We start from the raw sequence: 144,179 nt of genomic DNA, 5'->3' as shown, positions 1-144,179 counted from the left end.
GTCCTCGTGGATTCGATTTTTGTTAATTTTTTATATGTTATGCTCAGTTATGCTTATTTGTGTGGTCAACTTCACGATTATTATTAATTTTTGATTCCTATTTTCGTATTTACAAAATACAACGGTGATCCATGGACTTAAAATGTGTGGTAAATTGCCTGATTATAATTAATTCTTGATTCATATTTTCGTATTTATAAAATAATAAAATATATATATGCGGACATTGAAGTGCCCGAATATAATTAATTCTTCATTCGTATTTACGTACTCACGAAAAAATTGTCGCAAGTCAGAAATATAATTTATACTTTATCCCGCTTTTTGGCAAATAATTTGGATAATGGTTGGTATTCAAAAGTAGACTACTACTACTACTAGTCTACTAAGTAGACTTTTACTAGGATGATTTTGTGTTGCGCAAAATGTTCAAATACATGACCGATAGCACTATTTTGAATGCTTGCCGTGTTAATTTAATTCTGATAACGTAACTCATGGTATATATAAAAATATATCGCAGTAATCTGCAAACATGAAATGCATGGTAATATAGTCGTGTTGTAGATACCAGTTATTCCATTATTTATTGTATGCAAATTCCTTCATATACTATAGATAAATCTCAATTACTTTATTTTATTTTCGAATGTATTCGAAATAGTGAACTATTAGGTATTGGCCATCTCCTCAGGACTGAGGCAATTTGATGCAACTCAATTGTGAAAATAAGCGCAGGAAACAATTCTATTGTACCGTCATAAACAGTGCTGCAACAGTAACAGCACTGGTTCCAGCAGTCCCACCCCAGAATATGTGACTGTGGTATTTCACTCATTGTTATATTAAATTAGGGCCCATTACAGATTTTTTATCTCCAAAATATTAGTACAATAATTTGTGACTTTGGATTATACATAAAGGAGAACTTGTACACACAGATCTTTGTCATATCTGTGATATATTGGCTCATTATTGCGATAGAGCTTGCTAAACATAGAGATACTGAGCATATATTTATGCTAGCAGCATAGTGTAATAAGACAAAGACATTTTAATTGCATCTGGATTACAATAAATAAGAAATGCTTTCAGGAATTTGCTTGAACACAAAAAAGTAATGAACCCATTTAAAATAAACCTCCAACCGAAAACGACTGCGAAAAATGAAAATATTCCTATAAATATCAAAGACACTAATAATTTTTAGCTAAAACTGTTATTACTAAACTTGGGCTTTATTATTATCTTCGGAATTCCGAAAGTCCAAATGTACATAATAGACGCGGTGCTGACTAGGGATAATTAATTGGTCGACGCTGTATCTCGATCAATCACGTAAGACGACATTTGCATATTAGGCTCGGCCGGGTATGAAATCTGGCGCGTGTTAATGTAAGACAGTGCACAAGTTGCTATTCCTCAAGTATTATCTACTTCCATATGTGCGTTATGATAATTGCTGGAAATAACCGAAATGTTTAATTCCCCGCTTGTATCGCGCTAATTAGGAGAAAATACTACATTTCTTTTATGATTACGGCTGCAAGAAGTGTTCTACCATGTGTTCCCTCATTCCGTTTACCTCCACTCAAGTGGAGGTACAACAAATGAGAATAAAATAGCATAAATATAAATGTCAGGATAAAAAAAACATGATCGTCAATTAACATGCCCGGCGAATGAACTTGTTCAGTAATAGTTCTCTTCAAATATATACGCGAAATATTTCTCTCCCAACGGAGTTTAAATTAAATTTCAATCAAAATTAAATGTTTTCTAGAAGTCCGGTATCTGATCGTTTATCAATTCATGTCACGGCGTACCATAACTTAGTCGCTGAGAAGGTGTGCTGTTGCAAATTATTAACACAATTGCAACGAACTTTCGGGTATACGATCCATTTAAATTTGCGTGTGATAGAAAATTAGGTCATTCAGTGGAATACTCAACTGACAGATTGAAGGAAATTAATTACCCACACAGCACGTCAGCATCTCGAGTGATGATCAGGGTGAGTTGCGCTGAACTTGAAAATGAACGAAGGCAGATCAATAAAAGTAAATAACGAAAAATGCATTCACATTCCCGTCTGGCAATTGGTGTTTTTTGGAGTGTTTGTTTTTCTTCGCTAAACGGCTCTCTTTCTTTCGAATCGCGTAAATCAGATTCGAAAAAAATTGCGATTTGAATCGATTCAATTCAAAAGTCTAAAAGTGGCATGCCTACTTATCAGTCCGCTTTCAGGGTCTTCATCCAATCTCACTTCCGTCGGGATATGTTTAGGCTATTTATTTCTCCTAATGTTTGGTATTTTAGTGACTTCAACCGCCTCAAGATCGATAGGACAAAATATCATCTACCGTACTTTTTCCTGTTAGTGTTCAGCTTTTCAGTAACCTCCGCCACCTCATTATTCATCGGAAGAAATTTCATCCACTTCTTCCTTATAGCGTTCAGCTTTTTAGTGACTTCAACCACCTCATTATTCGTCGGAGGAAATTTCATCCACTTCTTCCTTTTAGTGTTCATCTTTTTAGTGACTTCAACCGTCTCTTTATTCGTCGAAAGAAATTTCATCCACTTCTTCCTTTTAGTGTTCAGCTTTTTAGTAACTTCAACCACCTCATTATTCGTCGGAAGAAATTTGATCCACTTATTCCTTTTAGTGTTCAGCATTTCAGTGACTTCAACCCCCTCAGTGCTCGTCGGAAGAAATTTCATCCACTTCTTCCTTTTAGTGTTCATCTTTTTAGTGACTTCAACCGCCTCTTTATTTGTCGAAAGAAATTTCATCCACTTCTTCCCTTTAGTGTTCAGATTTTTAGTGACTTCAACCACCTCATTATTTGTCGGAAGAAATTTCATCCATTTCTTCCTTTTAGTGTTCAGCTTTTCAGTGACTTCAGACACCTCACCACCCGTCGGAAGAAATTTCATCCACTTCTTCCTTTTAGTGTTCAGCCTTTTAGTGTTTTTTAAATTTTCACATTTGGGAACACTTCAACTTCCGTTTTTCCTCCACCTCATCCGTTTCTTCCTTCAGCCTTTTAGTGTTGTCCGGTTTGAAGCGCCCAGAGTCGGATCATATCTTTTTAGAGGCCCTAAGCCAGTGGTTCTTAAACTTTTTCGAGCGCGACCCAAATCTGAGTTTTATGAATACTCGCGACCCAATCCTAAATAACGCAAAATGTGTTTTTAATGTTAGTACAGTTTGACTCAAATACAGACAACTATTTATTAGAAACAGTCCATTGACTCAGTGAGATTGATGAAACTGAAATTTCCTTTTCATTATATCTTCAATACACAGCTCTATTTTACTTAACGCAATACGCAAGTTGTCACGGGTATCGAGGCGATTGCGAGCTTAGTTTTGATAACCGTCAGTGCCAAATATCCTCGCTCGCACAAGTGCCTTGTCGCGAATTGTAGCAGAAAAGGCGTCCGCTGTCCGTCGCAAACACGACATCCTAGCTGGCCTTCGGTATCTCTCGCAATATACAACTTTTTACTCATCAAATGTGCACACACTGCTTCGTTCGCGGTAAATGGTGCCTCGAGATGAAGTCACATTTTCTCTAGATATTGAATAATCTAATGTCGAGAAGCGAGCTTCTTCATTGCGTCGTCTATTACAATTTACATTACCAAAAAGACACCCATTTTTGGGTATTTTAATCCACTAAGACGACATTCCACGCGGTCAACACAACGACAAGCGACGTGCATGGTTACCATACCATAAAAATAATACACATGACTGGCATATCAGAATTGTGATGTAACAATGAGCTCAAGACAGTTCTTTCCGTGAATGAAATTTTGTATTCCATTATTTTTAAATACCAGAATTCAGAAGCTAAATTGAAACATTGGGAAAGCTGAAAATTCGTCCATCTCCTCTTAGATTGCCCTTGCATTGACGACCTTGTCGCGACCCATTTTTAAACCTTCCGCGACCCATGTTTGGGTCGCGACCCATACTTTAAGAACCACTGCCCTAAGCGCTTCAGATTTTGATGCCTTATCTATAAAATTCATTAATAATGATACTGGTGTTTTAGATTTAGGGTATCTGAATAATTTTAGTTATTCATTGCTACATCAGGGCCAAATTACGATTATTTTGCAAGATTTTTGGTGGGAAACAGTTTCTTGTTGCTCCAGTCAGCCTCGATTATTTTTCTATTTTCCCCATCCAATTACATTCAATCTTACTTTCTTTCCTTGTGGCCTTGTTGATTTTTATTTCCAGTCCAAGTGTCTTTATTATAGCACTGGCTTTGTTCTTCATTTTATTTACTTTAGTTGCTTGCTGACTGGTCGGTCCTGAAAACTCGTTGGCTTCTGTTTCCACTTTTGTTTTTGTGCTAGACAGTAGGCTGATAATATTGTTTCAGTACAGTGGCATTGCAGTTATTTTAGCGTTGTATTTTTGGTTGTTGCCAGGGAATTAGCTATCATTAGTACTGTTCAAAGTGTTTTTATTGTGTATATTCTGTTTTCTTGCATTGTGCTGCCTGGTACTTGTCGCTTCATTGTATGCTTGTCGTTTTGTTTGGAATGTTTGGTTGTATTAAGATTGATGGATAATAAATAGAATAAAATAGCATAACTTGAAGTGAATATTGAGAAGAAACTTGACGTCAGACCGGATTGAAAGATATTCTGAACTTGGATAGTTATTTCATAGACTGCCGGTACGCTACAACTGAATGGGCATAGCAAATCTTTCCTATTTTCATTCCCATCTTAATGTCATTGTCTCGCTGCTAATTCCACTGCACAACTTGCTTGCTTGAGAATGTCTTTTATTTTTTCCTTTGAATGTTTCGATGATTTCCATTAACACTACCAGCCAGTGTTGCCAACTTGGATTATTTTAATTTAGATTTAGAATATTTTCGTATGATTTAGATGTAAGGAATACCCATTTAGATGTTAGATTATTTTCTAGATTATTTTAGCGTTCATCTAGATATATTTAAATTATTTTGACTTGTTATTTTGCATTGTTCTCTAGTGGCAAAGAGGTGAAGTGTATAAGTATAGTATAAGTTTATTTCGACTCCATAATCAGCAAAACAATAAAATGAATGGTAAAAATAAATAGATAAAAACTGATAATGAAATCAGGAGAGCGAACAAAACCTTAGATAAGGTTTAAAACGTACAGAATGTATATAAGATGGAAGGTTTTGCCAAGAAGATGTGGTACGTGTTCACTCACCTAAAATAATTGAAATATTTCACACACGCTCACACGCACCCACACACACAACCATATACAAGTTATTAAGTAAAGGGAACATGAAAAATTACATACTGGTAGTTAATAAAAAATAAATAAATAAAAGTTACTTGCCACACCATATTAATAAATTTATGATTGCCACTGCCAAATTGATCAATTTTATAAATGGGAGTGAACAGTAAAGATAAACTTTTATAAAAAAATATATTGTCAAGCTGATTATAGATGGAGTCAAATGCCAAAATGCCCAACCAAAGTTGCCAGAATTGGATGCATGAAGAGGTGGGCTAGACCACTTCATTGCCCAAACTAGAGCCTATCATTGCCAAATTATAGTCCAGATTGTAATAAGTATTTAAATCTATCAGTAACTTTATAACTATGAGTAATTATAATTAATTAAGGTAGAAAGACAGGGTATAGGTATATGTTGGTTGCTAAGGTTATAAGGTTTTTTTTTCATTCTTAGATATTGACTTCTGCAAGGATAAAGGAATTAGTATTGTTATTTCACAGGATCATTTCTTCATTTAATTATTGTGGCGTAATAGATGTCAATTCAAGTTTATCGTGGATGAGACATCAGCCTGCGAATTTTGTTGTTGTAGACACCATTTATATTCAATAAACTAGCCATTGTATTGATCATCACGGAACGACCTGAAAAAGAGAAAATAAATCTGCGAGTAGGATATTCAAGGGTTACATATTTGGAAACAGCACTACCCTACACTTTTGTTTAGAATTAATTATTATTTCGAGTAGATAAGTGCCTGTTCACCAGTACAGTACCTAACAGCGGAACAGTCTGACAGTATATTTGAATAGATATGATATGTATTTTATCAAAAAAGTTTTCTAATCGAGGTTAACAGCGTTCAAAACAATGAGGAAGGCTGGCTGAAATATTGGCAAGTATTGCCATACTCTGAAAGTAGCGTGGAGTGAATGCTGTTGTTATGCTAAAAGATGAAATCAGGAAATACCGGTACTGTCTGACTGTTGTTAACTAATTTTACCTAATTTTAAGTAGGGAATGGGCAATATAGGATACTTTGCTATTCTAGAATATTTAAATCGAATCTAGAATACCGAATCCTATTCTATTTATATTGCTATTCAATTTGGGAATTCTCCCACCATATTGATGGATTACAATTTTAAAAAAGGAAAATTGATTGTATTTTATTTGTTACCAGACATGACAATGCAATATTAGAATTTAATTGAATGTCTTTTGCCTTGAATTGTTCAAAATTAATGTGATCCTTAAATACTATGTTGAAACAAAATCGTAGGATACACTTTTTAGTACTAAAATCTAAAAGTTTTCCGTTATTATCGTTATATAATAATGTTGCATCATGTCCTTCAATAGCATATGGCCGGATGGAGAAACTGCCTTCGCCACCTGTGAAAACTTATTTAATTTATCGACTAAATTACCGCACGACACGTGACCAAACGTGTGTGAGGCTTGGACGATAGGAACGGATTCATCGGCGATTTAAATTAAGAAAAATATTTATTTTATTTAACAAAACGCATTGTCTTGCGATATAACTTTGTATTTTCGAAAACGGCGTTTCCTAAAAATAAAATTTATTTTAAATTAATAGCAAATAATATTTTAAAATCTGATGTCTGGTACACATCCTTTTCCGGAAGGACACGAAAAGTCATTTAATTTAAACTAAAGAATGTTTCACGTAGGATATAAATATTGTTTCCTTGCAAAATTCAATGCTGTGTATTTTATATTCGGAGATTGTAGAGAGAGAAAATTACATCCATAATTATTGTTTAATTGTTCACTAACGTTCAAGCCTCCGCTTATGAACAGCAGCTATAAGTTGGCAATAATTGAATTGAGAAATACATACACACAGGCCAGAAAGCACCAAGCTTTCAATTTTTCTCACGATAAATACTTGATTTACCCTACTTATGTTCCAAAAGACGTATTGATATTAGTAATTATTTTCCTCTATATAGCAATTTTCGTTTTTTAATCGAAAATGTAACTTTGGTATATTTGGATTATTATATTTTGAATTTAGATTATTTTAGATATTTTTTGTTAAGATTCTAGATTATTTTATCTCTGAACAGTTGGCAACCCTGCTACCAGCCTGGATTATATTTTGGATTATTATATTTTGAATTTAGATTATTTTAGATATTTTTTGTTAAGATTCTAGATTATTTTTATCTCTGAACAGTTGGCAACCCTGCTACCAGCCTTAACTTATTGTATTATTTATTGTCTTGCTTGCTGTTTGCTGCTTTTTTTATTTATTTTCTTTGGATTGCTTGGTAACGTCCTCGACTGGCCTGCTGGCCTACATTCGCTTGGCGGCTTGCGGCTGGTCTGGCTGCCGACCCCGGGTTCCTATTTCCTTTCCGTCATTGTTCGTTGGCTGCTGTTCTCGCTTTCTCTTCGGCTTCATTTTCTCCCCCGACCGTCTTTCTTGCCTGATGGTGCATCCTTACAACTCAGTCTACCCTACCGGGCTCAAACTCTCAAATGACCCGGAGTTTGATCATACCCATACACCACAAAGATACCCTGGAAAAATTTAGTTGAACACACTGCAGCGGCTATAATTCTAAACAGTTACCGCTCTTATTCTTTTTCTTATGTAAATAAACTGGCAGTTTCACAGGTAGTTTAGTAGTAGCCCTGGTAGTTTCACAGGTTCCCATTCCATGCGGGGATAGTTGTGTGCAAGAGGATTGCAGCTCTACTCCCACTGAGGGTGGTTCACACGACCGCTGATCGGTTACGACCATCCCCCACCATCCAAGTCCATGCTTCTGAAAACAAATAATTGGCTAACTAATCCCAACATAGAATGCATTCTTTGGGATTCTTTTGCAGGTCTAGTACGGAAATTTCGGCGGTGCCCCCTTTTCCTTGGCGTCCCTAGCACGTGCTTGAATTCGTGAAGTTCTATCTGACCAGAGTCGATGAGACTGTTTTCGTTATTATATTTCTATGCCCTAACTCAGGGTGGTCCAAACCCTGGCACGCGGGCCGAATGCGGTAGACGTGCCTCTCAGAATATGGCCAGTAGTGGGCTTACCATACGTCCCGCTTTTTAGCGTCTTGTCCCGCCGTCCCGACAAGTCAGCCAAAAGTCCCGCTTTGGCGTTCAGCCATACATCACAATACACGAACATGTACTTGTTACTGTTGTTTCTGTGTAGCGCAGCCCTAGCCTACTTACTGAAGGTGAATGCGTTTGTTTCGTTGTTTCCCGCTAACATTGTTAGAAAACGTATCGCATGTATAACCAATACTAATTAGTCTAAATCGAATTATTTGTACCGGTATCGTTAACGTCAATTCCTTTCTATTTTTCAAACTGAACCCGATATTTGGACAGAGAATATGCGCATGTATTCTCGATGACAATATGGTCAATGAGGACAGCCGGGATAGCTTTAAATGTAGGCCGATAAGTGAAATCGAAAAATGTAAAGTTACAAAATCACAGCTAAGGGGTCCTTGTCTTTAGACGCGTCCCACTTTGAAGTCACAAAAATATGGAAACCCTAGCCAGTAGCCAAGACGAGCTGTAGAAGTGGACCCAACTTCAAAGGTAGGTAGTAGCCTACATTTCACATGTACCAGCGAGGAAAATTGGCGGTTGATATATATGTATTATAAGTGGTTATAGTTAGCAAATGGTTAAGGCTACTGGTAGTAGTGGCATATCTAGGATACGGCAGCCATGGGCGCCGTTTGAAAGGGGTAAAAAAGTTCAACCCTAAAACGTTTCAACACAGATTAAACTCGTATTTTTCCTTAAATTATAACGTACAAGTGTCTCAGTAAAACAACTGCCGTTCAAAATTTTTAGTCAACGATCACGAGGGTGCATTTTTAAACTTTGCATGGGCGCCATTATACGAAGATGCGTAACGGATTGGTAATTACTAATTCATATATCAGCAAAGAAAAGAGTGAGTCACGCATTCACAAGGTAGTTGTGAAAAAAAGAAAGCACGCAGTGCAATCTCTTTAAATCCTGTCAAACTCAGAGAGTGGCGTGTAACAACTTTTGTAGCCGTGCGGGTCTGTAAATAAAGGCCTACATGCAGGGGCGTGCCAAACTTTTCTGCTGCCCGGGGCGAGTTTTTGATAATGCTGCCCCTTATACCTAACCTCAAAAATAATTCAGGGGATAAACAGATTATAGATGTCATTATCCAGTGGCGGCGCGTCAATAGGGCCAACCGGGGCAATGCCCCGGTTGTTTTTTCGGTATAATAAAAAATATTCGAAAAATACCTCAATATCGGTTGCACAGACTGTCTACACTAGCCATATTCTCCCGACATAGTTCATTTTTCGCTCGCAAAGCCTTCGCCGAACGTCGACGGGGCGACGCCGATTTTGCCCCGGTTGCTCATTATATATCGTATTCTCTCTTTTATCTTCCACTCGCCGCGTTTGTCTCGTTTGTTTTCTGTTTCTTTTACTAAATCATCGGGGCTAGCCCCGAAATTATGACGACACAATGCCGACGTTTCTTACAACAACGTGTTGACATATTCACGCATTCCTTCTCGTTCGTTGGTTGCTTGAAGAGTTGATAGTTTCCTCGCCTTCGTTTTTGTCGCTTGTTTCGCTATTTGAATCAGTTAGAGACCTTTAGTCCATTTGCTTTCGATTTTCCACATTCCTTTCGAGCTCCTCACTTCTTTCCGGCTTCGGATTTCTTAGCCTTAGACCTCATAATGAATAAGGCTGATGCACTACTTCGCACTCCGTTTTCGCAGCTGCCGCTGGAACAAAAATTAGAGGTACAACGTCTTGGGCCTTATCAACCAAAAAATTATTCACTGGAACAATCCCATGACGAAGGAAAGCGTCGGCGTACATTCTGCGCAGAAACTTGGTATAAAAAACACGAATGGTTGTGTTACAGCGAGGACAAAAATGCACTTTTTTGTTTTTATTGCCTACTTTTTGCTACCGCCCGTGACTCACGTTGGTGTAAATTTGGTTTTAGAGATCTTAAACATCTTTCCGAGCGTGCCAGGGATCATCAATCTTCTATGGAGCATCTGGACAATGCAGTAAAATACCGAACATTCGGAAATGTTAATATTGCAGCACAGTTGGATTAAGGACGCGCGGTTTCTATTCGTCGGCACAACCAAAACGTCGAAAAAAACCGCCATGTTCTCGGTCGATTGATAGATGTTTTGAAGTTCATTGGTTGTCACGAGCTGTCCCTCCGTGGGCACGATGAACGGGCTGGCTCTTCTAATAGAGGGGTATTTTTGGATATGGTGGAATACACCGCATCCCTAGATACAGTATTGAGAGATCATCTTGATGCCGCAACTGTTTCGAAAGGGACATCTAAGGATATCCAAAATGATTTGCTCGACTCAATGTATAAAATTTATTTACAACATTTGGCTCTGGAAATTGAAAATTGCCAGTTCCTTCCGATTCAGTCTGACGAGACAACTGACATCACGTGCGTTTCCCAACTGGCTGTGATTTTTACCTCTGTGAAGCTAGCAGCAAAACACGAAATTGTGACTGACAGAATCGCAGAAAATACCCACGCGTAAAATTAAATGTTCCCAATGATTTTTATAAGAAAGTGTATATTTTGATTAGTTTCACAATAGCAATTAAAGCAAAACAATCATTAACTACACTCCTCGTATTGTTAATATATGGTAAACAAGCTGAAGCGACTGTTACAGTGCACAAAATTTTTTTATAATTCTTTGAGAAATGTTTAAAAATGACTGAATTTTCGTCGTGTAACATGGTCGTTTCATGAAAACCTCCAATAAAGGCAGCATTGCAACACCATTGGTGAAAAGTAGAAACCTCAAAGATTCGATTTCAATATGTCAGAACAGTCTCAGCACGTTTTGACTTGACCATATATAATACTAAACATAGCGTATATTCTTCAATTTTTAAAACAATGTATATACAACAAATTTGAAACTGATTTTGTATTTCAATTAAAATTACTGGATAGTTCATCAAAAAAGATATTTTTCTCTTTGTCACACAACAATAATGCACTTCATTAAACTTAGAATAAGTTGAGTAAAGTCTGAAATACTGAAAAAAAATTTACGCCCTCTTGTGGATTCTTTGATAAATTTCACAAAATTATCGTTTTCGAAAGGGCGATTTCTCAACAACCGCCAATAAAGGCAGCACTACGACACATTCGAAGAAAAGCAGATACCCTATAGATTCGATTTTAATATGTCAGAACAGTAGCAGCACGTTTTGGCTTGGCAAAATATAATTCCAAACATAGCGTATATTTTTAATTTCATTAAAAAAATGTAGATGTGACATATTTAAAAACGGTTTGGTATTTCAACTAAATTTACTGGAAAATTCATCAAATACTTTCTTCTCTTGGGTATACAACAAAACTGTACGTTCATTAAACTTGGAATTAGTGTGCAAATGTTAAAATGCCAAAAAATGATTTGACGCCCTCTTGTGGATCCTTTTCGGAATTTCGAAAAATTATCGTTTTTGAAAAGGGCGATTTCTCAGAAATTGCCAATAAAGGCAGCACTACGACACATTCGGAGTAAAGCAGATACCTAATAGATTTGATTTTATTATGTCAGAACAGTAGCAGCACGTTTTGACTTGGCCATATATAATACCAAACATAGCGTGTATTCAAACTTTTATAAACAATGCAGACGTAACATATTTAAAAACGGTTTGGTATTTTAAATAAATTTCCTAGATAATTTATCAAACATCTTTTTCTCTTGGACATACATATATACTATACGTTCATTAAACTTGGAATAAGTTGCGGAAAGTATAAAATACCAAAAAGCATTTTACGTCTTCTTGTGGATTTTTTTCAAAATTTCAAAAAATTATCGTAATTGAAATAGCGATTTCTCGGAAACCGCCAATAAAGGCAGCACTACGACACATTTGGAGAGAACCAGATACCTTATAGATTCGATTTTAATAAGTCAGAACAGTAGCAGCACGTTTTGAGTTGGCCATATATAATACCAAACATAGCGTATAATTTTTAATTTTATCAACCATGTATATGTAACATATTTAAAAACGGTTAGGTATTTCAACTTAATTTACTGGATAATTCATCAAACCCTTTTTTTTCTTGGTCATACATCAAAACTGTATGTTCATTGAACTTGGAATTATTGTGCAAATCCCAAAATGCCAAAAAATGATTTGTCGCCCTCTTGTGGATTATTTTCGGAATTTCGAAAAATTATCGTTTTTGAAAAGGCGATTTCTCAAAAACCGCCAATAAAGGCATCACTACGACACATTCGGAGTAAAGCAGATACCTTATAGATTTGATTTCATTATGTCAGAACAGTAGCAGCACGTTTTGACTTGGTCATATATAATACCAAACATAGCGTGTATTTAAACTGTTATAAACAATGCAGACGTAACATATTTAAAAACGGTTTGATATTTCAACTAAAATTTCTAGATAATTTATCAAACATCTTTTTCTCTTGGACATACATATATACTATTCGTTCAATAAACTTGGAATAAGTTACGGAAAGTATAAAATACCAAAAAGCATTTTACGTCCTCTTGTGGATTATTTTCAAAATTTCAAAAAATTATCGTTTTTGAAAAGGCGATTTCTCAAAAACCGCCAATAAAGGCATCACTACGACACATTCGGAGTAAAGCAGATACCTTATAGATTTGATTTCATTATGTCAGAACAGTAGCAGCACGTTTTGACTTGGCCATATATAATACCAAACATAGTGTGTATTCAAAATGTTATAAACAATGCAGACGTAACATATTTAAAAACGGTTTGATATTTCAACTAAATTTTCTAGATAATTTATCAAACATCTTTTTCTCTTGGACATACATATATACTATTCGTTCATTAAACTTGGAAAAAGGTTGCGGAAAGTATAAAATACCAAAAAGCATTTTACGTCCTCTTGTGGATTACTTTCAAAATTCCAAAAAATTATGGTAATTGAAATAGCGATTTCTCGAAAACCGCCAATAAAGGCAGCACTACGACACATTCGGAGAAAAGAAAATACCATATAGATTCCATTTCATTATGTCAGAACAACAGCAGCACGTTTTTACTTGGCCATATATAATACCAAATATAACGTGTATTTACAATTTTATAAACAATGTACACGTAACATATTGTAAAAAGATTTTGTATTTTAACTAAATTTACTGGATAATTCATCAAACATCTTTTTTTTTGGACGTACACCAATAATGAAAGTTCATTAAACTTGGAATAAGTTGCAAATTGTATAAAACAACAAAAAAATGACTCACGCCCCATAGTAATTTTGTTTAATATCTCGAACATACCGTTTTTGGAGTGGCGATTTCCACAAAACCGCCAATAAAGGCAGCACTACGACACATTCGAAAAATAGCAGATACTCCATAGATTTTGTTGAAATACCTAATCGTTTTTAAATATGTTACGTCTGCATTGTTTATAAAAGTTTGAATACACGCTATGTTTGGTATTATATATGGCCAAGTCAAAACGTGCTGCTACTGTTCTGACATAATGAAATCAAATCTATAAGGTATCTGCTTTACTCCGAATGTGTCGTAGTACTGCCTTTAATGGCGGTTTTTGAGAAATCGCCCTTTCAAAAACGATCATTTTTCGAAATTCTGAAAAGCATCCACAAGAGGGCGTCAAATCATTTTTGGCATTTTAAGATTTGCACACTAATTCCAAGTTTAATGAACGTACAGTTTTGTTGTATACCCAAGTAAAGAAAGTATTTGATGAATTTTCCAGTAAATTTAGTTGAAATACCAAACCGATTTTAAATATGTCACATCTACATTTTTTAATGAAATTGAAAATATACGCTATGTTTGGAATTATATATGGCCAAGTCAAAACGTGCTGCTACTGTTCTGACTTATTAAAATCGAATCTATAAGGTATCTGCTTCTCTCCAAATGTGTCGCAATGCTGCCTTTATTGGCGGTTTTTGAGAAATCGCTATTTCAAAAACGATAATTTTTCGAAAATTTGAAAATAATCAACAAGAAGGCGAAACATGATTTTCCGTTATTTCATACTTTCCGCAACTCATTCCAAGTTCAATGGACGTACAGTATATATGTATGTCCAAAAGAAAAAGATGTTTGATAAATTATCTAGGAAATTTAGTTGAAATACCAAACCGTTTTTAAATATGTTACGTCTGCATTGTTTATAAAAGTTTGAATACACGCTATGTTTGGTATTATATATGGCCAAGTCAAAACGTGCTGCTACTGTTGTGACACAATGAAATCAAATCTATAAGGTATCTGCTTTACTCCGACTGTGTCGTAGTGCTGCCTTTATTGGCGGTTTTTGAGAAATCGCGCTTTCAAAAACGATAATTTTTCGAAATTCCGAAAAGGATCCACAAGAGCGCGTCAAATCATTTTTTGGCATTTTAAGATTTGCACACTAATTCCAAGTTTAATGAACGTACAGTTTTGTTGTATAAGAGAGAGAAGAAAGTATTTGATGAATTTTCCAGTAAATTTAGTTGAAATACCAAACCGATTTTAAATATGTCACATCTACATTTTTTAATGAAATTGAAAATATACGCTATGTTTGGAATTATATATGGCCAAGTCAAAACGTGCTGCTACTGTTCTGACTTATTAAAATCGAATCTATAAGGTATCTGCTTCTCTCCAAATGTGTCGCAATGCTGCCTTTATTGGCGGTTTTCGAGAAATCGCTATTTCAATAACGATAATTTTTTGAAATTTTGAAAATAATTCACAAAAGGACGTAAAATGCTTTTTGGTATTTTATACTTTCCGCAACTTATTCCAAGTTTAATGAACGTATAGTATATATGTATGTCAAAGAGAAAAAGATGTTTGATAAATCATCTAGGAAATTTAGTTGAAATACCAAACGTTTTTTGAATATGTTACGTCTGCATTGTTTATAACTTTTTGAATACACACTATGTTTGGTATTATATATGGCCAAGTCAAAACTTGCTGCTACTGTTCTGACATAATGAAATCAAATATATAAGATATCTGCTTTTCTCCGAATGTGTCGTAGTGCTGCCTTTATTGGCAATTTTTGAGAAATCGCCCTTTCAAAAACGATATTATTTTGAAAGTCCAAAAAAAATCCACAAGAGGGCGTAAAATGATTTTTTCGGTATTTCCTACTTTACGCAACTCCTTCCAAGTTTAATGGACGTACAGTATGTATGTATACCAAAAGAAAATGATGTTTGATAAATTATCTAGTAAATTTAGTTGAAATACCAAACGGTTTTTAAATATGTTACGTCTGCATTGTTTATAACATTTTGAATACACACTATGTTTGGTATCATATATGACCAAGTCAAAACGTGCTGCTACTGTTCTGACATAATGAAATCAAATCTATAAGGTATCTGCTTTACTCCGAATGTGTCGTAGTGCTGCCTTTATAGGCGGTTTTTGAGAAATCGCGCTTTCAAAAACGATAATTTTTCGAAATTCCGAAAAGGATCCACTAGAGGGCAAATCATTTTTTGGCATCTTAAGATTTGCACACTAATTTCAAGTTTAATGAACGTACAGTTTTGATGTATGACCAAGAGAGAAAAGTGTTTGATGAAATTTAGTTGAAATACTTAACCGTTTTTAAATATGTTACATATACATAGTTGATAAAATTGAAAATGATATGCTATGTTTAGTATTAAATATGGCCAGATCAAAACGTGCTGCTACTGTTCTGGTTTGGTGAAATCGAATCTTTAACGTATCTGCTATTCTCCAAAAGTGTCGTATTGCTGCCTTTATTGGCCATTGTCCGAGAAATCGTCACTCCAAAAACGGCATGCTTGGGAAATTGAAAAATTATATATAGGTTGTAAGACATTTTTCACTTTTTTATACAATTTGCATCTTATTCCAAGTTTAATTAACACACAGTATCGGTGTTTGAAAAAGTAAGAAAACGGAATATTACGATATTAGGTGAGTTTATTTGAAATACCAAACCTTTTCAAAATATGTGAACATCTACGCTATTCAAATATTTGAGATATACGCTATGTTTGGTATTATAAATGGCCAAAGTCAAAACGTGCTGCTACTGTTATGGTATAGTGAAGTTGAATCTAAAAGGTATTTGCTTTTTTCCGAATGTGTCGTAGTGCTGCCTTTATTGGCGGTTTTCGAGAAATCGCCCTTTCAAAAACGATTATTTTTCGGAATTCAGAAAAGAACCCATTATAGAGAGCGTAAAATGTTTTTTTTTATATTTTAAACTTTCCCAATTAATTCTTAGTTTAATAAACGTACAGTATTCATTTGTGACAAAGAGAAAAATATATTTGATCAATTTTCCAGCAGCTTCAGTTGAAATACAAATCCCTATTAAATTTGTTACGTCGACAATGTTTATAAAACTGAGAATACACGCTATTTTGGTATTATATGTAGCCGAGTCAAAACATGCTGCCACTGTTTTGTTATAGTGAAATCAAATCTATAGGGTATATACTTTTTTCCGAATGTGTCGTAGTGCTGCCTTTATTGGCGGTTTTCGAGAAATTCCCCTTCCAAAATCGATAATTTTTCGAAATTTTGAAAAGAATCCACGAAGAGGGCGTAAAATATTTTTTTGGTATTTTATACTTTTCTTCTGCAACTCATTCTAAGTTTAATAGACGTACAGTATTAATGTGTGACAAAGAGAAAAATATATATTTTATCAATTGTTCAGCAAATTTAGTTGACATACAATTCCTTTTTAAATTTCGTCCACATTGTTCATAAAATTGAAGAGTATACGCTATGTTTGGTATTATATATGGCAAAGTCAAAACGTTCTGCTACCGTTCTGACATAATAAAATTGAATCTATAAGGTATGTGCTTTTCTCTGAATGTGTCGTGATGCTGCCTTTATTGGCGGTTTTTGAGAAATCACTAATCCAAAAACGATAATTTTCGAAATTCTCAAACTAATTCAAGGGGGTGCGCAAAATTTTTTTTATTATTACTTTATACTTTCTGAAACTTATTCTAACTGTAATAGACGTACAGTATTGATGTGCGACAAAGAGAAAAAGATATTTGATCAATTATCCTGCAACTTTAGTTGAAATACAAACCCTTTTTTAATATGTTACGTACCTTTGTTTTAAAAATCGAGGAATATACGCTATTTTTTGTAATCCAGGACAGAATCCACTAGGAGTCGCAAATGATTTTTTGCTGTTTTATACTTCCCGCAACGTATTCCAAGTTTAAAAGATGTACAGTATTAATGTGTGACAAAAGGAAAATGATATTTTATCCATTATCTAGCAAATTTAGTTGAAATACAAAATCAATTTTAAATTTGTTACGTCCATGCCGTTTTTAAAATTTAGATTACACGATATGTTTGGTAATATATATGGTCAAGCCAAAACGTACTGCTACTGTTCTGTTATAGAAAAATTGAATTTATATGGTATCTGCTTTTCTCCAAATGTGTCGTGGTGCTGCCTTTATTGGCGGTTTTCGAGGAATCGAGGTTCCGAAAAGGATAATTTTCCGAAACTTTGTATTTGCGGAATACCTGAAAATTCATTTTTCGCTTAGTTAGTCTTTTTTTGAACACTATTTTCTTGTTAAATTTAATGTATTCATTCAGTTTAAAGATTTTTCATCTATTTTCGTGACAATATTATATTTTGATCAGCATTTTCAATTTTCATATTTACCTATAAGTGAACACTATATGCGCGTGGAACCTATATTCAATGTGTAAAAATATTCTGGCTGAAAGTGCTGCTAGCTTCACAGTGGTGTGATTTTTCGGTTTGTGAAAGATGGTAAACCTACCGAGAGATTTCACAGCTTTGTACCAATCGTTGATCGCACGGCTTGCGGGATATCGGCTGTACTGAAAGAAGTGTTACAGCCTTACAACGCGAAGTCAAAATTGATAGCTCAAACTTATGACGGCGCGGCAGTCATGAGTGGGTCGAAACATGGTGTTCAAGTTTATATAAAAGAAGATTTTCCTCATGCGCATTTTTTACATTGTTATGCACACCAATTTAACCTCGTTATTAAAAATATGTGTCTTGATACCCCTCTCTTCCGTATATTTTTTGCAAATGTTTCGGGGTTTTCTTCATTTTTTTCCGTTTCGCCGAAGCGCTCTGACCTCCCTCGCCAGATATGTAGCCGCCGTCTCCCAGCTTGTGCACCAACACGTTGGAACTTCCAATCACGCGTGGTGCAGGGCGTGTCCAAAATTAGGTCTGAGCTCATTGAGTGTTTCAATGGCATTCAGAGCTCTCCGGTTCGGGACGAACGCTTTGTGAGGGAGGCGGCAGGTCTAAAGCGTCTGCTAGAACATGGTGAGTTTTCATTTTTTCTCGCTTTTTTCTCCACAATATTCTATCACGTGGATGTATTATACGGCGCATTGCAGTCAAGGCTAATGGATGGAGCGTCTGTGCAGTCGTGTATTTCAGACTTCTGCGATGCTGTATCTCGTATCCGGGAAACAATAAAATACGACGACACATGGAGTGCTTCTTTACGCCGCGGGGCAAACAACGCAGCGTTTGATTTTGTCTGCAAAGCAATTCTGTGACATTCTGGTGAATCAAATAGGCGATCGTCTGCGCACTGAACACCTTGCCGCGTTCTCTTTGATGAACCCCAAAAATTTTTCGAAATTTGCACGTCAATTTCCCATCCATTTGTTGGCTACTGTCTCCAAATTTTACCCCATGATAAACGTGGGTCAATTGGAAAATGAATTGCGATGTATATACACCAATCAAACTTTTTTGAACATCACATCAATTTGCGCGCTCTATGGGTTCCTCATAGATAACACTCTAGTAACTACCTTTGCGGCGTCTGCAAAATTTCTGGACATCATTTTGACGACGCCTATTTCTTCCGCCGACGCAGAGCGAACATTCAGCACGCTGAAGCGTATTAAAACGTATCTCAGAAACACAATGAAGCAAGATAGATTAAATTTCTTGGCTGTTTTATCCATTCACGGAGACGTTATTTCTGGGATGCATGACTTTAATCAGCGCGTTATTGAGCATTTTGCTTCCAAGAAACCGCGGCGTGTTGCATATATGTTCAAGCAGTAGAAGTCTAGCAGCATATATATCTATGAGTGAGCGACGCATGTCCTTATCTTCGCATTACCTTGCCTTTCTTCATAGTAACGTTTCAAACCTTATTTTAGGTTTTGTCTGCTTTCCCGAAGTTTCTGTTAATATGTCATTGTATTTATCTGGGTAAATATTACCTTTCCTTTTGAAAGAGGTTTCAAAATAAACTATGTCTATATTTATTAATCCCTTGACTTGGACCGGTTTTAAAGACACTTTCTTATCGTTAAGAATTGTCGCTTTTGCCGATTGGTTGTTACCGATGGAATGGTTTTTATACTCATAAAATGATGGGAGAACTTACAGCGCTCATCCTGTCCCCGCAGATGGGGGTGACTTGGTCCCGCAGTAGCTTGCCCCGGTTGTCAAAATGACCACGCGCCGCCACTGCATTATACATAAGAATAAATGAATTAAAGGTCAAGTAAGATAGAAACGTTCGTTTTATTAAATAAATATTTACACTAGACAACAAACCCACATGTATAAGATCAAACTCTTAACAAAGAGCAATTCACTTATTTCTATGTCCAATCGCTACTTTTCTGGTAACAAATGTCTGAACGACAGCCTCCTTCACCTCGCTCTTCAGGAATTTATTTTCGATGCTAATCAAAGACAAACTTGATAGGCGCTAATTTGACATCGAAAACCTCGAATATTTGTCATCTGTTTCGCATAAAGACTGGTATCAATGAGTGTAAATGTTTGCGGGTTCAATTGTACGTTGGTGCAAATGTACATAGGTACAAATATTCATGGGTTCAAATGTTCATGGATGCAGACGTGCAGTCTGTATGTGGGTGCTAAAATCTGCGGATGCAAATCTCCGTCGGTACAAAAGTATGCAAATGCAATTGTCCTGGGTGCAAATGTAAATGGTGCAAAGATGATGGAACCCAATGATTATACTGTGTTCTCATATACTTTAATTGCATTAATTATAACTTAGTACAAAAATAGCCGTGATAGACAAGACTAAAATACTTTACCGGTACATGAATTTTTCTAGAGTCAATGGTCGGAAAAACATCCATCGTTGACTCTCCATCACCACAGTCAGTCACACAAAATATCCGCTTTTGATTTAATACACATCGGGGAAAACATGTATAACAATGCCTACTCTACAGCATGGTTTTGCTGCCCGGGGCGGCTTCCCCTTCCGCCCTCCTCTAGGCACGCCACTGTCTACATGTTGGACACTGCTTCCAGGGGCAAAGATTTTTCGGCATGGGATGATAAATTGATATCCAGTCACAAGTCGTTATTTTTGCTTATGGGACACATCTACTACTAATTGTACCCCAGCGATAACGATTTATTCTTCTCGGTAAGTGTAGGGTACTTTGGATGCAGCAGCTTAATTCATAAGTACAGACAAAGATTAAACAAGCCTAGTAAAAATTGAATTTTTTTCCAAGAGATTTGCTCAAGGAAGTCTCTGAAAAGTAAAAGCTTTAATACCTAAGCGAGGGAACGGGCGACCGTTAAAATGACGAGAAACTGAAACTATATAGAACAAGAGAGCAATGCTCCAGAATATGGACACGAAAGCCAAAACAAAATATTTCAGAGCTAAGATATTGAAAAAACGTCTGGCTTCTTCGTCTATTTGAGGTCACAGTAACAGTGGAGGGTCTGTATAATAAACGCAGATAGGCGATTTTTGTCGATGGGAAATAGTTCACAGATTGGACGCCAATTGTGACTGATTCAATAATTTTTGTTTGTTGCAGTCGGTACATGTTCATATTCTTTCAAAACTACTGCAGTGAATGCACCTTCCCACAAGCGGAACACCAGAAGTCGGTAAAGAATTGTTTTATCGATATACCGATGAGTTTATTTACAAAAAATGATTAACCAGCAACATCAGTCATTAACATCAAAAGTTATATATAAGATACTTTTATTCGGCAGATATGAAAAGTGATAATGCTTATTATTTTTCAAGAATTTTTTTTGTTTGTTTCTTTTTGTGTATTAATTTGTTTATATTGTAAATATTTCCTGAACTAGCTTCAAATTCAACAAATACCTGACTAGTTTATTCGGTCACTTTTTTGATTTTTTCAAATCGGAAAATCTTTTTGACATGCAACTATAGCTGCAGCTTAAAAAGTCTTGATTTTGCATCGTTTTGGCAAATGATGGATAAAAAAAGTTGATATATTGGACAATTCACACAAAGTAGAAAATGTTAAAAAAATGCATATACTCATGATTATATATACAAAAATTCAAGGTTTTTCTTATTATCGGCCACTATTCTAAGGGCGTGAGAGCAGGGCAAGCGGATATACAAATTGAAACTTATCTGTTGGATATCTGTAGCCTACAGCAATAGAAGTCTGTCTTCACAAGCAAGACGTCCACAATGCGGATTCCTGAATACTTGTAATCACCAGGAATTAAAATCATTTCTAACAAAAATTGTCAAAAAGGGGGGACAGAAGAATTGTTACTAAAATGACATAGTGCATTTTTGACAAATTACCACCAAAATCTACATCGATTTTTAATACTTGTAGCCTGGAGGTGGCGTAAACATATAAATCATTACACTCACTTTGATATGGCTGACAAAAAGAAACGTATTTGAGTGCCTATTGCTGTAGATTACGTCAGCTTAAAATTCGTTATATTTTTTTATTTGTAAACTAAAATTTAGGAATATAGATAGTATATATAGTCTTTTAACATTGAACAGTCGATTATAAAACAAACTATTTATAATTATAAAGGGAAATTTAGAATCTTTTGCATCTGTGACTTCGGTGAGTCGTTCAACTTGTGATATTGAAACCAATGTATTTTCGTTTCCTTGTTTTTACTGAAAATTCCCATAAAGATCAAATGACTGAAGAAAATCGCTTACAGCCTGATAGCAAAACTCATATTGACCCTAAAAATAAAAATATTATTTTCTGTCACTTTGAATATCATATCGAATATTGAAATCAGATGTGTTTTTTCTTTTGTGTAGTTTGTTAAAATTTCTTACCACAGTTCGGACCATCATCGGCCTTTGATCCCTCAGATCTTTCACTGTTCTGAATACATCAACACGATTTTCATTTTTCAGTCTTTCTATTAGATTTGAAATGGCACAAAAAGTCCCAGTTCTTCCAGATCCATCACTGAAAAAACGCGAAATTGTGATTAAAAACTGACCGATGACGCGTCACCGACAAAACAATATTCAAAAACTAGGTAATTTGTCCAGTCGTATCATAAAAAATTGCCTTACTGAAATAAATTGTAGAGGTACCAGAATTACCTGCAATGTACGAGCGTTGTCTTGTTCTCAGAATTGGACAATGTTTGGTGATGCTTCTCGACGCTCGCAATTATCTCAAGAACGGTGCCAGAATTTGCTGGATTAACTTGTTCGGACCACTGACCATAATGAATTTGTGACACTGTCGTCTAAAGAGAAAAGCTCATTTATTAGTTTACAGTAGTAGCTATATTTAATGATTTTTAGGGGGAAGATATAATGCTTTACCTGCAGGATCAAATACATGTATTCTCAAATGGGTTGAAAAGGAAACTCTTTGTCAAATTTGCAGTGACTTTATGATATGTACAATAATTATGCTTTATGCCAGTTGATCGCAAAGATATTAATCCATCATATACAACCTTCTTTTCTTTCAGTGATACTGAAAATTCTCTTTCTGTGCATCCCATTGAACTGGTCTCTTTTGTTGTTTTTACGGAAACATGCCCATATTTACGCTCTCGTGCTTTGTCGGGCCAAAAGCAGTAGTCTGCCTCTTCATTTTTCTGTAATGTTGCCATAATATTAGTACAAATTCACATAAAAAATTAATTGTTGGACCCGATGTGGACCTATGGATTGTTTTGTTAAATTGTTGTTGTTGGTAATTCCTTCATCTCGTTGTTATTGTTGTTCTCCTCTAATACTGGATCAATTGCTTTGAAACTTTCAGCGTTTGAAGAGTGTTGTTGTTGCTAGACAGCTATTACTTTTATGTAGTTCAAAAATTTATGTTTGCTTTATGGAATTCGTTTTTTCACTGTGAGTTCTGCCTGAGGATGTCATCATAGACTGTGTGTCTATTAGGCGATGGCATCGTTGAGGCTGAAGGTAGACTACCGGTAAGGCCTACTGTAAAAGATTCGGTACTGCTGTGGTGACTCGAATCATTTGGTATTTCGGACAACGGTTAGACTTGGTGCATGAATCATCATTGTCACATAACTTGGGAAAGCCATAGAACAATCCGGTACTAATAAGTTACGATAGCTGTTCAAACTCAACTGTTGTTCTTTTAAATATTGCAAAATATTTTTTACTGGATGAAAAAAATAAACTTGACTATGATCATGTTCCACAGTACCAGCTACGTACATGATATGATTTTGGGGGAAATTTCGGCCTTGTGTTTGAGCAATGCTCTTTTCTTATTTTAATAATAAATAAACTTGCCTCGCACAAGGATACAATCATGCTGACTTTGTTATCTAAGATCATTCGCCAGAATGCCTCAGTACCTTCCGAAGTTGGAGTTTGTGCTGCTATGAATATGTCCGTCGGATAATAGGACTACAAATGAGAGTAATAAATATCAAGGGGGTAAGAGATGTCGTGAATTACATAATTGCTATTAGAAGTCTAATCAGACTAAAGTAACATTTTATGCATATATAAATGGAATACCAGCTGCGCGAAATTAGTTCAAAATCACTACTATGTTGCATAAACAACTTCCCGCACTAATAGGATCCACGAAGCAGAGCGCGGTATGACTCGCAGAGACGTAGAACACTAAACTCAGAGGTGGCCATGTTTATTATATATATATATATATATACAAGATCACAATAGAGTATTTTATAATTTAGAACATATATGAATTAGTTGTGTTCTAATTATTCAAATTTTAAAGACTTGAAGAGACTGCGCTGCTCATGTTTTTTTTTTGAAGTGGATTGCAGCGTCTTCTCACTACCCGTACTACAACCCAGTTCAATAGATAACAAATAAATTCAACATCGTTGAAGGGTCCAATGTTCATTTTATATTATCATATTTGCGAAGTTACCTGATGATAATACCATTATAAATATACTGTAAAATTCGATGTTGTATCCAGGGGTGTGCCACCTTTATTATAGGAGTAACTTAGTGAAGCCGTGGGCCGCACCTTCATTTAAGATAGCCTTTAAGATGGTTGTAAACACAATTCTTTTTTGTTATTGATCTTACGTCATTGTTAGGGGTCCTTGCGGTAATGGTGAGTTAAAACGCATAAATTTCTAATTAAACTAATATTCAAATTTATTGTCACACCGACTGTAAATGAATGCAGTGACAAATGCGTTTTTATAACATTCTGTATTTTGCTAGCTAGTTTTGCGTATATGACAGTGTCACTCAGGCACTGGTATAGGCTTTGCGACGCAAAAGGATTGAAATTGCTCACACGTACCAGGTTAACTAAATTAAAAACCCGTTTCGCTTGCACACCATTCAAAATTGGCACTTCTCCGTGGGCCGCAGTTTGCACACCCCTGTTGCGTACTTACTACAAAAACCAGACAATAGTAATAATGAACTTACTGTGATGTTACTAGCATTGTAATACGGTACACATTTGTCAGTGGGATTCATTTGTATGAACACGCCATTGTGGTCATCTAAAAGTGAAAGAAGAAGGCATTTGTCATTAGATGGTTCCAAAGTATTATTACAGTTGTTTTTAAAATAACTGAATATCCAATACGAAAAAACTGCACTTATATCACGAAGTAGTACACAACGCTAACGGAGAACATGACGAAGATGGGCCCAAACTATATGCCACTGTTGAGTGCAAATACGCTAATGCATATATATGAAAAAACAGACAGACTTACATGGAATGACTGTCTGATCGCGATTGAAATGCTTATTTTCTGTTTTGTATCCAGCATCCTGATCTGTGTCGAGTGGTAGAAAATAATCCAGCATGTCAAATTCATGATCGATTTCACTTGATTGTCCGTTAATTCTAAAAAATATTTTCGATATTGTGTTTGGAATGGACATTGGCATACTTATATTCGCTGACCGATATGCTCACATATAAAAATGATAAATTTAAGCCTGCATCCTGGTGTTATCGTGTCATTTATATATATATATTGTGATTTTCATAATGTATGAGGTGGCTCGTTACACACTGGTGCACTAAATAATTTTAACTGAACGAAAAAAAAAATGAAATTGTTTTCTAATAGATGGTTACATTTATATCACTCTATTATTTGATCGTCATGAACCTCATTGTCTTACCACAATTTCCAACAAAGTGTGTGTCAATTTTTTCTTTTAAATTATAAAAATTGTGCAATTTTGCAGGTTTGTCCGCGTGTGAATCAATGGATGTCATAAGTTGACATTCTCCATTATTCTCTTGTAGCTTGTCAATACAAAACTACCACGAATCGAAAATTCACAACATGACAAATTCTATATAACAGGGGAATGCACATCAGGAAAATATTTAGATATGTGTTAGTGAAAACAAATGAAATCAAACCTCTGCATATTTTTGTACGTTGCATTGAATGCAGACACATCGACGTCCGTTTCACCAAACTGATATAACTCGAGTAATAGTTTGTGGATAAGAATGTATTGATCCTATAAAAATATCACAATGGTATGCGGTAGCAGGAATTGTTAGCGCAATATACGGAGCGTATCACCCACACTATGTGGCTATTTTATTAGAGCATGATTATTTATTGACTATTATTACTAACAATTATTCATTCGACTACTAACGCAACATTTTATCTATAAGAAGTGGAGATTCGCGGTAGCACCTTTATAATAATTTGGTAAATAGGAACCCACAGAAAATGAAAGTACTGCTGCAAACGATCTGTAAATACCGCGGCCATATGTCTCATAATTATCTGCCGAGACAGCGCAATGAAATTCGTTGATAACCAAGGAAATGAGTAAGCGTAATGACACCTACTCTGACTCAGTCGAAATGAATCAGAATAGAAATTTCAGCAAAGTGACAAAAACTTCCAGTTGCATTTCATGGGAAGATTTTATTCTTAGAAATAATGATTTATCCATTGTTACGTTAGGTCATAACTTTCCAGCATGATAAATGCTTAGTAGCCTAATAGAATATATTTCACAGTAAGCATTTTCATCTATCAGTTGCAAAGCAACATTTGAAAAAAGTTATTTTTGACACAGCAGTTTTGAGAAATTTTCCATCGTATTCATTGAGCTGTATTACATTTTGGAGAAAATTTCCTCACCAATGTTTGAACCATTTCCGGCCTTCTTGTGCGCATTCTGCCCACTATTTCACATATGTTGAACTCTTCCGATTCAGCAATCTGTTCTGAGACTATATCCAGAGCTATAAACGTTCCAGTCCTGCCAACTCCGGCACTGTAAAACATAATTTATAGAAATGAAGCTGAAGCATATCATTTCATATGTTGGTAAAGTATGAAGCTTCTACCTGCAATGCACAACAATCGGTCCCGCTGTTTCGGTTTGAGAGTAAACAACAGCTTTGTGGAATCTTAACAAACTTGAAGTTGTAGCAGGAACACCATGATCAGGCCACGCAATGAATTGAAACTGCAGTACTTCCCTTGTCTGATAAATATTTTAAAAACGACATCAAGCACGGAATTACAGCTCAACTTAACGCCCATATTTATTAGAATTTCAAGCTTTTACCTCATTGTCTTTGGATATTTCAAACCGACGACGAACGTAGTCTCCACACTTCGAAGATTCGATTAAATTGACGGCAATATTGCCATACACGATACTCTGATCGTCATCTTCGGACCAATACTCCGCGCATTTTACCTTAAAATGTAGTTATAACATGATAGCTATCTGCATGTAACGTACTAGGATTGTATTGCTATATTTGCTTTACGACATGATTAAAGCGAGGTATATTAAATTCTATATCGTACTGGTCAGGAATTGAGCAGCGCCATTTTTGTGAACATATTCATTTAAATTTGTTACATTGAAAAACAAATTTTTATCAAAATATACAATTATCTGACCAGTGAAGATATCATTATAAACCTATGAAGTATATATATAGCAGTTGTAATTAGTCAATGAAAATGACATTTCTATTCGAACATTGCGTTGCTTCTTAAACAATTCTTTCAATTTATATCACCTTTTTGTTTTCAGTTAATCTAGTCAAAACAGCAATAATATAGCAATCTTTTTCCCATATCATTCTCCAGAAGTCTGCTATGGTATTAGGCTTTGGTCCTTGAGTAGCAATAAATTTGTTTGGAAAGTTGTATCCCTGAAAATATTAAATTAGCATGAACTGATTGTTGTCAATGGGTATGGCCATTACAAAACCGTCGTTTTAAAAAAATATTTGCTTCTTTTGAGATAAATTTTCACTGCAAAATACTAAAAATTTTTTGATAACAATACTCACGTCTATGTAGGCAGCATTAACGTAATCTGAAAACTCATCGCCAGATAGTTTATGTAGTAGAACTCTTGTGTTGTCATCTGTATATAGTGAAAATAAAAATGCTTTGGGATTAAATCTGATGTTATATAAAAACCTATCTTTAATCTATATTTAAGTAATAATAACACAGGCGTTCTACACTACTTATATTCTCCTTCCAGTTTTATTTCGTTTCAAGATACGTTAACCAAACTTGAGTTTGTAAAATACAAAAATTTACACTAGATTAATCGCTATATCTTGAGCATATATCATTGAAGATAATAAAAAAACGAATAATTAGGACTATACGGTAATAGATCATAGCACGATTTGATTGAAACCAAAAAAAGTAAAGAGTATATCGAACGGTTAACACCCAGTTGAAACTATGCTAAGAGATGTGTACTCACATGGAACGATGTTTTTATATCTATTCTTTGGAAGGTTTGCTGGTAACCTGGAAATATCTGCCGTTAGTTTACATGCCTTTACGGCAGCCGGAACGTCTTCCTTAAATGAGATAAAAAAAAGATTTTATGCATTGCGTATTAGATTATTTCATTGCTTGCTTATACCAACTCCTATACAATGGTTAGATATATATATATATACCTTGAATTCCTCTAGAAATAATAGATCTTCATCAGCTCTTTTGTTATTCATTAACTGAAACAGATTTGTCAGCTGAAATAAATGTTTTCGAAGAAGTCGATTTATAATTTCATATGGATTCCTTCGCTCAATATTCGCTTCAACATCGATATGCTCGTCTGCTGTAAGTGAGTAGTCTTCTGTTAAATTTTATATTTCTTAGCACTAGCTGAGTCATACACACATACTGAGGGCATATAGTTTTTAATTAAAAAGGGCGAACTATGTCAAAAGTTTTCGTTCAAATTCATAGATATAACTGAAGTAAAATATTATGCATCTCGAGCAAATAGAACATGATTTACTAGTGAAGTATGTACGTAACATGGGTTTGTATTCAAATTATATCCATATATAAAGGACATATTATGAAACTAGCCTTGTTTAGGTGTTTTGAAAACACAAATACTACCAGATGCGACCTATCCTGAAGATGCACTATGCCATTGGTTTAAGTCGTTTAAAATATTTGAAGTAAAATTAATTAAATATATATACCTCGATTCGCACGAATATTTCTTCTCATTACAATCTCATCATGCGAATCAGTTTTCTTTGACTGTTTTCTATCATAAAAAAGCGCGGTTACTTCATGTTATTTGCATTGTTTTATTATTTTGTATCTAGCACGAAAATCAGTATTCCCGTAGTATGTGTACCAAGATGTGGCACAACCTGAACATAGTATGTGTTAGGGTTATCAGGTTGTGCGCCACCTTGGTACATAATACGGGAGCGCCCAAAAATCAATACATTAGAGGAGTATTTTGAATATTGTTCTTATAATTGTGGGTTCAAACAATACATTACTGAGGAAAATTATCAAACTAAAAGATTGTGAAATGCAATGAAATATGAAGTATCCGATGAAATAGCTCACAATATGCCGCAATACTTTTTAATACCATTCAATACGGTTTTCTGAGCTCACCTTTTATAAAATACAACACCAATCAGGAGTGCCACTATTATTAGCAATATCACCAACGGTAGAATAATTTTCAGCGGCAAATCTGATCCTTGTCCACCAGTTTCTGTGAAATAAAAAAAATATTAGACACGGTTGTCGTGGATCGTGTTTAAACAGCTAAGTAAAATGCAAAATCGCGTATTAACATTTTAACTTTTTTTATTGTCAACAAAGCTTACCCTTTGTTACAGACCACGGCTCGGAAAAACCACTTGACACAATGATAGGATCACCGCCATCTTCATCCGGCACCGAAACTAGAATATAATGTTGGTATTCGCTCGAACTGTCCAACTCTCGATTATTTCCTTCTACAACATTGTTTTTACTAGTTGATCTCTTTTTTCTACTACTGTCGTCTTTACTCCCGCAAGTTTTATTCGATCCACTCATATCACAGCAAGTTGTTCCGCCATTTCCGAGAACAATTCTTTTAGTTTCATCAAACCTGTGAAAATGAATCAGTTTTAATAAAGATAAATTAGTAACAAAGGATGACATGCATAAATTGTTACGTTGCTTGCGTTGTTCTTGCATACCTGTTTAGGGCAAACGCTACAAAACTATCTCCATCTTCCACAGTATCATTGAACTGTTTCATCATGTCAACATCTTTTATAATTTTTGTTTCATTTCCGTCTTTTGTACGTTTGTAAACAACAACAATATAACAACTAAAAATAGTAAGTATTCATGTTCGATCATGCTAAAATAAGGCATCAGAAACAAACAAAAAAATAAAAAAAAATTATGTAGCATCACTGTAATCTATTCGAAGCGCGTCAGTCGGTTTTCAATCTAAGAACTCTTATGTATAAACGTTTGATTGAAGGCTGGACATTGCTATCTATGTTTGAAAACTCTCTTCCAACACAATTATGAAAATTTGGTTAAATTTCGTCGGATAAATAATATGTATCCTTCATAGTAGAAAAATACATTTTAAAAAAATTGGGAAAAGTCATTCTGTGAAAGTTTTTTCATTTGATCAAATTATTCGGCTGCTGCCATTTATGGCAAACAATTTCAACAAATTATCATAGTCATACCCTACCTGACCGATCCATTTCTTTCATCAACTGGACTTAATTTTATTGTCCTTGTATTGTATTCTAGATTCCCACTGTCATCTATCGCAGGTGTGATGACTACAGACGGAGCTGTGGAAAAAACAATTGAGTTATAGTTAGTGTAAATAACACGTTTTTTGCATTGCTTACTTAAATTTATGCCAAACATGTTGAATTTTTACGCAACGCCGAACTGGAATGGGTACGCGTCACATCAAAATTAAATTTCAGTAATGATAGAATGCGAAACAGTACATAATTAACTATTATAAAAGAAAACATTTTTAAATTTTTGTAACCGATGAAATATTGACCAAATATAGAGATAAAATAAATGTAAACATACTGCCGCCACACGCGCTTTGCACATTAACGAGATATTTAAATTTCCTTGCCTGTTCGTTTCGTAGGGCAACCAGTAGCAGCCTCACTCCATGCTATCGGTACTTTTCCATGACAAACAGCTGGAGGAATGGTCCCAACTTGTACTTTATATTGTGAGTTTGGATTTGTTGAAAACTCATATTCAAAAGTCATATTTAAATGCTTTTCCTGAGTAGCGGGAGCATCGTTGGTTCTCGAATATAATGAGTTTTTCGCTCTTTCGTCGATTTTTATCTGAAATAACATGAATATCCATATTCTTATTATCCCGTCAAATTATGACTAATAGAATAAGTATTGATTAGGACACTCACAGCATAACCATAAATATTTCCTCTGTATTGTTGATTCCATTTAATCTTACAACCCTTTTCAGTATTTGAAAGCATGATACTGTTTGGTGGACCAGACGTTCCCTGGCTGGTTGTTTCAACATACTTTCGAAAATATTTTTTTTTATTCAAGCATCCTTCAATCTCTGGTATTACCTAAAATCATTAAGTCATATTTAAATATTTTCATCTTTGCAAAAACATTTAATTTTGGCATACCTTTATCTCGTACACTGTGTTCTTTTGCAGTTTCATTACTTCATAGGGCCCTTGTTCCTCAGAAGATCTATGATTAAAACAGATAGGTTCAAGTTTATAAGAATTAAAATTTATAATGAAAACAACTCAAATAGCATCAATCAAAAGAACTATTTCACCTGTTTTTCCCGTTTACCATTATTGTATATTTTAGTGATTCGGAGTTTTCGAGTTTGTTCCAATCTACTGTCAACTTATTTCCGTCACAGATATCTTTAGAAACGTTCACCGCATTTTGCTTTGTTTTACCTTTGATGAAGAAGTAATTAACACAGATGGCATTTTTGAGTCATAATCAATACAAAAACAATTACCAGTAACGATTATTTTTGTGCAATCCAGAACATTTGTTAATGTAGAACCATTATACAGTATTCCTTTCCCACTAATGTACGTGTCTTGCGTTATATCTTTTAGAGTGTATATATCTCTATGGAAAAACAGATAAACAAATAAGCCGAAGGAATTTTCAGCAAAAAAAAACTGACAATGCACATGGAGTAGTTAAAATACTTTAAAATTGACCCATCTGTAGAATCTTCTCCATTTACGGAAAATGTTTTGTTTAGTTTTCCGTTTATGAATAGTTGAAAGTCAGCTTTTCCCGCAATATTTGTTACCACTTCGAAGTCTATTGTAATTGACCCGTCTTCTGTCGTTTGATATTCGTCTTTAGAAAATTTAACAGTTAACGGACCTGTGAAATATTATTAGTTTGTTGAAATATATAATCTGAGCGACAATAATGAGTAAGACTGATGGTAAATTTGTTGTTTCTCACCATTCTGGCAATGGCGTCCGAAAAACATTGGTGGGCAATTGCATTTGTAGCTACAGCCGTACACTACGCATTCCCCATTCACACAATGATTTGGAGAACAAGGACTCTTATTACTTCCTGCGAATGTAAAAATTTATCAATTTACTACTGGTTAGATACAGATTATCGTTTCGACGTGTTCAACAAATTTCAGAATGGAATGTTATCGAAGAAGAATTGACAAACATTTTGATTTCTTGTATACGCATATATCTTATTTAGACTCAGCTAAACGGAAAAGAAAGAAGATACCGCACTTGATTGTTCTGGCTACATTGAATCACACTGTTCATATCATTGACTTCATATTCAGTGCCCAGACTCAAAAATTAAATAAGAATATATAGCGATATTCAGTTTCTCAAAATTACGCCTTTTTGTGCGCCGAGAGTGGACCGTGCCAAACTAAAAATATATTGCAATCTATAAAAAGCTATAGAATGAATCCGGTCTTCTGACGATTTATTTGCGTTATTTTAAAAATATGAACACATTTTTATATTTATGCAATTATAAATTTGTGAAGATTTACTGAAGATTAATTTCTAAAAAATTACAATATACTATAATTTTTTTTTTCGATGATATACTTCCACATCTTGAACGTATTTCATTTCGTCTAACATACCGTTATCATCCCACATTTCGCATATATATTTGCGATTACAATAGATTGATACCGTTCTTTGATAATAATTTAATACCGCACAGTTCATGGTTGTACTCGTGCTGCCTGAAATTTAAAAATTCTTGGAATTAAACTATTGCAATATTCAAAAATATGCAATATAACTCTAAGACAACGATCTGCTCGGCACTCACTGTATGGATCACCATCGCCCCAAGTCCATTTCCCTTTATTTCTCCATGCGTTAATCAAAAATGTTTCGGTGGATCTCATTTCATTGTAAAGAAATTTGGCTTGTTTCGCTGTCTTAGGCATGGCTAACTCGTATCCCGGGCCAGCCCGATCTTTGCACGCAGCTGCAGCTTTTTGTCTACCATTGACTGAATCATCTGATATCCAGTATTTACAGTTTTCATTCTTCAATATTTTCACTAAAATTTAACAAAATGATTTGGAACATATATTCATTTTAGTGTTACATACTATACTCAATGGAAAAAAAAACTTTGTATAATCAGAGTGCGGGAATATATTATGCCGTTGTGTGAACACTTGCTTGTGAAGACAACCAGAATTATGCTCGCGTATCAGCGTAATACTTCTCAAAACCAGCTAAATTTGGGTAAAACGGGCCTATAGCGAATATCGAGTAAATATGAAAAATGTAAAAAGGAGCTATTTGAAGACACTTCCATTCCTTGCTATAGACAATTTGAAAGCGACCCAGTATAGACGAAAGCGATATTTTGTTACAACGACAGCATTCACAACCTCATCCATGTTGACAACGATTAAAAAAAATAATCACAGATTTATTTTATATATATTTAAACATTTATAAAAATATAAAAAATGACTTGCGTTGACAACTTCCGACCGTTGATATTTTAGGACTCCAGCTTGCACTTTCTCCCTCTTGTCGGCATCTGATAGTTTTGGAAGTTACTCCATTTTGAAATTCATATCTATTACTGCATTCAAGAACGCAAGTCGTTCCAGCATTTCCTCGGCATGTTTTTGTCAGATATGTCGGTTTCTTCGAATATTTATTTCCCGGTTCGGGTATTATGAGCGTCTCACAGGTTATATCTAGAAAAGGGAAATATCTGAATTCAATTATATACGATTTAGACATATACATTATTTATTTTATTAATATTATCGCAGAAAAATTAATTTTATATTCTAATGAATATATATCAAATCAAACAATATTTTAGGATGCCATCATCACTCTGGCAACGTGTTTGCTGTGGAGATGAAATTTTAAAATACCACTAAATATTTTGCGGTAGGTTGTTCAGCTTGTACAAATACAAAATTGTTCGAGCAAATCACTACATAATTAATTAATATACACTTACGGACGCAAATTGCATTGTTTAATTTTTTCCATCGAGCTGTATCACCTGGACTGAGCTTTACACATGTCACCTGGTTTGCATCTCCTTCAAATTTATATCCACTCGCACACTGTAACTCGCATACTGATCCGAGGGCGTTGTTCCTTGTGCATTGGTTCTTCCTTGTTTCACCATTATGAAACAAATAACCCCCACAAGTTATTTCTGCGTGAACAAATATTGCACTTCATTGTAGTACATTTCAATATTGTCAATACGATTTTTATTATTATTAGTGATGCTTTTATCAAAGATTACGTTTGTCTCCTGCTCGAAACGCCAATCTCGATGCGACAAGGAATTTATAATAATTGTATTTATCTTATAAATATTTCGAAAATTCCTGTTTAATTTTAAATTAGGCAGCCTATTCAGTTGAAAAAACGTAGTAAGTGAATTAGGCAGCGATCCCATACTATAGGTCGCGACCCACTGGTGGGTCGCAAAAGGAATCTTAGTGGGTCGTGAAAAGATGTAGGAAGCTTTGGTTAATTATACTGGTTATTAGGATCGGTGGCAACTCGAATACGTAAATCTTCAAAAAAATCAAAGAAATTAAATTGAATTTAAATTCTAATCTGGGAAAGTTTCCTTTTTACGATCTTCTCAAAGGAACAAAAATTTACTACTCAAAGAATGACCATGTGTTTTTTTTAGGCCCAGCTGTTTTGTACACTGTACAGCACTTCTTACCGTGTGTTCCCGAAATTTAGACAGAATTTAGATCCATTTTCTTTTGAAGAATAACACTATGGTTTTTTTGAAAGAGGTCTTTTGCTTTCATTTATCAAAAATAAAATTACATTGTAGAAAATTCCAAGATTTTTTACTAAACATTATATAAAAATCGACATCCATTGTTTTAATTTGTATTTCCTATACAAAAATCAAGTGACAAATATCATAATTGTGATATCACACAATCTTGAATTGTGGTGTGATCTTCTCCTTACCTCAGGCCAATAAACCTTTCTTCTCCCACACATTTTAAAATTTATTTTAAGGGTAGGGTTTAATAAAAATCATTTTGAAAATTCAAATTATTATCTTATTTTCAGACCAGGTCTTATTTTCGAGGAAACACGGTAGTTTTGCGATGATTAGCCATTGCTGTGTTCTGTGTTATGTCATAAATTTTTTTTTTAATTTAAGTGGTTTGCCATAAGCTGTGGTAATAAATAGTGGGTCCCGACTCTCAAAAGTTTGGGAACCACTGAATTAGAGTGTTATTATATTCAAATATATTCAAAATTAGAATATTAATATACAAATATTTGACGATGTGGCATAGTTAGTGCTCAAACGCAACCTAATAAAATCATACGTCTTTGACCTTACTCTAGAAATACATATGGAAATATTACAAGCTAATGTTGTCTAGATTTTTGAATTCGTTTATGTCTAAAACAACTAGGGATAAAACGTCGCTAAGATTATGTAGTTTTGATTAAAAGTTTGGACATTTCCATGTTACGAGATGTTTTAAAACAAATAGCTATTATTCACGTTAGTTCTTGGAAAATGCAAGTTGATTTTAATGTTTATATGTACAGTATATAGATACTTCAAATATGAATATTTTGATTCGAGCTTCGTTGGCGAATTATATCTATCACTTCTTTGGAAGACTTACGAGCGCATTTTGTATTCCCGATTGATGACCATTTAGCAGGATTCGTGGTTATTTTTCGGCATGTTGCGGTTTTAGTTGTTCCTTTAAGTTCATATCCTTCTGCGCAACTCAGTGTACATTTTGAATTCACTGGTTCATTGGCACAAAGTTCAACAGAGCGGGTTCCGTCGTCAAATGATAAACCAGGACATGTAATTTCTGTAAGTAATGATTAAACACTTTTAACAATATAGCAACTTGTATAATATTTTTAAGAAAAGTAATGGTATATTTTAAAAACAATTTCATATGAAACAAAGCATGACAAAATAGAAAAAAGACTTGCGTTGACAACTTCCAACTGTTGATATATATGGACTCCAACTTGCACTTTCCCCGTATTGTAGGCATGTGATAGTTTTGTAAGTTTTTCCATTTTGAAATTCATATCCATCGCTGCATTTAATACGGCACGTCCTTCCAGCATTTCTTGAGCATGTACTTGTCGAATAGGTCGGCTTCTTCAAATTTTGTGAGTTTGGTATTATGAGCGGCTCACAAGTAATAGCTAGAAAAGAGAAATAGGCCTTCTTGTATTCAGTTTTATACTGTTCTGACAAACATTATTAGGTTCAGTTATGATATCATAAGGAAATTAATTTTTATATTTTAATAAATGTGAATCAATACAAATCAAACAAAATTTCGCTGTGTTATTATCACTTTTGCAACGTGTTTACTATGCACATTAAATTTAAAAATATCACTAAATAATTTGTGGGAGGTTGCTTAGTGTCTACAAATTTAAAATTGGTCATTTAGATATATATATATATATATGCTAAATACTTACGGACACAACTTGCATTGCTTAGTTAGCAAATTATTCAATTAGAAAATGATTATTTTAACGTGATAAGTGAATTAGAGTAGCATTATATTCAGATATATTCAAAATTAGAGTATTAATATATAAATATTTGGTAATAGGCATAATTAGTACTCAAATGCAACCTAATAAAGTGACCGCTACTTCTTTGACCTTGGAAATACATATAAAAATATTACAAGCTACTGTTGACTGAAATTCCGGATTCGTTTATGTCTAAGACAACAATGGATAAAACGTCGCCAAGATTATGTAGTGTTGATTACATGTTTGGTCATTTCCATGATATGAGCTGTTTCAAAACAAATAGCTATTATTTACGTTAGTTCTTGAAAAATGTAATTTATTTATATTATTCATATGTACAGTATATATATACTTCAAATATGAATATTTTGATTCAAGCGTTGCCGGCAAAGTGTATTCATAACTTCTTTTTAGAAGACTTACGGACGCATTTTGTATTCCCGATTGACCACGTAGCGGCTAAATTCGTTTTTTCCACGCATGTTTTCGTTGTTCCTCCAACTTCATGTTTAAATCCTGCTGCGCAACTCAATGTACATTCTGAACCCAATGGTTTGTTGGCACAAAGTCCAACGATGCGGAGTCCGTTGTTAAATGATAAACTAGGACACGTAATTTCTGTAAGTAAAGTAAAATAAATAATATAAAATTGGTTGAGGCCGAGATTCTCAAACTTTTGGTGTTAGGGAGCCGGTGAAGAGGTTGACTATTATTCACGGAGCCCCACAAGAAATTTTAGAATATTTACTTACCGATTAATATTCCATAGTAAATTAAAATTACTTTACTTAATTTAAAGGCTAAACCTTTTTCAATAGGGCCAATGCAAGCCATGAATAAATCTGAATTTCACAGATAAATTATGTATAGTAAGGCTATAAATTTGACACTTGACAAACATATTAATAAACTCGGGGTCGGAACCACCTTCTAATATATTTTTTTTAAAAAGTTGCTATAAGTGCGCGGTTTACATTTTGTCGAAATCGCCAATTGTTTTTGTCAGCGTGACGTGTTTTTAGATCGTAAACATCTTTACGTCGGTGTTTATTCTCTTTTATTCTTCGGCATTTCTTGATTGAAAAGCGGCATTATTAAATTTTAAACTTAAAATTTAGGACAGAAGATAACGCCATAAGTTTTGTTTTAACAGATCTTAAAGACGCATTTTTAGACATTGTACATCCCAAAATTTGGCGTTATGTTAGGTTTTTTGGGGGGAAATTATACCGTAGTGACTGAAATTTAAACAAAGTCAATTGTGCGCGCGATGTACTCCATTCACTGACGGAGCCACATGCGACTTTTCTCGGTATGTCACGATATATAAGATAATTGTAAATTATATCAATCAATTTATTATTGCTATAAAATAAATTTCATTTATTCATATTTTGTCCAAGTCTAGGGATTTTTCAAACAGTGTAAAAGGAGTCAGAGTGACACACCTACGATAGGGCGGAGTCAGTGTTGCAAGAGCGGCTCAAATTTGTCGAATTCGCTAAATCGCTGTAATCTGCCACACAATCAGTCAAGATTACGATTATCATTGGATCGGGACGGGCATAAATATCTTAATCAAACTACCGGTAGTAAGTACCGTCTTCTGTGCACAGTACGAAATTGCTTCCAATATCTTCTGATAACAGCGTTGTTCAGGATATAACGCAGTTCACGGTAGACTTTTTTCATTATTTCTCATTTCAAGTCTGTTGATTGCGTGGTAACTTCGAGCAGTGATGATTTTATAAATACAATTAGGCCAATAAACAAGGCATTTTGAATATGCCCGCATCGGTCATGGATTGCGCATTTGTAAATTATACTCATGGGTAGGGATTTGTTCAAAAAGAATTGTTTTAAAACAATTGCAACAATTTTAAATCGAGTTTTTTTTTTTTGACGAGTAGCCTACCTTCCATCATCTTATTCGGTTTATTTTTGATAATCAAATTTTCTAGTTTATTTGAAATCTGAAAATACGAAACCCTTCCTAGTATATTATTACCTCCGTAATGAAATCCTGCCTTTGCCATCGACTCTATACCTTCATTACTTATACTAAACTATGATATGTGAAGGATATTCCGTATTGAACATAAAAAATTTCTGTACTCGATGCTCTACATTTGGTTCTAATACTTTCTTTTCATTTGTAGGGCATGGATAAGCTATAGCTTTACCTGGTTTTATCGCAGATGTTGAAAATACACCACATTTCAATTATGTGAACGATTAATTTGACTTTTAACTTGATAATGCAATTTGCGCATATAAGTAAGAATGAATTTTTACTTTTGCACATTTTGCATTCTACTACTATTCTACTTGGCAGGAGGAACCTTGTCTCGTATTCCGACATTCTTTATCTGGTGACAAGTTGTAACTACTCAAATACGACGATGATAGAGAATCGCAAAGGACTTCTGCAAAACAAGTTTTATCATTGCGAGTAATATGACGCATGTATCAAGTTTCAGTGAGATGGTCAATCAATAGGCGCACAGTTTACAATTCATATTGATCAACTTCTATTAGTTTTGCACTTCCCACTCTCTTGATAACATACTTGCATCGTCATGATGCCTTAGTCCTACTTAGCGTATTATCGATTGAAATAATATTGTCTGTACCTTCGCAGTCCTTAATTGGATCTAAATCCCATTCTCCTTCAGAATTGCATTGCAGATTTTGAGCTTTTTCACCTCCAATGATAGATCCATATTTACATTTTAAGGTGCAGCTTCCCCCCGGAGCAGTTACATCGCAATCAGGTGTCTTGATATTTGAAAACTCAGAAAGATTTGGATTCCGTGGACAGTTTCGCGGTTTCGCTGTTGTGGTAGTGGTCGGCAGTTGTTTTGCTGTCGTGGTCTCTAAATGTTTGATAACATGAGTTACATGCGGTTTCACCGCACATTATAATTTCTCATTTCAATTTCATATTTTTAACCCAAACAAAACTGTATATAGGTAGTAACTAGCAATTACATCTTATGAACGCGCCTTTAAGCTGTCTAACTTTCCAAACGTTTTGAATTAACTGGTTTCGACAACGATTTGATTGATTTTATATCGGTTAAGATGTTATATATAAACAGACAAGGGGAATTTATGCGATAGTACAACCTTGCAGGTAATTTTTTTCGAAATTACCAAACAAATAAATTAAATTTATTGGATGTATGGTGAAATGAAAACAAAATGATACCTAATAAAAAAGAAAAAAGAGACTTACTTTTTTTGCAGCGTATCAGTTTTCCAAATGGCCATATCCACTTTTTTTCGTTTATATAAGTACAAGTTAAATTTTGAATCAGTTCGACGTAACCAGGTTTACAACTTAAAGTGCATACGGAATTTTTTGTTCCATTTGGACAAGTCGTTTCTTGAATATATTCTCTCCGTGGCTCTGGCACGTTGGCTTCTTTACATCTTAGGTTTGAACCTTCAAAATTCACATAATGATAGAATGTATTGATTGCTTATTTCATTCAATGTGTACTGACGACAATATACTAAAAGCATTTCTACTACGAGTTAGTTGTTGATTTTTTCTATGCTTCGTACTATTAGCGGAAAGCATTTCCAGAGAATCATTACATGGTCCAAACTGCTTGATTGATTTGAACAATTTAAAAAATGACGTAATGGATACATGAGTTTTGTACCGACTGTTAGACGTTCCGTGCTTATTCTGTACTTAATTATTCTGCACACATCCAAGTACATAAGATGGTATAATGACAAATATTCCGTATTGCAAATCATTCATATTTCAGTTCCGCAGCTGGGTAATTATTAAGCTACTGATTTGATGTCTCCTGTATTCATTGACCTGACATATATCTGCCGAATACACGTGCTACCTAGTACTTTATGTCTGAACATAATGAAAACTATGCGATTACAGTACTACAATCGGCAGAGTTGCTTTAGTCGAGGTAAAATATTTACTTGGGGCGATTGAATGTTGGTCAACTAACGACGAAATAATATGTGGGAAGCTATTGATAACGCAGTTGTATAAACTACTAGTCGAACGCTTGCAATCCACTACATTGGTAGCAATTTTAAAAATACCTAATAAAATGTGTTAAGCATTTGTTTTACTTGATAAAAACACAATTTTTTATGAACAAAGCCCCCGCCATTGATGCAAAAATATGAGATTTCAGAATACACTCCCCCACCGCGTTCCATTAGTATTTATCCAGTTCGGGTTCGGAAGGATTTTTTTTTATAAATTTGAATTTCCGCGCGATCTGCATTCCTAGCGCTCAACCTGACTAATCAATAGTCAATACTAATTTTTATTGTCATTTCATTTTGATTGAATTCTTCTAGAATGGCCATTCTATATTGATATTGCCAAATAATGCAGATAGTTGATATACTCGACGGCGCATCTATTATGGATCGTGTACATAACATAATATTTGGTCAATCTGTACATCGAATTCATTAAATAATTTACAAACCTGCTGTAACACCTTGCGCCGTGACACGCGTTTGTGCAGAAACTTCAGAGAAAAATTGAAAAACAAGAATCGCGACAAGTCCACTTCCAATTTGGTTCTTCATCTGGAAGGTGACGAAATCAGTATCGGTGGTTTTGATACCTAATAGATGTATTTATATTATCTGAACAATGTTTTCTTATTAAAACTGATAAACAAACGACAAAATATGATTAATCATTTTGTAATATATATCTCAGTTAATTCAACAATTACGTAATGACAAATTCTCTTTTTTTTATTCTCCTAAATTTAGAAGATATTTTAAAAACAAATCTATTTGAAAACTGTTGCTGTATTGTTTTCCCCCTAGATCATTTTCATTATTTCGATTTTTTAAACTTCTAGCAGAAAGATATTCTACAAAGTAGTGTTTCAAATAATCAAGAAAAAAGTCGGTCTCTTAAACTTAAAGGAATTGGAATATTTCATTTCCAAATATTCAACTTGCGCATGTACTCCGCTTCCTAGTTGCGGTCTGTTTATAGAACTTAAAGTCGTATGGAGAGTTCCAACTCCTTGTATTCTCCGTTCAATTCTAACATCTGCTATGTTGCATTTACCACAGGAATATTAGGATATTATATCTTAAATATCAATCACAACTTGTCTATTGGATCAAAGCATGATGCTAATCGAATGCAACAAATAACTCATCTCTTCACTTAACTGAGCAGCGTCTATTTCAATGAGTAATTTCTCAGTTTCACAAAATCAGCAACACCAGTCATCCTTTGCTGCGAGTCAATATGTTTCGTTACATGTAGGCCGTACCCAACCCTTAACAATAGCTTCGAAATGATGGCTGTTCAATATTAAATGGAGTATTTGAATCAACCGAGAACACGTCATGCATTGAAGAAAAATTTCTTCTTTCCAGCATCACTCATGATATGACGAATTCCCGAGCATATGGTCGCATCGAACTTCCGTTGTTCTACGTCATGCATTCGCAACGCTGCTGTCTCCTTCATACTTGCAATAGCAACTAAAGATTGGATTTATGTTTCATTTTACCCGAAAAACGTGACATGCATTAATCTCGACAGTGACTGAGTCAGTTTTCAGTTAAAAATATTGACTTGTGCATAAGTTTCGATTTGTAAATCGGCGGATATTAATCAGAACGGGCAGAAGTTATGCGTTTCATGGAACTTTACTTCACCCACACGCCACACGTATTTGTGAGTTCTGTACTTCACTTTGATGTATTGTAGAAGGTTAATTTTGTAATCGAATTGATACCAACTTGTGGAAAAAACTTGAATTCTAAATTTATGCATATCGTCCTGTGCCAAAGTAGGCTATCCAAGTCACCTTACGGAACTTCAACATGAAGTTCAGTCACCCCAGCAGAGTAATTAACAACGCAATTAAAAATAAAAGTTTGTCCAACTCATTTTATCGGTAAACAGTTACAGGAACACAATATAAACTCTTTTCGGGGCTCCCGAAGTATGCGAACCAAGATGGCGGACATCGGAATGTAATATGTGTACTAGGTTAGGGTTAGGCCATAATTTTAGGTATAAATACTACGGGAGGCTCTTGGCTAGTCTTCGAACTGATAATAGGACTAAAATTAGGAAAATTGGAAAAAAATTATCGCCTAACCCTAACCTGTTACCCATGTTACGTTCCGATGTCCGCCATCTTGATTCGCATACTTCGGGAGCACCCTCTTTTCTTTGATAGATGCGTGCCTTAACATTCCACTGCCCATGTTATTTGTCCTCGGTTTTAATGGATTGTTGATGATTCTTTTTCTGTGAGATTGAAAAGTTAAAATTAAATACAGAATTCAAAAGATATGTATTCCTGCATGCGAGAAAAAATGATATAAATATTCCCAAAAGTATTCCGGACAGCGCATATCATAGCAGGACTTAACAAGAGAGGCAATGTAGAATTTCTCTGAAACGTTCAACATTATCAGCTATCCGGTTAAGAAAACATCTTCCAATTCTCAATCTATTTAAAAAACAAAACATACATAATAATTTGCCATACAAGTGTCGTCATTCATTTGTCGTATGCGGTATATGTATATTAAAAATTAGTTTTAGGTAAACAAAAATCAAACTTGTAATTCATGATCGCTTTCTGAAACTAATACATTGTGACCCCAAAATATGGATATAGAGAATGACTTATTTAATTTATCTCCTAGTGGAATTGAAATTGCGTCAACTTCGTATTTTTCAAAATTTTTATAAAACACAACATTATTGGACACGTAAGTGGACCTATGGAACGTTTTAATATTATGTTGTTGTTCTTTGTCACAGAAAAAACCGCTTTTCTCTTTGATTACTGGACCAATTGCTTTGAAATTTTCAGTGCTTGAAGAATAAATTTTTCGCTAGAAAGCTATTGCTTTTATTTATTTCAAATATTCCGGTGAGCTGCATGGGATACGTTTTTGTGTGTGCTATGACGTCATTAGCACTAGGTGGCTACGTGTCCATATTTTTGAGCATACCTCACTTGTTGAAATAGATGATACTTACACGTAGTGGTCAATTTCAAATAAACACATCCCTGGCTGTGCGTCATGTATCGTCGTATGTGAGACGCAATTTGTTCCAATATCACAACTGTGTTGTTAGTGTGTATCTGTATGTTCTTGTTTATAGTGAATCTTCCAATGCGGTTATTGGACACGAAATGTGCATATGCATCATTTTGTTTAATTGGTGTTGTTCTTAGTATCGTTGTTGTGAAAAAGATGCTTTTCTTTTTAACTACTGGACCATTTGCTTTGAAATTATCAATGGTTTAGGATTGTTTTTGTCGCTAGAAGGCTATTAGTTTTATTAATCTCAAACATTTTGTTTTTCACTTTGTAGTCATCAAAATTTAAAATTAGGAACCGTGCGGCGGTTGCGTGATCGCATTTCAGCAAATTGGTGGTCATCGAAGTCGGAGTTTTTTGATAAGGAAGGCCACCGATACTGTAAAAGATTTGATACTACTACTTTTTTGACTTTCGTATATATGTTTGAGCATTCTTCTCTTGTTTTTTATTCTAATAAGAGAAGCGACTTATAACAAGTGTGCCGAATGCCATGAACACAAACCAAGTCAACAAATAATCTTGAACAACCGAACGTAGCGGTACACATTCTTAGCTTGAGCAATTTTAATGGCGCAATAAAACAACTGTATACGCGGAAACCTATGTGATGTGTAATTATTGAGTAGTACCTGGCTTTAATCCTCCATCTTTTTTGAATTTCCAATTCTTCTAAACTGCTGTAGACACTTTGATTCACGGGAGCCAACGCTCCGAGAACCAAGAGCCACATGAGGCTCCGGGGTCGCAGGTTGTCGACCGATGTTATAAATGATCTTGCCAGTAGCTCTATAGCAACTAACCCCCAAATGTACCCCATTTCATGTTGAAATCATCAAAACAAAGTTAATTTTTCCCAAAATTCGAACAAAGACTTTCGTAGGAATCAAATTACACCAGCTTTAAGAACATAACATGTTCCAACCAGTCGTTATCAAATTAAAATTTATATTCTCAAGACCTTTGGCACTGATTGAAATAATTATATCTAAGTTCCCATCCGTACGATGTACATAATTACCCTTATTGAGATAATAGTTTCTGTTTACAACGTGAAGCACGAGCTCACGTTTACAGTATTTAATTAGATGTATGATCGACGTATAAATACGACTCCGATATCTTCCGATATGGACGATGTAAACCATTCTAAGCTAGTCTGGATAAATGTTTTGAGATTTGTATTCTGTGTGTTGTGGAAACTACGAATTAAAACATATAGAAATTTTTAACGCAAATTCATTCACGTGGGCGTTGAAGCTGAAGGGTGAACGGGTGACTTGCAAGTCAGAGACAATCTTCAAATTAGCAATATACGGTGACATCACATTCATTTACCAATCATATATGCTATAGCTCCACAATATTTTCACAATAGTTCACTTGTGATACAATCTTTCTTGATAGTAATAAGTCTCCTGGTATGATTCAGTGTGGAATGAACATTGGAATATAAAGTAGCAAATAATATAAAACTCAACTAACTAACAATGAATGTTGACAAATCAAAAACTACACTCGTATCGAACAAAAAAGAGTATGGGGGAAAATTGGAACAAAAAAGTTAACCTTGCGGCTGCAATACATATCTTTAGTTTCTAGAACACTACGGGATTTATCATGTTTTTTTTTATGCATGCAGTGGAAATGAGTATGCATCTTGATATTCTGCAAAATGACTCTTGATATACTGCAAAATGAGCCTACCGAAAGCATGCATCGTATGCTGAGAAACTCAAGCAGAGGTTACAAGAGGAGTATAAAGAAGTGCGATTTCAATAAATACTGGAGAGAAGTATGCTCATATAAAGCATAATCTTCATACTTTCAAAATAACTACTTTTTGTTGCCGAGGATCAGGTCATCTACGTACGGTACACGTATCCCTAATTCCATTATTGCGGTGACTGCAGTTCTCCTTCACTTGTAGTGACATGTCAGACAGCCATTTTATTAAACCGACATATTTGAACTTTATTTCAAGGCTTGTAAGAAATTTCACTCATTTGTTCATGGACAGTAGATTGTTTTCCAACAAAATGTTTTGCAATATCTGTTCTGCCCCTTCGTACCAGTCTTGCGATATCCACACGGTTATATAGGCTTACGTGGATTCATTAGGTTAACTGATATTTTATTCAAATTTAATATTAAGTATGATTTGCTTGGATTGTTTTCATCCTCCATAATACAGATTATCCAAAAATAGTTTAGTGGACAACTTTGGTGTCTTGCCGTAAATTTTTCTGCATGCGCTATCTTTATCCTTCGGTTTTAGGGACTGCTCGTCTGCCATTGAGCTCTGTAGTTTTGTGTTTTATGTGTGCTTAATTTTTACTTTATGTTTTAAAAGTGATGGTCGTATAAATGGATTAAATTTTGAGTAACTGCTGGAATAAACTGAGCAACTGATGTCCATTACTGGAATAAAAAGTCTCGGCAACGAAATTGGATGGTCTATCATGTGATGGTCAGTGGTGGAAAGTCACAGGCAAGGGAACAATATGCACACATTTGAATATATTGTAATCTGTTAGTCACGTAAATATTGAGATGTTGATGTGGTGCTGACTTAACACAATAAGGCCACAGCTTATTGTCAACCCGTGATTTATAACGATCAAAAACAGTGTTGGTCGCGCCCGAACAGGAGCTCTAAAGAACCCAGTTGGTCACAGGTTAGGCAAGAGAACGATATGTAACCATTTGAAAATTTTATGATCTGTTAGTCATGTGAATCTGGAGATGTTGATGTGGTGCTCCGTTAACACAGAAATGCCACAGCTTACGATTATGGGATTGTCGGTATCAAAAGCAAATAGAACTAGGTCTATAATATGATACCTGTTTTGTGTTGACAGCTTGAAAGATTAAAACTTGTCTGACGATTTTCAGTTGAGTTAGAAACATTCCTAATCGTAGTGAACGATTTCAAAATTCATGCTAATTTTTTAAAGTTTATATATTATATGCTCGTCAAAAATGCCCCCGAAAACAAAACGAGGATGTGTGTATAAAACTTACTGTCAAGAAAGACCAAATTTCGCGTATTATTCGCGTATAATTTCCAAGCATTGTTAGAAAAAATAACAAAAATTATTAGAACTGCTATTCACGAGTCACGATATTACGAGTTTTTTTTAATTTGGGTCGTAGTCGTGTGGTTTATTAACCATTGTACAACTCACCCACTGAAACCACGAAACTGTCCAGCCAACACAATGGGCAATTTACCTCAAAATTATGCTCAAATGGCAGAAGAAAATTCAATAAAATCAGAAGAATCTCAGTGAAGTGTAAACTACAATGTAAAATTATGGCAAGTCTTACTAGAGCATAGGCGTACATCAAATGCTAAGGAGATTCATATGCATCAGAGTTAATACCACAGCCAAAACACAGTAATAATGACTATGAAATATTCTAGAAGTGTGATAATACAACATATACAATAACGAGTACATCCCTAAATTGCAATTGAATTGCAATTGCTTTGAATAAAAGAAGAAAGAATTAAAATAATTTGCTCTAGAGTCTAGACAGTGTTCACTTATTAAGCTACAATATTAACATACACTTGCAGTGAAAAAAACAAAATTTGCAGCATGAAATTTAAAATACCACTACAAAAAAATCGACTCAACTTACCGATTTATCCGGTCAATAATACTACAAACAAGTTAACAGATACTTGAATACATAAAATTTATAATACAGTATTAAATGCATGAGAAAAGATCTAAAAACAGGAGAACCCAAAATCACAACAGCACAAAACGCTGTCACCCTCTTTAAACCTAAATTGGCAAAATCACGAGATAAACTAGCGAAATAACACAAACCAGTACACTCATATGACAAAAAGTAATAAATGAAAAGAAAGCTTAGCCATTTAAGTTAGTTAGTTATTTGCTTAGTTATTTGTTTCATGCTTTCAGCCTGAATGTTCATGAGCATATAAATCACTACACTCATGGCTGCAATCCAAAATCTTGCATATTAAATTTGCTCGGATATTCAGTTTGTAATGTTCATTGAAATTTGTCGTTTCGTCCATCATTCCGATTGTCTATTACTACGGATTCAACCTGCGTTGAAATTTCTCAAATCTTTTATCTACGACCAAACACCCCACGAATGTCGGATATTTATTGTAAATGTTTGATCATATAATTTAGTATTCATGATCGGAATAAAAAGTTGTAAATCTTTTTTCAACTATGTGATTTATCAACTGGACACATTGTATTTGCTAGCAGACATAAGTCTTGATACTTGTATGAGTTGATATAAAACAATGAATTGTTTGTTATTGGTCCATATTGTCGCTTCCTTCTTTCTCTTGAAAGTTTTCATAAAGATGAAATGATTGAAGGAAGTCGCTGACAGCCTGATAGCAAAATTCATATTGACCCTAAAAATAGAGATAATATATTCTGTAACCTCGTTTATAATTTGCGTATCTTTAAGTAGTGAATTTTGTTTTAAAATAGAATTTTGTTTTCCCAAAAGAAACAACTATTCTATAACACACAAATCGCATTTCATTTCTTAGACTGTCTACAACTCTGCATACCTTATTTCGGACCATCATCGGTCTTTGATCCCTCAGATCTTTCACTGTTCTTAAGATATCAACACGATTTTCATTTTTCAGTCTCTCGATAAGATTTGAAATGGCACAAAAAGTCCCAGTTCGTCCAGATCCATCACTAAACAAACGCAAAATTGTTAAATAACTGAAAAATTACAAAATAATCCCTCGAAGCGGTTTATCTGCGTAGAATTGTTATTTCATTTTTCTGGTTGATTATTCACTATGTATAAGGCCAAAGCAAGGTCTGGGATATATTTACCTGCAATGTACAAGCATTGTCTTGTTCTCAGAACTTGCCAATGTTCGATTGTGTCTTTCAATGCTTGCAATTATCTCAAGAATATTGCTAGAATTTGCTGGATTTACTTGTTCAGGCCATTGGTCGTAGTAAATTTGTGAAACTGCCAACTGAATAATAAAACGTATTTTTATCAGTTCAAATTCTGTCCTAGTCAATGCTTTTGTACAAAAGTAATGCATTGCATACATGATCGATAGAAAATTATGGTATTCATGAGATGATTCATTGTGAAAACGCTTTTCGGGCCGGCCATCAGTTTTAATATGGGTGCTCACGAAGTATTCGTACCAAGATGGCGCACAACCTGAACATAGTATGTGATCCAGGTTAGGGTTGTACAGGTTGTTCATCATATTGGTACGAATACTTCCGGAGCGCCTTAATATGTATATAATATTTTAGCCCATAATACGTCACCAAATCCTATATCAAGTACGGACATCAAGTCAGTTGGACGCTCAAAACTATTTCCACATACACAACCTTTTTATCTTTGAGTGATATTACAAATTCTCTTTTCGTGTAACCCGCTGAACAGGTTTCTAAAGTTGTTTTTACATGCACAGGTCCGTAATTCCACTCCTCTGCTTTGCTGGGCCAAAAACAGTAGTTTGCCTTCTCGTTTTTCTGCAATGTTGGCATAAAATTAGTACGAATTCAAATAAAATTTAAACTAGATAGCGATCGCAGACCGCCGTTACGCACGCAATCGTTTGCACTTTGCAGCAACGAAAGTTAGGGTTCCCCCGAAACAGAAACTGCGGTTTCGATTCCTACGCTCTGACTCAATAGCGACACCGCGTGTCTCATCACTAATTAATTAATAATAATATTAATAATCGCTAATTATACGACATAATTCATCCAAAATCAATAGGCTGTGGGTCCACCGAGATATGATGAATGCACATGCAAAATTTGGAGCAGATTCGCTTTCGTGAGATATCGCGTAACATACGAAAGTGTTTAACAGACAAACAAACAGACAAATACCTATCAACATATTTACCGATCGAGATCGATAAGTAATAAAACTATTCATTAATTTAATATCTACATAGTAAAAAACTTGCCTCACACAAGGATACAATCATGCTGACTTTGTTATCTAATATCATTCGCCAGAATACTTGGGTACTTTCCGAAGTTGGAGTTTGTGCTGCTATAAATATGTCTGTCGGATAGTAGGACTAAAAAGAAGTTTAAAAGTAGAAACAGATTTCAAAGTAATTATGGATATTCAGAATTTTCAACTTATAGATGCAATATTTAGTTAAGATAACAACTTTTCTAAAATATTCGATCTGATTTTTGTGTTTAGTTCTAGGTCAAAACTATGGCTTTTACTTTTAAACTCATAAATACCACAAATGAAGATTGGAACTTCATTTCAGACTACGACACATATCGAATTAATTTATACATTGTTTTTATTTCTGTTATTTTGTTGGCGAAGCCATAATTGTATTCACAATTTCTTTGTGCTTCAAACTATTCAATTGATTGTGAAAGTTACATTAGATGAACGACTTATTACTGAATATATACCCAATGTCATATGCATATACAGCCAAATTTATATAATACGGATTCACTCAAATAATGTACATACATCGATACCGATCCGATACCAACAAAAAACTAGAGATATACCGATATATCGGTATCGGCAACATCGGATATTTTTAAATCGGAATTTGTCTCGGTACCGGCTAAAAAGAGACCGATATATTCGGCTTTTTGATCTTATCCGGAATGGTTTGAAGGATAAATTATTACATGAATTGGGATAACTGAAATAATTTTGCTGTGGAGTGAGCATATGTGCGGCCCACTCTCACGACTAGAAACTGGTATATATCATGAGTTCGCGGTATCTGGAACCATGGGGTTTTATTACAATTCAAGACTTCTCCATATTTTAAATTCCAGTGAGCATTAAATATAATTACTTATAACTAAAGTTAATGGTTTACGCAGATAAATGGAATATATGCGTCAATGATTATGGTATTATAATGCATTTAAAAACGTACATGCCGCTACATTGGATTCCCCGCTTTGTAAAAAATACAAAATATGACGTAGCACTGAAGTTTTAACCTTGTATACTGCAGTTCTCAAAAACGAATGCCCCTGATTCTCACTTGTCTTAAGCTATTTATCATCCAAATTATCTCAATTAATTTGACTATTTTTCCTACCAAAAAATATTGTTATCTACATTTTGAATAATATGTGATAATTAGGAAGAAAAATATTAGTCAAATACCACAGCAGATATTTTGAACATTGTTATTGCTAGCGTGTGTGCACAACAAAATGTTTGCAATTATTGCAGACATCTTAGCACGCAAACAGATTTAGTTAGGAGGCAATTAATTCAAGTATTTCAATAAACCATCAGAGTATTGAGTTCATAGTCACGACATTTTTTTGAGATATCTGTTCTCCAAATTGATACACAAGAACATTGTATATGTGTTGAATATTATCACAAATTGTCGGAATTTCTATAATATAGACAGTTAGGAGTATCGGTATTGTTGTTCTCCTTGGTATCGGATCGATATCGTTATCAATGAATGTACATTTTATGAATGAAACATATTATATAGATTTGACTGTATATGCACATGACATCGCTGTATATGCATATGGCATTGGCGCCATAGGTATATGAGTTGCCTTTATGAATATTTTTGACTGTAGTTACTGTGACCGTTACCAACCCTATCGAACAACTTTGCGACAACTAAAATTCATCAACAACAATGAGAAATCAAAAATTGATTATAATCTAGTCAACGAATATTGCAGCTACTTTGGAAAAAGCAAAAAAAAATTCTACAATCTCATCCGGAAGTTATTTGATGGGCAGTCGCATTTCTCCCCCAAAACAAGGTATCTGGACTGGTTCTTCAAGCCAGACAGGACCATAACCCAACTTCCATATTTCAACGTTCGAGTTTAACATCGCGTATTTTTAATCACGGAAGCTTCGATTGCTCCGTCAACTATTTGATAATGATAGCAATCTCACTGACTGGATCACTGACATTCAAAGTATTCCAAACAGTGCAGAAGGAAAAAAACACGCAGAAGCCATTGGCAGTTACCGTATGTGTTATTAATCTTACGATAACAATTTTGTGATTTATAGGGGATATACAATAACAAACTTACTGTGATGTTGCTGGCATTGTAATACGGGACACATTTGTCAGCGGGATTCATCTTAATTGACACCGCATTGTGGTCATCTGAAAACAAAATGAGATCTCATGTATAAAAGAAGTTCAAATGTTTCATAGGAAGAACGAGTAGCACGCAGAAAATGAAAGTAAGCATTAATTATAGGCTAATTGTGACTAAAATATTCAATGAGATGTGAATTATCATTAACAGCGAGTTTATAGCATTACTATGATATAATAATATCGATAAAAATGACTTACATGGAATGACTGTCCGATCGCAATTCAAATGTTTATTTTCCGTCTTCCATCCAGCAGCTTGAACTGTGTCGAGCGGTGGAAAATAGTTCAGCATCTCAAATTCATGATCGATTTCATTTGACTGACCATTTTTTCTAAAATATTCCCAGAATTTTATTTGAAATTGTCCACTGGTGTTACATGCTTATAGCCAGCTTTCATATATAATTAAATACTATAAGCAAACATGATAAATTCATTCGTAATATATAATTTAATTTTAATGTCCAAATCTTTGCCTCTATGCACTTTTATTGCCAAAATATTGATATTACTCTGGACCTCATGTCATGTTAATCTCATATACATATATTGCGCCCTGAGATCATTTTCAAATCCACGATATATATGAAGTGAAAATAAAAGTTATTCTGGCAAATTGCTGTTGATGTTGTTTTGACAATACAACAACATATTTTTCTACGGACTACTAAACTGATTGGTTTTAAATTCTCAATAGTTTAAGATGGAAGTGTTCCCTATATGGTTATAGCACTTGCTTTCATAGCTCATCTCAGCTTTTTCTAAAATTAGGCTGAATGTTGCTCCTTCACATGAATTTACATATGTGAATATTTAGGAAAAAAAATGAATTCAAATCTTATGATGTTTTTGTACTTTGACTCGAATCCAGAAACATCATCATCTGATTCACCAAACTGATACAACTCGAATAATAGTTTGTGGATAAGTATATATTGATCCTATAAAAATACCACAATGGTTAGAGATACGTCCGTCCATTAGTTGTATCACATATACTGTGTAGCTTGTTTGTTATAGAAATATAATTTATATTTTATTTATTACTACCTTTATCATTAAACCCCCATCGTAATGGTTTATTGATTAAATATTAACAAGTATTCAATATGGATAATTTAGTATCACGTTACATCTATGCGTCACAGTTCTGATATTAGAATATTCCAAACACGCGGTCAGTAAATATGCAAGGCATATGTGATATGAGTCAGAATTATTTGCTGAAACAGTGCATTGAAAGATTTTTAACAGACAATGAAGTGACTAACATCTTTGACTCTGACGAAACGAATAAAAATAGAAACGACTGAATTTGGGGAGTGCAACAAATTTCAGTTTGATTTCTTCGGAAAACTATTTTGTTGAAATAGTGAGTTGATCATTGTTTTATATCTTAAAACTTCCCAACTTGACAAATACTGAATAAATACATTGCTAAGCAATTCTAAATGCAAATTTTTCCCTGTATGCACTTTTGCATCCTTCAGTCACAAGACAGTATTGAAAAGTGAATATGTTTACACAGCAACTTGCAGAAGGAAATATAACCGCTTAGGTTATATTCCGAAGAATATATAGCCTACAAAGGTTGAAGTACTAATTGAAACTCACCAATGTTTCGACCATCTCCGGCCTACGTTTGCGCATCTTACCGACCATTTCACATATGTTAAAAATCTCTGATTTGGCGATCTGTTCTGAAAGTATGTCTAAAGCTATAAAAGTTCCCGTTCTACCCACGCCCGCGCTGTAAAAAAAATCATAAAAATGAAAATGGGTTTTACACATATTGCGAATATCAGCAAAATGAATAGAATGAAAGCTCATACCTGCAATGCACAACAATCGGTCCTACGGATTCGCTTTGAGGATGGGCCACTGCTTTGTGGAATCGAAACAAACTCGATGTTGCAACAGGAATTCCACGATAAGGCCATGCTATGAACTGGAACTGCAGGACTTCTCTTGTCTGAATAATATTTTGCAATTAGGATTAACCATGGAATCACAGTCAACTTGACCCACATTTCAATTAAATTATGATGCTTACCACATTGTTCTTGGATATTTCAAACCGACGACGAACGAAGTCTCCACATTTCGAAATTTTGATTAAATTGACGGTGATGTCTCCATACGTGATGCTCTGATCACCATCCTCGGACCAATACTGTGCACATTTAACCTTCATATAGAAGTATAACGTGGTAGATCTTGGTATATTTTGTTTGGTGTTAGCACTGTGTTACTAAATTTGCTTTACGTCGTTTTAAAGCGAGTTAATGTTTATTTAATTATATATGTATATAATGTGTGTGTGGAATTGGGCATGACCATCTTCGGAAACTAAACTTCTTTGTTTGCTTTTTAAAGGATGTGCCGTATCAAATCAGGGAATGTTTCTCAGTAGTTAAGAACTCACTATAAACTCACGAGAAAGTATTTAGCGGTATTAAATATGTTTAGTAAATGACTATATGCACTACATGCATAGATGTCGTTCATGATCTAAAAATACTTATTAGATTCATAAAAAGTTATGCACCTGTGAAACTTGATTATCTTTATATTACCTTTTTGTCTTCTATTAATCTAGTCAACGCAGCAATTATGTAGCAATCTTTCTCCCATATCATTCTCCAAAATTCTGTTATGGTATTTTGCCTGGGTCCTTGCGTAGCAATAAATTTGTTTGGAAAGTTGTATCCCTGAAAATGTAATAATATCATGAACTGACTCTACTCGACAAGTAGGCCTATGGGTATTGAAACCCGCCGTTCCATGAAATCCTTTGCTGTTCTCATATACAGTCCATATATTTGCATTGCACTTACATTGGCACTCGTGCACTTATACCGGTAAACTAGAATCGAACATAGACAAATTTATACGTTTGCACCCATGGACATTCGTATTCGCGAACATTTGCACCGATAGATATTTACTCTTATGAACATTTCCACTCGTCGATTATTGCACCACTATACATTAACACGAATGGACATTATCGTATAATTGCACCCACTGGAATTTATATCAATGGATATTTTTAATCATGGATATTTGCACCCGCGTATATTTGTACCCACTTTCATTTTCCGGCTGTTTATTTGTGTTCGATGGAAAATTATGCCTTTGTTCCAATCATGCCTGACCCGGGGCTAGATCTTCTCACCAGACTGTGGGGTAACGAGGCTGAAATGTTTATTGCCTCTGAGTCATGGATATTCTAATGTATACATAATGATGAGTAATAACGCATTACAAATCTACATTTATAGATATTGAATAAAGTAATGTAATTTTATCTTAAAAATTTGGGTGTGAAAATCTCCATGAAAACAAATTTCTGTGGGTGTAATTATCAATGTGCTCAAATGTCCGTGAGTGCAAATATCTAGTTGCACAAATTTTTATATAAGCAAATGTCTATGGGTGCAATAGTTATGACTGCAGTCTGTACGCGGGTGTATAATACGTTGGTGCAATGGTCGTGGGTGTGGAAATATACAGGCGTAAATGTAATCTGTGTAGTTGCGAGGGTACGTGGATGCGAATATGTTGCCACCTCGATAAATTCGTGGCGTCAGCGGAAATACAGAAGGCTGGTATCCTTGTACTCACGTCAATGTAAGATGCGTTTATGTAATCGGAGAACTCATCGCCAGATAGTTTTTGCAGTAAAACTCTTGTGTTATCATCTAGTATAAAAATAAAGATGCAGGTCAAGTTAATTTTTTTCAACCAGTAGAATCAACAGTATACAAACTAAAGGCGAAAAATAAAGCATACAGTTTTACCAGTGAAGGAAAGTCGCGAGGAACCAAAGCTGGATATCTAGTAGAATAATAAATTTGAACACTATCGATCAAGAGCGCTGCCAGGATTTTCGAAGGGAGAATGGTTTCAAAATCCGAAATTCCTACGCAACGGCTCCTGAAACAGACGCCGCGATTACGCACTTGTTAATGTGTGTCTCACACTTGTACTGCTTATCCCACATTTTGGGCGTTTTTTCTTTTTCTTCGAGCAATAAAAGATTCGACTTTTCCAGCGTATACTGATTCTTCTGCCTAGTAAAATACTCAATCGATGATGTTTACGAAAATTTAAAATATCTTTCTATATTAATTCAATTCTGTTTAACGTAACTCGCGGCGATGTTGCAAATTCTTCAACGCCGTTAGAAAAATCCCATAAGGTAAGAATTCATTTAGTACAATATAAAAACATATAAAGTATATTAGAATATGAAAATGCATATTCATCGTCTCGAAATCCCCGCGAAACTGCTCCTGAAACAATCACCACAATTACGCTTCATGTTTAAAGAGCTGACTTTTTCAACCGATAATGACCAATCTTTGACCGATACGCAGGCTTATCCATGGGAATGAGATGGGATGGGACAGCACACATTTGTATTTCCCATGGGAAAAATATGTCCCATGGACAAGCCTGCCGATGCGTGAATATTTAAAACGTCTTTATTAAATTACTTTTATTCAACATAACATATAAACAATACTCCTCTGATATACTATGGTAATCCACGGACATAAAAATATGTGGTAAAGTACCTGGGCTGAATATATCTTGTTTTCATTCGTATTTTGCGATTTCCCATATTAGACAAATCTGTGCTGTTCTTGCAACACTGACTTCGCTCTATTTCAGAGATATCGTTAGAAAAATCCCTACGTCTGTGATTAAATCCATGAGTTCAAAAAAATTGATTGAATCTTTTTTACTTTAATTCTCTTATATATGTATCAAGCCGCGTCAGGGCCCGTCGGTAGTTTTAGAATTGATCAAATTGTACATCGTTTGCACAATTCATTGTTTTCGATTTCAATGACTGTATGGTTTTCAAAACCAAACAATTATTAAAAGGTGTGCTATAGGCACGAAGAAATTTTTCAATTACCAATGTCTAAAAGAGCGTTTTAAATCTGTCGCTAGCCTCCTGAATCAAGACTTATGGTGTTTCCGTTTTATTTTAGGTATTTTATAAGAAAAGTTCGGTTTACGGACTTACTCATTCAATTCTCTTAAGCATCTCGTCGTCGATGATTATAACAACTCACACTGGCGTGATTTTATTTACTTTTCTTTTGCGAGTACGGAAACATGCTTTAAGCGATATTGGTAACCTCATTGCCATTTCAGCTGCGATATACATAAATAACCTATAAACAGTTTTCGCATTACACAGTACTATTTTTTGCACAATTTAATTGAAAAAATTCGAATAAAAAAATGTATATGCGACAGAAACTTAGTTTGATTAGCAATAAATTGTCCTACTTACACGGAACTATGTTTTTTATATCTATTCTTCGGTTGATTTGCTAGTAATTTAGAAATTTCTGCTGTTAGCTTGCATGACTTCATTGCTGCTGGAACGTCATTCTAAAAATGGGATTAAGCTTGATTTTATGCATTTACCATAAATGATACATTTCATTTTTTGTGGTTAGATATATACCTTGAATTCCCGTACGAATAATAGATTCTCATCAACTCTTTTGTCATTCATCAACTGAAACAAATTTGCCAGCTGGAAAGAATGTTTTCCAAGTAGTTGATTGCTAATTTTAACTGGATTCCGTTGCTCAATATTTGCTTCAACATCCATATGCTCGACTACTTTAAGTGCGTGGTGGTCTGTAAAATTGAATATTGCTTAGCACTGGCCGAGTTGTACAAACATAATAGGGCGATACAGTTTTGTGGAAACGAAAAAATCAAACTCTTAGAAACAATTTGCGATGGGAATCATACATATAACTGAGGTAAAATGAATCAGGATGGGGCAACACCTGATTCACAATTGAATTCAAGTATTATGTAAATTGTAAACTTTTAATCATTGCATAAAGAAGTCATAGAGCATATATATAATGGTAAACGTAGCTGTCTTTGTGTCGTTTTGTTTAGGTCGGTGGTTCTCAACCTTTTTTCTTTCGTGGCCCATTTTCGTTGGACAAAAATATGTCTGTGGCCCACCTGAAAATGTTTCTGTGGGCCATGGGTCACTGGTTGAGAACCAGTGTTTGAAACATTAATATTACGCGATATGATCAATATTTACTAAAGATGAATTACTCCATATCCATTCGTTGTTTATCAAGCTGAAAAAGAATTTCCTAAAATATCTGTACCTCGATTTGGTGGAATACTTCTCATTGCAATCTCATCATACACATGATTTTCCTTCGCTTGTTTCCTACCATGAAAAACGCCGTTATTTTTTAGTGTTATTTGTTCTATTTTAGAATTTTCTATTTAAATAAAATCGAAAATATAAAACAACGATTAGATGATTATAGTGCATGGACTGTGAAATGAATATAGGTTTACGCATACAAGCGATTGTTTCAATATTTTTAATTAGAACTATCGTTTGATGTACTTAGAAGAATTAGAAAAGTTTTGCCCTCATTTTTGAACACTGTGGTTAATCATTTTAATCCCAAACTATTCAATGGATCAAATACATTAATAAATGATAGTGATTTGTGATGTGTCACAATGCTTTTTTGATCTTTTCAACAAAATATTTGACAATCACAATCGCGGTTTACCTTCTATAAATTTTATAAAATACAACACCAATCACGGTTAGAACTATTATCAGCACTATCACCAATGGTAGAATGATTTTGAGCGGTAAATCTGATCCTTGTCCAACCGTTTCTGTGAAAAATAATTTCCACAGTTGTTATGGGTTCTCTTGTAACAGCTATAATAGCACAAACTTTACTTCTTAGTGTTGAGTAAATTCGAACGCCTATATTAACATTTTGTTCTTATTATCATCAAAGCTTACCCTTTGTTACAGACCACGGCTCGGAAAAACCACTTGACACAATGATAGGATCACCGCCATCTTCATCCGGCACCGAAACCAGAATATAATGTTGGTATTCGCTGGCACTGTCCAGCTTTCGATTATTTCCTTCCACAACATTGTTTTTGATAGTTGATCTCTTTTTTCTACTATTGTCGTCTTTACTCCCGCAGGTTTCATTCGACCCACTCATATCACAGCAAGTTGTTCCGCCATTTCCAAGAACAATTCTTTGAGTTTCATCAAACCTGTGAAAATGAATCAGCTTCAATAAGGATTAATTAAAAACAACCTTTAGCATGTATAAATGGTTACGCTGCTTGCGTTGTTCTGACATACCGATTCAAGGCAAACGCAACAAAACTATCTCCATCTTCCACACTATCATTGAACTGTTTCATCATGTCAACATCTTTTATATTTTTTGTTTCATTTCCGTCTTTTGTACGTTTTTGAACAACAACAATATAACAACTGAAAATAGCAGGTATGCACGTTTACAAAAGTCATCGGAAAAAAGTGAAAAATTATGGAGCATCATAGTGTACTCATATGTTTAAACGGTTGATTGAAGGCTGCTTATCGTTATATATATATATTAAAAACTCCGTTCTAACTAAAATTTGGTTTTATCTCGTTGGATAAAAAATATGTGTTCTTCGTAGTAAAAAAAGACAATTTTGAAAAATTCGAGAAAATAGCAATTTATGTTGGATAATGTTTACACAAGGTATAAATACCAAAAATACCCGGCGTCAACTAGTAATCTATCCGAAGTGCATCCATCGAGTTTCAAATTTTTTAACCAGATTATATAACAGATATATGGGTGATGAATAATGTGTTTTTTTCGTAGTGAAAAACATTTTTATAAAAAGTTCTGTAAAAAAATCTGTGAAACTTGTGGTGAATTGACTAATTATCAGATTGATGCCATTCATGGCAAATAGTGTCAACAAACTAAAGGGGTCATACTATACCTGACCGATCCATTTCTTTCATCAACTGGACTTAATTGTATTGTAATTGTATTATGTTTTGGATTGCCGCTGTCGTATATCGCTGGAGTGGTAACTACGGACGGAGCTGTAGATAGGACAAATATGATATTGCTTTATTAAGTTGAAAATGTCGAACTTCAACGCAACGCCGGACCGGATCCAAATGGATATGTATTGCGTCGAAGTTAAATTTTAGGGAAGTTAGGATTCCAGACAGGTAGAACAAATTTGGAATTGGAAGGGAACATTTTCAAAATTGTTTTATCATAATATTATTGACCAGATTTAATTAAAGAACAAAACGTAAATAAATTGCCAATGTACTGCGCTTTGCACAGTACTTGTAAACGATCAAGATATTTTCATTGCACTTACCTGCTCGTTTCGTAAAGCAACCAGTAGCAACATTACTCCATGCTATCGGCGCTTTTCCGAGACACACAGCTGGGGGAATGGTGCCAACCTGTACTTTATATTGTGAGTTTGGATTTGTTGAAAACGCATATTCAAAAGTTATATTTAACTGTCCTTCCAGAAAATTGGAAGCATCGTTTGTGTTGGAAGATAATGAGTTTTTCGCTCTTTCGTCAATTTTTATCTGAAATATTGAACATATTCACATCATTCCGTTAAATTATGATCAATAGAATAAGTATCGATCAAGACACTCACAGCATAACCACCAATATTTTTCTTGTATTGTTGATTCCAGTTAATCTTGCAATCCTTTCCAGTATTTGAAAGTGTGATACCGTTTGGTGGACCAGAGGGTCCCTGGCTGGTTCTTTCAACATACGTTCGAAAATATTTTTCATTATTTGAGCATCCTTCAATCTCTGGTATTACCTAAAATCAGTAAGTTGTTTTCAGATTTTTTTTCATCTTTGCAAAAGCTTCTGGTTTCGACCTACCTGTATCTCATACTGTGTGTTCTTTTGCAGTTTCAATAAATCGTGAGATGCGTGTTCCTCAGATGTTCTATTATCAGAAAACTTAGGTTTAATTTCACGTCAATTGAAAACAATCATAGAGAAAGACAAATAGCAACTCTGTGAATAACCATCTCACCTGATTTCTCCGTTTAGCTTTATTGTATAATTTAGTGATTCGAAATCTTTCAGTTCGTTCCAATCTACTGTCAACTTATTTCCATCGCAGATATCATTAGAAACGTTCACTGCATTTTGCTTTGTTTTACCTTTGATAAAGAATTAGTTAACACAGATGGCATTTTCTAGTCATAATCAATACAAAAACAATTACCAGTAACGGTTATTTTTGTGCAATCCAGAACATTTGTAAATGCAGAACCATTATACAGTATTCCTTTCCCACTTATGTACGTGTCGTGCGTTATATCTTTTAGAGTGTGTTGATCTCTATGGAAAAACAGATAAACAAATAAGCCGAAAGAATTTTCAGCAAAAAAAAAAAAACTGACAATGTACATGGAGTAGTTAAAATACTTTAAAATTGACCCATCTGTAGAATCTTCTCCATTTACGGAAAATGTTTTGTTCAGTTTTCCGTTTATGAATAGTTGAAAGTCAGCTTTTCCCGCAATATTTGTTACCACTTCGAAGTCTATTGTAATTGACCCGCCTTCTGTCGTTTGATATTCGTCTTTAGAAAATTTAACAGTTAACGGACCTGTGAAATATTATGAGTTTGTTGAAATATATAATTTGAGCGGCAATAATGAGTAAGACTGATGGTAAATTTGTTGTTTCTCACCATTCTGGCAATGGCGTCCGAAAAACATTGGTGGGCAATTGCATTTGTAGCTACAGCCGTACACTACGCATTCCCCATTCACACAATGATTTGGAGAACAAGGACTCTTATTACTTCCTGCGAATGTAAAAATTTATCAATTTACTACTGGTTAGATACAGATTATCGTTTCGACGTGTTCAACAAATTTCAGAATGGAATGTTATCGAAGAAGAATTGACAAACATTTTGATTTCTTGTATACGCATATATCTTATTTAGACTCAGCTAAACGGAAAAGAAAGAAGATACCGCACTTGATTGTTCTGGCTACATTGAATCACACTGTTCATATCATTGACTTCATATTCAGTGCCCAGACTCAAAAATTAAATAAGAATATATAGCGATATTCAGTTTCTTAAAATTACGCCTTTTTGTGCGCCGAGAGTGGACCGTGCCAAACTAAAAATATATTGCAATCTATAAAAAGCTATAGAATGATTCCGGTCTTCTGACGATTTATTTGCGTTATTTTAAAAATATGAACACATTTTTATATTATTCAATTATGAATTCGTGAAGATTTACAGAAGATTAATTTCTAAAAAATTACAATAAACTATAATTTTTTTTTTCGATGATATACTTTCACATCTTGATTTCATTTCATCTGACATACCGGTATTATTCCACATTTCGCAAATATATTCCTGATTACAATTGTGATATTCCGTTCTTTGATAATACTTCAATACCGCACACTTCTTGGAGGTTGTACTCGTGCTGTCTGAAATTTAAAATCATTGAAATTAAATTATTGCAATATTCGAAAATATGCAATAGAACTCTAAGACAACGATATGCACTGGACTCACGGTATGGATCACCATCGCCCCAAGTCCATTTCCCTTTATTTCTCCATGCGTTAATCAAAAATGTTTCGGTTGATCTCATTTCATTGTAAAGAAATTTGGCTTGTTTCGCTGTCTTAGGCATGGCTAACTCGTATCCCGGGCCAGCCCGATCTTTGCACGCAGCTGCAGCTTTTTGTCTACCATTGACTGAATCATCCGATATCCAGTATTTACAGTTTTCATTCTTCAATATTTTCACTAAAATTTAACAAAATGATTTGGAACATATATTCATTTAGAGGCATTTTAGTGTTACATACTCTACTCAATGGAAAAAAAAAACTTTGTATAATCAGAGTGCGGGAATATATTATGCCGTTGTGTGAACACTTGCTTGTGAAGACAAACAGAATTATGCTCGCGTATCAGCGTAATACTTCTCAAAACCAGCTAAATTTGGGTAAAACGGGCCTATAGCGAATATCGAGTAAATATGAAAAATGTAAAAAGGAGCTATTTGAAGACACTTCCATTCCTTGCTATAGACAATTTGAAAGCGACCCAGTATAGACGAAAGCGATATTTTGTTACAACGACAGCATTCACAACCTCATCCATGTTGACAACGATTAAAAAAAATAATCACAGATTTATTTTATATATATTTAAACATTTATAAAAATATAAAAAATGACTTGCGTTGACAACTTCCGACCGTTGATATTTTAGGACTCCAGCTTGCACTTTCTCCCTCTTGTCGGCATCTGATAGTTTTGGAAGTTACTCCATTTTGAAATTCATATCTATTACTGCATTCAAGAACGCAAGTCGTTCCAGCATTTCCTCGGCATGTTTTTGTCAGATATGTCGGTTTCTTCGAATATTTATTTCCCGGTTCGGGTATTATGAGCGTCTCACAGGTTATACCTAGAAAAGGGAAATATATGAATTCAATTATATACGACTTAGACATATACATTATTTATTTTATTAATATTATCGCAGAAAAATTAATTTTATATTCTTATGAATATATATCAAATCAAACAATATTTTAGGAGGCCATCATCACTCTGGCAACGTGTTTGCTGTGGAGATGAAATTTTAAAATACCACTAAATATTTTGCGGTAGGTTGTTCAGCTTGTACAAATACAAAATTGTTCGAGCAAATCACTATATAATTAATTAATATACACTTACGGACGCATCTTGCATTGTTTAAATTTTTCCATCGAGCTGTATCACCTGGACTGGGCTTTACACATGTCACCTGGTTTGAATCTCCTTCAAATTTATATCCACTCGCACACTGTAAATAGCATACTGATCCGAGGGCGTTGTTCCTTGTGCATTGGTTCTTCCTTGTTTCACCATTATGAAACAAATAACCCCCACAAGTTATTTCTGCGTGAACAAATATTGCACTTCATTGTAGTACATTTTAATATTATCAATACGATTTTTATTATTATTAGTGATGCTTTTATCAAAGATTACATTTGTCTCATACTCGAAACGCCAATCTCGATGCGACAAGGAATTTATAATAATTGTATTTATCTTATAAATATTTCGAAAATTCCTGTTTAATTTTAAATTAGGCAGCCTATTCAATTGAAAAGACGTAATAAGTGAATTAGGCAGCGATCCCATACTATCCCACTGGTGGGTCGCAAAAGGAATCTTAGTGGGTCGTGAAAAGATGTAGAAAGCTTTGGTTAATTATATTGGTTATTAGGATCGGTGCTACTCAAAGAATGACCATGTGTTTTTTTAGGCATAGCTGTTTTGTACACTGTACAGCACTTCTTACCGTGTTTTCCCGAAATTTAGACAGAATTTAGATCCATTTTCTTTTGAAGAATAACACTATGGTTTTTTTGGAAGAGGTCTTTTGCTTTCATTTATCAAAAATAAAATTACATTGTAGAAAATTCAAAGATTTTTTACTAAACATTATATAAAAATCGACATCCATTGTTTTAATTTGTATTTCCTATACAAAAATCAAGTGACAAATATCACAATTGTGATATCACACAATCTTGAATAGTGTGTGATCTTCACCTTACCTCAGGCCAATAAACCTTTCTTCTCCCACACATTTTAAAATTTATTTTAAGGGTAGGGTTTAATAAAAATCATTTTGAAAATTCAAATTATTATCTTATTTTCAGACCAGGTCTTATTTTCGAGGAAACGCGGTAGTTTTGCGATGATTAGCCATTGCTGTGTTCTGTGTTATGTCAGAAAAAAAAATTTAAATTTAAGTGGTTCGCCATAAGCTGTGGTAATAAATAGTGGGTCCCGACTCTCAAAAGTTTGGGAACCACTGAATTAGAGTGTTATTATATTCAAATATATTCAAAATTAGAATATTAATATACAAATATTTGACGATGTGGCATTGTTAGTGCTCAAACGCAACCTAATAAAATCATACGTCTTTGACCTTACTCTAGAAATACATATGGAAATATTACAAGCTAATGTTGTCTAGATTTTTGAATTCGTTTATGTCTAAAACAACTATGGATAAAACGTCGCTAAGATCATGTAGCATTGATTACAAGTTTGGACATTTCCATGTTACGAGATGTTTCAACACTAATAGCTATTATTTACGTTGGTTCTTGGAAAATGTAAGTTGCTTTTAATGTTTATATGTATATATATACTTCAAATATGAATATTTTGATTCGAGCTTCGTTGGCGAATTGTATCTATCACTTCTTTTTGGAAGACTTACGAGCGCATTTTGTATTCCCGATTGATGACCATTTAGCGGGATTCGTGGTTATTTTTCGGCATGTTGCGGTTTTAGTTGTTCCTTTAAGTTCATATCCTTCTGCGCAACTCAATGTACATTCTGAATCCAATGGTTTGTTGGCACAAAGTCCAACGATGCGGAGTCCGTTGTTAAATGGTAAACTAGGACATGTAATCTCTGTAAGTAAAGTAAAAAAAAATAATATAAAATTGGTTGAGGCCGAGATTCTCAAACTTTTGGTGTTAGGGAGCCGGTGAAGAGGTTGACTATTATTCACGGAGCCCCACAAGAAATTTTAGAATATTTACTTACCGATTAAAATTCCATAGTAAATTACTTTACTTAATTTAAATGCTAAACCTTTTTTAATAGGGCCAATGCAAGTCATGAATAAATCTGAATTTCACACATAAATCATGTATAGTAAGGCTATAAATTTGACACTTGACAAACATATTAATTAACTCGGGGTCGGAACCACCTTCTAATATTTTTTTTTTAAAAGTTGCTATAAATGCGCGGTTTACATTTTGTCGAAATCGCCGATTGTTTTTGTCAGCGTGACATGTTTTTTAGATCGTAAACATCTTTACGTCGGTGATTATTCTCTTTAATTCTTCGGCATATGCATTTATCGTTCCACGAGGACGACGATAATTACTTTTTTGTTCTCGGGCCGGATTATGAGTTCAGTGTGAAAAACAAGATAGTATAATATAATCATCGGCGACGAGATGCTAAAAGTAATTAATAAAGGGTCCGCAACCCAAATTTCTTGATTGAAAAGCGGCATTATAAAATGTTTAAAATAAAACCTAAAACGGAAGATAACGACACAAGTTTTGTTTCAGCAGATTCGCGACAGATTAAGAACGCATTTTTAGACATTGTATATCCCAAAATTTTGTTACGATTATGAATCGGGACGAACATAAATATCTTAATCAAACTATCGGCAGTGCGCAGTACGAAATCGCTTTCAATATCTTCTGATAACAGCGTTGTTCAGGATATACGGTAGTTCACAAGAGCTTCGTTTCCCTTTCTTTTTTCATTGTTTCTCATTTTAACGCCAACTTGGAAATTTGTAATGGCGATATCTTGCTTAAAAAGCGCGTATTTTCTGTTATTTTAGAAAAGTAATCTTACATTTTAGTAATCGTAATAATAATTTTCCACCTAAGTGCGAGTAACGATGAACACAATTAAATTATTATAAACAAGACACAAGGGATTTCTGTGATAGTAAAACTGTGCAGGTAATTTTTTCGAAATCACCAGGCAAATAAAGTTTATTGGTTGTATAGTAATATTAACAAAAAACGAGATTCAGATAATTTGTACAAAAGATCAAAAATTACTTATTAAGTGAAGTTTTTTATTATTTTTTCGTTGAATTCTTCAAGACTGGCCATTCTATATTGATATTGCCGAATAGCCGATGCATGTAATTGATGTAATCGACGGCACATCTTTTATGGATCGTGTACATAACATAATATTTGGTCAATCTGTACATTGAATTCATTAGTTAATTTACAAACCTGCTGTAACACCAGATTGTGGGGAAACTTCAAAGAAAAATTGATAAAGGAGAAAAGCGACAAGTCCTCTTGCAATTTGGTTCTTCATCTGGAAAGTGGCAATTCAGTATCGTTGATTTTGATTCCTAATTGATGTATCTATGTTTATCTATATTTGAAGTATGTTCTCAAATATAAACTGATAAATAAAGAGAAAATTTACTTATAATTCTGTAACTTTATCAACAATTTACAATAACAATAAAACTCAATTGAGGTTTTCCTTTTTTGCAGGGGTAAGTTTAATTAAACTAAATGATTTTTTTTATTTTAAAAAGTTAGTTTGCCTTTTCTCTATATATTTTTGGTTGCTGGGATTTGAGGTTGCGCGAGACTAACACCTCCTTCCTCTATGCCTTTGTGCTAGTAGTAGATACGTGTATATACATAAATAGCTGTAGTAGGAATAAACATGATTATACTACAATACTTCACAAAATCTTGTTCTAAACTACTTGTCCGAGGAAATCTGAATTTGGTCAAACGAAACGTTTCAGAAATACATTTGTGTTAGTGTGCATCAGGAATCTTGAAATACGTAGTATATTTGGTGGATAATTTCCGAATATTTTGTTTCAAATCATTTAACTTTAATATGAACTGCGCTGATAACATTTTTGGCATTGGTTTAAAAAGTCGTCTATAAAATTTAAATTCATCCGCCCAATCATAATATCTATTAAGCTACTGTATGTTAGGCGTAAAACGTAATTAGAACATTAGGCTATATCAAACAAATGCATAATATTAAACGCAAAAATTAACATTTTGATCCTATAATACTCTAAAGTTAAACACAACTTACAAAATGATAATATTTTTATGCAAAAGAATATTTAGATCTTATCTAAGCAGTTTCCCGCCTATACCAACATTAGCATAGGCCTAATGGAGTGTTACTGTTTTTGTAACACGGATACGTTATCAGGGTAATGCTGACCTTTCGTTACGCGGGCGCAACCTAGATCCAGATCCTCTGAATCGTTTCGAAATGATAGAGGTGAATGGGAAATTTCAGCCGTGAACACGTCATGCATTGAAAATATATGTCTCCAGCCTCACTCATGATTGACAAATTTCCGAGCAAATGCTCGCATCGAACAGCGATTGTTCTACGTATTGCATTCATAACCCGTTGTCTCATTCATGCTTGTGATAGCAACTAGGTAATAAATTTTTCTATTCAATTTGAAAAATATTGACTTACATTCCTTACGAAGCTTACTGAGTCAGTTTCCAGTTGAAATTTTCAATTTGTTGGTAAGTTTCGATTTGTAAATTGGCGGATATTTATCATAACGGGCAAAAGTTTTATAAAAATTTACGTCTTCAAAATTTTATTTTACCTTCTCTATTTTACCTATTCAACTGCTGTGCGCATAAGTTCAGTTGTGAAACTTCAACATTACTGAAGTCCCGTACCACAGAAGAACAAGCACAATAAGAAGCACAAGCACAATATAAACTCTCCCCCTTGTTAAAGGGAAGGAATTGATTAACTCCTTCCTTCTCATTCATTCATGATATACCGGTATTCATTTTTTTTTTCATAGTCGACCCGACAGAAATATTGGCATCTTGCTAATAAACCATTTAGCCAAAAGCAGATATTATTTAATTGGCTAATTTTTACCCAGAAAATAAATACAAGAATTTTATTATATTTTGACACATACTTTATCACAGGATTATTATAGTCTTCACTAGAACGGAGGATGTAACTTGCGCCCAAGTGCCTACTTATAAATCAGTATGTTCAAGTTTGCGCCGTGTGGAAACGGTTCCGTTACGTGGCTTGAGTAAAATCAAGTATAATTTTTCATTTCTATAATAGAGCATTTCTATAACAGAGTGGACAGAGCCTAATCAGAATGCAGACTATGGACCTAAGTATCTTATATATACAAGTATAATATATCCTATTCGAGTTCTACTTTTTCATATTTTTTACTTGCTCAAGTGTGTCCACCACTTCAAATCCGAGAAGAGGGTCATTCCCCTTGCCTGAAAAAAGGTCATTCCAGTAAAATTGAATGATAATTTTATTCATCAGCATTGTTTTTATCAGAAATTGAAACATGTTGATATTTTAAATTAAAATCAATATCCAATCTACTTGGTTTATTCAAGAGTACTTGTTTTGTCAGTAAATAATATTTTAATATTCGATATTTTATGACGTCATACGGTATTTTATAATTTTTTAATGTATTTTTATATTTGTTGAAGGGGATTTCGCAAATTTTATAGCCTAGGACAGGGATCACCAAACTACGGCCCGCGGGCCAGATCCGCCCTGCGTCGTCCCTTCATCTGGCCCGCACACGAAAAAATGGCAAATTTTTCCCAATGGATGTTTCCCCGAGCATCATTTTCTTGTTCATTTTGTAACATTGACCAATCAGCAATATGCAAAAAGTGACTTAACAATAGACCATTACTCATCCGCTCAGACACTTTTGTCACTCGGACAGATTTTCAGCCGTGGTTTCAAATAATAGCCTACCTCGTTTTTGTGATTTTGAATGCTATTTGGTAGTTTTTGGTCGTGATTCCGAAGTTTAAGTATCAATCAAATAAGTCAATCATCATTTTGCCTTCTTAGGAGTTTAATTGCAGTAATCAAAAATTGTCTAGAAATAGCTGTGATAAAATAGGCTAAAATCTCCTACGGGAACGCAACGTTCTGCGAAGGATGCATTCGTACACTCGTGGCGCGTGCTTTCGGCGAAACTTTTGCTGTAAATATTGTATCATATGTTAGTATAGTATTTTTAAATTTGAATTGATCAATGGCGCAAAAGACCACTGAAGTTATAAGCGCCATAAAACATATAACAACAACAACAATAAACTTTTGCTGTGTACGTTTCTCGTTCTAAAATGAACGTTCAACGTACATTTTGCGCTCAAGAGTTCAAGTTACGTTAACTTTTGTACTGCTTAGGATATTTGTCTAGAATTCTTGTATATTTGATTTGCTATGATGTTCTTGATATATATTCTGCGATATAGAATTCAATATTCAAGACTTCAGAAATGTAGAATTTATATTGTTGAATAAATTGAATGGATTTCCCAACCTTTGGTAATTTATTGTATTGACAAAAAGGTTCGAGTCATACCTTGCCGGCGTTCAAAAAAGTTTGGTGACCCCTGGCCTAGGGCATGATTTGGGGGCAGGTTGTATGCACTTGTATATACCATAATATTACTTTTGTAGCGTTTGCGGGCAACATTAGTGCTAAGAACAGGTAAATAGCACAGTATGAAACAAAAACTTACACTGACATAACCTGCATACAAATCAAGCATTGTGTCTCACTCTTGTTTTCCAAAAACAAATTTTCCCCTCATATCGAGTGCAAAATTTGAATTCGTCAGCTTTCTTTTCAAACTCACGGTTACAAGACGACAAACAAATCACTGCAAAAGGATTGATTACTAAATTTAACCCTGTTTGAGGTGCATGGGGTTAATATTCACGCAACATTAATTGATGTTTATTAAATTTTCTGAATAAATTTGTGGAAGTTGAAAGTCATTTAAGGCTGTTGAAAGCGAATAAATAACTTAAGCTAGTCAACAATCTATGCCAGCCAAGCACACTAATTAACTACCCGATCAACATCACTTCTGTCTACTGACTGCCTCAGCAAACTAGTGTTGTAACAAATGTTACTGGTTATTTTGATTTTTTTAAAGATGATTCAGCACCAAAATGCGATTTACCAGTGATTTCCAACATTTTTTCAGAGAAACCCACATTTAAAAAAAAATAAATTTAGTAAAATCTCGCGACCAAGGACATGCTCAAATACTAAAAAGAGCATGTAGCACGTTTATGGCCGCACACTTGATGACCAATACAAAACAGAACTCCGGAAGAAATTACCAAGTAAGAAGGTAGCGCTTGTTTGCTATTAGAGAATTTTTGAAATGTTGATGTGGCTTCATAAGTTTTTACGAATTGACACTTCCGAGATATCGAAACATCAATAACGAGTAAATTTACTGGAAAATAAGCCATGCTCGAACGTTAGCAACCCCTAGTGTTATTTAGTTTGCTAGATTCTATGATATTTGATTCAGGACTCCTCGATATTGTTTTGTTACAGATTGATTCACTCCTGCAAGAAGTGCCTTGTGCGGTTGGTTCCATTAGTATTCTGGTTGCCTTCTATCCGTTTTCATCTTTCTTACTGATTTGCTTGCTTCCCAAACCCCAAAGCTACTGGTGAATTTTGGCCGACTTTCTTTTGACATATACTTGCACAAAAATCGGTGCTCCTGAAGTATGCGCACCATGATGGCGCACAACCTGAACTCAGGTTGTGTACCAGGTTAGGGTTCAGGTTATGCGACATCTTGGTGCGCATACTTCAGGAGCACCGAATTTTGTGCAAGTATATGTCAAAAGAAACTCGACTTGGTAAAGGCAACCAACAGGTCCGCAACATCACAGAGCTGGTCGCTGGCAATGAATCCCACAAAGAAAAGAAACTTCTTTATGAACACTGAATCTTTCCAGTAGCAAATTCAACAAAATAAATAATATTATATTGATTTATTAAGCAGAGTAGTACACTTGGTACACAGCAGGTATGGGATAAAAGATCGACTCACGACCAATCTGATCATGACTGATGCGATACACAATAACATCAAAATCAATGGTTGAAATATAATAATAAATGAATGACTCGTCAGCTAACGACTTATGAGCGCCAATCAAAAATATGTTATCGAAAGAGTTATTAGCAAATTGGTGTGCACAAATCTTCTATATTAGATTATGGGATGGGATTGAACAGCTAGGAAATTTCAAAAAAGTTGATGAAAAGGAACACAGTATTTTTCTAACACCACATTCTGACATTGTGGAATGGGAGGGGAATAGAAACATTTCAATTTCCTGAAAACCACGTTACTATAGGTAACCACGAGCCATGCGATAAATGCAAAGTTTTGAATAATGATGATTTTGCTACTTCAAAAAATGCATCATAAAATTTTAGGAAAAATCAAAAGTGATATCAGGTTATACATTTGAACTAAGGAGAAGCCTATTACACAATCCTATTCCATCGCTTGAAAACAAACAGCAGTTTCAAAGGTAGAAACCTATCGTTTTTTACTTAATTTTTAATTTGCTATAAGTGGGATGAGAAAAGGGAAAGACAACACCATTTGCTGTTTGTTATTGGCTACAACTAGCAACAAAAATAAAAGTGTGCACGTTGGGAAGAAAATTAACAATGTTTAATAAATTATAACTCGATGAGAACAAAAATAATATCAAGTATAAAAGAAGGACTGGCTGACGACAGAATTCCACTCAACAGATAAATAAAAGAAAATACATGCTCTAGATATCTGCTGTGTTCGATATTTCAATGAACACCATTGAACACATGACTTACTCATTATTTCCCAAAGTGTTGCAATAATTCCTTGGAAGAAAAACTACCCCAAATCCAACACTGAAACCATGATGTGTCAAACTTTACTAAAACATTCACAATTTATCATTATTTTGACACTATATTGCCAAATTGGCCAATGTTATGATATCAATGCACCAAATTTCGAGGAAGTTTATCAAGAACAAATGCATTAACACTATGTAAATAAACAAATAAAATCTAATCAAACCATAATTTAATGTAAAGAAAATGTGAATTGACTTCAAAATTTGAGTCAGATATAGAATGAACTGCATATTGGTCTCCACTCATAAATATTCCTCTGATTGAATTAGTCACGAGTTTTTAACTATTTTAATTTGAAGTGGTCACATGGTGAGAAATAAATGGACAATCAAACACTACACCAAGCAAATTCGCTCTTCAATAATAAAAGATTCTACTAATGAGGAAAGAAAATCTCGCAAAAAATTGTCATAACAGACAGGTGGATTGAGGCAGACAATTTGTGAAAACAACTAATAAATTAACATTCGTCGCCAATAGCAACAGTCACTGTTGCCACTGAGAAGGTTGACAGCAACTATACATTACCAAATTACTTAACATGGCACATACTAGATTGAACATGGTCTGATAAAAGGCTTCAAAATTACACAACAAGACGATCGAACAACCCATACATACATTTCTATCTTAAATCAATATCTGCATTGTTCCAAAAATATTGTAAATACGGATTTGAAACAGAAAAATAGAACTTATTTATATGTCACAATAAATGTAAGTGTTTTAACATGTATTCAAAACTTTGATTGAACAGCACTCCGTATTGTTTCGGTTCCAATATCTTGGACCAACGAGAGACTGAACTCGCGCAGTTTGTCCTCCACGTTTGATGGAAGACTGAGTAGGAACCATATCTTTGGATTGAGCCCGACAATCATGCAGGACCATTCATTTTGATTTCGGATGGTGGATTCACTGCTGATGATTCTCTGGTATCCTCAGAGGAGACAGCGTTGCTAAGTTTTGCATCCACGACAGATGAGGAAGAAACCTCATTGTGCTGCACGTAGTCGGACAACCCTTGTTTCAGGGGACTTCCTGTAGATTCAGAGCTGTCAGACTGCGATACGACACCAAAATGTGTAGCAGAAGCATTTGGATCAGTGGACGTGTCTGGGACAGGATTTGTTTCTGTAATTAACCTATCATCGTCACCGGAACTTGCAGCGTCAGCCGCATCACTAGTGTCACTTACAGCACTCTGTTGCACCAGACTTTCGGTCGCTGGAGTGGGATCAGTCGATTCCGTAGTATTGTTATCGCTGGAAGATATTTCAGTGTCAGCAGCACTTACTGAGCCTTGCTCTCTGTCAGCAACATCAGATACATTTTCACCTCCATCACTTGAAGTCACAGTAATTGTACTTTCCTCCGTCGTTTGGTCATCAACACCAGAACTGTAGAAAATGGAAGACCGGTAAAAACTTAGTAAAATATTCTTTAAAATTCTGTAGATGCTTTCAACAATGACGCTACTTTTACAATCCAAGCGATATGTTTCTCAGTGCATTGGTTACTTCCTAAACATTGGCTAATCAGCAATAAGCCATCAAAAGGTCTGAGCAAACTTAGACAAATTCTAAAGCATTTTTGTAAATGTTGCCTCGTTTTCATAGTTTGACAGTTATTTTCCAGTTATTTGACATATTTCCAAAAGAAAAGTAGACGAATGAGCTGGGAGACATGTTCATTTTTAAGATGTGAGCCACGTGATAAGTTTTTTTACAATACATTGTTTAAAGGTAGATGAATTGCAAGGTAGAATTCTAAAATATCCAATATTTAGAAGAGAATAATACATAATACATCCATAATCCAGCACAACTACCAGTTCTCCTGTCTACATGCCAATACAACATCGCTTGATGGTAGAGATATTTCGAACATTCTGCTAAGTTATCATACCACAGAAAAGTGACATCAAATTTTTGTGACTTTATCTATGCATTATATTACAACATCATATAATTTATAGCAATTCACACACAAATGCTAAAAATTCAATGATATAGTTTAGCCTATGTTTCGAATGTCTAAAAAGACAAACGTCATGTGGGAATAAAAGCCACCTTGTGTATACAACTTTACAGAACCTATTTTTATCAATGGTTTCCACCTAAAACCAGACCAAAGCATTAGAGATGATAATCATCACAGAAGATAAAGATATATATTGAAGATAAAAAAAAAATTGAAAGCCAGTCCGAACTGCTTGCTATGATAACTTTATATCTTTAAACTATATATCTATTAAATCGTATGTCGAATCAACTGATAAGTAATAAACAAGACATCATACCTAGAAGTATCAGCTTCCTGTGTCCTTTGATTTTCTTGCATTTCGATTCTCTGTCTTTTAACTTCGCTTTCATCTGTTGACGATGGTTCTGTATCCATAGCAACCTCACTTGTCCTTTGGTCTTCTGACTGTGCCGGTGCATCAGAGTGTGAAGAGGAAGGGACATTGTCGTCACCTCCAGAACTTTCTTCTGATTTTGGTAAAGTTGAAGACTGAGCGATGGTTTGCGTTGTTTGATAATCGGGTGTGGATGAAACATCATCCATGACGATGTCTTGGTCCGATTGTCTTTGGTAAGTTTGTTGTTGTTGTTCATTGGAAGATGAAACTGCTTCAGTCTCAGCTGAAGTCTGAACACTATCTGCATCGGCAACTGATGCACTCTCAGTCGCTTCCCTAAATATATATTGTTTACAATAGTGAAATTACACTACAAAATTTAAAAAACCTATGAGAGGTTAGTTTTAGATATGCAGACAGACTACTCAGACACTACTTTATTCAATTACAGTAAACATGCTGCAATTCAGTTATGCACCACTTTTATATAAGTCAAAACTCTGGCTTTAATGGTATATCAATCTATCGATAACATATAGTCTATTGATTTTCAATATATCAACACTGCTGATCAGGACTTCATTATTATCACAAATGATCAAAAACACGGACCATGAAGATAAATATCATCATATCAAGCAGTATTTCTTCAAAATCAAACAATCAATTTATATAGTAAGTATAACCAAACTTTAAGTAAAAAGCAAAAATTTATGCCAAAGTACATCATTTAAATGTAATTTGTGGGTGCAATGTGTGGTAAAGCTCACCTCACCCAGGGAGTTCCGGTAATAAATCGGGTAGACAATGTGAAACAAGAAAGATTATGAACACTCTTGAATACTCGTCTCTAACAAAAATAAACTACATACCCTGGTGAATGTTGATATGTGACAGCCATTGGAGATCCAGCATCCAAATCTTCTAAATTAGTATCTTTACTGGTTGAATCTGCTGCAGCTAAATAACAAAACCCATAATTAAATAGTGTTGCATTTCATTATTGTATAGAATGATGGGTTAAGATCCATAAAATCATCCATATGAACAAAGTTATACAATGGAACTTGGTGGTTTTATGTGATATGTGATGAACAGGTAATATTGAATCTTCAATGCCATGTTCGGAGAGAAGACGTGGAACACTTATAAAAATTAATAGTTAAGTGAAATTGTGATAAGAACTTTGACATTACATTCTACATCTCTGGTTCCAATCCTGCTTTACCAAGGTCAGGGTGTAATAAATTGGGGAGGCAATACCAAAGAAAAATTCCAGTCCTTCCAAATAAAAGTAGCTCATCATATATTGCTAGATAGCAGTAGCTGCTTGTATAGGGCCTCGTACAGAGTGAAAAGGGTGGGGTGAGTGTTGTAAAAAGATACTTACAATATGATGAGGCAGAAGTTTGTTCTTGCGAAGATACCGGTTGTTCAGAAGATGCACTGCTGGACACTACATCTACAGTGTTGCTGAAAAACATATCGTCGTATGAGAAATGATTACAAAATTGAATAAACTTTTTAGAAAGTTGTAATGAATGGTAAAAATATACTAGCAATATCAGAATGTTCAGATGAATCTGCAAGTGACGATAAATAAGGGTATTAGCAAGGAAACATTCAAATTGAAGCCGAATATTGTTACATTGAAAGTATTTGAGATCATGCTAATACTCGTCAGATCTTCAATGTTATCACTACTTGATCAAAAACACGGACCAATGAAGATGAAAATCATCACACTGAGTTAGCTTCCCTTCTTAATCGGACGACAACATTCTGAAAGTTGAGACTGCGAAAGGACGGCGGTGCCCTTAACTCAATATACCCCAAGGTGATCGGCAAATCATGGCTCACAGGTCAAAAGCGGCTCACAAACAAATTTTTGTGGTCCCCGAACAACTTTCCCTCAATGCATAAAACAAAAGTTGTTGTACCCATTGCCATTGTATGGCGTTTGTTTTGTAGTAATCAGCCGAACGTGCCTAACTTCAGCTGTAATTATTTTACCACAGAAATAGAGATCGCGGGTGTGTCATAATTTGAAGTTTACTTAGCGATTGTTTATACTTTATAAGCGACATTTGATGTAGCCCGCACGCTATTATATTGGCCCAGTAGTACATAAAGTTTGCCGACCAGTACACAAGTTTCTGAAGGGAAGTGCCTCAAAACTGCAATCGGAATTCTTAGTTATATTCCTTTGGACACATTGAAAGAATCAGATTCATATAGGAGTTATGATTCAAATACAGCTCTATAGGTCTCACATGTAATAGCATTATATAAAATTATACTAATATTATACGAATATAAAATACGCACCTATTGAATTTTTCAAAATCGGCCCAGTTTTCATTTGCTGTATTGGCACTCGACGATATAACAATTTCATCCTAAATGTAACAAAAGGTGTTAATAACACAAAGGGAGATAAATTTTACCGTATATTTATTTGATTGATTTCATACAGAAAAAGAGACGGCACGGCAGATCAGGACTTCATTATTATCACAAATGTTTAAAAACACGGACCATGAAGATGAATATCATCATATCGAGCAGATTCAAATTGGCAAAATCAAAGTCTCTTACCACTTTGGAATCCTGTCCAACGTCCATCATATGATCACCATCAGAAACTTTTTTATCAGGAACAGAAGATTCAACGCGGGGACTACTTTCCAAATTTTTTTCGTTGCTACTACCACTCCCAAAATCAAAATCAGCCTTCCATCCAGGAGCTAAAATAAGTTAAAATTTATTATTCAAGAATAAATGTGGAAGAAGAAGCTACAAATATTACACCAGTCAGATCATTAATTAAGTATTCCAATGTAAAACAATATGGCAACCAACTCACATTGTGAGGTGTCCATACGCTCTTCTGCATCCGGAATCTTAATTGCGTTAGGTAACGGACTACCAACCGGACTTTCATTACTACTGTCACTACTTCCAGTACTACTGCCAGAATCTGACCGGTGCCTGGAAAATAAAATGAATTATAATCGATAAGACAAATTTGTATTCTTTTGAAAGCAGAATACACAACTCAACATATTTTTGATTCTGCGCCCATGAGAAGGGAAATTCCCAAAGAGCAAAAACAAGAAAAAGAAACATGCTAATACTCGTCAGATCTTCAATGTTATCACTTTTTGATCAAAAACACGGACCAATGAAGAGAAAAATCATCACACTGAGTATACAACTAAAAAAAGTGAAAAAATAAAAAGCTCTTCAGATCAGAATAACAGATCAACAAAGTTCACAGTTTTAGACCAGTTTGATATAATCAATGAGATAAATACTGGCTGTTTTCATACTTCAAAGTGTTCAAACAACTTATTTCATATAGAACTAATATAGTAGCAACATATCATTTATTAAATAATATTGTACACAAACAGCAGATGACACACACTAGAATCCCAGAAAATCAGAGTAGGAATATCTCCTTAAACAAATGGGGTTGGCTAATTACAAATAACATAGAGTATTATATTAACATTTCATAAATTGTAAACTACATCAGCACTGCTTGAGATATTACAACAATTGTGACATTTATCAGGAGAAATAAATTCTGAAATATTTGTAGCTACTTCATTTGGAATACCTCAAGTGTAATTTTGATATTCTGTTTAACAGGAGAAAAACAGGAAAAAAATGAAGTTCTTCAAATTCTGGTACTGTACTCCCAAATTTCGGCCATTAGATTAATATTACTATGCACATTCTTAGATGAAAATATCACAACTTGAGAAAATACTAAAAAAACTTTGGGTGACCTAAACAAATACCCAGCAAATCAAGTGTACCTACCTTACAGTCACAGTGGGTGTAGTTGATATCGTTTTCGACGTTGGACTTCCTCGAACATCGTCTGCAAATGAAATTGGTCTTTCATCCCAAATATCATCATCACCTAAACAAATTGCGAGTGTAATGTGTTTAAAAGAGCAAATCATACATCGTTAATTGAAGAAAAAAATTGTAATCGCAAAGTTTTAATATTTAAATTACTACAATATGTAGGTGAATGAGTGAAATTAGTGAAGTTCCAAGTTTAAAATCAAACTATTCTATACAGCTAAATGAACCAGGGATCAGAATGTGAAAATGAATTTTAAGTAACAAAAAAAACCAAACATCAGGATGTTAACTAGGCTATATCAAAATTTATAAACACTTTCAAAAAATATAGATCACGTTAATACTCGTCAGATCTTCAATGTTATCACAATTTGATCAAAAACACGGACCAATGAAGAGGAAAATCATCATACTGAGTATACATTTTTCGATTAGGAGAGCAAAGTAGAAATTACCTTGTCCACAATATAAATAGTTATGAGACACCAGATCAGTGGAGTTCTCGATTTTGGACTAGTTTGATATAATTTACGAGATTTATTTAACCTGATATCAAACAACTCGTGCTAAGCTATGTGTCCATTAAAGTAATATTGAAGAAGTTAGAATTTCTTAATCAGTCAAATCACAACGAAAAACTACCTCTACATTGAAGTGTAATTTACAGTATAAAATGATAATATAAAGAGTTATCGTACTTTTATTAGAATGTTCTTCATCTTCATCATCAAAATTATCGTCAAGATGAGCAACTCTGGCTTTACAAACAGCTTCAAACAATTGTGCTGATGGCTACATGGAAAAAAAAGTGAAAAAAAATTAAAATAAAGCAAACGTGATGGCATAACTGGTTATGCATTGCACTTGACTTTGATCACATTGTGGGTTGAAATCTCCGGTTCGAATCCCATGCTCACCACATCACCTAAGATGTTATAAATTGGGTAGGCGATAATGAAACAAAAAATTCCGATCCTCCAAATTATAGTACGTTCTTACCTAGCAATGGGTGTACAAAGCCTTATTTAGAGCAGAGCGAAAAACGGGTATAAATACATCGTATAATAAAAACGAGTAATCAATAATACCCATTTGAGTTTTAACTTGATTATGCATTTAAAATTGCGCAGTCAGATATAACCAAAAAAACATCTTACCATGTTTGTATCTCCTTTTATATCGAAATCAATGCTTTCGATTTTATCAAACCTGAAAAAAGAAAGTATATCATAAAACAAGAATTAAAGTCAGCTAAATAGCATTACAGAGTGAAATATTTATATACAACTGGATTTTACAATGAGATTAATATTGAACACCAGCACTTTGATGAAACTAAATTAACATGATATTTGAACCATCTCAGTTTTAATGATAAAAAATATATTGATTTAGAATATTTTTTTTATATTTGAACAATTTTGTTTAAATACGTCACATCACAGGAAATTATATTTCCAAGAATTTTTGATTTAAGTTAACGTTTTCCATCAAAACATTTTAGTATAAAAACAATCCCTAAATATACGAGGAAAAATGGACATTCAATCAATTCTGAAGCACGGTAACAAGTTATGCACATATTATCCAATTATAAATAGCATTCAATGCCAAGCTTTGAAATAAATATATTTAATTGAGTTATTATTATTCTCTTATATTCATAAAAATAAATATAGTTCTATATGGTATTGTAATTATTATTCAACTTGAATGGTGTTAACCGTATAAAAAAATTTAGAGATAATTTTACTAACTTGATGTTGTCATCAGGTTCTGCGAAGTCCTCGTCAGTGAATCCAAACTGGTCAATAAAATTGGAAGTCATTTGTTGAAGTTGGTAATCAGTGTAGGCCTGACACGGAACACAATGCAAAGTTTCCCTGAGTTTCTTATGAACTTTTTAGGGGGTTTTATTCAGAAATAGAGCGAATAGGAGAAAAATATTCGTGGGGCGAGACATGCTTTCGGTGTTTCCCCCCACAAAATGATCTCCTCCTGCATAAGCCCACAAAACGGGCTTTGCAAAATGTTTTTTATTTTTCATTTGAATTATTTGAAGGACAGATTTTTGTGGAAGGAAACTTTGCATGCTGCCCCGTGCACAATATTCTACAGTTACAAGGAATTAATAACAAACATAAAAAGTTGTTTGTGATTCTTCGAAGAGAATATATATTATTTGAATTGGCCCAAAAAGAGAAAATGGAACTGAAATAAGTTTTTTTGAAGGGCTTGCTTATGAAATAACTAGTAATCCCCTAATTTCTTAGTCTTTGTTTTCACTAATTATTCATACATAAGTAATGAAAAATAAAGGTCATAATTCATAACGGGTCTTCAAGGCTCAAGAATAATCAATATTTGGAATAGCCTCAAAGCTGTAGTTCCCAGAGATATATAGAACATAAATTTTGAATTGAATTCATAATAAATGTGATCATCAGGTTGTCAACTTGAAGAATCAGACAGATAATTTTGAAAAATAGGGATCGAGTGTAATGTCATGCAATTATCGTGCTGTTTTCAGTATTGTAAGAATTATCAAGTCAAAAAGTTCCATGACTTGATGAATTTTCATATTTCCAATAATTTACCTGTTGCAAAGAACTATCTGTATTGAAAGGAACATCCCTAAATTCATCGTTATCTTCATCAGAAGAGAAATGCATCGGGTTATGTCCTCCTAATTCCCTTGAATTCTTTTCATTCATTTCTGATAAAGCTTCGGCAACAAATTTTTGCCACCTGCCTTGGTCCTCTTCTGGCATTTCTAAACATTGAAAAAATCATTGTAAAAACAAATCCTACAAGCATCCCACCCAATTTTTATATCTCACAAAATAAAAAATTTGGAATATTCAGCATTGCTTCTTAGCTATCCATAACACTCTTAGGTCATTAAGCATATACTCTGTATGTTACAATCAGGTCATTTCGAATTAAACAGTGAATTAATCGAATCGGTTCAGACGAAAATTGGAATCACCGCCGCCATCTTGTTTTTTATTCTATCCGCCATAGGCAGAGGTGAAAATTCCCCAATTTCTTCATTGAAGCCCTATTTTTAATATGCATTTATTGTAATTTATTGATGAAACATGTTTTTATTGTGTGTGAACACTAAGCAAGATGCATGAGTGGTGGATTCTATGTTTTCTGTAATTCATGTTATGAGAAACCCATTACAATAAAAAGGGCGCTCCAGAAGTATGTGCACGAAGATGGTGCACAACCTGAACCCTAGCCTGGTACACATACTATGTTCAGGATGTGGGCCATCTTGGTGCACATACTTCTGGAGCTCCATAAAAAGTTGCTTACAATTACATATCCTTTTAAGTATTTAAGATTCGATTAGATTCAGAAATCATCAGGTATTCAAAAATGCCCAGCCCTAGTCACAAATTCTTCATTATAAAGAATCTTAAAAGCTGCTATATGATTAGGTTTAATTGGACATTATTCCCCTCTTCTGGGTCTAGTTGTCTGATTTAATTCATTTCATGTATTATATTTTCGTATTTCAAGTATTAGATTTTTCGTAACAAGTGCCTGCGTACTAAATTTACAAGACAAAGCGAAAAAATTGACTATTCATTTAAGTACTCTCCTGTAATGATTGCTGTTAGAATCAAACCTGAAATGCTTATCAACAGACACCATTCATTGCTCACTGGAATAGAAAGTTTATATTACTCAAACTCTTACTCACCGCCTAAAAATCTTTTCAATCTTTCGCAATTTACTCCTTTTTCTAATCCTTCAACAATACAATTAGTTATATTTGTAAGATGACCCATATTTCCTTTCCTATGTCCACCGTCATCGTTTTCATGTCTATGATTGTCTTCCCATGCATCCATGATTCGTTGAATGATTCGACATTCTTCGAAAATCTGTAGCAGAATATAGATATGATAAATAACAGGGCAATGATTGATTCCAACATAATACAGATCAAATTAAATTCAGTACATTCTTCTTTGATGATAGTGAATAGATGTGGCCATAGGAAATGTTAATTAAGATAAGGGAGCAACCCAAAAGTATATGTACACTCAGGTCACTGTGAATAATAGACTTTTAAAAAATAAAAAACCAATACAAGAACCAGAAACTCTAATCTCCAACTAGGTACTTTTAGGCTTTTGGTAAAATAGAAAACTAATTTCTTGTTCAAATGATAATGATCGTGTTTCAAAATGTTCCATACTCCAAAACAAACACAATCATATATTATACAGTAGTAACCATAGATGACACCTGAATATGCACACTAGAATCGTTACATGTTTTAAACTCAAAACCTTGATTTGAATAGATAAATCGTGTTTGAATTTTGTAGTGATGCCATTAAAAAAATCTTCTTATAAATATTGCAGACTATATGTAAAGTTCATTACGTGAGCAAGAAGAGGAGCGACAACTCGAGGATTTTCTGTTTCTGATTCTTCCTCTTCTTCGTTTTTTTGAGAATCCAAATCATCTTGATCTAGAAGAAATAAAAATATTTTTAAAAAACGAGAACAACTTAACATATGATACAGAAATTTGAAACTCATTTACAATTAACTTGAAATAATCAAAAAATTGCTTCGAAAATGGAATTATTTGACAAATATAAAAGAATATATCTCGAACATTTGTTATCGTTTTCAATTAATTTAAAATTTGAGATTTCTTACAAATATTCACCGAGCTATCAACTATCATTTCATACCACAACTGAATGATAAAAGCGGGCATGGATGAAAAACCGAAATTGTACTATTTTTTCAAACTTCACTAACACTCCATTGAGCTAAAATAGGGTAACAAACTATGAAAAAATCTAAGAATTGTATAAAAAAAAATCTTACTGGAATTTGTCTCTGTTTTGACTGGTGATGAATGTGTTGGAACGTTAGCTGCATTACTTAGCACAGTCTGTATGCAACCGGAAACTTGAGTGTGAAGAAAATTGTTGTATTCATATTTAAAAAAGAGGTCCTAAACAAAATAAAAATACCGTCAATAATTTTCCCCCGAATTACCTAGTCAAGAAGAACATCTTTCTATATATAACTGAACTTACCAGTAGAGAATCAAAAATTCGAAGATCGGCAAGTTGACTATTGATGTTATGAGTATTCGTCATTAATATTGCTGATAAAAGTTTTCCGACATGAAGACGAGTGTTTCCAAGAGGTGGATCGAGATCGCCGAACGTACATTTCATAATTTCTTTCTAAAATCGAAAAAAAGAAACATTGACAGAAGATCTCAAAAAGATAGTTTAGGTGTTGAAGAACATCAAACGCATTGACGTACCCTGATTTACTTAAAAATATATAAAAGGATACTTTTAAGAAGGTTCAAACTTTCAGAACACAGATAATATAGTTTTACTGCTCTGTAGATCCATTAATAATATTCAGAATCAAAAAATAATAACAAAATTCTACAATCACTAATTATTCAGACAAAAGTGTGTGATGACCTGAACCTGAATAGTAGTTCAAAGTTAAAAAAAAGAGAGCTTCAAAATCTATCGAAAAAATCATAGCCTATATCTACACCTATCCTAAGCAAAACAGGCACTGCTATTAAGCCTATTAATCTACAATTCAATTTTATATTTTATGAATCTGAATCAACTGCAACCGCCTATTAACATCAATTAACCTTATTGTTTATGTTAAATCGTTTCCAAGTAAAGAAGGAATAGAATCTGTACCAATTTAAAAACTTGGCAAAAAGCCACCGAGATAATAGAGCAATGAAAGGGTTTCCCAAGGGAGACAAGAAATCAAAATAAACCCGCTAAAGAGCATTATCGACAAGACATATTGATGGTAAATTGGAGGGAAATATTTATAATAAAGATCAGCAAAATGAAAATTCCAAGTAATTTTTAGGAACTTGTAACACTGATACTATAACAGCACCAAATACCTAAAAACTGAATACCCCATTCAATTATAATCCTAGTCTAGATTTTTCATAATTTTTTATTACAAATCCTGATTTAGGATGCTAATTGAAAATTTTACTTGGTTGTATTGTGGTGTCATCTGGAAAAATTGACTTCTAACAGATTGCCATGTGAAAACAAAAACCGGTAAGCAAAAACCTCTTCAAAGTCCGATTGAATAACAATGAATCACTAAGAGCGAGACGCAAGCTGGGATATGCCGAAGTTCTGATTGCAAATACAGATGACTAGGAAATTTGATAGAATGGAGCAAGAAAGTTGAGGAATAAAGAATTGAACATTTAGTTAGGTTTTAAAATATGGATTATAAAGGATTACTTGAATACGACTGTAATATCCCACATAAAATACACACAATCATGTATTAAAAGATTAAGAAATGGAGTTTTACAATTGAGGAGAAAAAATTCAATTTATTTCATAGAAAATGACACAAATGGGAGTTTATTTACAAAGAAGTCAATCAAAACAGTAAAAAAAAATTATGGTCGCTTTTGTGAAAAAATTTCCGTCAGCTGAGAATCTATGAAACATAGTCGCTCTAGAGGTTGATGTCCAGCAATGAGAGAACAATAACATTTTGAAGCTTATCACGAAGACATTTTAAATTTCTGTATTTCACCGGACTGTGGTTGTAAAAATTCAAGTCTCAATGTTAATGAGCAAGGAAATACATATGTTAAAAAAATTTAATCATGCCTGCTGTATGGAGCATATTGCTTTTTCAACCTTTTAAATATGTTTTAATATTATTGACAGTTAAGTATTTCGGAGCAACTGAATGCAACATTATTATAAATCAATCACTAAGCTAATTCATTCAATATCAAATTTGAACCAAGAGTTGTATTTAGAACGTACCAAACATCTCTGAAGAAGTTTTTTTATTTTTAAAATGATCACAAATATGTGACATTGTAGCGCAACAAGTTTTATCGAGTGGTGTTTATTATCAAATATTCCATGCTTTTAATTTAGGCTATGATCTGTTGACTCGTGTATGTATGATTTTTTAAACTATTTTCATGCAAATATAGAATGCTTGGTATTTGTTGATAAATAATTGCTTCATGTGAACTATATAATTTACATAAATTATTGTACACAACAGCAAAATATGAAACCATATCAGAAGGATTATACTTCCTGTAGGAGATACAATTCAGCCGCTGGAAAAAACAGCGAATCAAACAATATGTTTCGCTTCCTTGTTGCCAGAAGAGCTGGTAAATCAGTCCTTATATTGCCTACACTTCTACACAGACTCGAATACCGAATGTACAAGAAAGTATAACATTGTTTGGAATGAAGGAAAAATAATTTCTCCAAGTTGGAAATTTGGGACAATTTGAAATATAAATTTTTCCATTTTTATGTTCATGTATTACGGCTTGGCTGCAATATATATTGACTGAATAATTGAAACCAAATTCAGTTGCAAATAAAGATTTCAAATATTTGGTCATACACAACTTTGCATATCTTTGGTACAACGATTAGTTACTTTTAACTACCATATACTATCAAAGAGACTTGGTGTAGTACATTTCAAGCCAATATATTTTTTGTTTCGTTAGTCACACTACAAACAGCATATGGGCCATTCCAAGCAAAAGTTGAATTCCATCAATTTTTTAAAAAGTGTAGTGAAAGTAATTTTTTTTAATTTTTGATATCAAAAGACATTGGAAATTTATTGGACTGCATTCATTTCATCGAACAATTTAAAATGGTTTATAAAAAATGGCCTGAAATGTAGAAATTTTGGTATATTTGACATATTTTATGATGATTCCTGACACAAAGTGTTTGATTGTGTGGTACAGTTATTTCATTTGGAATTGACGCACTGGATTTAAGTTAATAAAGTTGAAATGTTTGCAGTGCTGTAGGACATTTCTTTACCCATTTAACGATTTATTACCAGAATTTTAAGATATGATAGAGGCCGCTATTCCGAAGTGGAAAAATGTCCTGTAGTGTCACATACAATATGCACATTATTGGCATGGATTTACAGTGTTACATTAAGTAACTTGAGCAACACATAGAGGGGTAGTTCAGCTACTGCACCAGAAAATATTATGGGCTCCTACTGTACCATCGCATAAATTTACAGCACAACACAACGTACTGTTAGTGCATGGTGGATTTGCCGCCCTGTAGTGTCACGCTATATTTTACTATATTTTTTTTATCTACTAAGTAAGTCTTGGGTGTAACTTTTGTGCAATTTTTTACACATACAATAAGGCAACTGATTGGACAATGAAACAAAACATGTAGCTGAAAATGTAAATATATATTGCATCCAACAACATGCAAAATTTCTGGAATTGTCCTGTAGTGTCACTTGGAATAGCCCATATATGTTTTTTTGATAATAACGTTGCTGAAGTTATTAAATAATTATGCACTATTCATGGATAATTTTTTTTTTTTTATTCTAACTGATACAGATGCAACTAAAATAATAATTCAATTTAAATATTATGAAGTAGTGAATACCAAAATTATAAAAGATTTCCTGATCAGTGTTCACTATTAGCGCACTTTTTTGCGAAAATTGCGAAGCACTTTCGCAACTTTTTTTAGGGACTGCGAAATAGCACTTTTTTCCGATTTTGAAGAGAAATAACACTTTTTTCCGATTTTGAATGGAATAAAAATTCAAAGTTAACAAATATTTTCGAGTATTAAGTTGACAAATAAGTAACATACTAGTACTTTTGTAACTCAATTCTGCATATCATAACGATATTTAATGGAATTCTAACCTATGAGATGCAGACATAGGAGATAAAGCTTTTGCATTAACAGCAAAATTCTTGTTTATAATATGATTATTATACAAGCACACCATTCCGCTTCTCCCGCAAAAAACGCTTCCGCGTCTTTGAAACCAGCAGTGCGTTTCTTTGAACGAGAGTGGTCATGTGACTATCAATGATATCGATGAATTCAAAATGACTATAAAAGTGTTAGTAACGTGTTATAGTCACATTGGATGAATTGTGACCAAACTGCACGATTTTCAAATCAGACCAAACTTTTAGCAGCATGTCACAGATTTGCAAAATCACCAAATTCACAAAATACCATTAAGTGCCGTTTTATTGTAATCACAATGTTGAAAGCACGTGGCATTTTCCGGAATTTTGCGATATTTACACAACTATTTCTCATTGATATGCGAGGACGGGTGGGCAAAATTCAATATTTTTTTGAATCCAATATTTTTAACGAGTACCGAATAAACGTGGTGGAAACATTAAAAAATCGGCAACAAAGCCTTTTTACTGGTTAATTCCGTTGTAATCGCTAATTGTTCTTGTCACCGATCGTTTTGGCGGCGATATACAGGTTTTGGTAATCTATATTCCCGCCCTCTCTTTATTACAAATATGAATTCTTGCGGGTCGGCGGACATCGAAGTTTTATATTTCGGGTTTACTCGTTCGTTCACATCGGCAACAGCTGTTGAAGACATTGAGGACCCAAATTGCGTTGGCTTTAATATTACCTATCAAATTTGTAAATTTACGGTCCCAATTTTAATATTATTGTCGATACCGTGATGCAGATATTTATTAAGACGATAATTAACTTTCTCATGTATTTCTATGGTGATAAACTTCGCAAATCTGAAATTGCGCCAATCCTGAATGTTGATTTAAAATAGTGATTGAATAATTCGGCAATAAAGGCATTTCTGCGTTGTCATAAGACGAGATGACGTTAATGAACAGCACTTCTTTTACAGGATATTTTACGTATGCGACTAAATGCTAAAAAGATTGGGCTCGAGTGCTTTTTTTTTCGAGTGCTGAGTGCCTAATAGAGGTCAGGCGCTAATCGTAACTAATTCTGTCAAGTTTCAACGTGTTTTCAACAAAACAATACCCCGGCGATAATTATAGCTAAAATGTTACCGAGCAATTCACAATTTTATTTATGGAATTTGCAAATTCACCAGTTTCTTGACGATTTTGATAATGTCAGGCCCTAATTATTAGTGCAAAAAATACTCCCCTTCTTCCGCGGCGGTTTGACAGGTTCTTTGTTCCATTCTTCAGAAAGTTCTGACACGGGGGGATATAGAATACTGAATCCGGAGGGTTGAATCCCTGTCCACTTACTGGTGATTTTCCGTTTTGGAATGCGTGAAACATTCTCTATTTTAAATTAAATGACGTTTCGCGGGCTAGAGTTCTCCCCAAAAATGATGTGTTCCAGACGTTAGTTAGACAATAGATAACACATTTTCATTACGCCCCGTTATCGAAAATACAAAGTTATATCGCAAAATATGCGTTTTGTTACATTTGGAATGTAACATTATTTACGGTTAATTCAGATCATATTTTACTCTTCATGACACCCGGTATCCGAAAATACAGTTGTATCTCGAAAAATGTGTTTTGTTACATTTGAAATCAAACATTTTTGCGATTAATTTAGATCATATTTTACCCTTCAGGACACCCGTTTTCGAAAATACAAGGTTATATCGCAAAATGTGTTTTGTTACATTTAAAATAAAACATTTTTGCGATTAATTAGATCAAATTTTACCTTTCACGGCAACCCCTTTCCGAAAATACAAAGTTATATCACAATTATTTTGCATTCCCAATAAAATACATATTTTCCCTAATTAAAGTCGTCGATGAATCTGTTCCTGTCGTTCAAGCTCGACACACGTTTGGACGAGTGTGGGGCGGTTTTTTGATCGACGATAAATTAAAAAGTTGCCACACGTTATTTGTATAACGATAATAACTGAAAATTAAGATTTTATAATAGAGGTGAATTTGTCTCAAGATGGTATTTTACGATTCCTGCCCACAGAAAATAAACACGCTGACAGGCTTGGTTATAATTGATATTCGTTTAATATATTTTACACTATTAATAAACTCGCCACACCAATTGCGGCCGCATCGGCATGGACTGTATGTTTTTGGCGCTCTCACATTAATAATAATTTTCAACAAAACATTACCCCGACGGTCATTAAAGCTGAATTCGTTACCGAGTAATTCACAATTTTATTTACGGAATTTGCAATTTCAAGATCTCACTTGACAATTTTGATGATGTCATGCCCTAATTATTACTGCTTAAATGCCTCAAAATACAACAAATGTAATCATTTTCGACGATAACAGGCGCAACAATTCGTAAACGAGCCGTTATAACGAAATTCGCGATTGATTTTACCTCTCTCTTGTTTACAATTTTAACATCCCGCCGGCCATGTATTGTCGAATAAAATGTTCACATATTCGAAACATGACTTGGCCAAGGATGGAAGGGATCACTAAAGAGCTAATAGAAAGTACATACGCGAGGGTATGATATTAATATCGAGAATATTTGTGAGCATATCACAGGACGGAAATACTCTGCACCCGGCTCGGCTGTTTGTTGGCAGAACAACGATACGCTAAAGTTAATTGATCGAATACAGGGAAGTATTTGTTTATCATCTCACTTGCGAACATCGAGGTTTTGGCGGAATTGTACGATCATGTTGTCTTTCTTAAATAATAACGTTTTCAATAAATGTTCATTTTACTTTTGCGTCTTTATTATAAGTCGGGTTTTCATTTATTTTAAATTCGAAATTGTCCAAATACTTCAACAGGTTTAATACACACAATGTGTATTAAAGGGCGTCGTAACTCCCGTTTATTAATTATAAATTTTTTTACATTCTGCTCAAAAAACAACGTCGTTTTGCAGTCAGCTAACGTAACTCTCGCGACCAAATCTTTTTTATTTTGTATGGCATCGTCTTGGCGACGAATTTATTGCCGACTGAATTTTAATTGTGTTTTAGGATAAGTTATTTTCTGTTTGTTGATTCCTAAACTTTACAAACTTAGGTAGCAATTACTATTAATGTGAGATTGGTGCATATGAACGATTGAATATCGCGACTGGATGTCCGATATCTGAGAATGCGTACTTCTCTTTCAACATTAATTTTCAGGATATCAGCGTTCATGTGGTCGAATAAAAATTATTTATCAAATGGATTGGTATTTCAAGACACTCTCAAGATTATTTGGGATCCACTATCATATCATTCTTATTTTTTATATTCATGTTTTTTTCAAGAATCACCCTCGTTATATTTAGTGTACCTTCGCAAAAGAAAACTCTTTGGTGTCATCGTTCCTATTAGTGTAATTACTAATTGAAATATATGGAAACCTCGCAAGTGGCGTTGTGATGCGAATATTTGATACTAGGTCAGCAGCATTACAAAGAGTGCTATTTATGAATGCTGAAAGTACATGGCATTACTAAACATTTTGCCAATATATGATGTTTTCTGCCCGATTTAAACTAACTCGCACCCAAACCAAGGCATGTCGACATTTAAAAATTACTTGTCTTTGGGTAAGCTCTGAAATAGTATAATATAAATGTAAATGAGAAATTAGGTCACGCTAGCTCACGAAACGGGAGGATTTTCAAAGTGATCTTGTGTAATATTTCGGAGAAAAAAGTTTGAAAGGAAAGTAGGTCAACCTATCTCCTAAAACAGGGAAGTGGCCTGCGTAAGTAATATTTCGGAGGGAACATAGGTTAACCTATCTTTTAAAACAGCCGGTGGCGACTTACAAGAAGGAAAGTAGGTCAACCTATCTCCTAAAACAGGGAAGTGGCCTGCGTAAGTAATATTTCGGAGGGAACATAGGTTAACCTATCTTTTAAAACAGCCGGTGGCGACTTACAAAGTGGTTCAAAATCACAAATTAATAATTATCAGATTGGGTTTAGGGATAAATCGAAAAGTTGAATTTCCAGCGCACCTAACCCTAATTAGTTGATTGATATTTATATTTGGGGGGGGGGGGAGGATTATTGTGCACGGGATTTGTACAAAGGATCCACCCTGTAACTAATATGGTTTCCAGCCTGCCTCGTGTCTGTTAGATGGAAGGAGTAACAAATGTGAAAGCCTTTGCTGTTCACGAGAGTAAGCAACTGACACCGTGATACATTGCATGAAAGTTTTGTCCGCGGCAGGTGTTAGCAGATGTCCTTTCGTTGCCGATGAATTTGCTTGTTTTGATTAAACATGAATTCGCTTAAAGGGAACTCAGTTAACGGAAAGGGTTCTCTTTAATTCATAATATTAACCGGAGGAGCGCTTTTTCGAGTATCTATGCCGTTTTAAATGGGTTATATGAAAGGCTAGGGGCACCTAACTTGTTAAAATCGGCAAAAGCACTTTCGCACTTTTTTTTCCGACTGCGAAGCACTTTCGCACTCATAATTTGCTTAGAGTTAACACTGTTCCTGATTAATAAATTTTGTTAAGTTGAGCAACAAGATTGCAAATAAAATCATACAAACCTTTGGTGGATTGATAAGTAAATTGCGAAAATCTGTTAGTCGTCCACTGACACCATGAAGAGTTCTTGATACCCCTCTTGCTAGTCTTTCAACATCTAGTTGCGTCAATTCAGGAGCTGCCTCTGGAAATCTAGTGAAAAATAACAAAGTTATAAAATCTGATCGCACGTAGCTACAAATTTCGAGTATTGACATCTTTAATCACAAAATATGTCTATTCTCAAGATAATGATACACCAGAGCAAAGACAAAATAACTTACCCGAATGGAGCAGGCCTCCTGATTTCGAGCAATGCAAGTAGAATGCTGATACCATTGACAATAACTGATTCAACTAATTCTCCATCAAACATATGATGCAAAAGTAATGATACAGTTTCCTCTCTAAAAAGATATTATAAAATTTTTTGAATGGCTTGTACTTGTAGCCTTATTGTATAAGAAATTACTTTTGGTTATTCGACCTCAAATCGAGGCGATAGAGTGATCAAACACTTCCAGGTTTTCATAATTACATGGATATATACGAAACAGATAAATTGTCACAAAAGGGGTGATATAACATATGACAAGTTGAAACAAAAATTTTGAAACAAAGTCATTGTATTTATCTCAAGGCCCCATAAACATCTAACATGAATCATAAATTTGCTGTCAAGGGGATACATTTGACTGATTAATAAATATAGCAATTTTGATTCTCTGAATTAATAAAAACTTTAGGCCTATCTCTTATTTTATAAGGTTATCTCTTTCAAAAAGTACAAATAATAATTTAACATGAACAACTCTCTGGAATCTATAATGTCAAAAATATATTTTCATTTCACTGGTCAGTGGTCATATCGAAGACAAATTAATTTGACCATACATATGACAATAATGGCAATTACACATGACATATATTATCAATTTGCAGGACCATTAGTTATCAATAATTAAAACTAAAAAACGCTCTTTTACTCATTGGCAATTGATGGGCTGTACCTTGGCAACAACTGTATCAATATTGCACATAAACAGGTCAATAGTTTGTTATGAGAGCATATGCAAACTAAAAGACATACAAGATCAAAGAATCAATATTGTTGTAAAGTATAACACATCTAATATATCATAACATGATACAATGTTATAGCAGGCAGTGACAAGCGGCAAATAATTCTCATATATGTTGCAATCTAGAGAAAAAATTCTCTATGAAAGGTGTTTCCAAAAATATGCTTTTGTCAAGCTTCCAAAAGATTCCATTATCTAGTGTTTGTTTTATATTATTCTCTTTGGAAAATGTTTGGGAAGCAAAGAAATTTGGACTTATCCTGTTGTATTTGTCCGCAATAAATCTTAATAATACATTCAAAAGAAATCATAAAATGATATTTCAATATTTTGATAATGATTAACCGAAATGTAGCAATGGAATATCTAATATGACATAATTGCAAAGTCTATTTTGACAATAACAGGCTTTGTCTAAATAAATTATACAACATGAGGAACTGAATTGGTGACCTGAAGGCTAGTTTCAAAGTATATTTACATAGTGACGAGTGACACACCCACAACTTCACTATTCTATTTCATTATTTGTGACTCGTAAGGTTAACCACCCAAAAATCTCAAAAATTTAGAATGGTATTGCAACATTGGAAGTCATTCGAAACAAAGGCAGCCGTTTCAGGAAGTATAAAGATCTTTTATGTGATATTGATTTGGTACGGTGAGAAAATTTGATTGAAGATAACCACACAGACAAAACTTCAAAGAAAAATGTTTAATAGCAAGTTTAACCATATTAAATGAAGTCATTTTCTCTGTTCTTTCACCTATTCCAACCATTTACTCGCAATTAAATAAAATAGGGAATTCATATACCCAGAAACAATAGTTTTTTGTAAAAATCACCAGCATTTAATTAAAGTCATGATTTGTGTTAACATTACAAAGGCATGCAGTTATTCTAGAATTTAAATAGATTTGGGTATATTTGTGCTCAAACTCATTATCAATTTTTTACTGTAAGTACATCCTAGTGCAGGGTTTCCCAAACTTTTTTGGCCACGGATCGCTTTTTGTGAATCTTATGTTTGATGGCCCCCCATCCTATGTCATATCAACTTCTGTACCTTACGAACGAGGAAGGATAATGTTTCATTTGACAAAAAAAAACTCATGAAAGTCTGATTCGATACATACTAATGTTAAATAGTGATAGGCTGATGGCAATTCGATGAGATTATAATCTATTTGTGTATGTTTCAGACTTATTTCATATTGTTGCGGACCCCCGGTGCAGTCCGCGGACACCAGTTTGGGAAATCCTGTCCTAGTGAACTTGAACCAACCTTTCTAATGTATTGAGCAATGGATCATCCTGTGCTGATTCCTGCATTGTATACATGTGCTCTCGACTTAACCTTATTATGTCACATAGTGACTGTGCACTGTTGCAGTGGAGTTCCTCATCATACTCTGGATCAATGAGTCCGATCAGTCGTTGAACGAGTTGATTCTCATTTAACCACTGAAAAAGAAGAATATCATTAATACAGTTAACCTTAAGCAGATAGGGGGTTCTTATTTTCATAAGGATTCTACTTACTGATAAAACTTGTGCTCTTAAATCTGCAGCCTCAACACAGGTCACCATGCGTAGTAAAAGATCCATAATTGCAGATGTTCCCAGATGTTTCAAAACCGAGGCAAGGAAATCATCCTGTGATTTGATGTATTCTAACGTCTAGAGACAAATTTGGATTAACAAAAAGCCATTGACAATACTTTTTCATATGAAATTGTTGAATACTTACCGGTTCAGGTTTCCTTGACAAAAGTATTCCAACAACTTTAGAAAAAAAACTTGCAAGTAAAGAATTAACTGGAGGTTCTCTGTCTAAAAAACTAAAGAGTTTTTTCCGAACAACCTGTTGAAAAATTAGATAGTATTGAGCTTATGATTCACTTTTTAACAATTCACACTTTGACGGCTTTTGGGTCAGTTATTACATCAATTTGACATAGAATTGCCCATACCGATTTTATCAGAAGGACAAATCTTTTGCTATAACTAGGTAAACTTGAAGACATCTAAGCTTGTTTCAGCTAAAGGAGAAAAATTATATAATACAATGCCAATGGGAATATAATGGCATGCAAGTAAACCATTTTTAAATCAAGCAAAGCAATATTTGCATCCATATTAATTAATTTTGATGACAAACAACCACTATATCATATAAACCAGTAAGATACTGTAAATGATAATGCAATGATAATTATTCACAAAAAAAAGTAGCTCAAAAAGAAAAATGTCACGAATACGTACTTCAGATTCTCCCAATGCATCATTTATTTGAGTAACGTCTGAAATTAGAAGTTCACAAGCAAGACTTGGGAATTTATACCGAACTGCTTCATTCTCATCTTCAGGCGGTTCTAATGTGACCATATCAACAAGGTCTTCGATATTCTCTTTTTTGCATAGACTAAAATAGGATTAGTAAACGTGAGTGAGTTTTAAGCGAGTCACAAAAAAACGTAAATATAATAAAGCAGAATGGCACACAATATAACCAAAAAAAAAATGTTCCAACTTCCAACAAGTCATATGTAAAACATAAGAAAATCTTATTTAGCTTTATGAACTTGTGATTAGTCCAATCATCTTCGAAAATGTTTCTTTTAGTGATGACTAAAAAATATGCTAAGTTAATAATAACATTCACGGGTCAAAAACAATTGTTTGGTTGAAACACGCAACTTAATAATACAATATTGAATAACTCACAAATCTATAAGTTTTGTGTTTTGTCCTTTGCATTCTTGCAAAACTTCCTCTTCATTTAGAACTTCTCTCAAGGTAATATCCTCCTTATCAAGAAGACTATCTATATTGGATGAAGGAGCAAATTTCCAAAACATTTTTAGCTCTTTATATTGTTTAGACAGATAAATTCATTTCAATATGGAATAAATATTTAACTGAATCAATATAAAAAAAAAATTCAAACTGTCTGGTAACATAACTATTATTTGGCCTTAGGGTCTTGAAATCCATTTAAAATAATCGACATACAGTAGGGCACAAGTTTTCAACTCCAAGACGTTCCGACATTTGGTTCAATAAAACAAACACTTTATTTGTCTCTGAAACAAGGGCATCTGACATGACGGTAGATTGCGCCATGCCTGTCTTAGGTAATAATCTGAATGAAGACCAAAACTGAGGTTTTTTGCTGAAAACTCTTGAATGTTATGGTAAATTTTTTTTTCCTTCGGTAAATTAGATTTTTTTCCCGAGGAATCCAAAGGTGACGTTTTTAGATTGCGCTCCATTTTAGTTTACTGCACAGTGCTTGTATGGAGGCCCAGACTGTCTCAAATTGCACTTACTATTAAAATTGATGTCTTTCGATATGGGAGCTATTCTCGGAATCAGTGAACTGTGCCATACTGATATGTAATTTGAGGACTTTAATTATAGTAACAAATGAAAAATGAAGTAGCCAACTTCAATTTAAGCATAGAAAACCATAGAATTTAAAGCATAGAAAACCGATGGCTTGCTCACTGAAATGACTGAACAAGCCTGAATTCTAGTTCTGTAGCTACAAAAAGATTTTGTGAGAATCAGGAAAGCACTAACTGTTTTCGGCAACACTGGATGTTATTATTCCAGTAATCTTTATCTGAAATTGACTGTTTTACAACTAAGTTAAACCATGAGTTACAAATAGATCTGTAGTCTTTTGTTCAGTTTTGAATGTGGGCTACTAACCGTTTAATATTGTACAATAGCCTACCTTAAGTAACATGGATTTTCACAAGCACGACATTACTGCATTATTATTAACGTTACATACAGAAAACTGTAAAACCAGAAAAGAGAGAGAGTTTTATTTTGTCAACCAAAAACATACAGTCATCAATACGAAAAAAATAACAAAAATAAAATTGCTTTGGTATTGACAGGAGGGAGCAATACGATCATGAGGTCATCGAGGTCAACTCCCACCCCATTTCTGTATTTGCTGAAGTGATGGTTCACATTGAAGATGACTATTAGAAAAGTTGGTCTGTCAAATAATACTTTAAAAAATTCGATGTAATCTTAGAAAATTATTGGGGGAGGGCATGTTTTATTGAGAACCCATTTACACCAGAAATAAAAGTTCTATGTGCTTTAGATGATGGAAAATAATAATATAATACAAACATTTGATATAAGAAAAGAGGGAGAAAAAAATATATATATATAGACTACGTATATAAACTCTATATCAGTGGATGATGGGCTGTAGTAAAAAGATCATATGTATCTTAGGACAGTAGGATAGGATTTACATATTTATCCCGGAGGAGAGGAAAGCCGATAAGACGGCTTAACCATATGGCGAAACACGACCTCTCGTCCGGTTACCAGTCCATGTCGGGTATGGGATTTGCTAGTTATTTGTTTTTTGGAAGCATGGGCTTGATGGTGGAAGAAGCCGTAACCGACCAGCGGTTACGTGAACCACCCTACGACGGCGAGGAGTCCAGCAATCCTTTCGCATACAACTACCCCACATGGGATTCGAACCTGCGAACCCACGCAGGGTAATCAGATGTGCAGTGGCGAGCGTATTCCTAACGCAGTAACGCTTAGCTCGATGAGCCACACCGCCACGGTAGGATTACTAACATATTTCTGTATTTAGGCCTACAGATTTAAGGCAATTATAAAAAAATATTTCATGGAAACAGAACACAAGCAGACAAGGGGAAATTCTAGTTGATTACTATGGCTACAACAAAATACAGGAATAGCAAAATGATCCAATAACCCAACTCAATCCAAAAAACAGTAGAAGGGAAAGCTCTCTGGCAGTCTGACCTCAGTAATCATGAAATATACCAACACACTAAAGCACAACAATTTACGTCAGTCAACACCGATCCCTGGATACGCTGAACCAAAAACGCAACACAAACCTTAAATTCTGAAATTATAGCGTGCACCTTTGTTCTGTTGTTCAGTCGTTGTACAGTTGTAGGTAGGCAGTGGCTAACTGGCGTCAGCTGTGAAGAGTGAAGGACGATAAAGAGAGAAAAATCATTGAAGGACATGATATAATCCAATGATATGCGTACTAAGGGTCTTTTGGGGAGATCGTGCTTATTCGCGGAAATCTTTTTTTTTTTAATATTGCCCGAATCCCCTAAAGTCATCCAGATTAGGACTTGCAAAATGTAAAGTAATATGCCGGATATGACGTAATTTCCCACAATTCCATTTTTCAAAACGCAGCGCTGTTTTGAGTCTACTACTTGGTATTCACACAAAAAACGCGGACAGGTTATGCAAAATATGCACGTGCTTCATAAACTATCTAGCCAGTTAAAAACGTTTTGTGGAAGCTTCTTGCTCAATACTATAGTACTGAGAGAGAAAGTGAGAAAGACAGTTTTATTATCACAAAAATAAAGTCAACACTATTATAAACATAATCTAATAAAAAAAAAATAGTGAAGGCAAATGAAAGTTGATACCGGTATATAAAATATAAATAAGTTATAGAAATGAACAAATAAGTATTGGTACAATTAGCGGCATGGAATTAAATTATTCGGTAAGAAATCATTACGCGCATTTTTCCATACATTAATTTTCAACCTGTTCCTGCCTGTTCTATGAAACACGCAATTTGAAATATTTCAATTATGAAATTTACTACTCCGGTTGCCATTCCAGCATTCCGGCGCACCTAAAAGGACGAATCAGGTTTAGCTTCAAAAAGAGAATCAATGTTTGTCGTAAGTCAGCTACATTTGTTTCCTGTCATTTAGCTTTGTTTATAGTCAGGTATTGTCATCACTTTTTTGTAATACCCTGATTTGGAAGAGCTAATCTATGAGAATATATATTATCATTGAGCAGATGAAGCTCAATAATTTATTTATTCAGCTATATTTTCGAATCGCTTCTTGCAATCTTCCATTAGCTTGGTTTACAAATGAATTATCTATAACTTTGATCATCTGGCAGTCTGTGCTGACAAGCCATCTGCTTGTAATTCAGCAAGTATTCATCAACTACTTTGTACTACTTGTCAAGGTAATCTTCATGTACCAATCGGTTTGCGACAAATCTTTGTACAGATGTAGCAAAATGAGCCGAGAAATCCACTCGCATGTTATCAACCTGACTCAATCCGAACTTGTGTTTCTGGTTTAGAGTACGTTAACCATTAGTGCGGTGGCGAGCGTGTTTTGATTTCAACACTTGACGCAATTTAGTCAACTACATAAGAATCATTCGTGTGTAATCAAAACGAACAGCGGTCCTGTTAGAATATCAGTGTTAATTTTTGGACACGAGATGGACCTATATAAGTCGTTTTTCATTAACGCGCTTTTCTCAGTACCTTCTTGATCAATTGCTTTAAAATTTGTAGTGATTAAATATTGTATTTTTCGCTGGGGCTATTACTTCTATTCAGTTCAAAGATTCCCGTGGGCGCTATGGCAAAAGTTCTCAAATTGTTGGTATTATGGAGCTCGTGAGAAGGTTGACTATTATTTACAATAGCCGCACAATAAATCCATGAAGTTAACGAATAGCTCACTGAGCACCTAGGTTTCTACCACGGAATCCTAAAGCTCCGTTTAGAACGCTTGAGAACTGGTGGAGGTTTCGTCCATCATCGTTGCATTATGAGGCGGTCACTCGAAGTCGAGGAGACTACGGCAGCCTACCGCACCGGTAACGCGAAAGTTTGGATATCCGTACGATTTCTCTTACACTACTGGAGCACTTGCTTTGAAATTTTCCGTGGTTGAGGATTGTTGTGTCGCTAGAAGGCTATTACTTTTTTTTTTCAAAATTTCTGTGGGCTCTATGGTATTTGTTTTTGCACTTGTAAGGTTTACACTTTATTGTCGGTTATCATTTGAGGTTCCATTACATTTGCACCCGTAATTTGAACTCATGATAATTCACTTATGGAAATTTTTTTTTACTGATATTTGAACCCATACTAACCCCTAGCCCATAGGTTTTAGCACCCGCATATAAATTGAACCCGCGGATATACGGATGCAAATGCACGGTCACCTCATTTGAACCTAATGGGGATATACGCTTGATGAATCTGGCAATATTATATCCACTTCCTCTTATATTAAGAATATGTCAGAGTTTTTCAGTATCACAAAGCAAAAATGTTTTAAATAACATAGCCATGCCTTAGCTTAGAACGTTTCTTTATTACCAACTGATACAAAACAACAACTAGCATATTTAACAAAATTATAAAAATAAATAATATAAGAACAAAACTAACAAAAATAAAAGACTTTTAAGTTGTAAATTTCGATGATATCATTGCTCCTCTACATCTGCTTTAGTAAGATCAGACTCCGCCTTATGTTTCTTTTCCCACTTTTGGCGCAGCCGTTTTGCTTGTCGTTGTTGCCTTTTGGCACTAGAAAGATACTCTCTGCTCTTTTTGCCTCTGGCCTGAACTACCTTGCTGTCAGAACTGTCATTCTTTGAATCAGTCTCAGCGGAATTTTCTGATTGCTCTATGACAGCAGCCTCGGTATCGTTGCTTGAGCTAGGGTCATTTTCAGGTTTTGTTTGTGCCGATTCTGATTTACTCTGAACTACTTTTGATTCTTCATCAGGAGCCTCATTCGGTTCTTTGATAATCTTTCTACTCACGTTGTGGCCAATACAGTCAGCTATCATCACAGTGTCGTTATCTAAAAATAAACCGAACAATAGCATGTACAAAAACAAATGTATGTGTTTAGGCAGTGGTTCCCAACCTTTCTACTCTGGCGGACCGGTAAAATTAAATAAAATGTACTCGCTCACAGTCAATTTATTTGCTTCGTTTTAATTAAAGCTAGAAGTAACTGGTTGAAAATTCAGAGAACAGTTTGATTGCTCGATTACTTAGTGATGGGTATTCGTTATCAAAAGAGCTCAAGAATGAATTGTGACAATGATTCTTTTATAAACCTGGACTGTAAAGTAGAGGTTTTATCGGGTTCATCATATCAATTCATCTGCAGCTGATCGACGGCTCAAACAAAATGAATTTATATTACAATGATGAAGTCGATGCTAACTTGGCACCAGGCTCAAAATCCTGCTGTGCATCCCCCGGAAAATATCTCAGCGGCTCCCGCTTTTGTTGCGCGTCTTGTGACCACCTGCAGGGCCGCAGTTTATATCTTGCTGGATGCCGAGGCAAAGCTCTGGAATATTATACTGTTCTTGACAGTTTTCTGGTTTGAACAAAGAAATATTCATAACCTTTTATCTGTATGGTAATATTAATCAAGAAAGCATGCAGAACGGAAAAAGCACGCATACCGATTTGCAAGTTTCTGAGTCTTGCGAGATTTGACGAAGCGCTTTCGCGATGAATCGGAAGCGAAAAGTGTGATTACTCGGCGCCAAGATGTCGCCGGGCCATACCGCTCGTATCAAACAGCAAATAACAGCGGGAGAGAAATTGCGTAATAAACCAACGTAATTTCCACTTATTAATCAAGAAAAGCTTGCAGAACGGGAATAGCACGCATGCCGATTTGCAGGTTTCTGAATCTTGCGAGATTTGACGGAGCGCTTTCGCGATGAATCGGAACCGAAAAAGCGAAAAGTGTGATTACCTGGCGCCAAGGCGTCGCCGGGCCATACCGCTCTTATCAAACAGCAGTATGACGGCGGTAGAGAAATTGCGTAATAAACAAACGTAACTTCGTCTTTTCGGCTTCGGTAAAGCGATTGAGACGGTAGAAAAACAACAAAATGATATTTCCCGCGGACCGGCGGTTGGGAACCACTGGTTTAGCGGACCGGGCTGGGCCCTTAGACTGAATCCAAGTTCACTCACTCAGGTCTCTAAATTCCCTTTCGGCTCTCTGGTAACCAATCCAGAAACCGGACTGATAGTAACAGTTAAACGCGTCCCTATACATAGAATTCAATTAAATCATATCTTAGCTGGGCAATAAAATGATATATTGCAATATTTGTTTAGTTGAGAATACCATTATTTGGGCGTCAAAGTCAAGCTAGTGTAACGAAATACCGATATAGTTTTTATGACAATTTTTTTCATGATAATTTAAGTCTGTTTTGAATATTGAATTCCTTTTATTAGATTGACGATCTCAAGCTATATTTGGACACGGTATGATGTAATTATTTCACTATAGCCGAGCCGATTTTGCCTGCCTAATCGGATTCAAAATAATGCGAACATTCTTCCCTAACCAGTTTACGAATAATGAGCATCCTTAACCAAAAATGTAAATAAATATACATATATAATCTAAATCCAAACCTTTTGGTAAATCCTTACAATCGTTTTGAGATTTATTGGATTTTTGCAGACTTTCAAATATATCTTGCATAACATCAAACGCTGTTTTCTCGTAGTTATGATTGTCCTGTTCTGCGTTTAGCTTTCCATCTTCGGTATCATTCGATTCCTGTTTCAGAGACTGTTCAAAAGCATCAGCAATATCTTTATAAATTTCGGCCATTTTTTCTTCGCTATCTGATGGAAGCATCGAATTCAGGCCTTTGTTAGTATACCTTACATCGTTAACGCCCAATAGTCGTAATCTTGCCTCGACTGTGTGCTTGGGATCGTACACCGGCGAAAGTAATGCTAAGCCTTGTAATTTACGACGTCCTTCAGCCTGATTTGTTATCAATTTATACGTCAAATCGTCATCTACTCCGGAGAAAAATCCTTTACCCAGTGCCGATTCTAAAAGTCCCACGCACATGGGCTCGATTCCAAATTCCTTCGCCGAATCCCCTCCGGCCAGATCGTTATTAGAATCGTTAGGAGTCGTCAAATGCACTCGGTGATCTAAAAAGCTCAAGGCAACCGAGTACATCGAAGAGTTTTGAACGAATTGCAAACTGCATGGAAGTTTGAATACATCGTTGGACATAAATCTGAAAATAAGCAAACAATTTGTTGTTCTGGAACTGGTATCAATCTGTGCAGAAATGAAGGTACTCCCGTAGTATGTGTACTGATAAAGGGTTAAGCCGTAATTTTATTCCGATTTCCCCCATTTTAGTTCTATTACGAGTTCGAAGAATGTCTGTGTTAGCCAAGTGAATATACCCTCCGCCCATAGGCTTCCGTCCCTATACAAAACTTGATGTAAAGTAGGCGAACAAAATCAGTTACCTTCATATTGGTACACATAATTCTGGAGCGCCGAAATAAACATGCCCCTATTAGAGGTTATAAAAATGTTGACATCGAAATTTGCGACAAAACTAGTTATCAGTTGTAATAATAAAGTTTTTGATATCATCAAATAAGATTTGTAAATTTATACGAAGCCATGAAATAACAACGAGTCAATTTCATTAGGCTGACCAACGGACCTCACTCTCATATATATTTAAATACACTTTCGATGATAGATAAAAAGGTGGCAGCAACTGTTTTCATTTAGTCAACAAATAAAAACTTACTCAGAAAAAACTGGATAAACACCGGCATCTATAGCCGAATCTCGAGATGCCTGATAATGCTTATATGCCGTTGTGAGATAATATGATCCACGCATATGTTCCTCAGCTGGGCCCCATATTTCCGAAAATAATAGAAAGGAGAATACATTTTCACACAGTGAAATCACATCCTTGACATGTTTTTCAACGTTTTTAATGGTGTTCCTAAAATTATAAACCGTTTAAGTATATATTATATATATATTCATTTTTTTTCATTTTGTGTAATGTCAGATGAAAGGATTTGAGCGTGTTCAAGTAAAGTACCCAAATGGGTTATGGAACTTATCGTTCTCTCTCCCGTTTTAACGCCTCGGCATGTGTATAAGCAATAACAAAATCTGAAGCACTTCTAAAAGATGCATAAAGTAAATGTTGACGTAGTCTCGTTTTCGTAATATGGACATGTAATTGTAGAATATAGAATAGGTGTAGGTAACATACCCGAAATCTACATTTACAAAACATTGCTTGTGAACATCGGCAATATAATGAGCAAGCAGGCGTAATACAAGCATCAAGTCACCAATAATAAAATTAGTGACGTCATCCATATACATTGGCAATAAAATATCAACAACAAGATCATCGTGATGGTGTTTTTCTCCAGAAGAAAATGTCTTTGATGACATCCTGGTACAATCTAAAATAGCAAGAATATTTACGCTTCCTAGAACAAATCTTATCAAAGTTATTATCCCTGTTCCGAATATTAATACAATATACATATTGCAGTTCGGAATAGCGATGGATTTGGACATATGGTTCCAATCGCCATTTTTTCCATCGGTTTAATCATATCGGCAGCTATACATAAGATACTGCCAATCGAGAGGAACTCAATTTCAAGGGATTGTCATTTTTCAAGCGCTATCACTAAATGGAGGTTCGCTTCTGAGTATCTGTCGATTCTACTGTTACTTTGGCAGCGCGTGCGACTTTCCCAATTCCAAGTCTCTATTGCTCGTGCCATCCAGTGTTTAAAACATTAACAAACATAACGTTGATTTTCGATTTTCAAGAAAGTTTTGCGTTGATAAGAGTGGTGAGAATCTGCATACACTATGTTATAACAGAAATCCAAAATTAAATGCATATTAATAACATAATTCAAACCAGCAAGTCGGTCCTGAAAGTTCAAGGGACAATTACATCGCAACAAGTTTGGTAAAATATCATGAATTTTGAGTGACGTCGTGTTCGGTTCCTTTCCTTCAAAACATAAGGTATTTAATGAGACGACATAAAGTTAAACTTGCACTCTGTTGTCTCTAGGGCTGTGGTGTCGGAGGAAATTTACAATCAACTCCGAATACGGGTTAAAAAAAAAAATTGACTCCTACTTTAGTTCCGAACTCTAAGAAAATCAAATTCCGAAAACAAAAAATTGATTGACTGTTAGGTGTACTTAGTAAATTCAATGCTATTTGAGTCTGCAAAAAAATTTAATATCAGTGTAAAAATCTGATTCCGGCTCCGGACTGTTGAAAAATAGGACTTCCGCTTTGACAACAGCAAAAACATGTCAAACTCGATTCCACACCCATGTTTGTCTCGTATGCTGCCTTCAAGAAAATGTTACTAATGAATACATACTGCGAAAGAAGCAATAAGAACCATTTCAATTTGATTAAAGGCAATGAGGCGCTCTCTGGAATACAGAGACCATGTCAGTGTATGGTCATTTTATACACCAAAGGTGTAATTTAGGCTGGCAATATATATCGACCATATGTATTCTTATTATTTCATAATATCAAAATGAAAATACCGTTTCCTCCGTGTGATTTACCAGAGAGAAATACCATCATTCCGTTGCAAGTAAGATATATAGGATACACCACTACGCTTTTGCTAACGACCGAGATGTTGTCGTCAATAAAATCATCGTGAAATATTTGGCAAGCTTGATATGTGCACGAATCACTGGGATTCTGAGAGGTATCTTGGTGTGTTTGATCATTTCTGTTTTCGGGAGGTCTCCACTTCGCCCTTTTTCCTCGCTTCCCTAATATAATATGTATATCGTATATAAAACAACGAAAAAAGCCAGAACAGAACAAATGGGATAGCATAAACATAAGTGTCCAGTCGTCTCAAGCCAAGACATATATGCTTTCTTAGAACGCAACATTAAGTACACATAAAGATTTATTTCGCAATAAAGCGCTAGCCAGTGGTTCCCAAACTAGTGTCCGCGGACCTTTTGGGGTCTGCATATGGCTAATATCTTGATAATACAAAAGTTAAGTGCTCAAATTTGCAAATACAAATTTGTCGTCTTTTGCTGCTTCACAATCACCACTTGAGACCTTAATTTTTCACTTTCTGTTTCGATCGCGCTGCCACATTGTGATGTCACAAAGCTGTGGGCTTGTGCTATCACAGAGGGAGTTCAATTCATGCCACCACAAGTTTACTAACTGCAGAGCTGTAGCTGAGGCTGCCCTTTTGCACGTTTACCAAATATCGGAACAGACTCGATGTCAAACATATAATTGGAGTTGCGTTTTATATTCTTTTGTTCGTTTTGTTATAGTGCACAAGGCCGGGCAAATCATTTAAAAATTTGCTAGGGATCCGTCATTCAAAAAGTTTGGGAACCACTGCGCCAGACGAACCTGTACTGATAGTGATAACCAGCGAACCCAATCTTGTTTTTAGAGCTATAAATTTGGCATGCTCCTCTGAAATGATGAATCTTGTTGTTGGTGAGTTCAATGCAAAGTAGAACCTGGTGTTCAAATTTTGAAAGACACCACTAGATAGGAACCAATACTTTCATGTATGTAATCATGCATACATGAAGTATAATAATTTCTGCGAACAACTAGAAATATTACTGTTTTAACTTTATTTTTTTGTACAAACCCTTCATCTTTCGAGCCAATTCGTGCGGACAATTTGTCGCGGATTGAGAACTCAATCTCTTGACTGTTGTATTTATTCGCATCAAACAGCGAACTTTTCTTGTCCGACGATCACAATCTGCATTCCACGGCCAAGAAATCAGTTCTTCAGTTGGGCAACCAACAGGCTATAAAATAAAAATAAAAAAAGAACGCTTTTAGCGGTGAAAAGTGGGGTATCATTAATACCCCCAAATATTATTAAAATATGGTAAATTAGATAGGCATACCAACACAAAAATCGTTACCCAACTTCGCAGCGGCAGTATCTAAACATATGAAACAACTATTATATTTCAAGTAGAATTATTCAGACTCATTTCGCGTTGGCTAAAATTTATGAAAAATATTATCATGTAACTGAGTTATGTGTGTTGGGACGGGTCTGCGAGAAATTTGACTTTCTGAAAATAGTAGACCAATCCTGCACTTCGGTGGTAGCACGCTACCTCCCTTTTACTTCTGAGTCGGCGCATGTGACCTAACTTTGGTGTTAATGTCTTTGAAAATGTTAACGTGAAGGCATGGAATAAATAAACTTGGATTACCGTATATTTCTCCGCGTATACTACGCATTTCCAAGTTTAAATTTCGCCTTTAGAATAAGGGGGGATATAGTAAATAAAGTTATGGAGATATAGTTAATAAAAGTTATGGAGACATAGTTAATAAAAATCAGACAGAATGTCTAATACGCTCCGCTGAGAAAAAACACCCGCAACGAAAGAGAGAAACGGAAACCAGCTATGCGTATTATTTATGGAGATTGAATATTTCTGGCGATCCAAGTGGTAGAATACACCCGCGTATCAAGGAGAAATACGATACTCATAAAATTGCACACTACTTTCGTCATCGGTTTCTTCGGCAAACATCTGATTTAGATGTAAATAGATCAAAACACGCTCACCTTATCACGCAACACTTCATCCAGCATTGTAGCATAATTTTGTGTCCTGTATTTAGGATGCCACCCAAACAATGCTAAACTTTTGAAACGTGCAAACCGATCTTCTTCTTCAGATTCTACAGGCTCCCAAATCATAGAAAATACTTTCATAATATTTTCAGATCCAGAAGCCATTTTCTTTCGAAGTCCATCTTCAAACATCTTAACCACATCTAAATCGTCAGAAATGTTCTCGGCACGAAATGTCAGAGCTGGAATGATTCAAAAACTACATCGGAATAACTGCATGTGAAAGTCATATGTGTGATTAAAATAATCCGAAAAGTGTTCTCTTTTCATTTTGACATCTAACGTAACGACTCAAGGAAGCCACATACTAATATATGTTCCAGTATCATTCCAACATCTACCGATTCAAGTAAGCTATACTAAAGCTTCACTACAATTTTTTGCGTTCCTCTTATGTTTTATGCGAGGCTGATCAACTTTCGAAGCTAACCAACACTTTTCATGCAGGGTGATCAGAAAAAAATATCAGAAACCATAAATTTTCTAATTACTTTTGTGCAAATGAAGAAAATTATTTATTTAACGCTTCTTTGTGTATAATTGTAGACAAAAGTTTAAGTAATCTAGGACGCTTTGCACAAAATTTGTTTTCTCTATAGGTTCCAAATGACCTGTTTTTTTTGTTTGTTCTTTGGTTCACCCGTATATAAGCAGTAAGCACCAATGATATGGAGACAAGCAAGATTTTTGGACAACCATTCAACCATTATGTCATAAATATGAACTAACGAACGGATTTTTTTGTCATCACGATAACTTCTTAATATGGATTTTTGCCCCTGATTGATTAGTGTACGATGATATTCATCTTTGCAGATGTTTCTGAGCACCGGGGTGGAAGTTTTTTTTATTTTTTTCATTGGTTTGACAATTTTCAGACATTCAGAAGAACATAATATAATTCTCTACTGAAAGATTCATCGACATTACTATGGAGCCATTTTCAGTTGAGCATGAAAAACGAAACATTATTCTCACCGTTGTCTTCGGGAAGTTTATGTGTGAAGCTCCCACATAAAATGAAGGATTTCTTTATCGTTTTGGGTTTTTCGCCTTCCGAATTCGTATCGACGATCCTCGAATCAAATACAAATTGGTCCTCAAGCTGAAGTATAAAGAGTTGTGACACAAAACAGGGAATAATGTGCGTTGTAACGTAATGTATATTCGTAATAACAGTATCAGTTGCTGTGTCAGTTTTTGCTTGACTGATTCATATCATCGGTTCTATAATCTAAAAACTAAGCTATAATGGTTTTCACATTACCTATAATTGGTGTTTTCGATGAATAAAAATCTACCACCCAATATATTGAGAAAGTCACCGCATCAAATTGCTTTTCTTTTACTACTTCACATATGGTGTTAAATTTGTTTATCCAGATTGTACGATGTAACCTTAGTATGAATTTATAGATAATATCGAAAATCAAGATGTGTCTTTTATCCAAAAACGACTTACTAACGCGAGATTTCAAACTTCTCATAATGTTGTATTAGGCCGATATACAATGGCATCAGCGAGTAATCTTTTTTTCTGAATTTATTTCGATTGAAATGATATGTAAGATTATAAGTTTAAGAATTGTGTGTATGTAGATAATACAAACCTGGCAATCACGCTTGACTCTTGTAAAATTCACTTTGGGAGAATCATTTTTCTCAGTTTTTTCATCTTTTACTGGTTCAAAATTGGTCTGTGATCGACGCTTGAGTATTTTAGCTAAATGAATGTTAAAGAATCAAATATATCAATCATAAAGTAGTGACTAGGGGTATCGAACAATTCGACAGTTTGAATCGTTTATCGTTTGTTGTACAACAGTCTGATCAGCGTATGGGTGTTTTCATAAAGTGGCCATGCGCACCTCCGTCACGGCATCAGAGTAAGCACGCAGTCGAAAAATTAAAATACTTCATTGGATTCTGAAATACTATTCAATTCTAGGAACAAAATGTATTTGATTTTGACCAGACCTACTGACGGGTATTAAACTCAAATTAGTCCTTTGGATTTTGCGAGTGCCGCACCCGTCTTCAAGTTTAAGACACTCATAATTCAAAGATTCGCCGCGACCAGCGATAAGAACATTTTATGCAAATTTTTGCATAAAAATGAAACGAGATTGAGATGCCATGAAGTGTATTTACTTATTTACCAAAACTGGACCGCACGGATATAGCAAGCTAAGGTTGTAGCTTAGACATATATATTTGATTAAAAAAAAAACGATCCATTCCAAATATTTAAGTCAAACTAACCCTTTGCTGTTTCAAACACTTGAACAATTTCAAAATATGTTTTATGTTTCTTGATATATTCTTGTAACGATTTGGACTTCTTCACTTCATTGGGAATTTGCAATCCCTTGTAAAGACGGTGTTTTTCCGATAATAAGAAAGCAACCTCTGAAGGCAGCATATTGTCAAATGAACGCGTCAAAAAGTACGATATAAGTTTTTGTGGATGATCAAAATTCATTTCATCGCATTCACCACTCTGTAGAAAAATATGATATCTACTCACCCAAAGCGAATATATATAGCCTACTAAATATCTAAAAAAAATTGTATGGTATAAAGTAAACTCTACATATTCCAATATTATAAATGCGTTTATAAGCTTGCAAAGCAATATGCGAATTTTTTTCTGAGGACGGTAGTAATGTCGACGTTTTCATAATACTGTATATATAGTGTATATCGCAGCTGATGATTAGGGGGGGGGGGGAGCATTTTTTGGATACCGAATGATTTCAGAATCGAATTTTTTTGAACTATCGATTGGGTTTCTACGAGAGTAACTACTTCTCCGACATGAGATCCATTACTCAGACATTTCGCTGAGCGTTCTTACACGTCATGTCATCTCTATTCCATCTACGTGGACCTGACGACAAACGTATCTCGTAGACTCAGGCTCCTCTACACTATCTAACAATTGATCCATGCATTGGTATTATTTAACAAAAATAGAAATAATGATACTTACTGTGCAATAGTATAAACGGTATTTATCAATGATTCTGGAAGCAATTTCCTCATTCGACAAGTATCTTCCCAAGATCCAATACACCGACTTTTCATTTGACTTTGATAAAAACTTGTCATCAAGGTTGTGCAAACGTCTGATATGGTGAGAATTGGCGTTGTTCGTCTCAAGATCATCTTTTCGAGGTTTGCGTTTTTGGGCATTATCTATTTTTACACCGCCCATACAACATGGTTTCTTTTTCAAAAGAAAGCTGTGTAATTCTTTTTGTACAGGCTTTTTCGGTAATGGAGGTGGTGGAGGTATTTTGGTGTCGAACATTTCATTATGAACAGGACTGGTGAGTGGATTCGTGGTAGGACAAGTGTTATTCATACTGGGAACATGGTAAAGCGGCGGGGCGTTTGGAATCTTCGTTGAAGACAATTCGCCAGCTTTTTTATTCTCATCTTTAGCACTAGTAGCCAATAATGCAGGGCCGTCATCGCAAACAGATTTACTAGAAACTGAAGGATTTAGAGAGTCATATTTCTTATCTGAAGTTTTCGAATGTGAAACATCTGCAGCTGATGGAATTTTCTCAGGTTGTAGATTTGTAGTGTTCCCTATACCTATGTTGACCGTGGCAGAATGATCTACTGAACTCTTGTCACCTGATCCCACTTTTAAATATTGTGTGTTGTCACAAGGTGACGCCGTGACTTTTTTCTCGTTTACTATACCAATAGGAGAGAAATTACTGCCTGAAATAGTCTTACAAATCTGTGAAAAGTCGCTTTTGATTGTGTTATTACTTGTTAAGTATTTCGCGTAACGAGACGATGCCGTTCCTGGTTTGTCAGCAGTTTTATTTTGGTGGCACGGAGAAGCTGAGCCGTTATCAGCCTAGAAATGAAAGTTACGCTCAGTTGTCTGACTCCGTGTTTCTTGGAATGTTATGAGATATATTAACAAATAATTAGGTAAAAATGTGTCTTATTGCATGTAAAGATTCATCAAAAGTTTCTACAGAATATATATATATCTGTTATAATAATTTTTTATCTAAAGGAATTCTTATTTCTCACCCTGGCAGGCCCGATCTTAGAGGAGCTGTTTCCACATGTTGTGTTTCGCAAGCTTACGGATGTATTCACCAATTCCACAGGTTTGGAAACGTGCTGTTCTTTTTTAATGTCATCGGGATTCAGCAATTGGACGGAAGAATCAGTCGACTTTGATGTGTTTTCTTTTTTTTTTGGTAAATCGGAATCTATCGGGCAGTCAATTTCAGTTTCCTTATGTTGTACATGCAACAAGAAATATGCAAAAAAATTTACTAAAATAGTAAGGATGATAATATCAAAGTTGACAATATTTAAAAAAAAATGCATTTCGGGTTTTCAAAGAGCAGATACTGCGTAGTTCGAGAACTTAGTACACTCGTGTTTACGAACAAACATCAACGAACGAGTTACAATACTTTCAGCAAAACTTCCTTTTTTGAATGTGTTTATAATCGGGTCATCAATTTCGGAGCACCATTCAGTATCTTGGTAAAAACGAATTGAACACCAAAATTACTTGAAATACCAGTTAAAATGTGCATGTTTTGCTTTCTCGTAAACAAATATGACTTTAATATTTTGTTATGCATCTTACCGATTCATTCATAAAAAAAAACTGAATCGTGGTATGGAGCAAATGTACTTACTGATGGATCATCAACGTTCTTCCGTGGACTGGTTTCATTGGGTAGTTGTAGGTTAGTCGATGAGGTAGTGGATAAAGATGAAGTTGTGCTTTCTACTTCAGTGGAACTGGAACTTTCGTCGTCAACACGCGAGGCTAAACCATTAACCGCCCTAAAATAACAGCAGGTTTGGATAGCCCACAAAAGTTATACTCGGGCCGTGCTTGTGCTTAAATTAACATGCCTGATGAGTCGTGACACAAAAAGTCACAGATAGTACCGGTTGAAATTAAATATATTTTATTTGCCATTGTTATAGGCCTATTGAGGGAATATCCTCACAAATGACTATAAGCAGTAAACGTTTATACCTATCCTGAATACTGTATCAATATTGGGTTATCAGACTTTTTTTCCATTCTTTGGAGACGATAGGCCTACTACGAATACAGTAGTTCCAGTGAGGAAAAAAATATGACTCATGTAATGTTAGCCACCTGCATTGTCAATTAAACAAACCCCTTGGTATAAAACTTATGTGTTCAGATCAAATCGTAGCATTTAATGTACCAACCCCTGGTCCTGGTGTTCACAATCAGTTCCGGACGGTTGCTTTGAATTTTTTTTTCGTTCACTTGAAGATGTGCTCGATTGCTGTCCACCCATTACAAGTTTTTCTTCAGCTTTTACTTTCGATAAGAAAAGCTTTTAATATCTGGGCTATTAATCGGAGCAATAAAATAGTCCTCCAAATCTACATCTGTTCCATTTCAGGTTGCTTATTGAGGAAATTGAACAATGATTCAAGCCAGAATCTTACATACCAGACTTCTGGTTCTTGCAATGGCGGACTGGCCAACGTTGAGAGAGTTTTTGTGACGTCACAATTTTCTAGTCATCTTGAATTTGAAAACAAATGACATTGCATTGCGGATTCGTGAACATATTCAATATTGGCCCAGCCCCAGTTATCCGAACTCTGTCATTTGGTTTCGAAGTAGCAGAGTCCTGATGTGCGCCTTGGATACAATTTAGACACGAGCAACTTGATGAAAAAGCACGTTCAGCCTCAACTGGTGTATTTTTGTTAGTTTTGAGTGCTCCATAGTTTAAACATTTTTAGCTATCGTAGGTAGAGCAGTATTTCTTAATTCTTTCTAGGCCACTGGAAGTCGAACTGTCGGATAACCTACCAACGCGGAAAGCCGACTCGCGAAGACGAAATATATTTTGGGCTATCGTGATTTAATTTGACCCAGCCTTGTCAAAATTTATTCAATATTACATATCTATTTCAACTCATAGTCATATTTTTCTATTTCCAAATTATTTGTGAAGGGTTGCAATGCCAATCAATCTGATTGTTTCCCATCTTAATACTTGTTCTGCGTAGTAATGTGTAGTAAGTCTCGCAGAAGTTCTATATGCATTCTGCTTTTTTTCTTCACCCTAATGCAGCGTTTCCCAAACTTTTTCGGCCACGGAACACTTCCACTTTTTATCTCGACTCGCGGAACACCAAAAAATAAAAGGGTAAAATTGATAAAGAAAATGTTGTCAAATGCGCGGCGAAAACTAACAGAATTGTGTTAAAATACTTTAATATGATTGAATATTTTACATGTTGCATTTATTATTAATGTTTTATTGTTTCCTAATTTAAATGGTGTGTATATGGATCAATAAATTCATTTTACCATTCTATGTCGTTTACTCTCTATTACGTAGTTTTTGCCTCTAATGTTACGTCTAATGGAGATAGAAGTTCTTGCTGCAATTTCGCTTGCTGCAATTTTGATGCATTTATCTACTTAATAGAGTTTAGCGAAAATGAGTAATTTTTTCAGCATTTCAAAGTAAAACCAGGCAAAGATGGAGGAAGAAGAGTTGACCTTTTGCCTTTATTCTTTAGGTCTACTCGTTTGCCCATAGCAAAACCAAAATGATTGCTGTAAACTTGATAATGAACTTAACAGTCAAAAAGCTAGGCCGACAGTTATCGAAAATGCCACTATCCCTCTCCAGTACGATTTAAGCCGATGGTGACGCGATATTGAACGGTCAGCTGGGCGACAACTTCACGTTCCATGGATCAGGGCTTCCCAAACTTTTGAGCTCGCGTCGCGGCCCTTGTCCTCGTTAATAATGGTAAACAGTTCGAAATATGCGTTTTTGGCCCTAGTTTGGGAAGCCCTGCCATAGACCTCATGGCGACTATTTAAGACGTTTTTTGATTCCTTTTCCACGAAACACTTCGAAGATGCTCGCGGAACACAGTTTGGGAAACGCTGCCCTAATGAATTGAAAATATAAAGCTGTATTACTGTTATGCCTATAATTCATATCTCAATCTATGGTTTTCTTCAAACAACACATTGTTACCTATAGAACTTTCAATTTTCCTGTGATCTTATCCCCTATATTTTATCATGTGTAAGCATAAAAGAAGATTCAGAACAGATTGAAAGTGTGAATTAATATACTAAATAATAATATATTCGGTATGAAATTATTATTTTTTGCTCTTCTCTATTTAAAATTTATTTAAATACCTCACTGATCCCGATTAGAAATTTATTTCATCTCTAATCAGATATCATTTTTTTTACATAGTGTATATAGTTTTTTTTTTTATATGTATATCCAGAGAGTGTAATATTACAGAACCTGTGTTATTAATTTATTTATTATATATTCATGTGCTTGCTTTGGGTGGTAACCGACTCAGATGACTGTTAATGGTCGTATCGTTACCACCCTGTCATCTACCGAAACCTAATTTTTCTCATTTTGCTATTATATATATATTGTTTTCTGGTTTGACGAAACAATAAAATTCTCTTTCTCTAGGTATGGCTGAAAAAATTAGGTAAGATTGTTGAAAGCATCCGGGCCGTGTACCGTGGCGTACCGTACTGATTCAGCAGTGACATCTAGCGAATAGAACATTATCGCACTTTCTCTATTTGTAATTTTGCCGTTGTCGAGGACACATGGATGCACAACATTATCCATGATTCACTGCGCCGTGTCTGTCAGTCTGTATAATAAACGCGCAAATTTGTTCGTTTTGAACGTCATATGTGTCTTCGCTTGCTTTGAAAAGTTTATATTAGTTGTTGTATGTCTGATTTATTTTAAGAGAAAACCCAGTTAAATGTATCTGGCCCGCCTGTATTAAAGGTTGCACACCCCTGCCCTGCCTGCCTCCCCCTCCAACAGTTAGAATAAACTATTTCAGTATTTCTATGTAAAAGTTTCAGATGAACTTTTTGTGCCATTACAGCATTACCGTTACCGATATGCTGTTATGGTAGCGTTATTTCAACTTGCAGACAGGGGGGGGGGCTAGTTCACTAAACGCCGTCAAGTAGGGTACTACAGTACTAGTACAGTAGTAGTTAAGTCTGTCAGTAGACTAGTTGGCAGTACCATTTTCTAACCACCACCTGTATACGGCATCCAAAAATTACATCATTACAGCGTCACAGTGGCGAAATAAGGCCCGTTAAAGTGTACGGATTTGCGTCCAAAATGCGCAGACGATCACCTGAAATCAAGCAAGCTATTCCTCGGCTTAACGATCCCGATATTATGGATACTGGGATACGAGAGAGATCGCGAGTTCGTTATCGTTGGCAAAGATGACATTTCGGGTGATTGTAGCGTTTCCTTGGCAAGCTCGAACTTACTGATTAGCCACATTCAACATCCATCCCCAAAAAAATTAAACTGCTCATAATCTGTATTCTGGTATTGCAGCATATATATGGTATATGGCAACTTTAACTGTTCAAGATAATCTTCAACAATTTTCAACTCCTGGAAACTTGGAAGATGTTGTTTTTAAAAGCATTGAATTTGTTCAAAAAACTTTGTCTGAAAACCGAAACTTAGTTTTGATTACTGCTGGAGGCACATCGGTTCCATTGGAGCAAAATACAGTGCGGTGTATAGAGAATTTTAGTACTGGACGCAGAGGAGCAATTTCAGCGGAAAATTTTTTGCTTGCAGATTACAATGTTATATATCTTCACAGAAATGGATCTTCCTTTCCTTTCGAAAGAAAATTTGTCGATTATTTAGATGAAAAAAGTAAAAGATTGATGGATATATTCACAATTGCTAATGATTGTGTCAATATAGCAGAAAATTTCCCTAAAGATTTGAAAGACTCCCTGAAACATTATGAATTGCTGAAAAATAATATACTTACAATTAAATATACAAGCCTTTCAGAATATATGCATTATACACATGCAATTTGTAATGCATTAAAGCCCATCGAAAAAAGAGCAATGATTTATCTTGCTGCTGCTGTGTCAGATTTTTTCGTTTCTAATAGTGATACTCAAGTTCACAAAATACAATCTTCAGATAAGTTGATTAATCTGAAATTGAGCCCCGTCCCGAAGATGCTTGGAAAATTGGTTGAATCCTGGGCTCCAGATGCTTATGTTGTTACTTTTAAACTGGAGACTGATCCAGAAATACTGGATCATAAAGCGAAATCGGCTCTCATAAAATATCGCCATGAAGCTGTTGTAGCAAATACATTGCATGATCGTTATAACACTGTCAAAATACTAACAGAATTAGAAAATATTGTCATTCGGTTATCAGAAGAGGAAACTCATGCAAAAGTTAATATTGAACAGAAAATTGTGGAAAAGCTTATAAAATTTCATGTGAATCATATGACCTCAATTTGATATGTACATATAATATTATTCCATCTTTGTGACCAGTGGAGATATCATAATAAGTATATATTTATTCCATACCGAGGGCCTTGAGCCAAAAGGATGATTATTGAACATTGTATCAAATTAAGATTGAATTCTGGCTTAAATTGCACCCATTGTTTTGAAATAGTTTCGAATGAAAATTTTGACATTTGACCATTTTTGACTTGAAACTCTCGGAACATAACTAGCCTCAATACCTGAATTTATATTTCCACTGTTAAAAAATTTTAAAATGTAGATTATTTATCATCTATGTAATTTTTTTTCATTCTTGACTATTGAACTAAATGGAATTGTTAACACAATTATCTGAATCGAATATATTTTGCAGATTTCTTATACTAATTGATATTCGGATCTTTGACTTGTAATACTGTGATTTATATTGCTGATTATTAGAGAGTGATTTGGATACAATAAAATTGCACTTTTGTCCTGAGAATAAGAAAAGCTATAAAAAACCTATTGTGGTGCTCTGACTCTCAAATTGGTTGTCAGCACTTTTCAATAATTTCTATAATGGTTTGCCATAATCTATGGCATATTAACCTAAGATAATTTTGCATAATAAGTGAAAGACTGCTACTAGTATCACCTATATCTTGTTTAATTGGCTTAGCAAATATTATCAATAAAACATAGAACTCGTGAGATGACAAAAATATTTATTGATCTTAAAAAGATTCAAAAGGTTTTTATGTTTTTTTTTGCATATTTTTTTGTTTTTTCGTTATTGGTGGTTTACATTATTTTGTAAAAATTGCTTTTCGAACAAATCAGTTTTGGCTGTATTCACATGTTTATAAAAATAGTACTTCTGTTCCAACTACGGGAGCTGAATAAATCAAAGTAATAAATGTTGATATGATCTTTTACAGTTAGCCTATAATCGTTGATTGTCTGTAAGTTTTGAACAAATCATATAAATATTTTGTAATTATTTATTGTTGTTAATAATTTTCAGGTTGCAGATAAAAGGTTATTCTAAAAACTGAAATTATGATTGAAATAACATGTAATGATCGACTGGGGAAAAAGGTTCGAGTAAAATGCAATTCTGATGATACAGTTGGTGATCTAAAGAAATTAATCGCAGCTCAAACTGGTACAAGATCGGATAAAATTGTCTTGAAGAAGTGGTATACTATTTTCAAAGATCACATTACATTAGGTGATTATGAGATACATGATGGAATGAACTTGGAACTATATTATCAATGAATTAAAGGACATAAACTCCTGCAATGTGAGATATTCTTGATCTAAAGAATGGATAGCAACAGCTCATCGGTGCATCTTGACAGTAAAACAATCTGAAACAATAAACAAATATTGATTTAAAAATAATTAGCTTTAAAAAATTTTGGTTTTACGAAAATGTTTTGGGATAGACAATTTTTTTATGATCACAAATACTGTGATTTATGTTTTAGCAATTTTCTCTCGCAAATATGATTCTGGATTAATCAGTAAATTATATTCAAATTCAGTAGACAATTCAGTCAGAATATACAGCGAAGATATCTATTGCTATAGTATAAAGTTGATTTATGCCAGATTTGTTAATCTGCAACAGAACTTCACTGTTATATGGCTCTGGTAGATTGTTCTTAGGGATTTTCATTTTCTGCTTGTTATGCTCTCTTTATTGTACAACTTTTAAATTTTGTGCTCTCAGTAAAATTGGTTTAGTGATGCATGTAAATAAACATATTTGTCACTTATTTTGATAATTATAACTGATATCTTTCGTGGTTTTATTCTTGAAATGGTGCGAATCATGTTGTTAAACTTTATTTCATGTTCATCACTCATAGGTGTTTAAAATGTTAAGTTAGTTATGGCGGCATACAGATCTCATGATAGACCTGAAAGGTACGTTATTGTACATGATTTTTTGTTCATGTTATTGTTGTTGAACGAAAAACTTTTTTCGAACTTTGACTTCTGCATTACAATAGATAGTGTTGCACAGAGAGCTATCGCTAAAATTATTTTTTTTATATTAATTGTCGTTTCGGTACAAATTTTATTGTATGAAAAATTGTTATTAATATTTCAGATATATTTTTTGCATAAGAGCTCATAATATAACTCTGTAGTAGTAGTATAATTCCTATTAATGAATATTAGGGATATAAGTAGTGGAGTGTGCTTCTGAAAAAATTATTTTTATTTCAGTGTTCCTGCTTTAAACCTTGGTCATCTTGGAACAGATATACCAGAATCAAATAACCAAGTGAAGAATCCAGTCAAAACAAATCAACGACTGCATACACCTGATTCTAGATCTACCGTAAGCTGGGGGACAGGACTATCAACTCCTTACCATGTTTCAAAACAAGACTTACAATTTGGTGGGACTGTCCATCGGCCTTGTACACATATGAGGCACAAGGGACAGGAAATGAAACAGCCTCAAAAGGTGGGTGACAATTTCCTGACTTATATAAATTAGGTTTTCTTTATCATAACATTGATTCACTGTCTCAAGAAAGTCTCAGCAAAGTCATCTATCGTAGTCGGCGTTTCCAAGCCAGGGAGAAATTCCTTTCCAGAGAGAAATTTTTTAATGATTTGGGGGAGAAAGTGCAGAAATATCAAGCATATTCGGCATAGTTTCGGTAATATTTATTAGTTTTTTAGTATTAAGTTTTAAGACATATTTATTGGCACATTTTTTTTTCAAACTATGTAAAGCCCAGAATGCAAGCCGCGTGTAACACTAGCAATGGATCTATCAAAGATAGTCTTGATATTGACTACCTCTTGATTTACAAATGTCCTGGGTTCATGTTGTTTATTACAAGATGAAACAATGCCTATTACCGTAAATATTTCTCGATTTATTTTGTTTGAAACTTATTTTGTTTTTTATAGAATATAAATATAAATGAAGAGAGAATGAATTTGAAGAATCAGCAACCAGCAGTAGAAGAATTCAGAGCTAAAAGCAAAGACCATAATGCCGACAGCAAACAGAAATATGACAAGTATGATAAAAATGCTGAAAGACAAAAGGTATATTATTGAAATTGGGTCTAACAGATTTGAGTTGGTAAGAAGTTAAATTTTTGTGTCGGTTTGCTGTCTTCTCGTACATGAAATCTGCTTATTGCTTAACAATCAAGAGTAAATTTGACCACAGGTCGATCGTTTCATTTAGTAATCTTGTGAGATCTCTCAAGTGTGCTGGAATATTTTAACATTTCTGACATTTGTAATCCTTTTTGCACTGACCTGATGTTATTTTATTTTTTCATATTGAACATTGGCACAGTACCATGACCAGCCTATGTCGTTGTTCTATTTTTGCTAAATACTCATTGGTTTCTAGTATATTTTTTAATAGAAGTAAAATATTGTGTCTATCAGTTTATTTTCAATCAAATGTTTTTTAATGGTAGGAACAGTCTAGATTTGAACAGATCAAGCATGTGGAAAAAAGAAATGATCATATCAAACCCAAAGGTTAGTATTGGTTTTTTGTTTACCGTTACACTCACATAGGCCTATGTGTTTTTGAACCTGTGAGTCACCATTACACCTGTTTTTGCTGAAATCAATAAACCTCAGTGGGGTCGTAGGTTTGAATCCCACGGAGGCTGATTATGTGTGGGAGGATCGCTGGACTCCCTGCCATTCTAGGGTGGTTCACATAACCACTGGTTGGATACTGCTTCCTTCACCATCTGAAACAACTCGTTAATTAACTATTCCCATATTCATCATGAACTGGTAACCGGCCACAGTCCGTCATATGAATAAGCTGCTTTATACTTCTCAAGATAATTATGAAACTCCTATCCAGTTTCAAGTAGGACGGTAGGATTTTCTCATGACTGATACCCATGGTTTTGTGACCAAATAATGTGCAAAAATCCCATGATTATATAGACCAGTGTTTTTCAAACTTTTTTCATCACTACCCCATTGACACGGCCGTCAGAAACTAAAATAAATATAAAGTAACTTTTAATAATACAGAAAAAATTTAAAAAATAATAATATTGTTGACAATACCTTTATTAATGTGACCGATGTGCTTGCATATTCTCGCACAAAAGATCGAATCTTGGCTCTCATTTCGGTGATGGTGGTTCTTTCAAATTTGATCAAAAATAAATAAGTGTCGTAAGTTGTTACCCTGAGTCCCTGACCCCCATTGACCCACCGGGAATCACATTTTGTGGAAATGGAATGTTAAATGCTCAGTAGTTAATGATCCTTTTATTTTTAATTTCTAGGTATTGCTAATTGACATGCATGCACAGATTGCACGCATTCAATCAATGACTTAAATTTGTAATATAATTAATAAACAAATTGTTATTTTTGACACCTATCAATACATGTATTGATTGATTGCCTCTTACTTTGAACTAGTAATGTGAAACATCTCACGAATAGTTCTAAATGATGGTCAATTGATGGATGTACCGCTTATTTTTATCTGCTCCTTTAGACAGAACTTCATTCATTATTTTATTCACCACGTTTCATATCAAAATTAAAAGTACAAAACTTAAATTTGAATTTGTCATGAATATGATGATTGATTACCGAGCGTGATAGCAGGTTGACACTGATTGAGAAACATTTCAATTCCCTGGCTAAAATATTGCTGTCAACAATTACAATGATTGTTCTCACAATCTGTACGAAATTTTTGTTTTGTTATATGAAATTTTCAGTTTATTTGTTAGATGACCGCCTTTGAATTTACGCAATTCCACATAACAAGTGAAGTAGTTCTACAACATTTCTTGATTTTTTTGGCTTTTACTTCATAAATTACACCATCAAATACTAAATTTAATCCAAGAGACTTGCTGCACGGTAACACAAATGTATTTCTTTACTTGTAATGTATAAAGATTCATGTGCATGTAGTATATTTCTACTTATTTTCAGGAAAAGGTCAATCAGCATATTGGTATCTGGACAAAGAGCTTCAAGATCATCCTCCAACTCCCAAGGTAAGCTTTATATGACATATTCAATACCTATTTAGCTTTTATTATACTCACGTTGACTTCATAAACCTCAAAATGGAATGGAATAATATATGAATTGATTGCTGGTCATCTTGTAAAAGCTGTTGTATTTCTTCATTTCAATATTGTTTGCAGGTTGACGATACGCCTACAATAGATGACTTAGCACATATGCAAGCTGATTATACTGGACAATCTTATACTGATATACACAGTGCAAGAAAATATGCTGCGGTAAGACGATATGGATTAAAGTTTATTGCGCTTTTTGCATGCAAAATGTTTTCTTACATATTACAATACAATGCATGATATATTTCAGGAAGATGATCTTACAAACAAACAAAAACAACGAGTCATGGAACAAGTCCTAGTTGATTTATTATCAAGACATGTTATAAGTGATCCTGACCAGGATAAAGATCCTGCAAGATCTAATCCTGCTGATCCACTTCGACAACAACCAGGAATGCCAATGCAACCTGTTAGAAATCGATCAAGAAGGCTTCACGATACTAAGTATGTGATTTAATGTGGTCTATTGCACCAGCCTCTGTTTGATTTCGTAACATTTCAACAGATTTACTCTCTCTCTGCGCTCAGGCGTTTCAAACATTTGATTGGCAGTACACTTCCTAAACATTTTCCTTTTTGATAGTACAATAGAATTCAAATGGCCCCACTAATTTGTTCCTTTTTCAAAATATGCTGTGTGACGAGATTGTGTTAGATTTATGGTAACAGACCATTTTTTCTCCTGTCCTGTATAACTATCATTAGTTTTGTTCTACATTATGTTTCAAATTGTAAATACTTCTATCTTTTGAATATTATATTAAAAATTTGAATGTGAATTCAAATTGAAATATTGGGAATATTACGATTCTTCAGTTCCAATAATACTAATACCTCTTACATATCAATTACTGCTTGTGAAGATCCTAGTTGGGAGTGTAAATATGAAATTGCCTCGTAAAATTCAATGGTTACATCATGTTAAAAAAATAATTGCAGTAATATTGTGAATAGCCTGGTATTACGATATTGCTATTTGTTGGAATTATCGTCTCTTTATCAGAACTGTTTTTTTGTCTTAGGATAAGTACAGTAGGAGCTGTAACGGAAACAAGTTTGAAATCCAGAGTTACGTTTTCAGCAAGAATTCTCACCCAGAATGGAAGAGATGCCTTGAGAGAATTGTTTGGATTTTTCTTTCATCACGATAATACAGTCACTGTTTATGAATACAGAAATTTTGGAAAAAAGTATGTTATAGGTTATATAAATACTGTTTTGTAAAACTAGTTAAGTAGCGATTTAGTTGTGAGCCTTACTGGCATATTCAACCAATCCTATCGGGCTATCGCGTTTTATTAATCCAAATTTTTTTACCGTGAGTAGCAGTATGAAATATGAGGTCGACAATCAAACCAATTTTTACCAACGCAGAGTCTTGGTTTTTTGTATGAATCGAAGGATGTGAACCATTTTGCATGCGTATCCTTACTTCAATTGTACAACCCCAATTAACACTTTCCTAATTAGCAAGGCCATGGTTTGCAATTGTATCTTTAGTCAATTTCATGAATCACTTTCTGAATGCTTTGACTGACCTCATAGAACTTTTCTGAGTAATTTTTAACAATATAAAATTTAAGTGAAATTTTTTGTTGAATTACAGCAATTTCAAAGCACTTCCTTTTATATCCCGAGGAAAATATAAACATCAGAATGGTAGAAGGAAAGGAAAAGATGTGAGTTCCCATGATATTGAGTTGGGAAAGAATCTTGCCTTTACAACAAGCAGTCTATCGCACCTTCCAGAAACATTAATGAAAAGGTAAGCTGACTGTCTATTATAAATTCTGATGAAATAAAACTTTGGTTTTCTGGCGTATTGCATTGAAGTAGTATTTGGTTTGCATTTTCTAATTTTAATTAAAGCAGGATAGACTTTGTATATAAGTCCTTAAACAACCCTTTTGTGTTGCTTTTGGTATTGAACTTGTTGCTGACTTATATTCATACATGGCCAACAAAAAGTTGGCAGCTCAGATGTGTGAACAAAATACCCACCAGTAATGAGGAAAATTCAAAACTTATGCCCAACTACAGCTCGTCTCAAAATAAAGTATACACTTTTAATTTTGAATTTGCTTTTCAGGTACTCATCATAGATAGTTCATTTCTTCGAAAAACATAGTATGGATAAGTAGTAAAATTTACGTAGGTATTGTTTGCATTTTTCATCAACCAATCAATGACATGAAGATTAAACCAAGAAGAGGTGCAAAATTGCTGTTTAACAAAGAGCATATAAATCAGTGAGGCAAACTCAGCGCCTTTTTGACAAAGGATTTGGAATTAATTCGGCTCTGCATGTTTTCTTCAGAGCGTCCGCTTCTTGGTCTTCCTGATCTTTGTGCATTAACTACAGATCCAGTTTCCTTAAATTTACGAAGAATTTCATAAGTTGTTAGTCGTGTAGTAGTCGAATTAATTCCAAATTCTCTGTTAAAGTGGCACTCAGTTTTTTCACTGATTTATATGTTTTTTGTCAAACAGCATTTTTGCACCTCATTTCTTGGTTTAATCTCCTTGTTATTGATTGGTTGATGAATAATGCAAACAAAACCTAAATTTAACTACTTATCCATACTATGTTTTCTGGAGATGAGTACCTGAAAAGCAAATCAAAATTTAAAGTGTATACTTTTTTTTGAGACACCCTGTATAGAGTGAAAATTTAGTGATAGATTGAACTGAGTTAAGGTGTGTGATGATTTTTTTTGGTAAACAGTTCAAAAAGTTGTCTAAATTATGAATGATGGTGTATTGATAAATAACTCTTCTATCTGCTTCTTTGGGCAAACTTAACTTAGGAGACTTATCATTAAACTTATTCTATATTGAAATTACAAAACTTTGGTAACTTGTTCTGAAATAATTCCAATTTCAAAAATTAAGTTTTCATCTTTCACCTTCATTTTTTGAGTTCTTAAATCTCTAAATTACAATTGCTAAATACTTGCTTTCAGTAAATTTGTAACAATAAGAATATCAGGAATTGATGATTCAAATTCTGGGGGTGATTGTGGTTGGAATATGTCAACTGATGATAGAGATCTTGATACTGACGCTCGTCGGGAAAGACAGGATCGTGAAGTTATGAGAAAAATTCAAAGTATAATGAACACTTTTCTAAATGTTTCTACTTTCATTATATGTAATCTTAATTTATCAAGTGTATTCAAAATATTACCGACAACTAGTAAGAACCATATGATATGAACTTATTTCTATGTCCTGATGGCTTATATGGGTCATACACACAACTATAATAGGCCATCGATGGCAATCGTATTCACTTCTTAACCCTTTTTCTTTCTCGTCATCTACTCCAGGGGTTCTCAAACTTTTGGTGTTATGAAGCTCGCTAAGAGGTTGACTATTATTTACGGAGCCCCACTATTCATTTATAAAAATAAAAACGCATTGCTACGATTAATGTTTCTGTGTGAAAAAAAAAATTACTTTATTTAATGACTTGGATGTAGTGTCGAAATGTGGCAAATTGAAATATGGCATTTTCCATTTGAACTTGCCTTGTAGCCACATTTCTACTTTGTTACATAATTAGCCGAGTCAGTATTTTATAAGTAATGGAGCCCTTTGGTTTTTCTCATGAAGCCCTGGGTCTTTGTATGGAGCACATTGAGCACCTATGATCTACAATACATTATTTTAAAGGCTTCGTTCGAGAAAAGCTACGTTCTAGAAGTGTCAGTGTGCTGATGGGACTTGGTCAGTTATTCCGTACAATGGATAAATCAGGAGATGGTTTGCTTAGTAAATCAGAACTCGCAGATGCTCTCGAGCAGTTTGGTATTGCAATACCTCAAGAGGTATAAATATTAATGGATTTATCAATTTCATCAATAACGAGAATGTAACAAATTACAATAATTTTTTTTTAGAATTTTGATTCTGTATGGAGAGTTGTGGATGAGAATAATGATGGTGCAATCGATTACGGTGAATTCATGAGAGCTTTCATAGGTATAATTATTGTTTTAATATAACATACTGCTTCAAGATTCCATTTTTAATCATAATTTTCTATTGAACAGAATAATTTAGATTTCTTTGATGACCTATCAAAAAATTTATCAAACATATGCTTAAAATCAAACAATCCGTGGAAAATTACCGCCCATTTTTATCAAAATCAGCAAACATTGAAGTAAAAAAGATTCACACTTTTTAGAAAAGATGTTTTTTTGTTTTCATTTTTTGACAGACAAAACGTACTGTTATCAAATCATATCTTAGTTTTTCCTTTAGATGGCCTGACTTCTGGTATTTGATTAATATCTGTATCTATATTACAAAACGATAATCTATTCTTGTAGTAGTTCTTGGCGAAGTTTTTGCAGATAAACCGTGTAGTGATTTTATTTATACTTAGGTGAAATGGGAGAATTTCGAAAACAAATTGTTAGAAAAGTATTTAAGAAACTCGATCCACATAAGACTGGAAGTGCAAGTCTACTTGATATGAAAAAAATGTACAGTGCTAGGAAACATCCTCTCGTAGCATCAGGTGAACTTTTAATGTGTAATTGCACAAAATCAAGATTTGAATTTTATATTGGATAACAGTTACAAGTGATAAATCCACCTGCTTTATCAGTTTTAATAAACAAAATTTGTGTATCTGAATGGAAAATTACCAATTTAGTTGTAAGCTAACCAAGTATAAAAACCAAATTGTTGCAATGTTATTTAAAAGTAGTATTGGTAGATATCTGGTTGTTAAATTAGACTTATGGCGATTTCATAAGTAGAAAATAATTTTGTGTATCATATATTTTACGATTTACGAACATCATTATTTATAAGAAAAGTTGGCAATAATGACTGATAATAATTTTTAATTATTGTTTTATTCCAATGAGTGTTTTAGTGATTGAAATATTAAGTTCATCCAGATTAACAAATAGAATAATGTTCAGGGCAACTGACACAGGAAGAAATGGAAATTCGTTTCATCGATTCGTTCAATCAAGGATATTCAGTAGATCCTGGCAGGGTGTCATATGTTGAATTTGAAGAATATTACGAAGGGCTGAGCATTGTTATAACGAGTGATAACGATTTTTCAAACATGATGAGAAATTGTTGGGGAGTATAAATTAAGTTTTTGTCTCAAATTTTAAGCGCCCGGAATCAGAATAGATGGTTTTGTCAAAATCCTCTTGCATAATTGAACATTTCCGAAAGTATTTTCGATAATATTTTGTAAATTATTTCATTTAGTTATTGTATTCTTTCTCTTCGCCGAATTCCATTATTGTCTCAAATTTTAGGCGTCCGGAAAGACAGTGTTGTCAAAATCCAGTTTCATAATCGAATGTTTCAAAAAATATTTCCAGAAATATTATATGAATCTTTGCAATTAGGTTTTGTATTCTTTCTCTTCGCCGAATTCCATTATATGATATATATCATTTGCAGCAGTGGTATTAGTTGTAGATATTTAAGAATGCCCGCGTATTATTTTATTTAGTTTTAGCATTTGTAATGAACAGTTTCAATGAATTTTCGATAAAGTTTAATATAAGTGATTTTGCTAATGAAATATGTATTTGTGTAAATGTATATTGCATTTGATAGTAAAGCATAAAAAGTTGTAGTTCAAGAATTATTATAGTTAAAAATTGAGTAGTCAAGTTATTTATAATGATACATTTATTATTACTCACCACCATCAGTTTACTTGCGAAAATCACAATGGCAATATAATTCGATTACTTGAAAAGTTGAGATATCAGTTTTATCACATTTAAAAAACTCTGAAATCTATCAGGTAATTTGTATTACTAACCTCAATTATATTCCAGATATAACTATGTATTTAGCAAAAAAAAGTTAGTAATCTGTCTAATAACAAATATAAACATGAAGTATTGAATATTGAATTTACCTTCTACATGCCACGTTCTTCAACACAATAGTAGCACTGTTTTATTGAATTGTATATTTGCACCTATCATGTATATATAATTTTAGAGTTTGCTAAACTGGTGCATATGACATCCTTTCAATCTATATTAGTACAACTGTTTTTTTGTGAGCTAAAGATTTATGCGTTCCACAGAATACTTCATATAATTCTTATATAATGTTTTTTCTTTTCAAATTATTATTTACCATGTATTTTTATATTAATTGATGTTGTCTTCAATTAGTCGTTTTGTAGATTTTCTAGGAAAATATATGCCTTGTGCAATGTATGAAATTTGTTTGTTGTGTGTTTACATACTTCGAATAGTGGACGGTATTCAAGTGAGCGCCTGACGCGCAAGATGACAGGTATTTTTCTGATGGCGCTGGGAAGTCAGTTATTACTTTATTTGCCATGTTCCAAAAGCTGTTCCGTTGTTCTATATCGTTAATTTCGGCCCGGTAGGGTATCTAATTTTATGAGTGGGTAACTGTTTCCGTCATATTGAAAAGAGTTCTGAATTCCTTCCTGTCCTTGTAAGACAAGCTCTATTTTCCGCTCTTCACGGAAATTTTTTTGTTTCACGGATATTTGAACCCATACTAACCCTAACCCATGGATTTAAGCACCCGCATATAGATTGAACCCGCGGATATACACATCGGTTCAAATGTACGGTCACCATTTTCAACATGTTTTGGAGTAGAACATACTTTTTATCTGTTATTTGTTAGCTAGTTATTTTTGAAGTGGGACGCGAGACTTTACAAATTCCAAAAAGGCGGCGCGGCCCAAAACGTTTGAGAACCACCGGTTTAGGTAAAAATAAAGAGGGAATGCTGTACCTATGACGGCAATCGAAATATTTTTAAAACTATAAATCTCTTGGCTCTTTGTTAATGCGCCCTGGTAGACAAAAAAGGAGGCAACGATTCTCCAGTACATAAATGTTTATTAGATGCATATAAATCATATAATTAACCGATATTCTTCAAATTGAGCCATTGCTTCTATTTTCACTTTCAAGCCTTTGCTTGTTTATCGCTCTTCTTTTTCGCACGAGGACGATAATAAGCACAATGATTACAACGACAAGTATGACTGCTGCTATTGATGTGAAGATGTAGATTTGTAGAAACTCTAATAGAAATATACTTATGTTATGTAAAGTTCTGCCGATTAGAAGCTCAAATGATCCCGAATTGCGTATGTAAGAAATGTATGCGCAGTGGCGTAGCATCCATCCCCGCAACCCCCGCGGTCGCGGGAGGGCCCACAGCGCAAAGGGGCCCAAGCGGTTAGAATTTAGAAATTTAAGCCGCAAACCAAAAGCTGCAGTGCAAAACAAGTAATGCACATCTTGTATCGTTGATGTTAGGTCTGCTCAAATCGTTTTGTTACGTAACAATGCCAAGGAGTCGTCGATTTTCGGCGTCTTGTGGTTTGATCGCACCGACAAAATTACGAAGGCTGTCAGAATGATGTCGAAAGCAAAACCTCTCAGTGGCGCACAGAAACGCAGAAAAGGGGCAGAAGAGGAAGAACATGTGAAAAAATTAAAGTAACCAAGATAAACGGCAAATTTTAGGTTACCATTGCCTTTTTATAGCGACATGTTATGCTTTTTGACGAAATAAAAAAAGCGTTGTTTTAGCTTATGTCCGAGAGTTTTTAGGGTCATTTTCACAAAATATTTTTGCGGGGGGGCCCACGAGAGTCTTGCTACGCCACTGTGTATGCGTATCAGTTAGAGTCTAGTTAGTACTGACTACTGGAGAATTCCGCCCTATTACCAAAGCGTGGCCATAATGACTAAAAACTGTGGTTTATTACTTTCCACTTTGACATTAATTTAAATCAACTCACTCTGATCTTTTTCAATTTCCTCATAAACCATTTCGTAAGTTCCAGTCCCGAAGTCTTCTTCAACACCCTTGTCCTTGATAGCAACAGGTCCGTATGTAATTATGCCCTTATTCCCGCTTATCTTATCTTCATTAGTGCCAAGATCTCGTCGTCGTCTAGACGTGGCATCTACTGCATCCGAAACTCCGTTGCATACAGGCTAAATATATATATATATATATAGGATATGAAGTTCAAATTTATCCAAAAGAAAAATTGTGGCCTAATCGCATGACGAATCACGGCCTTTAGCCTGTTTGGTTCAAGTCGGCTATAGCAATATTAAAAGTTATTCGTTTGAAATGCTTGGACTTGATGGTGCGGAAAATGACTTGACCGATCAGCGATTACGTAGACCACCCTACGATAATGATGGGTCCAGCAATCATCTCGCACATTACTATTCTCCACGGTGTCCCAAAATAGGACGTATAAATAACATATTTATACGTTATACGCGTTTCTAATATTCTGATGTATAAACAAACCCTCGTAATTGTTAAGTGCATACAAAGTGTTACATACCCCGACTCCCGAGCATCTTTCTTCCGTTTGGTTGCAAACTTTAATTTCACAGTGGAGGTAGAAATATCTGGTATGCAGTAAGCAAATATCAATTAAAACGTATTGCCACAAAATATTGCAAAAAATTACCACGTATGAACTCACTCAACATTGCTTTTCCACTGAAACATCGCAAAACGGAATCGAGCTTTCATGCTATTACCATTTGAAATTATTTGTACAGTGTCATCGTTTGGACTCGAACACCTATCGGTAAACGAAATGAAACGAATGAGTATAGATAATACAATTATCTTTGCTTAAAACCAACAGCATACCTATTTACGATTAGATGGTGATACAACTTCTGTATTGCATGATTTTTATCGTCTGTTGCATAACAGGTTTCTATTGTCGATACAATCTCTTTCATTCCAAATGTATCAGTCACATCCACAGACACGTAGACTGGAGTTCCTATAATTAATTATTCATCATCATAATTTGCAAATGTCAAAGTCAACTATAAATTGATTAGCAACCTTTTTTTATATTTTCAACATATTTTCTATTAGATTTAACAATATTGACGTCGTTGGAATGGCGATGAACACGGGTACAAAAGCTTAAAGGGAGCTGCTTGCATTGAATATATATATATACGTTCTACTACCACGTACCGACTAGAATCGTAGGTCTTGCACTGAACATGCTTTTTGAATTGAAATCGCTTCTCTGATATAATCCCATCCCCACGCCAAATTCACCTCTTGCCGTGACAAAATTCAAAGTTCTGAAATCAAAGAAGTAATCAATTAAGTCGCTATGATACGTCTGTACTAATTCTGTTTTGGTGGTTGGGCGCAGGGTAGGATTCCGAAGTATATTTTAACCGGACACAATCCCCCCATAATATACTGTCCTAGATTAGAGGGACGAAAAAATGTTACATAGATAGATGGTAGTTGAACACGACTTTATCATGTCTTGAATCAATGAAAACCAAAATTGAAAACAAGTAACTTACTCAAGCACGGGTGTCAAAGATAGGTCGGAACTGACAATATATTTTCTGTCGTAATCGCATTGGAATTTGAAGATCCGAGTGGTAGAAGTCTCTTTCTCAAATACAACCTCGTTTGTGTAGGCGTATTTGTCAGATGATACCTACAATAATAGAATAGTTGAGAGACAGATTTTGAAATATTAGTTCAGCACAGGGTGATCCAAACCCTGGCACGCACAACAATTTAGCGTATAATACGCCATTGGCAGATATTTGTATTTATTGGCAATACATTTTTGAGTTTTTCATCTATTCCAACTGAAGTTGGGATTCCCGATGTCGGGAATGATGTTTATTTAAATCACAAAAGTTTAATGTTGTATCTATAAACGTCAAGACGGTTCCATTACTGAAATGACGTCCTGTGATCGGTACAAGGAGAATGAATTGTCTTAACAGGGCCCAGCCGATGAAATGAGTCGCGCTTTCATCTTAACTTCGCACCTTAAGCTCGCGTCAAGCAACCTCTTATATTTTGAGACGTTTTGTGCTTATATTTTAGTAAAAAACACTCCATATTTTCAAGCGTTGGCCATGTGACAGCAGTGACGAAACGCAGAGCTGACTTGGGACGCTTGATTCAAGTTCTTTTTAGCTATATGTCTCGAAATCCCAACTTAGACGGACTTGGTTGTTTTTTGACGATAACACTATGCCTGCTCACGCCGCAAGTTATTAAATTAGTAAAAAATAGCAATTCGTCATAAAATGAGTCTTGAAAAAAAAGGTGACAGAGGAGAAACGTATTTCCTTGCCCACCACAACTGTAGACCACAGTGTCTGGTGTGCTTTAAAGTAATATCTGTCACGAGAGAATATAAATTGAAGCGACATCACAAAGCCAAACACGAGAATGGATACGGAAAATACCACGGTATTTCTCGGGAAGCAATTATAAAATAACTGAAGGCTAAATTTTCTTCTTTAAAAAAGCCACTCATGCAACATAATAATAGGGTGATTAGAACGGTAAACTCTCATTCTTTACTATGGTTAAAGTAAGTAAACTCGCGATATTTTTATCTCTTTTGGGTTTTCTCCGACAGTGGTCCGCGAGATCTCCTCGAATGTTTTTGCGGCCCTTCAACTTCTCAACCTTGGACCACTCCGGTGTAGCATTTGGCTGAATTCAAATAGTGTGAAATGACACATCATCGACGTAATTCACCTTTACTTTCGTTCCACAATTTTTGAAGGGCGGAAACAACGTCATTGAATATCCCCCTCCTGATTCTGCGTTGGAGAAACATTCAGAAACTCCGCTGAAATGAAGTTGCTTCGCATCGGTGACTTCTATTCTCTGATCCGATAGAAACCTAATGTTTAGAAAACATATATATTAGAATATGCAATTCAAGAGTCTTGCTGCACACTAACACAAATATATTTCTGTAACGTTTCGTCTGACCAAAATCAGACAAGCAGTTATCCTGCTCGAAAGTAATATGCTGCCGTTAGATTTTATATAAGCTATCGGGTATCGAAAATACTATTATTGAAGGATAAATGATATGTAAGCCATTTATTCATTCCTGCGTAAACCAAATACACACAAAAAACACAACAATTAACAGTTCTTTCATAGATAGTTATTTTCCTGATAGTTATGACATTACTCTTTTTTCTAAAACATAATAAAAAGCCATACTCTTTACGCAAAGTTGAATTTTTTTTTTAAACATTACTATTGTTGATTGCATACGGGCCAGTTGTTTCTGTTTTTAATTTTCTGACATGGCTTAGTTTGATCATATTAAAAACACTTTTTCATTAGCCATGTCAGCAATAAGAAGTCATCCAGTACTACTGAACCAAGTTAAATGGGCTATCAATTCAATATTTCCATGACAATTCGCCTAAAGTAAGACCTCGCAGGCTTCCTTTAAAAATTGGCCAGTCAATACGGTATACTCTATACCTCTCAGAAAACTCAATGTAGATACTATCCTTCCAGCATCGCAGTGTCGCTCCTGATTGGACTTCACACTTGCCTGAAGAAATAAATATTTCACAATAATGCAAAAAAATTGAAAAACGGTTTTGGAATTTTATCTGTGGAGATTTTACAAAACTTCTTAAACTGCCTAAAGATCCGGTTGTTACGACTCGCTAACCAAATTAGTAGTGAACTCAAAAGTTGTCCACGACAATTCGAGTGTAATGGAAGTCTTTACGCCTAGCACTCACCTAAGCACGATAAAAACAGGATTTGTCCAATAATCCCAAACAGTTTTTGGTTCATTGTTGGTTTATTATACTCTCCACAAACTCATAAATGTTCTCTATACAATTCCTAACTGAAATGATTATTATTGCAGAACCACAGCAAGATATCTAGTCTCTAATGATCACAACAGCAGAAATTTTGTGATACAAGTCTGCAAATTGCCCGAGGGCTGAAAATCTAGCATTGCCAGTAATTAGAACAATATGTCAAATATAAACCTATAGTCTCGCATACAGCTTTGTTGATACACATTTCTTGTCAAACCGTCACGATGGTACAACTTCCCAGCGACCACGTTCAGTCATCAGCTTTCGACTGGTAAAATAATAATAAAAAGCAATAGTTATGATACGTTACGGTGCTATAAATGCTTGTATCGGAAGCTTATACTTCCGATCAACGTTTGGACGTGGATTTTCGATAAAGGTTGTGCGCGAGCTGAGTTTCAGGTGTATATTACAAGCCTTGCGGAAGTACATGCTTATTGCAAACCTTGAACGAGCCGATGTGAACGTCACTGTGTAGGAGCGCAGGTTTATACCTTGTGAGGCATAGGAATGTTGGAGAGAATTGCCTGATTATTAACATCGCGTGAGGTTTACATAACTGTAGAATAAATATTGGAAAATATTATTTTACTCAGTACAGGAGAAATAACATTTTAGTAATTTCAAAGGCAAATATTTGAGAGGCCAAAATTGCTTCAGAACACATAAAATAAATCGTCTGTGGTTCAAAATTCGTCAATGAAAGTTGGAATTCTCTACCGTGCTCATCTGTATTTGATCCGAGAATGTAAATTCGCTTGTACAAACCATTGAATCGGGTGGCGCTCTTACTGCTGTACAAAACCTGTTGGGCCAAATTGGAAAAATTCAAATTTAAATATATAGAGGACTTGCACGGGTCACGTGACTTTGTTTACTGGACGGCAAAAAAACAAAAACGTCCATTTGGCTCCTGTCAGTTGCAAGTCGGATTATAAGTTTCCGTTTTGTTTGGCTGTTAAAAATGGTTATTTCGTATTGTTCCGTTGGCTGTACGTATAGTACAAGTACGAAATAGATCTTCAGTTATATTCCACTGTTTTCAAAAGATCCGGAACGTCGCGCAATGTGGATATCACTATTGGCAGGACTGCTTGGTGTCAAGTCCAGAAGTCATCTCGCTTGTGTTTCACTGTTTGCGGACAGCACTTCGTTGATGGTGAATGATAATGTGCCGCTATCAATTTCTTTAAATATTCATAAGCTCCCTCATTTCAATAGAAAGCAGATGACAAACTACTGTTATTGGTAGGCCTAGTTGCAGACTTGACTTGTGTAAGGAATTAATCATCAATTGCCATAAGGTATTGTTTCCCTAGTTAGCAGGTTATCTATTAGTAAGTGTGAAAAGTTGAATAGATAACTAAAGTTTAACGCCAGTGCTCATGCAAAAAATAACCAGATTTCAATTGAGTTCGCCATCTAGGAATACCCTCGCCACCGCATCTCCAATCAGGTTTCAATCCCATGCGGGGATAGTTATGTGCGAGAGGATTGCAGCTCTCCTCCCACTGAGGGTGGTTCGCACGACCGCCGGCGACGTTCCGGATCTTTTGAAAACAGTGCAATATAACTGAAGATCCATTTCGTTGTCTATACTATACGTACAGCTAATGGAACAATACGAAATAACCATTTTCAACAGCCAAACAAACCGGAAACGTATAATCCGAACTGCAACTGACAGGAGCGAAATGGATGTTTTTGTTTTTTTGCCGTCCAGTAAACAAAGTCACGTGACCTGTGCAAGTCCTCTATATAGGCCTAACTGACTCACAATTGGCACCCAAAGTGACAACTCTTCCCCGTCGACAAAATAGTGTCTCACTGTGTTCATTTTGCACATATTGTCCCGAACTGAAATGCCTCGGTCTCGGTGTATCTTCGGTATTCCAGTTATCGTCCCCTTGCTATGTAGTGAGTATACTTTTATTTCTGAAGGAGTGGGCATAATTTTGCTCACCATTACCACCGTCAGCCGTCACCCATCAATGTGGAAACGAACTTTTCTTTCATTTCTGTCACAAAAGTTAATAAGAAATAAGTTGGGTGTTGACCTCACAACCATAATTTAACATTCACTTGTAGCAGATTATCAGAAATTCTTTTGAACGACCACTTATTTTGAAGTTTTGGGTTACATTTTCGAATTTTTAATTCAAATATCATGATAATTTGTTGTCAGTAATTTTTAGACGCAGCTGCTGAAGTAGGCTAGTTTGAGTAAATGGTCATTTAGGGACGTTTCCCTGACCCCTGAAAAATTTCCCCCATCTTTTACCATAGAAAATTTTTTATTACCGTACTTGTTTTGAGAGCTTTTTGCAGAGTGGACGCTTACAAACTGTTTTACTATGAAACCGTCATTTTTATTATAATATTTAAACACGTGTTGCTTACAGGTACTGGTATGTTAGCTGATTTTAGCCTAGTCTATCGCAGGTTTTTCGTGACTAATTTTTGAATACTAGAACTAAACTGAAGCTTATCGGAGGACATAATGAGATAAATTATTTGATTAACAATTGATTTTTGGAAACACTACTGAAAACTGACAAATAACACGCAAAACCGCGAAAACGAGCCAATGTTTACACATAGATTTTACATAACATGCATTGTCCCTGTCCCTGGTTTACAGCAATGCTTGAATACCTTTCTGAGCAAAAGAAGTTTCTGAGCGACCAGGCGACTGTACAAGTATAAATATATAAGTATAAGTTTATTTCGACTCCATAATCAGCATACCAATACATTTGACAGATAAAAACAAATAAATAAAAACTGATTATAAAATCAGGGAGCAAACAAAACCTTAGATAAGGTTTATAACGTATTAAATATAAGATGGAAGGTTTTGCCAAGAGGAAGTGCTACGTGTTTACTCACCTAAAATTATTAAGTTATTTCACACACGCTCACATTCACCCACCAGCCACACATACACACAACCACTGAGAAGTTATTTAAGTAAGAATAAAACGCGATAAATTTAGGGTATACTATACAGTAAACGAAAAAAATAAATAAATACTAGAAAAGAAAAAAATTATTTGCCACACCATATTGATATTTTTGTAATTGTTGCCACTGCCAAATTGATCGATTTTCTAATCCAGGGGTTCTCAACCTTTTTCCTGTTAAGTACTCCCGGAGTCATGAAATATTCAACACGAACCCCCAGTAATCAGACACCAAACAATATTGTGATATATTGACTAACAATTTAACAATTTTTAAACTGTGTTTTGAAGCAGTGGATCTCAACCGCTGGTCCGCGGACGGGCACCAGAAGCTTTTTTGTCGGTCTGCGAGAAATCATTTTGTTTTTCTGCCGTCCCCAATCGCTTCACCGAACCCGAAATAACGATTTTGCATTGGTTTATTCCGCAATTTCTCTTTCGCCGACATATTGCTGTTTGCGGTTTTAATGGCCTTACGACGTCTTGGCGCCGAGTTTTCACAATTTTCGCTTTTTCGGTTCCGATACATCGCGAGAGCGTCCGTCAAATCTCGCAATATTCAGAAACCCAAAGATCGACGCACGTGTTTTTTCTGTTCTGCATGCCTTTTCTGCATAATATGAACATCCAAGTAAAAGGTTATGAATATTTCTATGTTCAACCCAGAAAACAGTCATGGACAGTATAATACTCCAGGGCTTCGTCTTGACATCACTAAACTATGAGCTTGTTGCAATCCTACAGGTGGTAACAAGACGCGCAACAAAAACATGGGCCGCAGAGATCTTTTCCATGTGATTCACAGCAGGGCTGTGAAACTGGTTCCAAGTCACCGACGACTTTGTCATCTTAATGCAAATTCCTTTTGTTTGAGGCGTTGATTAAATGCAGAGGGATTATTATGAGATCAGTTGACCAACAAAGCATTTTGACATTTTTCAACAAGCATAATGACAATAGGTCCAATTCTGGACAGAGTTTGATCCACTCATTCACTCCACTCCAGTGAGTGCCCGACATTGCATTACATTTCGCAAATATATGTTATTATTTTCTATTCCCCTCATTTCAATTTTTTGCCGATCCGCGAATACATTTTATTTAATTTTACCGGTCTGACAGAAAGGTTGGGAACCACTGTTAGAACTGAGATAAAACAAAAGTATTTGTTTTATTTATACAGAACATTAGTGTAACGGCTGACACTGTTTATTGCAAATAAGTTTCTCAATTTGAGGAGAAAACAACACGTTGTCTTCTGAGATTTGCCAGTTTAACTGCAAAGCTGTGGATTTCACATTGTTGAGTTACAGCAACGCAAGATCAGGGAAAATCCACGCATTTTCCTCTGATAGTAAAGGACCTTGAAAAATAGCAACAAATAAAAACTCATCTGCCATTTAAGTACCTCTGGAAATCTTCTCGTGAACCGCTGGGGGTTCAGATTGTAATAAGTAATTAAAGTTACCGGTAACAGTAAAATTACTATAATTAGGTAAAGTAGGATATGGAAATAAATTGGTTACAAAGGGTGTAACTGAAGTTATCCATTCTTGGGTACTGATTTCAGGCAAAGATGTAGGAATAAGGTTGGTATTTCACAGGATATCGGAGTCTTTTTTTGATTTTTTCCTTATGTGTTTTACTTCATTTAATCACTTTGAAGTAACCTGAAAAACAAAAAATTAAACTGCAAGTAGATGTTTCAATGATTGGGTGAAGGGGAACGCTCTGAACTATTTATTACAGGCAAAAAATAATTGTTTTAATATAATGGGATGTATTGTCATTATATAGCGATGGATAGATGATCTATGATGACATTCTGCCTGGGACAGAGAAAAATTTATCACATCATGCAAAAATCACACAAAATTTTACTATCTATACCTTGGCCAACAAGTCAACTCAAACACCAATACCATGCCTTAACATAAAATGCATGCATACATAAATGATATAAAAACCACATCCAATTTCAATGACCCACAGCAAATTAAAACCTGAAGGGGAGAATCCAACATAGCTCTACTACTCGCCTAGTTGCAACAATTAGTAACCTTGCAGAAACTATATTATACTATCTACAACCCACTCAAACATAAGACCAAGCGTGTATGATAAGGACATCACAGCTAGAAAAAGATAAAAACACGAGCGTGAAGTGATAGAATGTGTGCAGTTATTTAAAGAAAATATCATCCGGGTATGTCAGCTACCTATATATTTAAAAAAATATATATACTCATGCATGTCACAATACCATTTCTTTGGTGCTGGACTAGTTCTGGCCGAGTCATGCAAGATATAACAATATTATTATACCTGTTTAGCATTTTCATTAAAACAATAATGTGCAAGTGTGGAGTGTCCCAAGTTTTTGTCATCAAATACCACCAGTAGTAATTTTTAATATTTGGAAACCAAATGAGACTTGACTTGTTTTTGAAAATATTTTTTGGACTTTAACGTCTTCAAATTTAAGGGAAGAGAATTCCAAAGTTTGGGTCCAGTAAAAGACAAGGAATGCTGACTCACGGATTTACTCATGAAAGGTACGAATAAATCAGAACTACTTCCACGGTTGGAGGTATTTTTGACAAGTATGTCATTAAAGCAATTGGGCAGCGCATTATTATGGAAGTCGTAAGCTACAGATAATATTTCAAATTTCATCATATCTTCAACCTTAAGTATATTTAGTGATTTGACACGTTTTCTTTCCACTGTTGGGTCCAACCTTGGTACTAAATTCTCCAATGATATGGATGGCTTTAAAATATTTCTAAGCAAGCGTGTAAATCAATCCATATTCTTAAGTCCTGCAACAGTGAATGAACTGACCATGGAAATAGTATGCCTCAATGAGGGTAAAGCGGTTGGCGCTGACAACATTCCCAGTCGTTTCCTTAAGTATGTGGCAGACAACATAGCACCTTGTATAACTGAGTTTTTTAATAATTCACTTCGATTGGGGATATTTCCATCTTCACTGAAAATTGCCAGAGTAATTCCAATCTTCAAATCTGGTAATACAAAACAAATTTCAAATTACAGACCTATATCCATATTATCTGCTGTTGATAAGGTTTTTGAACGTCTAATTTACAGGAGGCTAATGGACTTCTTTACAAAGCACGATGTTATAAATAAATCACAGTTCGGTTTTCAAAGCAATCACTCCACGTCACATGCCATCTTAGATACTATTTCTCATATATATGATAAATTAGAGAGGAAAGGTTATGTCAGTGCAACATTTCTCGACCTTAAAAAAGCTTTTGATACTGTCAACCACAAAATTTTAATGTATAAGTTGTGGCATTACGGTATTAGGGGGGTAGCAAATCAACTCCTTACTAGTTATTTGACAAGTAGAACTCAATATGTTCAAATAGGTACATATTGCTCCTCTGTCTTACCTGTGACCCATGGGGTTCCCCAGGGTTCGTCCTTGGGTCCGGCTCTGTTCTTAATTTATATTAATGATCTTGCACGTAGCTCCACTCTATTTTCCAAATTATTCGCTGACGATACGAACCTTCTCGATAGTGATAAGTCTCATGTAGTGCTTCAATCCAGAGTGAATACTGAAATACAAAAGGTTGCTCATTGGATGGAACTTAACAAACTAACATTAAATGTGGATAAATCAAAAACTATGTTGATAACTCCTAAAAAACCAAAACGCATTGATGGTTTAAAAATCCAAATTGGGGGGACTATTCTGGAAAATGTGGAATCGTATAAATATCTTGGTATCGATATTGACAATAAATTGAACTGGGATATTCACATATCCAACATTACCGTTAAATTATCTAAGGCGGTAGGAATGTTGTATAAACTTCGATCATACACCTCAGTGTCAACTTTACGTATGGTTTATTATGCTCTGTTCCAGTCCCATATCCAATATGGCATTGCGGCCTGGGGTTCAGCAAGCAAAATGTTACTGCATCGTATTGAAGTCATGCAAAACAGGGCAATCCGTGCTCTTACACACGCCGGACCACGGTGCAATTTAGAATCCTACTATTATAAGATGAAAATACTTAAAAATGCAGATATTTATAAAACTGAAGTGCTGAAAATTATGCACCAACATCATAATAAAAAACTGCCGGCTGCATTCTCCGGCTATTTTGTTAAGCAAAGCGTCATTCACTCTCATGCAACTCGGTCTTCTGCCAATAGCTCATATTATATGACTCGCTATTCATCTAGCCGCACACAAAATTACATTAAGTTCATTGGTATAAAACTTTGGAATATGCTTCCAGTTACCATACGCTCTAAGAACTATAATACATTTAAAAAAGAATTAAAAAATCACTACCTCAATGCTTATAACATCCAGTAGTCTAATTCACTGGTCATCAATCCTGTATTTGATGTCAATTTTGCTGAATGTGATGTTTTTCTTATTTGTTCATATCATTCATTTCCAGTGTTATTGAATATTTTCACTATTCTTCCACAAGCTACGTTGCCCCAAATCTCTTCGCCGTGTACTTAACCTCTCGTATTGTGATTCTGTTGCCCAAACTTCATTATGTATTTATACCTCCAAAACTAATTCCCTTATTGTGGTTTGCTGGGAATTCCCCGTAATTTATCTCCGCAAGGCAGCGTCATGTCAATCAGAAGCCCGACAGCTGTGACGGTGCCGACCCGAGCATGACGCTGACGATTTGAGCATTTTTTCCCCTCCTGACGCGCTCTTGTTTTTCTCTCGTTTCTCATGATTATCTTCGATTGAACTATTTTCTCCTAACTGACTTCCCCAATTCGACTTACATTTTCCAAATTGTGTTCATTCAAAAAATATATATGTTTAAATCCTGTTTATTTGACTTCATCTGCTGCTGTTTACAGCTATTTAGGTGTCGCTGACACGTTAACTTTATAGTTTATTCGCGACTCCTCGTCTATTGCAGTCGAATTATTGTACGTCTGTTATTTCTTCTCTCGATTTATTTTTACTGTTTATTTGTACAATATTTCTTGCATGACGGAAATAAATATCTGAATCTGAACAACAATATCGAATATGGCTAAGTAGTAATGATTGAAACATTGCTAGTAGAGCTGATTGATCAACACATTGGGATACTTTGGCAGAAACTGCTAGGTTTTTTTTGTTTTACCAATAACATGCATTATTTGTGATTTCCATGACAGATTTTCATCAAAGATAATTCCTAGAAATTTTATTTCTTTCACTCTTTCAATTTCATTGCCATTGAGCAGTAGTTTTTTTGAACAACTCACACTTTTATGCTTGCTTGAATGGAATATTACAAATTTAGTTAGCATTCAGAGATAATTTATTAATCAACATCCAGCTATGAATGTTGGTTAGTTCTTGGTTTGCAACTGTGAATAGATCTTCAAGGTTTTCCCCATGAAGAATCAAGTTCATCAGCAAACATGATCGACTCAGAGGATTTCAGACACCTGGACATGTCATTAATGTAAGCTGGAAAAAATAATGGGCCAAGTAAAGATCCTTGTGGAACTCCGTGCTTCATGACACAAATATTTGTAGAGAATGAGTTTTCATATCGCACAATTTGCTTCCTGTCTTGAAGGTAGTTCCTGAACCAATTGAATGGGGCGCCCCTAGTTCCATAGTGATAGAGCTTACTTAAGAGGATGGAATGGTCAATGGTGTCAAATTGCATGTTGTTTGCATTCAAACGCCTTGGTCAGTTTGTGTACCAAAACATTAGCAGCCATAGCAGTGAATTGATGCTTGCGGAAACCAAATTGATGCGAGTGGAAAACATTGTTAGTTTCAAAGTAGTTTGACATTCTACTATACGTTATTTTTTAAGAATCTTAGAAAATGATGGTCAAAGACTAATAGGTCTATAGTTTTCAATATCTAAAACACTACCCTTTTTAAAGAGAGGAAGAACTTTGGATGTCTTGAAGCTTTCAATGAATAATCCACTAGATAGTGAAAGATTAAATATAACATATTTCAATATTTTGAATGGAATACCATCGATTCCAAAACTTGACTTGGGCTTCATATCGCGTATGATATTTTTTTTATTTCTAATGATGTAATTGGCCTTAAGAACATGGATGAGGATTCTTGCTTCCCAAGATATGAAATGTAATTTTTGTCACAGCCAGCTGGTTGTGACAAAAATTACATTTCATATCTTGCAATTTATTTGCAATTTGTGTATTACTGCAATCAAGTCCAATCAAAGGACAAAAATTTGTTTTATTTTTACCAATAAGTTCATTAATTGTTTTCCACACTGCCTTGATGTTGCCTTTGTGAGAAGCAAATTTAGATTTGTAATAATTTGATTTCTTTTTGTGGAGCAATCGAGAATAAAGGTTCCTGCATTTATTGAACTGTAATTTGTGCTTGTCATTTATGTTTTTATTGTTTATTAATTTATGATAAAGTTTGTGTTTGACTTTGTTGAGTTTGCGTAACTCAGTATCATACCAAGGTTTGTTTGATCTGTTTGTCTGTTTTTTGTAAGGAAAAGATTGAGAGTAAGCAGTGGAGAATTTTTCAAAAAAAATTTCAAAGCAAGTGTTGGGATCCTGGATGCTGCTGAAGTCATCAATATCAATAGAATTCGGTTCATTCATAAAAGTATTCAAGCTGGACAAAGTAAACTGGCGATAAAGCGTTTCAATTCTGGTCTGAATTTGCTTTTCTAGAAGAGAGCATTGTACAATCGGCAGATGATCAGACACACATTCTGCTAAAACAGCACTGTTAATTTTTTTATCAAATACGTTTGTCCAGATGTGGTCTATATAGGTAGCAGAACTTGAGGTTATCCTGGTTGGGCAGTTTATCAGAGAATAATAGGCTAGGTTGTGCATAATATCAACAAATAGCCTGGTATTCATATTGGACTCATCAATAAGATTATAGTTGAAGTCACCCATTATATAATTATAATTCAACCTTTTCATCTTTGAGAGAACGTGGGACAAGATATTCCGAAAGTTAGCATTGTTCAATTCATCAGTTAGTGGTGATCTATAAATAGTACCGCAGGTTATTGTTTTATTTTCCAATGATATGTCAACGAATATAGATTCAAAAACCTTTTCGCACATTATAGTAATATCTTTGCGGACAATGTATTTCAAATCATTTCGAATGTAGAGACTAACACCACCACCTCGGTGATGAGATCTAGGCCTACTATTGGAGATAAAAACATAGCCATCCAGTGCATTGAAATGGCCATTTGTACCAGATACAATCCATGTTTCATTTACAGCAATTACATGAGGCTTACAATTCAGTGAATTAACTAGTGCAAGATCTGATATTGATTGAAAGAGTCATGAAACCACTTAGTTTAAGGCTATCGTTGAACTTAAGGGCATTGACATCACTGAAGCAGATATATTGATTTGAGCAATTGTACAAGAAAACACTATCAATGTTGTTGAATTCATTCATCGGGGCTCCCGAAGTATGCGAACCAAGATGGCGGACATCGGAATGT

At 34.6% G+C, this 144,179-nt stretch overlaps 8 protein-coding genes, 1 long non-coding RNA gene and 5 other non-coding genes across 17 annotated transcripts; 2 read left to right on the top strand and 12 right to left on the bottom strand.

Moving 5' to 3' along the window:
• Window positions 1-21,287: 21,287 nt before the first annotated feature.
• Window positions 21,288-41,643, bottom strand: LOC120330702 (uncharacterized). 3 transcript variants are annotated; one of them, XM_078113573.1, is made up of 37 exons: window positions 41,482-41,643; window positions 40,239-40,448; window positions 39,634-39,876; window positions 37,424-37,618; window positions 36,431-36,652; window positions 36,106-36,303; window positions 34,434-34,637; window positions 33,931-34,158; window positions 33,264-33,500; window positions 33,070-33,174; window positions 32,403-32,519; window positions 32,135-32,318; window positions 31,936-32,051; window positions 31,741-31,870; window positions 31,583-31,649; window positions 31,346-31,519; window positions 31,043-31,265; window positions 30,632-30,737; window positions 30,117-30,251; window positions 29,757-30,025; window positions 29,539-29,641; window positions 29,106-29,173; window positions 28,569-28,747; window positions 28,367-28,466; window positions 27,936-28,012; window positions 27,660-27,794; window positions 27,194-27,328; window positions 26,970-27,109; window positions 26,761-26,896; window positions 26,016-26,119; window positions 25,351-25,484; window positions 25,055-25,131; window positions 23,921-24,037; window positions 23,110-23,253; window positions 22,745-22,893; window positions 22,469-22,604; window positions 21,288-22,369 (listed from the first exon to the last, which is right to left on the bottom strand). In XM_078113573.1, the coding sequence occupies exons 1-37, from the start codon at window positions 41,582-41,584 to the stop codon at window positions 22,295-22,297; spliced, it is 5,475 nt and encodes a 1,824-aa protein (XP_077969699.1). In that variant the 5' UTR covers window positions 41,585-41,643; the 3' UTR covers window positions 21,288-22,294. The 3 variants fall into 3 exon arrangements, with proteins under 3 accessions (XP_077969699.1, XP_077969701.1, XP_077969700.1); XM_078113575.1 differs by having other exon boundaries at window positions 28,569-28,726; XM_078113574.1 differs by having other exon boundaries at window positions 28,569-28,729; window positions 41,482-41,642.
• A 6,761-nt stretch (window positions 41,644-48,404) lies between these two features.
• On the bottom strand, window positions 48,405-54,447 carry LOC144424235 (receptor-type tyrosine-protein phosphatase alpha-like). The gene is made up of 8 exons (XM_078113348.1): window positions 54,307-54,447; window positions 54,086-54,225; window positions 52,452-52,585; window positions 52,180-52,256; window positions 50,067-50,183; window positions 48,952-49,100; window positions 48,672-48,834; window positions 48,405-48,509 (listed from the first exon to the last, which is right to left on the bottom strand). The coding sequence occupies exons 1-8, from the start codon at window positions 54,445-54,447 to the stop codon at window positions 48,405-48,407; spliced, it is 1,026 nt and encodes a 341-aa protein (XP_077969474.1).
• Window positions 54,448-54,902: 455 nt separating this feature from the next.
• Window positions 54,903-67,084, bottom strand: LOC120331374 (uncharacterized). Its single transcript, XM_078113347.1, has 22 exons — window positions 66,997-67,084; window positions 65,432-65,629; window positions 63,883-64,086; window positions 63,380-63,607; window positions 62,702-62,938; window positions 62,506-62,613; window positions 61,845-61,961; window positions 61,577-61,760; window positions 61,374-61,489; window positions 61,179-61,308; window positions 61,022-61,088; window positions 60,783-60,956; window positions 60,486-60,708; window positions 60,090-60,195; window positions 59,449-59,583; window positions 59,089-59,357; window positions 58,844-58,955; window positions 58,421-58,485; window positions 57,745-57,923; window positions 57,568-57,668; window positions 55,881-55,957; window positions 54,903-54,964 (listed from the first exon to the last, which is right to left on the bottom strand). The coding sequence occupies exons 1-21, from the start codon at window positions 67,082-67,084 to the stop codon at window positions 55,954-55,956; spliced, it is 3,045 nt and encodes a 1,014-aa protein (XP_077969473.1). The 3' UTR covers window positions 54,903-54,964; window positions 55,881-55,953.
• A 4,503-nt stretch (window positions 67,085-71,587) lies between these two features.
• On the bottom strand, window positions 71,588-96,122 carry LOC120330704 (serine/threonine-protein phosphatase 6 regulatory subunit 3-like). 2 transcript variants are annotated; one of them, XM_039397595.2, is made up of 23 exons: window positions 95,910-96,122; window positions 95,448-95,607; window positions 94,933-95,046; window positions 94,725-94,862; window positions 94,468-94,646; window positions 92,384-92,506; window positions 92,123-92,252; window positions 83,849-84,001; window positions 83,634-83,763; window positions 83,178-83,266; window positions 82,487-82,670; window positions 81,369-81,544; window positions 80,529-80,626; window positions 79,929-79,980; window positions 79,470-79,563; window positions 78,721-78,823; window positions 77,756-77,880; window positions 77,488-77,636; window positions 77,218-77,288; window positions 76,280-76,362; window positions 75,762-75,849; window positions 74,830-75,225; window positions 71,588-73,927 (listed from the first exon to the last, which is right to left on the bottom strand). In XM_039397595.2, the coding sequence occupies exons 1-23, from the start codon at window positions 96,041-96,043 to the stop codon at window positions 73,405-73,407; spliced, it is 3,492 nt and encodes a 1,163-aa protein (XP_039253529.2). In that variant the 5' UTR covers window positions 96,044-96,122; the 3' UTR covers window positions 71,588-73,404. The 2 variants fall into 2 exon arrangements, with proteins under 2 accessions (XP_039253529.2, XP_039253530.2); XM_039397596.2 differs by having other exon boundaries at window positions 80,529-80,575.
• LOC120332097 (small nucleolar RNA SNORD18) lies at window positions 75,457-75,527 on the bottom strand. Its single transcript, XR_005568053.1, has one exon. It is a non-coding gene; the product is annotated as a small nucleolar RNA SNORD18 (small nucleolar RNA).
• On the bottom strand, window positions 76,566-76,638 carry LOC120332105 (small nucleolar RNA SNORD18). The gene has a single exon (XR_005568061.1). It is a non-coding gene; the product is annotated as a small nucleolar RNA SNORD18 (small nucleolar RNA).
• LOC120332095 (small nucleolar RNA SNORD18) lies at window positions 77,383-77,453 on the bottom strand. Its single transcript, XR_005568052.2, has one exon. It is a non-coding gene; the product is annotated as a small nucleolar RNA SNORD18 (small nucleolar RNA).
• On the bottom strand, window positions 78,026-78,098 carry LOC120332107 (small nucleolar RNA SNORD18). Its single transcript, XR_005568063.1, has one exon. It is a non-coding gene; the product is annotated as a small nucleolar RNA SNORD18 (small nucleolar RNA).
• LOC120332102 (small nucleolar RNA SNORD18) lies at window positions 79,115-79,187 on the bottom strand. The gene has a single exon (XR_005568058.1). It is a non-coding gene; the product is annotated as a small nucleolar RNA SNORD18 (small nucleolar RNA).
• Window positions 96,123-100,320: 4,198 nt separating the features above from the next.
• On the bottom strand, window positions 100,321-113,083 carry LOC120331367 (uncharacterized). The gene is made up of 15 exons (XM_039398439.2): window positions 112,788-113,083; window positions 112,235-112,385; window positions 111,609-111,818; window positions 110,542-111,426; window positions 109,812-110,049; window positions 109,160-109,272; window positions 108,528-108,654; window positions 107,481-107,731; window positions 106,533-106,698; window positions 105,433-105,669; window positions 104,778-104,873; window positions 104,106-104,304; window positions 103,623-103,826; window positions 102,463-103,088; window positions 100,321-100,867 (listed from the first exon to the last, which is right to left on the bottom strand). Exons 1-15 carry the CDS (start codon window positions 112,877-112,879, stop codon window positions 100,485-100,487), a joined length of 3,978 nt encoding a protein of 1,325 aa, XP_039254373.2. The 5' UTR covers window positions 112,880-113,083; the 3' UTR covers window positions 100,321-100,484.
• A 2,863-nt stretch (window positions 113,084-115,946) lies between these two features.
• Window positions 115,947-117,925, top strand: LOC120330713 (phosphopantothenate--cysteine ligase-like). Its single transcript, XM_039397607.2, has one exon. It carries the CDS (start codon window positions 115,990-115,992, stop codon window positions 116,923-116,925), a length of 936 nt encoding a protein of 311 aa, XP_039253541.1. The 5' UTR covers window positions 115,947-115,989; the 3' UTR covers window positions 116,926-117,925.
• A 253-nt stretch (window positions 117,926-118,178) lies between these two features.
• LOC120330707 (calcyphosin-2-like) lies at window positions 118,179-128,261 on the top strand. Its single transcript, XM_039397598.2, has 14 exons — window positions 118,179-118,836; window positions 119,143-119,386; window positions 119,842-119,982; window positions 120,369-120,432; window positions 121,876-121,940; window positions 122,094-122,192; window positions 122,281-122,477; window positions 123,056-123,223; window positions 123,640-123,798; window positions 124,997-125,142; window positions 125,709-125,863; window positions 125,936-126,017; window positions 126,427-126,561; window positions 126,974-128,261. Exons 1-14 carry the CDS (start codon window positions 118,802-118,804, stop codon window positions 127,150-127,152), a joined length of 1,869 nt encoding a protein of 622 aa, XP_039253532.2. The 5' UTR covers window positions 118,179-118,801; the 3' UTR covers window positions 127,153-128,261.
• Window positions 128,262-128,897: 636 nt separating this feature from the next.
• LOC120330710 (uromodulin-like) lies at window positions 128,898-133,786 on the bottom strand. Its single transcript, XM_039397604.2, has 10 exons — window positions 133,628-133,786; window positions 133,359-133,431; window positions 132,609-132,756; window positions 131,402-131,541; window positions 131,055-131,167; window positions 130,713-130,851; window positions 130,540-130,641; window positions 130,396-130,462; window positions 129,832-130,030; window positions 128,898-129,105 (listed from the first exon to the last, which is right to left on the bottom strand). Exons 1-10 carry the CDS (start codon window positions 133,680-133,682, stop codon window positions 128,957-128,959), a joined length of 1,185 nt encoding a protein of 394 aa, XP_039253538.2. The 5' UTR covers window positions 133,683-133,786; the 3' UTR covers window positions 128,898-128,956.
• A 5,620-nt stretch (window positions 133,787-139,406) lies between these two features.
• LOC120330718 (uncharacterized) lies at window positions 139,407-141,223 on the bottom strand. Its single transcript, XR_005567874.2, has 3 exons — window positions 141,017-141,223; window positions 140,100-140,267; window positions 139,407-139,703 (listed from the first exon to the last, which is right to left on the bottom strand). It is a non-coding gene; the product is annotated as an uncharacterized LOC120330718 (long non-coding RNA).
• Between the last annotated feature and the right edge of the window lie 2,956 nt (window positions 141,224-144,179).

The sequence above is a fragment of the Styela clava genome, chromosome 6, assembly GCF_964204865.1.
Source record: "Styela clava chromosome 6, kaStyClav1.hap1.2, whole genome shotgun sequence".
In the NCBI taxonomy this organism is placed as follows: Eukaryota; Metazoa; Chordata; class Ascidiacea; order Stolidobranchia; family Styelidae; genus Styela; species Styela clava.
The sequence above is the reverse complement of the archived record's forward strand: the minus strand, read 5'-3'. Positions and strand labels throughout refer to the sequence as shown.

Excerpts from the sequence above, each read along its gene's own strand:
- LOC120330704 (XM_039397595.2), bottom strand. The coding sequence starts at position 96,043 with ATGTTTTGGAAATTTGCTCCTTCATCCAATATAGATAGTCTTCTTGAT. Across the intron at positions 79,981-80,528 it reads GAACCTGATGACAACATCAA|GTTTGATAAAATCGAAAGCA; the intron begins GTTAGTAAAATT and ends TTCTTTTTTCAG. Across the intron at positions 76,363-77,217 it reads GATTTTGAAAAATTCAATAG|CAACACTGTAGATGTAGTGT; the intron begins GTGCGTATTTTA and ends TATGTTTTTCAG.
- LOC120330702 (XM_078113573.1), bottom strand. The coding sequence starts at position 41,584 with ATGAAGAACCAAATTGGAAGTGGACTTGTCGCGATTCTTGTTTTTCAA. Across the intron at positions 31,871-31,935 it reads CACAAAAATAATCGTTACTG|GTAAAACAAAGCAAAATGCG; the intron begins GTAATTGTTTTT and ends TCTTCATCAAAG. Across the intron at positions 31,520-31,582 it reads ACACAGTGTACGAGATAAAG|GTAATACCAGAGATTGAAGG; the intron begins GTATGCCAAAAT and ends TAATGATTTTAG.
- LOC120330713 (XM_039397607.2), top strand. The coding sequence starts at position 115,990 with ATGGCAACTTTAACTGTTCAAGATAATCTTCAACAATTTTCAACTCCT.
- LOC120330710 (XM_039397604.2), bottom strand. The coding sequence starts at position 133,682 with ATGAACCAAAAACTGTTTGGGATTATTGGACAAATCCTGTTTTTATCG. Across the intron at positions 131,168-131,401 it reads TCTTTGACACCCGTGCTTGA|AACTTTGAATTTTGTCACGG; the intron begins GTAAGTTACTTG and ends CTTTGATTTCAG. Across the intron at positions 129,106-129,831 it reads GGAAATTGAAAAAGATCAGA|AGTTTCTACAAATCTACATC; the intron begins GTGAGTTGATTT and ends TATTTCTATTAG.
- LOC120331374 (XM_078113347.1), bottom strand. The coding sequence starts at position 67,084 with ATGAAGAACCAAATTGCAAGAGGACTTGTCGCTTTTCTCCTTTATCAA. Across the intron at positions 62,614-62,701 it reads GGGCGATGGTGATCCATACC|ACAGCACGAGTACAACCTCC; the intron begins GTGAGTCCAGTG and ends TTTAAATTTCAG. Across the intron at positions 58,956-59,088 it reads GCCGTGGTCTGTAACAAAGG|AAACGGTTGGACAAGGATCA; the intron begins GTAAGCTTTGAT and ends TATTTTTCACAG.
- LOC144424235 (XM_078113348.1), bottom strand. The coding sequence starts at position 54,447 with ATGAAGGTTAAATGTGCACAGTATTGGTCCGAGGATGGTGATCAGAGC. Across the intron at positions 50,184-52,179 it reads ACAATGCCAGCAACATCACA|TCCTACTATCCGACAGACAT; the intron begins GTAAGTTTGTTA and ends ACTTCTTTTTAG. Across the intron at positions 49,101-50,066 it reads TGATTGTATCCTTGTGTGAG|TTGGCAGTTTCACAAATTTA; the intron begins GCAAGTTTTTTA and ends TTTATTATTCAG.
- LOC120331367 (XM_039398439.2), bottom strand. The coding sequence starts at position 112,879 with ATGGGTGGACAGCAATCGAGCACATCTTCAAGTGAACGAAAAAAAAAT. Across the intron at positions 112,386-112,787 it reads TGTGAACACCAGGACCAGGG|GGCGGTTAATGGTTTAGCCT; the intron begins GTTGGTACATTA and ends CTGTTATTTTAG. Across the intron at positions 104,305-104,777 it reads CTTTCAGGACCGACTTGCTG|ATTGTACCAGGATGTCATCA; the intron begins GTTTGAATTATG and ends TTGCTATTTTAG.
- LOC120330707 (XM_039397598.2), top strand. The coding sequence starts at position 118,802 with ATGGCGGCATACAGATCTCATGATAGACCTGAAAG. Across the intron at positions 119,983-120,368 it reads AAAATGCTGAAAGACAAAAG|GAACAGTCTAGATTTGAACA; the intron begins GTATATTATTGA and ends TTTTAATGGTAG. Across the intron at positions 121,941-122,093 it reads ATCATCCTCCAACTCCCAAG|GTTGACGATACGCCTACAAT; the intron begins GTAAGCTTTATA and ends TATTGTTTGCAG.